Source organism: Salmo salar, chromosome ssa16 (genome assembly GCF_905237065.1).
Source record: "Salmo salar chromosome ssa16, Ssal_v3.1, whole genome shotgun sequence".
NCBI classification, from domain to species: Eukaryota; Metazoa; Chordata; class Actinopteri; order Salmoniformes; family Salmonidae; genus Salmo; species Salmo salar.
Genome location: NC_059457.1, coordinates 83715397 through 83850770, shown reverse-complemented (window position 1 = coordinate 83850770; position 135374 = coordinate 83715397). Strand labels below are relative to the sequence as shown.

The 135374-nt window shown below is 45.5% G+C and overlaps 7 protein-coding genes and 1 pseudogene across 9 annotated transcripts in view; 4 read left to right on the top strand and 4 right to left on the bottom strand.

Moving 5' to 3' along the window:
- LOC123727907 (cilia- and flagella-associated protein 47) overlaps positions 1 to 4921 on the bottom strand; it is a 27462-nt gene extending 22541 nt beyond the window's left edge. Inside the window, exon 1 of the mRNA XM_045698252.1 lies at positions 4843 to 4921. The gene's annotated coding sequence lies outside the window, so the exon portion shown is untranslated. The remainder of the gene's footprint in view (positions 1 to 4842) is intronic.
- Positions 4922 to 21821: 16900 nt separating this feature from the next.
- Positions 21822 to 30600, bottom strand: LOC106574748 (cilia- and flagella-associated protein 47). Its single transcript, XM_045698251.1, has 11 exons — positions 30134 to 30600; positions 29762 to 29957; positions 29117 to 29358; positions 28516 to 28776; positions 28175 to 28183; positions 25270 to 25370; positions 24967 to 25122; positions 24581 to 24777; positions 24421 to 24497; positions 22118 to 22328; positions 21822 to 22015 (listed from the first exon to the last, which is right to left on the bottom strand). The coding sequence occupies exons 4-11, from the start codon at positions 28743 to 28745 to the stop codon at positions 21980 to 21982; spliced, it is 1017 nt and encodes a 338-aa protein (XP_045554207.1). The 5' UTR covers positions 28746 to 28776; positions 29117 to 29358; positions 29762 to 29957; positions 30134 to 30600; the 3' UTR covers positions 21822 to 21979.
- A 44981-nt stretch (positions 30601 to 75581) lies between these two features.
- On the bottom strand, positions 75582 to 93978 carry LOC106593338 (cilia- and flagella-associated protein 47-like; annotated as a pseudogene).
- A 70-nt stretch (positions 93979 to 94048) lies between these two features.
- On the top strand, positions 94049 to 96288 carry LOC106574971 (60S ribosomal protein L31). The gene is made up of 5 exons (XM_014151106.2): positions 94049 to 94174; positions 94611 to 94714; positions 94973 to 95098; positions 95857 to 95969; positions 96218 to 96288. Exons 2-5 carry the CDS (start codon positions 94611 to 94613, stop codon positions 96247 to 96249), a joined length of 375 nt encoding a protein of 124 aa, XP_014006581.1. The 5' UTR covers positions 94049 to 94174; the 3' UTR covers positions 96250 to 96288.
- Positions 96289 to 100955: 4667 nt separating this feature from the next.
- LOC106574845 (carbohydrate sulfotransferase 10) lies at positions 100956 to 105394 on the top strand. The gene is made up of 6 exons (XM_014150951.2): positions 100956 to 101035; positions 101576 to 101718; positions 101902 to 102011; positions 102097 to 102334; positions 102566 to 102671; positions 103182 to 105394. Exons 2-6 carry the CDS (start codon positions 101607 to 101609, stop codon positions 103738 to 103740), a joined length of 1125 nt encoding a protein of 374 aa, XP_014006426.1. The 5' UTR covers positions 100956 to 101035; positions 101576 to 101606; the 3' UTR covers positions 103741 to 105394.
- A 1731-nt stretch (positions 105395 to 107125) lies between these two features.
- Positions 107126 to 121829, bottom strand: LOC106575915 (zinc finger CCCH domain-containing protein 13). The gene is given in 22 exon segments (XM_045698249.1): positions 107126 to 107886; positions 108102 to 108265; positions 108671 to 108871; positions 109153 to 109299; positions 109463 to 110614; positions 110733 to 111447; positions 111449 to 111591; positions 111594 to 112088; positions 112599 to 112711; positions 112915 to 113437; positions 113793 to 114080; positions 114603 to 115133; positions 118120 to 118448; positions 118724 to 118900; positions 119083 to 119447; positions 119585 to 119623; positions 119735 to 119868; positions 120049 to 120160; positions 120302 to 120416; positions 120608 to 120717; positions 120874 to 121026; positions 121659 to 121829. Coding segments are annotated over 21 exon segments (6252 nt in total). The 5' UTR covers positions 121018 to 121026; positions 121659 to 121829; the 3' UTR covers positions 107126 to 107631.
- Positions 121830 to 121978: 149 nt separating this feature from the next.
- Positions 121979 to 127456, top strand: LOC106573166 (cyclin-T2). The gene is made up of 6 exons (XM_045698248.1): positions 121979 to 122284; positions 122947 to 123028; positions 126203 to 126331; positions 126433 to 126493; positions 126785 to 126847; positions 127039 to 127456. Exons 1-6 carry the CDS (start codon positions 122127 to 122129, stop codon positions 127095 to 127097), a joined length of 552 nt encoding a protein of 183 aa, XP_045554204.1. The 5' UTR covers positions 121979 to 122126; the 3' UTR covers positions 127098 to 127456.
- Positions 127457 to 127462: 6 nt separating this feature from the next.
- LOC123723983 (cyclin-T2) lies at positions 127463 to 132358 on the top strand. Of its 3 annotated transcripts, none has more exons than XM_045698247.1 (3): positions 127463 to 129108; positions 129657 to 129728; positions 129838 to 132358. In XM_045698247.1, exons 1-3 carry the CDS (start codon positions 129052 to 129054, stop codon positions 130906 to 130908), a joined length of 1200 nt encoding a protein of 399 aa, XP_045554203.1. In that variant the 5' UTR covers positions 127463 to 129051; the 3' UTR covers positions 130909 to 132358. The 3 variants fall into 3 exon arrangements, with proteins under 3 accessions (XP_045554203.1, XP_045554202.1, XP_045554201.1); XM_045698246.1 differs by having other exon boundaries at positions 129634 to 129704; XM_045698245.1 differs by having other exon boundaries at positions 129634 to 129728.
- The last annotated feature ends 3016 nt before the right edge of the window (positions 132359 to 135374 follow it).

Below are 135374 nucleotides of genomic sequence, written 5' to 3'. Positions count from 1 at the left end.
ACAAGAGGAATACCTATGTAAGAATTCTGTTCATCGACTACAGCTCAGCATTCAACACCATAGTACCCTCCAAGCTCATCATCAAGCTGGAGGCCCTGGGTCTCAACCCCGCCCTGTGTAATTGGGTCCTGGACTTTCTGACAGGCCGCCCCCAGGTGGTGAAAGTAAGAAACAACATCTCCACTTCACTGACCCGCAACACTGGGGCCCCACAAGGGTGCGTTCTCAGCCCTCTACTGTACTCCCTGTTCACCCATGACTGCGTGGCCATGCACGCATCCAACTCAATCATCAAGTTTGCAGACGACACTACAGTGGTAGGCTTGATTACCAACAACGACGAGACGGCCTACAGTGAGGAGGTGAGGGACCTCGGAGTGTGGTGTCAGGAAAATAACCTCGCACTCAATGTCAACAAAACAAAGGAGATGATCGTGGACTTCAGGAAACAGCAGAGGGAGCAGCCCCCTATCTACATTGACGGGACAGTAGTGGAGAGGGTGGAGAGTTTTAAGTTCTTCGGCGTACACATAACGGACAAACTGAAATGGTCCACCCACACAGACAGCGTGGTGAAGAAGGCGCAGTAGCGCCTCTTCAACCTCAGGAGGCTGAAGAAATTTGGCTTGTCACCAAAAACACTCACAAACTTTTACAGATGCACAATCGAGAGCATCCTGTCAGGCTGTATCACGCGTGGTACGGCAGCTGCTCCGCCCATAACCGGAAGGTTCTCCAGAGGGTAGTGAGGTCTGCACAACGCATCACCGGGTGCAAACTACCTGCCCTCCAGGACACCTACACCACCCGATGTCACAGGAAGGCCAAAAAGATCATCAAGGACAGCAACCACCTGAGCCACTGCCTGTTCACCCCGCTACCATCCAGAAGGCGAGGTCAGTACAGGTGCATCAAAGCTGGGACAGAGAGACTGAAAAACAGCTTCTTTCTCAAGGCCATCAGACTGCTAAACAGCAATCACAAACTCAGAGAGGCTGCTGCCTACATTGAGACCCAATCACTGGACACTTTAATAAATGGATCACTAGTCACTTTAAACAATGCCACTTTAAATAATGCCCCTTTAACCTCTTACATCTAGATGTGCCGCTAGCCGGAACGCCTCGCCAATATCCAATGATAGAGCGTGGCGTGAATTACAAACACCTCAGAAATCCAAAAACTTCAATTTTTCAAACATATTACTATTTTACACCATTTTAAAGACAAGACTCTCCTTTATCTAACCACATTGTCCGATTTCAAAAAGGCTTTACAACGAAAGCAAAACATTAGATTATGTCAGGAGAGTACCCAGCCAGAAATAATCACACACCCATTTTTCAAGCTAACATATAATGTCACAAAAACCAAAACCACAGCTAAATGCAGCACTAACCTTTGATGATCTTCATCAGATGACACTCCTAAGACATTATGTTATACAATACATGCATGTTTTGTTCAATCAAGTTCATATTTATATCAAAAACCAGCTTTTTACATTAGCATGTGACGTTCAGAACTAGCATACCCACCGAAAACTTCTGGTGAATTTACTAAATTACTCACGATAAACGTTCACAAAAAACATAATTATTTTAAGAATTATAGATACAGAACTCCTTTATGCAATCGCGGTGTCAGATTTTAAAATAGCTTTTCGGTGAAAGCACATTTTGCAATATTCTGAGTAGATAGCCCGGCCATCATGGCTAGCTATTTTGACACCCACCAAGTTTGGCACTCACCAAACTCAGATTTACTATAAGAAAAATTGGATTACCTTTGCTGTTCTTCGTCAGAATGCACTCCCAGGACTTCTACTTCAACACCCAATGTTGTTTTTGTTCCAAATAATCCATAGTTATATCCAAATAGCTGCGTTTTGATCTTGCGTTCAAGACACTATCCGAAGGGTGACGCGCCGGCGCATATCGTGACAAAAAAATTCAAAATATTCCATTACCGTACTTCGAAGTATGTCAAACGCTGTTTAAAATCAATTTTGATGCGTTTTTTCTCGTAAAATAGCAATAATATTCTGACCGGGAGACCTTGTTTTCGTTCAAACACTGAAAATAGAAAATGGAGTCTTCACATGCACGCGCGCCCCGTGTCATTGTTCTCAGAACGACCACTTTCCAAATCCCCTACTGTTTTTCGCACAGGGACTGCAGAGTCATCATTCCCCGTTCTGACGCCTTCTGAGAGCCTATGAGAGCCTTAGAAAATGTTACGTTACAGCAGAGATCCTCTATTTTTGATAAAGAGGCTATAGAAGGACAAGAAATGGTCAGACAGGGCACTTCCTGTATGGAATCTTCTCAGGTTTTGGCCTGCCATATGAGTTCTGTTATACTCACAGACACCATTCAAACAGTTTTAGAAACTTTAGGGTGTTTTCTATCCAAATCAAATAATTATATGCATATTCTAGTTTCTGGGCAGGAGTAATAACCAGATTAAATCGGGTACGTTTTTTATCCGGCCGTGAAAATACTGCCCCCTATCCTAAACAGGTTAATAATGTTTACATATCTTACATTACTCATATCATTGTTTATACTGTATTTTATACCATCTATTGCACCTTGCCTATGCCGCTCGGCCATCGCTCATCCATATATTTATATGTACATATTCTCATTCACTCCTTTAGATTTGTGTGTATTAGGTAGTTGTTGTGAAATTGTTAGATTACTTGTTAGATATTACTGCACTGTCGGAACTAGAAGCACAAACATTTTGCTACACTCGCATTAACATCTGCTAACCATGTGTATGTGACCAATAACATTTTATTTGATTCAGGACAATAAATTACTGTGAGGTGTCATATACATAGTTAATGATTGTGAGGTGTTATATACATAGTGAATTATTGTGAGGTGTTAAATACATAGTGAATTATTGTAAGGTGTTATATACAGTTGAAGTCGGAAGTTTACATACACCTTAGCCAAATACATTTAAACTCAGTTTTTCACAATTCCTGACATTTAATTCTAGTAACAATTCCCTGTCTTAGGTCAGTTAGGATCACCACTTTATTTTAAGAATGTGAAATGTCAGAATAACAGTAGAGAGAATGATTTATTTCATCACATTCCCAGTGGGTCAGAAGTTTACATATACTCAATTAGTATTTGGTAGCATTGCCTTTAAGTTGTTTAACTTGGGTCAAAAGTGTCGGGTAGCCTTCCACAAGCTTCCCACAATAAGTTGGGTGAATTTTGGCCCATTCCTCCTGACAAAGCTGGTGTAACTGAGTCAGGTTTGTGGGCTTCCTTGTTCGCACACGCTTTTTCAGTTCTGCCCACACATTTTCTATAGGATTGAGGTCAGTGTTTTGTGATGGCCACTCCAATACCTTGACTTTGTTGTCCTTAAGCCATTTTACCACAACTTTGGAAGTATGCTTGGGGTCATTGTCCATTTGGAAGACCCATTTGCGACCAAGCTTTAACTTCCTGACTGATGTCTTGAGATGTTGCTTCAATATATCCACATAATTTTCCCTTCCTCATGATAACATCTATTTTGTGAAGTGCACCAGTCCCTCCTTCAGCAAAGCACCCCCACAACATGATGCTGCCACCCCCGTGCTTCACGGTTGGGATGGTGTTCTTCGGCTTGCAAGCCTCCCCCTTTTTCTTCAAAACATAACGATGCTCATTGTGGCCAAACAGTTCTATTTTTGTTTCATCAGACCAAAGGACATTTCTCCAAAAAGTACGATCTTTGTCCCCATGCGCCGTTGCAAACCGTAGTCTGGCTTTTTTATGGTGGTTTTGGAGCAGTGGCTTCTTCCTTGCTGAGTGGCCTTTCAGGTTATGTCGATATAGGACTCGTTTTACTGTGGCTATAGATACTTTTGTACCTGTTTCCTCCACCATCTTCACAAGGTCCTTTGCTGTTGTTCTGGGATTGATTTGCACTTTTCACACCAAAGTACGTTCATCTCTAGGAGACAGAACGCGTCTCCTTCCTGAGCGGTATGACGGCTGCGTGGTCCCATGGTGTTAATACTTGCGTACTAATGTTTGTACAGATTAACGTGGTACCTTCAGGCATTTGGAAATTGCTCCCAAGGATGAACCAGACTTGTGGAGGTCTCCAATGTTTTTTTTTTCTGAGGTCTTGGCTTATTTCTTTTGATTTTCCCATGATGTCAAGCAAAGAGGCACTGAGTTTGAAGGTAGACCTTGAAATACATCCCCAGGTACACCTCCAATAGACTCAAATGATGTCAATTAGCCTATCAGAAGCTTCTAAAGCCATGACATCATTTTCTGGAATTTTCCAAGCTGTTTAAAGGCACAGTCAACTTAGTGTATGTAAACTTCTGACCCATTGAAACATGTGATACAGTGAATTATAAGTGAAATAATCTGTCTGTAAACAATTGTTGGAAAAATGACTTGCACAAAGTAGATGTCCTAACCGACTTGCCAAAACTATAGTCTGTTAACAAGAAATTTGTGGAGTGGTTGAAAAACGAGTTTTAATGACTCCAACCTAAGTGTATGTAAACTTCCGACTTCAACTGTACATAGTGAATGGTGTTATATACTGTACATAGCGAATGGTGTTATATACTGTACATAGCGAATGGTGTTATATACAGTACATAGTGAATGGTGTTATATACTGTACATAGTGAATGGTGTTATATACAGTACATAGTGAATGGTGTTATATACAGTACATAGTGAATGGTGTTATATACTGTACATAGTGAATGGCAACTGGAGGAGACTGTGTGTGTGTGTGTGTGTGTGTGTGTGTGTGTGTGTGTGTGTGTGTGTGTGTGTGTGTGTGTGTGTGTGTGGCGCTCACGCTGGGGGTGATGTGTGTGACCTGGGTCTTGAGGCTGAAGGCCAGGGTGGGTCCAGAGGGGCTGGCTGAGGAGGCAGAGTGTGATGTCAGCAGTAGCACCGCCTCCATGGGCCTCAGGAAGGAACAGGAGTACTGCACGGTCACCTCCACACCACGCCCCCTAGTGGAGAGGAGGACAGAGTGTAAGGGTCAACTATAAGGTGGGGGCAGAGATGGGGAAAGCCATGGGATTAATGGAACACCAGTCTAGACACTGAACACCAGTTGAGAAACAGGCAGCCAGTTAACTCTAACACAGTTAGACAGAGAGAAAGAGAGCCAGGATAGAGAGAGAAAGACAGAGCCAGGAGAGAGAGAGAAAGACAGAGCCAGGATAGACAGAGAAAGACAGAGCCAGGATAGAGAGAGAAAGACAGAGCCAGGATAGACAGAGAAAGACAGAGCCAGGAAGAGAAAGACTGAGCCAGGATAGAGAGAGAAAGACAGAGCCAGGATAGACAGAGAAAGACAGAGCCAGGATAGACAGAGAAAGACAGAGCCAGGATAGACAGAGAAAGACAGAGCCAGGATAGACAGAGAAAGACAGAGCCAGGATAGACAGAGCCAGGATAGACATAGAAAGACTGAGCCAGGATAGACAGAGAAAGACAGAGCCAGGATAGACAGAGAAAGACAGAGCCAGGATAGACAGAAAAAGACAGAGCCAGGATAGACAGAGAAAGACAGAGCCAGGATAGACAGAGAAAGACAGAGCCAGGATAGACAGAGAAAGACAGAGCCAGGAAGAGAAAGACTGAGCCAGGATAGAGAGAGAAAGACAGAGCCAGGATAGACAGAGAAAGACAGAGCCAGGATAGACAGAGAAAGACAGAGCCAGGATAGACAGAGAAAGACAGAGCCAGGATAGACAGAGAAAGACAGAGCCAGGATAGACAGAGAAAGACAGAGCCAGGATAGACAGAGCCAGGATAGACATAGAAAGACTGAGCCAGGATAGACAGAGAAAGACAGAGCCAGGATAGACAGAGAAAGACAGAGCCAGGATAGACAGAGAAAGACAGAGCCAGGATAGACAGAGCCAGGATAGACATAGAAAGACTGAGCCAGGATAGACAGAGAAAGACAGAGCCAGGATAGACAGAGAAAGACAGAGCCAGGATAGACAGAGAAAGACAGAGCCAGGATAGACAGAGAAAGACAGAGCCAGGATAGACAGAGCCAGGATAGACATAGAAAGACTGAGCCAGGATAGACAGAGAAAGACAGAGCCAGGATAGACAGAGAAAGACAGAGCCAGGATAGACAGAAAAAGACAGAGCCAGGATAGACAGAGAAAGACAGAGCCAGGATAGACAGAGAAAGACAGAGCCAGGATAGACAGAGAAAGACAGAGCCAGGAAGAGAAAGACTGAGCCAGGATAGAGAGAGAAAGACAGAGCCAGGATAGACAGAGAAAGACAGGGCCAGGATAGACAGAGAAAGACAGAGCCAGGATAGACAGAGAAAGACAGAGCCAGGATAGACAGAGAAAGACAGAGCCAGGATAGACAGAGAAAGACAGAGCCAGGATAGACTGAGCCAGGATAGACAGAGAAAGACAGAGCCAGGATAGACAGAGAAAGACAGAGCCAGGATAGACAGAGAAAGACAGAGCCAGGATAGACAGAGAAAGACAGAGCCAGGATAGACAGAGAAAGACAGAGCCAGGATAGACAGAGAAAGACAGAGCCAGGATAGACAGAGAAAGACTGCACACTATTACGTAAGATAACCCTCTTTCCAGACACACGTGTTTCACAGCAGCTGATAATCAGATAAATTGATGCACCAAAATGAACGAATGTTGGGAATCAACACAGATGACACATTATCAGTATGGATGAGCCTAGTATGTTGATATTTGTTGCTTACTGCATTAGATTTGACTAAACAGTACATTCTAAATAGTACGCAGTATGATTACTACACAGTATGTAGTTTTAGTAAGCAGTAGACCAGACAGATTTCAGTCAGTCAGAAGAGATGAGATGGGAAATGATCTTCATCTCACAAGGTAACTGAGCAGAATAGCTTCTGGAGTAACACTGCTGTCCTACAGGGTTAGGAGTTATGGTTATGGGTTATGGTTAGGGGTTATGGTTAGGGGTTATGGTTATGGTTAGGGGTTATGGTTAGGGGTTATGGGTTATGGTTAGGGGTTATGGTTAGGGGTTATGGTTAGGGGTTATGGTTATGGTTAGGGGTTATGGTTAGGGGTTATGGTTAGGGGTTATGGTTAGGGGTTATGGGTTATGGTTGGGGTTATGGTTAGAGGCTATAATTTGGGGGTTATGGTTAGGGGATTATATTGGGTTATGGGTTTATTTGGTTATGGTTGGTTGGGGTTTGTTAGGGGTTATGGTTAGGGGTTAGGGGTTATAGTTAGGGTTATGATTAGGGTTATGGTTATAGTTGGGGTTATGGTTGGGGTTATAGGTTATGTTGGTTATGTTGGTGGGTTATGGTTGGGGGTTATGGTTAGGGTTTAGGGGTTATGGTTGGGGTTTGTTTGGTTATGTTAGGGGTTATGGTTATGGTTAGGGTAGGGGTTATGGTTAGGTTATGGGTTATGGTTAGGGGTTATAGTTAGGGGTTATGGTTAGGGGTTATGGTTATGGGTTTATGGTTATGGGTTATGGGTTATGGTTTATGGTTATTTGGGGTTTGTTTGGGGTTATGTTTAGGTTGTTTGGGGTTATGGTTTATGGTTATGTGTTATGGTTAGGGGATATGGTTTAGGGGTTAGGTTAGGGGTTATAGGTTATGGTTAGGGGTTATGGTTAGGGGTTATGTTTGGGGTTATGGTTATGATTGGGGTAGGGGTTATGGTTAGGGGTTATGGTTATGGTTAGGGGTTATGTTAGGGTTATGGTTAGGGTTATGTTTATGGGTTATGTGTTATGGTTATGGTTATGGTTAGGGGTTATGGTTAGGGTTATGGTTGGGGTTATGGTTAGGGGTGGGGTTATGGTTAGGGGTTATAGTTAGGGGTTATGGTTTTATGGTTTAGGGGTTTGGGGTTATGGTTAGGGGTTATGGTTGGGGGTTATGGGTTATGGTTGGGTTATGGTTAGGGTTTGTTAGGGTTATGGGTTATAATTAGGGTTATGGGTTATGGGTTAGGGGTTGGGGTTATAGTTAGGGGTTTTAGTTGGGGTTATGGGTTAGGGGTTGGGGTTTTGGTTAGGGGTTATGGTTAGGGGTTATGGTTAGGGGTAGGGTTTATGGTTAGGGGTAGGGGTTATGGTTAGGGTAGGGGTTATTTTTATGGTTAGGGGTTATGGTTAGGGGTTATGGGTTATGGTTAGGGGTTATGATTTAGGGTTATAGTTAGGGGTTATGGGTTAGGGGGTTATGGTTAGGGTTATAGGTTTGATTGGGGGTTATGGTTAGGGGTTATGGTTTAGGTTATGTTTATTGTTATGGTTAGGGGTATAATTGGGGAATTAGGGTTTAGGGGTTATGGTTATAGTTAGGGTTATGGTTGGGGTTATGTTTGGGTTATGGTTAGGTTATGGGTTATGGTTATGGGTTTATGGTTAGGGGTTATAATTTAGGGGTTATGGTTAGGGGTTAGGGGTTATGGTTAGGGGTTATGGTTAGGGGTTATGGTTAGGGGTTAGGGGTTATGGTTAGGGGTTATGGTTAGGGGATATGGTTAGGGGTTATGGGTTATGGTTAGGGGTTATGGTTAGGGGTTATGGTTAGGGGTTATGGGTTAGGGGTTATGGGTTAGAGATAGAAGGGCTTACTTAGGAGGGATGGTGATGGAAGCTCCTTGGGGCAAAGAGAAATGATGGGCCTCGTTCCCTACGATGGAGGCATGGTAGAACATCAGTCTGGAGGACGGGCTCTTCAGACGCACCTGGAGGGCACACACACACACACACACACACACACACACACACACACACACACACACACACACACACACACACACACACACACACAGGTAAATAATTGTCATATGATGTGTACACACCAAGGCAACGTGAATGATCTTCCCTTTCAGAAAAGGATCTGATTGAACTGCTTTAGAAGGTGGACCGGACAGGCTGTAAGACAGGGTTACCCAGGGCTAGTGCTGTGTGATGGAGAGAGAGAGAGAGACCTGCCTGCTTGGTGAAGGTGTGGTGCAGGCTGTAAGACAGGGTTACCCAGGGCTAGTGCTGTGTGATGGAGAGAGAGAGAGACCTGCCTGTTTGGTGAAGGTGTGGTGCAGGCTGTAAGACAGGGTTACCCAGGGCTAGTGCTGTGTGATGGAGAGAGAGAGAGACCTGCCTGCTTGGTGAAGGTGTGGTGCAGGCTGTAAGACAGGGTTACCCAGGGCTAGTGCTGTGTGATGGAGAGAGAGAGAGACCTGCCTGCTTGGTGAAGGTGTGGTGCAGGCTGTAAGACAGGGTTACCCAGGGCTAGTGCTGTGTGATGGAGAGAGAGACCTGCCTGCTTGGTGAAGGTGTGGTGCAGGCTGTAAGACAGGGTTACCCAGGGCTAGTGCTGTGTGATGGAGAGAGAGAGACCTGCCTGCTTGGTGAAGGTGTGGTGCAGGCTGTAAGACAGGGTTACCCAGGGCTAGTGCTGTGTGATGGAGAGAGAGAGAGACCTGCCTGCTTGGTGAAGGTGTGGTGCAGGCTGTAAGACAGGGTTACCCAGGGCTAGTGCTGTGTGATGGAGAGAGAGAGAGACCTGCCTGCTTGGTGAAGGTGTGGTGCAGGCTGTAAGACAGGGTTACCCAGGGCTAGTGCTGTGTGATGGAGAGAGAGAGACCTGCCTGCTTGGTGAAGGTGTAGTGCAGGCTGTAAGACAGGGTTACCCAGGGCTAGTGCTGTGTGATGGAGAGAGAGAGAGACCTGCCTGTTGGTGAAGGTGTGGTGCAGGCTGTAAGACAGGGTTACCCAGGGCTAGTGCTGTGTGATGGAGAGAGAGAGACCTGCCTGCTTGGTGAAGGTGTGGTGCAGGCTGTAAGACAGGGTTACCCAGGGCTAGTGCTGTGTGATGGAGAGAGAGAACCTGCCTGCTTGGTGAAGGTGTGGTGCAGGCTGTAAGACAGGGTTACCCAGGGCTAGTGCTGTGTGATGGAGAGAGAGAGACCTGCCTGCTTGGTGAAGGTGTGGTGCAGGCTGTAAGACAGGGTTACCCAGGGCTAGTGCTGTGTGATGGAGAGAGAGAGAGACCTGCCTGCTTGGTGAAGGTGTGGTGCAGGCTGTAAGACAGGGTTACCCAGGGCTAGTGCTGTGTGATGGAGAGAGAGAGACCTGCCTGCTTGGTGAAGGTGTGGTGCAGGCTGTAAGACAGGGTTACCCAGGGCTAGTGCTGTGTGATGGAGAGAGAGAGAGACCTGCCTGCTTGGTGAAGGTGTGGTGCAGGCTGTAAGACAGGGTTACCCAGGGCTAGTGCTGTGTGATGGAGAGAGAGAGACCTGCCTGCTTGGTGAAGGTGTGGTGCAGGCTGTAAGACAGGGTTACCCAGGGCTAGTGCTGTGTGATGGAGAGAGAGAGACCTGCCTGCTTGGTGAAGGTGTGGTGCAGGCTGTAAGACAGGGTTACCCAGGGCTAGTGCTGTGTGATGGAGAGAGAGAGACCTGCCTGCTTGGTGAAGGTGTGGTGCAGGCTGTAAGACAGGGTTACCCAGGGCTAGTGCTGTGTGATGGAGAGAGAGAGAGACCTGCCTGCTTGGTGAAGGTGTGGTGCAGGCTGTAAGACAGGGTTACCCAGGGCTAGTGCTGTGTGATGGAGAGAGAGAGACCTGCCTGCTTGGTGAAGGTGTGGTGCAGGCTGTAAGACAGGGTTACCCAGGGCTAGTGCTGTGTGATGGAGAGAGAGAGACCTGCCTGCTTGGTGAAGGTGTGGTGCAGGCTGTAAGACAGGGTTACCCAGGGCTAGTGCTGTGTGATGGAGAGAGAGAGACCTGCCTGCTTGGTGAAGGTGTGGTGCAGGCTGTAAGACAGGGTTACCCAGGGCTAGTGCTGTGTGATGGAGAGAGAGAGACCTGCCTGCTTGGTGAAGGTGTGGTGCAGGCTGTAAGACAGGGTTACCCAGGGCTAGTGCTGTGTGATGGAGAGAGAGAGAGACCTGCCTGCTTGGTGAAGGTGTGGTGCAGGCTGTAAGACAGGGTTACCCAGGGCTAGTGCTGTGTGATGGAGAGAGAGAGAGACCTGCCTGCTTGGTGAAGGTGTGGTGCAGGCTGTAAGACAGGGTTACCCAGGGCTAGTGCTGTGTGATGGAGAGAGAGAGAGACCTGCCTGCTTGGTGAAGGTGTGGTGCAGGCTGTAAGACAGGGTTACCCAGGGCTAGTGCTGTGTGATGGAGAGAGAGAGAGACCTGCCTGCTTGGTGAAGGTGTGGTGCAGGCTGTAAGACAGGGTTACCCAGGGCTAGTGCTGTGTGATGGAGAGAGAGAGAGACCTGCCTGCTTGGTGAAGGTGTGGTGCAGGCTGTAAGACAGGGTTACCCAGGGCTAGTGCTGTGTGATGGAGAGAGAGAGACCTGCCTGCTTGGTGAAGGTGTGGTGCAGGCTGTAAGACAGGGTTACCCAGGGCTAGTGCTGTGTGATGGAGAGAGAGAGACCTGCCTGCTTGGTGAAGGTGTGGTGCAGGCTGTAAGACAGGGTTACCCAGGGCTAGTGCTGTGTGATGGAGAGAGAGAGACCTGCCTGCTTGGTGAAGGTGTGGTGCAGGCTGTAAGACAGGGTTACCCAGGGCTAGTGCTGTGTGATGGAGAGAGAGAGAGACCTGCCTGCTTGGTGAAGGTGTGGTGCAGGCTGTAAGACAGGGTTACCCAGGGCTAGTGCTGTGTGATGGAGAGAGAGAGACCTGCCTGCTTGGTGAAGGTGTGGTGCAGGCTGTAAGACAGGGTTACCCAGGGCTAGTGCTGTGTGATGGAGAGAGAGAGACCTGCCTGCTTGGTGAAGGTGTGGTGCAGGCTGTAAGACAGGGTTACCCAGGGCTAGTGCTGTGTGATGGAGAGAGAGACCTGCCTGCTTGGTGAAGGTGTGGTGCAGGCTGTAAGACAGGGTTACCCAGGGCTAGTGCTGTGTGATGGAGAGAGAGAGAGACCTGCCTGCTTGGTGAAGGTGTGGTGCAGGCTGTAAGACAGGGTTACCCAGGGCTAGTGCTGTGTGATGGAGAGAGAGAGACCTGCCTGCTTGGTGAAGGTGTGGTGCAGGCTGTAAGACAGGGTTACCCAGGGCTAGTGCTGTGTGATGGAGAGAGAGAGAGACCTGCCTGCTTGGTGAAGGTGTGGTGCAGGCTGTAAGACAGGGTTACCCAGGGCTAGTGCTGTGTGATGGAGAGAGAGAGAGACCTGCCTGCTTGGTGAAGGTGTGGTGCAGGCTGTAAGACAGGGTTACCCAGGGCTAGTGCTGTGTGATGGAGAGAGAGAGACCTGCCTGCTTGGTGAAGGTGTGGTGCAGGCTGTAAGACAGGGTTACCCAGGGCTAGTGCTGTGTGATGGAGAGAGAGAGAGACCTGCCTGCTTGGTGAAGGTGTGGTGCAGGCTGTAAGACAGGGTTACCCAGGGCTAGTGCTGTGTGATGGAGAGAGAGAGACCTGCCTGCTTGGTGAAGGTGTGGTGCAGGCTGTAAGACAGGGTTACCCAGGGCTAGTGCTGTGTGATGGAGAGAGAGAACCTGCCTGCTTGGTGAAGGTGTGGTGCAGGCTGTAAGACAGGGTTACCCAGGGCTAGTGCTGTGTGATGGAGAGAGAGAGAACCTGCCTGCTTGGTGAAGGTGTGGTGCAGGCTGTAAGACAGGGTTACCCAGGGCTAGTGCTGTGTGATGGAGAGAGAGAGAACCTGCCTGCTTGGTGAAGGTGTGGTGCAGGCTGTAAGACAGGGTTACCCAGGGCTAGTGCTGTGTGATGGAGAGAGAGAGAGACCTGCCTGCTTGGTGAAGGTGTGGTGCAGGCTGTAAGACAGGGTTACCCAGGGCTAGTGCTGTGTGATGGAGAGAGAGAGAGACCTGCCTGCTTGGTGAAGGTGTGGTGCAGGCTGTAAGACAGGGTTACCCAGGGCTAGTGCTGTGTGATGGAGAGAGAGAGAGACCTGCCTGCTTGGTGAAGGTGTGGTGCAGGCTGTAAGACAGGGTTACCCAGGGCTAGTGCTGTGTGATGGAGAGAGAGAGAGACCTGCCTGCTTGGTGAAGGTGTGGTGCAGGCTGTAAGACAGGGTTACCCAGGGCTAGTGCTGTGTGATGGAGAGAGAGAGAGACCTGCCTGCTTGGTGAAGGTGTGGTGCAGGCTGTAAGACAGGGTTACCCAGGGCTAGTGCTGTGTGATGGAGAGAGAGAGACCTGCCTGCTTGGTGAAGGTGTGGTGCAGGCTGTAAGACAGGGTTACCCAGGGCTAGTGCTGTGTGATGGAGAGAGAGAGACCTGCCTGCTTGGTGAAGGTGTGGTGCAGGCTGTAAGACAGGGTTACCCAGGGCTAGTGCTGTGTGATGGAGAGAGAGAGAGACCTGCCTGCTTGGTGAAGGTGTGGTGCAGGCTGTAAGACAGGGTTACCCAGGGCTAGTGCTGTGTGATGGAGAGAGAGAGACCTGCCTGCTTGGTGAAGGTGTGGTGCAGGCTGTAAGACAGGGTTACCCAGGGCTAGTGCTGTGTGATGGAGAGAGAGAGAGACCTGCCTGCTTGGTGAAGGTGTGGTGCAGGCTGTAAGACAGGGTTACCCAGGGCTAGTGCTGTGTGATGGAGAGAGAGAGACCTGCCTGCTTGGTGAAGGTGTGGTGCAGGCTGTAAGACAGGGTTACCCAGGGCTAGTGCTGTGTGATGGAGAGAGAGAGAGACCTGCCTGCTTGGTGAAGGTGTGGTGCAGGCTGTAAGACAGGGTTACCCAGGGCTAGTGCTGTGTGATGGAGAGAGAGAGACCTGCCTGCTTGGTGAAGGTGTGGTGCAGGCTGTAAGACAGGGTTACCCAGGGCTAGTGCTGTGTGATGGAGAGAGAGAGACCTGCCTGCTTGGTGAAGGTGTGGTGCAGGCTGTAAGACAGGGTTACCCAGGGCTAGTGCTGTGTGATGGAGAGAGAGAACCTGCCTGCTTGGTGAAGGTGTGGTGCAGGCTGTAAGACAGGGTTACCCAGGGCTAGTGCTGTGTGATGGAGAGAGAGAGAGACCTGCCTGCTTGGTGAAGGTGTGGTGCAGGCTGTAAGACAGGGTTACCCAGGGCTAGTGCTGTGTGATGGAGAGAGAGAGAGACCTGCCTGCTTGGTGAAGGTGTGGTGCAGGCTGTAAGACAGGGTTACCCAGGGCTAGTGCTGTGTGATGGAGAGAGAGAGAGACCTGCCTGCTTGGTGAAGGTGTGGTGCAGGCTGTAAGACAGGGTTACCCAGGGCTAGTGCTGTGTGATGGAGAGAGAGAGACCTGCCTGCTTGGTGAAGGTGTGGTGCAGGCTGTAAGACAGGGTTACCCAGGGCTAGTGCTGTGTGATGGAGAGAGAGAGACCTGCCTGCTTGGTGAAGGTGTGGTGCAGGCTGTAAGACAGGGTTACCCAGGGCTAGTGCTGTGTGATGGAGAGAGAGAGACCTGCCTGCTTGGTGAAGGTGTGGTGCAGGCTGTAAGACAGGGTTACCCAGGGCTAGTGCTGTGTGATGGAGAGAGAGAGAACCTGCCTGCTTGGTGAAGGTGTGGTGCAGGCTGTAAGACAGGGTTACCCAGGGCTAGTGCTGTGTGATGGAGAGAGAGAGACCTGCCTGCTTGGTGAAGGTGTGGTGCAGGCTGTAAGACAGGGTTACCCAGGGCTAGTGCTGTGTGATGGAGAGAGAGAGACCTGCCTGCTTGGTGAAGGTGTGGTGCAGGCTGTAAGACAGGGTTACCCAGGGCTAGTGCTGTGTGATGGAGAGAGAGAGACCTGCCTGCTTGGTGAAGGTGTGGTGCAGGCTGTAAGACAGGGTTACCCAGGGCTAGTGCTGTGTGATGGAGAGAGAGAGAGACCTGCCTGCTTGGTGAAGGTGTGGTGCAGGCTGTAAGACAGGGTTACCCAGGGCTAGTGCTGTGTGATGGAGAGAGAGAGACCTGCCTGCTTGGTGAAGGTGTGGTGCAGGCTGTAAGACAGGGTTACCCAGGGCTAGTGCTGTGTGATGGAGAGAGAGAGAGACCTGCCTGCTTGGTGAAGGTGTGGTGCAGGCTGTAAGACAGGGTTACCCAGGGCTAGTGCTGTGTGATGGAGAGAGAGAGAGACCTGCCTGCTTGGTGAAGGTGTGGTGCAGGCTGTAAGACAGGGTTACCCAGGGCTAGTGCTGTGTGATGGAGAGAGAGAGACCTGCCTGCTTGGTGAAGGTGTGGTGCAGGCTGTAAGACAGGGTTACCCAGGGCTAGTGCTGTGTGATGGAGAGAGAGAGACCTGCCTGCTTGGTGAAGGTGTGGTGCAGGCTGTAAGACAGGGTTACCCAGGGCTAGTGCTGTGTGATGGAGAGAGAGAGAGACCTGCCTGCTTGGTGAAGGTGTGGTGCAGGCTGTAAGACAGGGTTACCCAGGGCTAGTGCTGTGTGATGGAGAGAGAGAACCTGCCTGCTTGGTGAAGGTGTGGTGCAGGCTGTAAGACAGGGTTACCCAGGGCTAGTGCTGTGTGATGGAGAGAGAGAGACCTGCCTGCTTGGTGAAGGTGTGGTGCAGGCTGTAAGACAGGGTTACCCAGGGCTAGTGCTGTGTGATGGAGAGAGAGAGCCTGCCTGCTTGGTGAAGGTGTGGTGCAGGCTGTAAGACAGGGTTACCCAGGGCTAGTGCTGTGTGATGGAGAGAGAGAGACCTGCCTGCTTGGTGAAGGTGTGGTGCAGGCTGTAAGACAGGGTTACCCAGGGCTAGTGCTGTGTGATGGAGAGAGAGAGACCTGCCTGCTTGGTGAAGGTGTGGTGCAGGCTGTAAGACAGGGTTACCCAGGGCTAGTGCTGTGTGATGGAGAGAGAGAGACCTGCCTGCTTGGTGAAGGTGTGGTGCAGGCTGTAAGACAGGGTTACCCAGGGCTAGTGCTGTGTGATGGAGAGAGAGAGAGACCTGCCTGCTTGGTGAAGGTGTGGTGCAGGCTGTAAGACAGGGTTACCCAGGGCTAGTGCTGTGTGATGGAGAGAGAGAGAGACCTGCCTGCTTGGTGAAGGTGTGGTGCAGGCTGTAAGACAGGGTTACCCAGGGCTAGTGCTGTGTGATGGAGAGAGAGAGAGACCTGCCTGCTTGGTGAAGGTGTGGTGCAGGCTGTAAGACAGGGTTACCCAGGGCTAGTGCTGTGTGATGGAGAGAGAGAGACCTGCCTGCTTGGTGAAGGTGTGGTGCAGGCTGTAAGACAGGGTTACCCAGGGCTAGTGCTGTGTGATGGAGAGAGAGAGAGACCTGCCTGCTTGGTGAAGGTGTGGTGCAGGCTGTAAGACAGGGTTACCCAGGGCTAGTGCTGTGTGATGGAGAGAGAGAGACCTGCCTGCTTGGTGAAGGTGTGGTGCAGGCTGTAAGACAGGGTTACCCAGGGCTAGTGCTGTGTGATGGAGAGAGAGAGAGACCTGCCTGCTTGGTGAAGGTGTGGTGCAGGCTGTAAGACAGGGTTACCCAGGGCTAGTGCTGTGTGATGGAGAGAGAGAACCTGCCTGCTTGGTGAAGGTGTGGTGCAGGCTGTAAGACAGGGTTACCCAGGGCTAGTGCTGTGTGATGGAGAGAGAGAGACCTGCCTGCTTGGTGAAGGTGTGGTGCAGGCTGTAAGACAGGGTTACCCAGGGCTAGTGCTGTGTGATGGAGAGAGAGAGAGACCTGCCTGCTTGGTGAAGGTGTGGTGCAGGCTGTAAGACAGGGTTACCCAGGGCTAGTGCTGTGTGATGGAGAGAGAGAGAACCTGCCTGCTTGGTGAAGGTGTGGTGCAGGCTGTAAGACAGGGTTACCCAGGGCTAGTGCTGTGTGATGGAGAGAGAGAGAGACCTGCCTGCTTGGTGAAGGTGTGGTGCAGGCTGTAAGACAGGGTTACCCAGGGCTAGTGCTGTGTGATGGAGAGAGAGAGACCTGCCTGCTTGGTGAAGGTGTGGTGCAGGCTGTAAGACAGGGTTACCCAGGGCTAGTGCTGTGTGATGGAGAGAGAGAGAGACCTGCCTGCTTGGTGAAGGTGTGGTGCAGGCTGTAAGACAGGGTTACCCAGGGCTAGTGCTGTGTGATGGAGAGAGAGACCTGCCTGCTTGGTGAAGGTGTGGTGCAGGCTGTAAGACAGGGTTACCCAGGGCTAGTGCTGTGTGATGGAGAGAGAGACCTGCCTGCTTGGTGAAGGTGTGGTGCAGGCTGTAAGACAGGGTTACCCAGGGCTAGTGCTGTGTGATGGAGAGAGAGAGACCTGCCTGCTTGGTGAAGGTGTGGTGCAGGCTGTAAGACAGGGTTACCCAGGGCTAGTGCTGTGTGATGGAGAGAGAGAGACCTGCCTGCTTGGTGAAGGTGTGGTGCAGGCTGTAAGACAGGGTTACCCAGGGCTAGTGCTGTGTGATGGAGAGAGAGAGGACCTGCCTGCTTGGTGAAGGTGTGGTGCAGGCTGTAAGACAGGGTTACCCAGGGCTAGTGCTGTGTGATGGAGAGAGAGAGCCTGCCTGCTTGGTGAAGGTGTGGTGCAGGCTGTAAGACAGGGTTACCCAGGGCTAGTGCTGTGTGATGGAGAGAGAGAGACCTGCCTGCTTGGTGAAGGTGTGGTGCAGGCTGTAAGACAGGGTTACCCAGGGCTAGTGCTGTGTGATGGAGAGAGAGAGAGACCTGCCTGCTTGGTGAAGGTGTGGTGCAGGCTGTAAGACAGGGTTACCCAGGGCTAGTGCTGTGTGATGGAGAGAGAGAGACCTGCCTGCTTGGTGAAGGTGTGGTGCAGGCTGTAAGACAGGGTTACCCAGGGCTAGTGCTGTGTGATGGAGAGAGAGAGAGACCTGCCTGCTTGGTGAAGGTGTGGTGCAGGCTGTAAGACAGGGTTACCCAGGGCTAGTGCTGTGTGATGGAGAGAGAGAGAACCTGCCTGCTTGGTGAAGGTGTGGTGCAGGCTGTAAGACAGGGTTACCCAGGGCTAGTGCTGTGTGATGGAGAGAGAGAGACCTGCCTGCTTGGTGAAGGTGTGGTGCAGGCTGTAAGACAGGGTTACCCAGGGCTAGTGCTGTGTGATGGAGAGAGAGAGAGACCTGCCTGCTTGGTGAAGGTGTGGTGCAGGCTGTAAGACAGGGTTACCCAGGGCTAGTGCTGTGTGATGGAGAGAGAGAGCCTGCCTGCTTGGTGAAGGTGTGGTGCAGGCTGTAAGACAGGGTTACCCAGGGCTAGTGCTGTGTGATGGAGAGAGAGACCTGCCTGCTTGGTGAAGGTGTGGTGCAGGCTGTAAGACAGGGTTACCCAGGGCTAGTGCTGTGTGATGGAGAGAGAGACCTGCCTGCTTGGTGAAGGTGTGGTGCAGGCTGTAAGACAGGGTTACCCAGGGCTAGTGCTGTGTGATGGAGAGAGAGAGAGACCTGCCTGCTTGGTGAAGGTGTGGTGCAGGCTGTAAGACAGGGTTACCCAGGGCTAGTGCTGTGTGATGGAGAGAGAGAGACCTGCCTGCTTGGTGAAGGTGTGGTGCAGGCTGTAAGACAGGGTTACCCAGGGCTAGTGCTGTGTGATGGAGAGAGAGACCTGCCTGCTTGGTGAAGGTGTGGTGCAGGCTGTAAGACAGGGTTACCCAGGGCTAGTGCTGTGTGATGGAGAGAGAGAGAGACCTGCCTGCTTGGTGAAGGTGTGGTGCAGGCTGTAAGACAGGGTTACCCAGGGCTAGTGCTGTGTGATGGAGAGAGAGAGAACCTGCCTGCTTGGTGAAGGTGTGGTGCAGGCTGTAAGACAGGGTTACCCAGGGCTAGTGCTGTGTGATGGAGAGAGAGAGACCTGCCTGCTTGGTGAAGGTGTGGTGCAGGCTGTAAGACAGGGTTACCCAGGGCTAGTGCTGTGTGATGGAGAGAGAGACCTGCCTGCTTGGTGAAGGTGTGGTGCAGGCTGTAAGACAGGGTTACCCAGGGCTAGTGCTGTGTGATGGAGAGAGAGAGAGACCTGCCTGCTTGGTGAAGGTGTGGTGCAGGCTGTAAGACAGGGTTACCCAGGGCTAGTGCTGTGTGATGGAGAGAGAGAGAACCTGCCTGCTTGGTGAAGGTGTGGTGCAGGCTGTAAGACAGGGTTACCCAGGGCTAGTGCTGTGTGATGGAGAGAGAGACCTGCCTGCTTGGTGAAGGTGTGGTGCAGGCTGTAAGACAGGGTTACCCAGGGCTAGTGCTGTGTGATGGAGAGAGAGACCTGCCTGCTTGGTGAAGGTGTGGTGCAGGCTGTAAGACAGGGTTACCCAGGGCTAGTGCTGTGTGATGGAGAGAGAGAGAGACCTGCCTGCTTGGTGAAGGTGTGGTGCAGGCTGTAAGACAGGGTTACCCAGGGCTAGTGCTGTGTGATGGAGAGAGAGACCTGCCTGCTTGGTGAAGGTGTAGTGCAGGCTGTAAGACAGGGTTACCCAGGGCTAGTGCTGTGTGATGGAGAGAGAGACCTGCCTGCTTGGTGAAGGTGTAGTGCAGGCTGTAAGACAGGGTTACCCAGGGCTAGTGCTGTGTGATGGAGAGAGAGACCTGCCTGCTTGGTGAAGGTGTGGTGCAGGCTGTAAGACAGGGTTACCCAGGGCTAGTGCTGTGTGATGGAGAGAGAGAGAGACCTGCCTGCTTGGTGAAGGTGTGGTGCAGGCTGTAAGACAGGGTAACCCAGGGCTAGTGCTGTGTGATGGAGAGAGAGAGAGAGACCTGCCTGTTTGGTGAAGGTGTGGTGCAGGCTGTAAGACAGGGTTACCCAGGGCTAGTGCTGTGTGATGGAGAGAGAGAGAGACCTGCCTGCTTGGTGAAGGTGTGGTGCAGGCTGTAAGACAGGGTTACCCAGGGCTAGTGCTGTGTGATGGAGAGAGAGAGAGACCTGCCTGCTTGGTGAAGGTGTGGTGCAGGCTGTAAGACAGGGTTACCCAGGGCTAGTGCTGTGTGATGGAGAGAGAGAGAGACCTGCCTGCTTGGTGAAGGTGTGGTGCAGGCTGTAAGACAGGGTTACCCAGGGCTAGTGCTGTGTGATGGAAAGAGAGAGACCTGTTGAGTTGTGGATTTCTCTGTGTCTCTGTCTCTACCTCTCTGTGGATCTGGCTCCGTCTCTACCTCTCTGTCTCTACCTCTCTGTGGATCTGGCTCTGTCTCTACCTCTGTGGATCTGGCTCTGTCTCTACCTCTGTGGATCTGGCTCCGTCTCTACCTCTCTGTCTCTACCTCTCTGTCTCTACCTCTCTGTCTCCACCTCTCTGTCTCCACCTCTCTGTCTCTACCTCTCTGTCTCCACCTCTCTGTCTCCACCTCTCTGTCTCCACCTCTCTGTCTCCACCTCTCTGTCTCCACCTCTCCGTCTCTACCTCTCCGTCTCTACCTCCCTGTCAATCTCTGTCTCTCCCTCTTTGTCAATCTCTCCGTCTCTACCTCTCTGTCTCTACCTCTCTGTCTCTACCTCTCTGTCTCCACCTCTCTGTCTCCACCTCTCTGTCTCCACCTCTCTGTCTCTACCTCTCTGTCTCTACCTCTCTGTCTCTACCTCTCTGTCTCTACCTCTCTGTCAATCTCTGTCTACCTCTTTGTCAATCTCTCTGTCTCTACCTCTCCGTCTCTACCTCTCCGTCTCTACCTCTCCGTCTCTACCTCTCCGTCTCTACCTCTCCGTCTCTACCTCTCTGTCTCTACCTCTCTGTCTCTACCTCTCTGTCTCTACTGCTCTGTCAATCTCTCTGTCTCTACCTCTCTGTCTCTACCTCTCCGTCTCTACCTCTCCGTCTCTACCTCTCCGTCTCTACCTCTCCGTCTCTACCTCTCCGTCTCTACCTCTCTGTCTCTACCTCTCCGTCTCTACCGCTCCGTCTCTACCGCTCCGTCTCTACCTCTCCGTCTCTACCTCTCCGTCTCTACCTTTCCGTCTCTACCTCTCCGTCTCTACCGCTCCGTCTCTCTACCTCTCCGTCTCTACCTCTCTGTCTCTACCTCTCCGTCTCTACCTCTCCGTCTCTACCTCTCCGTCTCTACCTCTCCGTCTCTACCTCTCCGTCTCTACCTCTCCGTCTCTACCTCTCCGTCTCTACCTCTCTGTCTCTACCTCTCCGTCTCTACCTCTCCGTCTCTACCGCTCCGTCTCTACCTCTCCGTCTCTACCTCTCCGTCTCTACCTCTCCGTCTCTACCTCTCCGTCTCTACCTCTCAAAAACTCTTCTTTGTCTTTCTCTCAAACACTATTCTATGTCTCTCTCTCAAACACTCTTCTTTGTCTCTCACTCGTTCTCTCTCTGTCTCTCCCTCAACACCCCCCCTCCTACCTCTAGAGGTGAGTGGGCTCCAGACGGTAGTCCTCATGCAGTGGTAGTGCAGGTTGAGCCAGGTGAGTAGCCTCCTCTCCCAGGTGGAGTAGACGTTAGAGGCCAGGGGCTTTGGGTTGATCCTGGGGACCTGTTGCTCCATGCTGCCACTGTCACAGCTCTGGAGGCCCAGGGACAAGGGACCCTTTGTCACCCGTGGCAGGACTAGCACCTGGGGAGGAGGGGTAGACAGACAGACAGAAACAGATACATTCCTCAGACTGCTGATCAGAACACAGAGGGAGAGAGAGAGAGAGACAGAGAGAGAGACAGAGAGAAAGAGATAGAGCCCGAGAGAAAGAGAGAGATAGAGATACAGAGAAAGAGACAGAGAGAGAGACCGAGAGAGAGAGAAAGAAAGAGAGAGACAGAGAGAAAGAAAGAGACAGAGAGAAAGAAAGAGAGAGACAGACAGAGAAAGAGAGAGAAAGACAGACAGAGAAAGAGAGAGAAAGAGAGAGACAGAGAGAAAGAAAGAGAGAGACAGAGAGAAAGAAAGAAAGAGAGAGACAGACAGAGAAAGAGAGAGAAAGAGAGAGAGAGACAGACAGACAGATTAGAGAGAGATAGAAAGACTACACTCTCTTGCCTTGTAGGTCTGCAGTAGAACATCCATCCAGCCCCTTTTACTGAGGGATTCAAAGACCTTGCTGCTGTAGTCCAGCCCCCTCTGATCACACTGGGACTGATCACACTGGGACTGGGCCTGTAGCGAGCTCCAGTGGCTGAACTCCTGGGAGTCTAACAGGTACTCAGGTCTGATGTGGGACAGACAGGCTCCCTGCCTCCTGAAGACCACAACACAGTGAGTAGGCTGGTGAGCGTGTGAGCCTGCGTACGGTGGCCGGAGGAGTTGTCCGTGTATGAGTGATTAAGTGTCTGTGTGGTACCTGAGGAAGGCCAGCAGCACTGTGTTCCGGTGGAGCAGCTGCTGCGCGGTTGCAGGGCAGCGATTGGTTGGTGCTCACACCAGGAAGTGTCTGTCCGCTCAGGTGATGCAGCATGTCGTAGATGGTCCGTGTGTTTTTACCATGGCTCATAAGGTACGAGTTCCTCCACTCACTAGAGCTGGAGTCTACTGTCTGGACCCTACATACCACCCTGGGAGAGATAGATAGAGAGGACAGAGGAGAGAGAGAGAGGAGATAGAGGAGAGAGGGGGGGAGGGAGAAAGAGAGAGAGGGGGGAGGGAGGGTGAAAGAGATAGAAAGAGAGAGAGAGGAGAGACTAATAATAACATAACGTAATAAAAACATAAAATAAAAATATGTGTGTCGGATACCAGTCCACCTACCTTCTGAGAGAGTGTGTTAGAGAGATGAGGTTTACCTTCTGAGAGAGCGTGGTAGAGAGATGAGGTTTACCTTCTGAGAGAGTGTGGTAGAGAGATGAGGTTTACCTTCTGAGAGAGTGTGGTAGAGAGATGAGGTTTACCTTCTGAGAGAGCGTGGTAGAGAGATGGGGTTTACCTTCTGAGAGAGCGTGGTAGAGAGATGAGGTTTACCTTCTGAGAGAGCGTGGTAGAGAGATGGGGTTTACCTTCTGAGAGAGTGTGGTAGAGAGATGAGGTTTACCTTCTGAGAGAGTGTGGTAGAGAGATGGGGTTTACCTTCTGAGAGAGCGTGGTAGAGAGATGGGGTTTACCTTCTGAGAGAGTGTGGTAGAGAGATGAGGTTTACCTTCTGAGAGAGCGTGGTAGAGAGATGAGGTTTACCTTCTGAGAGAGTGTGGTAGAGAGATGAGGTTTACCTTCTGAGAGAGTGTGGTAGAGAGATGAGGTTTACCTTCTGAGAGAGTGTGGTAGAGAGATGAGGTTTACCTTCTGAGAGAGTGTGGTAGAGAGATGAGGTTTACCTTCTGAGAGAGTGTGGTAGAGAGATGGGGTTTACCTTCTGAGAGAGTGTGGTAGAGAGATGGGGTTTACCTTCTGAGAGAGTGTGGTAGAGAGATGGGGTTTACCTTCTGAGAGAGCGTGGTAGAGAGATGGGGTTTACCTTCTGAGAGAGCGTGGTAGAGAGATGAGGTTTACCTTCTGAGAGAGCGTGGTAGAGAGATGAGGTTTACCTTCTGAGAGAGCGTGGTAGAGAGATGGGGTTTACCTTCTGAGAGAGCGTGGTAGAGAGATGGGGTTTACCTTCTGAGAGAGCGTGGTAGAGAGATGGGGTTTACCTTCTGAGAGAGCGTGGTAGAGAGATGGGGTTTACCTTCTGAGAGAGTGTGGTAGAGAGATGGGGTTTACCTTCTGAGAGAGCGTGGTAGAGAGATGGGGTTTACCTTCTGAGAGAGTGTGGTAGAGAGATGGGGTTTACCTTCTGAGAGAGTGTGGTAGAGAGATGAGGTTTACCTTCTGAGAGAGCGTGGTAGAGAGATGGGGTTTACCTTCTGAGAGAGCGTGGTAGAGAGATGGGGTTTACCTTCTGAGAGAGCGTGGTAGAGAGATGGGGTTTACCTTCTGAGAGAGTGTGGTAGAGAGATGAGGTTTACCTTCTGAGAGAGCGTGGTAGAGAGATGAGGTTTACCTTCTGAGAGAGTGTGGTAGAGAGATGAGGTTTACCTTCTGAGAGAGCGTGGTAAGAGAGATTGGAGAGATGGGTTTACCTTCTGAGAGAGTGTGGTAGAGAGATGAGGTTTACCTTCTGAGAGAGTGTGGTAGAGAGATGAGGTTTACCTTCTGAGAGAGCGTGGTAGAGAGATGGGGTTTACCTTCTGAGAGAGCGTGGTAGAGAGATGAGGTTTACCTTCTGAGAGAGTGTGGTAGAGAGATGGGGTTTACCTTCTGAGAGAGCGTGGTAGAGAGATGGGGTTTACCTTCTGAGAGAGTGTGGTAGAGAGATGAGGTTTACCTTCTGAGAGAGCGTGGTAGAGAGATGAGGTTTACCTTCTGAGAGAGTGTGGTAGAGAGATGAGGTTTACCTTCTGAGAGAGCGTGGTAGAGAGATGAGGTTTACCTTCTGAGAGAGTGTGGTAGAGAGATGAGGTTTACCTTCTGAGAGAGCGTGGTAGAGAGATGGGGTTTACCTTCTGAGAGAGCGTGGTAGAGAGATGAGGTTTACCTTCTGAGAGAGCGTGGTAGAGAGATGAGGTTTACCTTCTGAGAGAGCGTGGTAGAGAGATGGGGTTTACCTTCTGAGAGAGCGTGGTAGAGAGATGAGGTTTACCTTCTGAGAGAGCGTGGTAGAGAGATGGGGTTTACCTTCTGAGAGAGCGTGGTAGAGAGATGGGGTTTGGTCCACGGGGCCAGCCAAACTGACTGAACCACTTCTGTACGGCCTGCAATCAATCAACCAATCACATTTAGCTATACATCCTTTGTTCTATCAGCAGTTGTCCCAGGGTGATTTACCAGTTGTTACCTGCAGGATGCTGTGGTAGTACAACCCCTCCTCTGAGTCCTGCCCTGGAAACACTGGTATACCCTGCTGCTGCCACTGCTGCTGGTCAGTCACACCATCTGTCTCTCTCTCACCCTCTGTCTCCTTCTGGGGCCAGTCCTCCTTCCCTCTAGGCCCTGGTCCAGCACTCCCAGTCCTACTCCTGCTGTCTCCAGAGTCTGAGGACAGGCCAATATGTTTGATTCAGCTTGGAATGGGCACTTTGGGGTTATTATTTGGGATTGTGGTAGTGGTACCTTGGTACGGGGAAAACCAAGTTAAAACCCACTCCAGTCCTTCAACACACTTCACATATGTATTTGACCAGGTCTGGTGTGTAGCAGTGTAGTTGTAGAGGTGTGTCTCACCAGAGATGGAGTGATTACTGGTGGAGGAGAGGAAAGCGAAGGTGGAGGAGGAGGAAGTGTAGCGAGAGAGAGGGCTGGGGGAGTAGCATGGCTGAAGCACCGCCTTCCCTGTCACCTGAGAGGGCCCTGATTCGCCACTGCAGCCGCTCAGACAACCTGAGTGACATTTACATGGACCAGTTAGGTTGGGGGATGGAAGAACACAGATACTTAGATTAGTAGACAGTCATCCTCAGTATGAGTGTATGAATGCTGTACATTGTGCAGTGTGTTATGGGTACAGAACAGGACAGCAGGACGTACCACTCTTGAGGACTATCTGCTGCTCAGAGCGGTGCAAAGCCAGGTAGGGCCACACTGTCAACAAACTATTATCTGCTGTAGCACAGACCTCCACCCTGAACCTGAAGAGACCAACAGATAGGAGAGGAGAGACAGAGACAGACAGATAGGAGAGGAGAGACAGAGACAGAGACAGACAGATAGGAGAGGAGAGACAGAGACAGAGACCGACAGATAGGAGAGGAGAGACCGACAGATAGGAGAGGAGAGACAGAGACCGACAGATAGGAGAGGAGAGACAGAGACAGAGACAGACAGATAGGAGAGGAGAGACAGAGACAGAGACCGACAGATAGGAGAGGAGAGACAGAGACCGACAGATAGGAGAGGAGAGACCGACAGATAGGAGAGGAGAGACAGAGACCGACAGATAGGAGAGGAGAGACAGAGACAGAGACAGACAGATAGGAGAGGAGAGACAGAGACAGAGACCGACAGATAGGAGAGGAGAGACCGACAGATAGGAGAGGAGAGACAGAGACCGACAGATAGGAGTGGAGAGACAGAGACAGAGACCGACAGATAAGAGAGGAGAGACAGAGACCGACAGATAAGAGAGGAGAGACAGAGACCGACAGATAGGAGAGGAGAGACAGAGACAGAGACCAACAGATAGGAGAGGAGAGACAGAGACAGAGACCAACAGATAGGAGAGGAGAGACAGAGACAGACAGATAGGAGAGGAGAGACAGAAACCGACAGATAGGAGAGGAGAGACAGAGACAGAGACCAACAGATAGGAGAGGAGAGACAGAGACAGAGACCGACAGATAGGAGAGGAGAGACAGAGACAGAGACAGACAGATAGGAGAGGAGAGACAGAGACAGAGACAGACAGATAGGAGAGGAGAGACAGAGACAGAGACAGACAGATAGGAGAGGAGAGACAGAGACAGAGACAGACAGATAGGAGAGGAGAGACAGAGACAGACAGATAGGAGAGGAGAGACAGAGACCAACAGATAGGAGAGGAGAGACAGAGACAGAGACCGACAGATAGGAGAGGAGAGACAGAGACAGAGACAGACAGATAGGAGAGGAGAGACAGAGACAGACAGATAGGAGAGGAGAGACAGAGACCAACAGATAGGAGAGGAGAGACAGAGACAGAGACCAACAGATAGGAGAGGAGAGACAGAGACAGAGACCAACAGATAGGAGAGGAGAGACAGAGACAGAGACCAACAGATAGGAGAGGAGAGACAGAGACCGACAGATAGGAGAGGAGAGACAGAGACAGAGACCAACAGATAGGAGAGGAGAGACAGAGACAGAGACCGACAGATAGGAGAGGAGAGACAGAGACAGAGACCGACAGATAGGAGAGGAGAGACAGAGACAGAGACAGACAGATAGGAGAGGAGAGACAGAGACCGACAGATAGGAGAGGAGAGACAGAGACAGAGACCGACAGATAGGAGAGGAGAGACAGAGACAGAGACAGACAGATAGGAGAGGAGAGACAGAGACAGAGACAGACAGATAGGAGAGGAGAGACAGAGACAGAGACCGACAGATAGGAGAGGAGAGACAGAGACAGAGACAGACAGATAGGAGAGGAGAGACAGAGACAGACAGATAGGAGAGGAGAGACAGAAACCAACAGATAGGAGAGGAGAGACAGAGACAGAGACAGACAGATAGGAGAGGAGAGACAGAGACAGAGACAGACAGATAGGAGAGGAGAGACAGAGACAGACAGATAGGAGAGGAGAGACAGAGACCAACAGATAGGAGAAGAGAGACAGAGACAGAGACAGACAGATAGGAGAGACAGAGACAGAGACAGAGACAGACAGATAGGAGAGACAGAGACAGAGACCGACAGATAGGAGAGGAGAGACAGAGACAGAGACCGACAGATAGGAGAGGAGAGACAGAGACCAACAGATAGGAGAGGAGAGACAGAGACAGAGACCAACAGATAGGAGAGGAGAGACAGAGACAGAGACCAACAGATAGGAGAGGAGAGACCGACAGATAGGAGAGGAGAGACAGAGACCGACAGATAGGAGAGGAGAGACAGAGACAGAGACAGACAGATAGGAGAGGAGAGACAGAGACAGAGACAGACAGATAGGAGAGGAGAGACAGAGACAGACAGATAGGAGAGGAGAGACAGAGACCAACAGATAGGAGAGGAGAGACAGAGACAGAGACAGACAGATAGGAGAGGAGAGACAGAGACAGAGACAGACAGATAGGAGAGGAGAGACAGAGACAGACAGATAGGAGAGGAGAGACAGAGACAGAGACAGACAGATAGGAGAGGAGAGACAGAGACAGACAGATAGGAGAGGAGAGACAGAGACCAACAGATAGGAGAGGAGAGACAGAGACAGAGACCAACAGATAGGAGAGGAGAGACAGAGACAGAGACCAACAGATAGGAGAGGAGAGACAGAGACCGACAGATAGGAGAGGAGAGACAGAGACAGAGACCGACAGATAGGAGAGGAGAGACAGAGACAGAGACCGACAGATAGGAGAGGAGAGACAGAGACAGAGACAGACAGATAGGAGAGGAGAGACAGAGACAGACAGATAGGAGAGGAGAGACAGAGACCAACAGATAGGAGAGGAGAGACAGAGACAGAGACAGACAGATAGGAGAGGAGAGACAGAGACAGAGACAGACAGATAGGAGAGGAGAGACAGAGACAGAGACAGACAGATAGGAGAGACAGAGACAGAGACAGACAGATAGGAGAGGAGAGACCGAGACAGAGACCGACAGATAGGAGAGGAGAGACAGAGACCAACAGATAGGAGAGGAGAGACAGAGACAGAGACCGACAGATAGGAGAGGAGAGACAGAGACAGAGACCGACAGATAGGAGAGGAGAGAAATGAATCCATCACTTACAACTCTGGACTAAGACAGGAGAGAGAGAGGAGGAGAGAGAGAGAGAAAATAAGCCATCACTGGATGAAGCTAGAGAGAATTATAAGAGAGAGAGACAGAGAGAGAGACAGAGAGAGAGACAGAGAGAGAGACAGAGAGACAGAGAGAGAGACAGAGACAGAGACAGAGAGAGAGAGACAGAGAGATAGACAGAGACAGAGAGAGACAGAGAGAGAGAGACAGAGAGATAGAGACAGAGAGATAGAGACAGAAACTGAGAGAAAGATCTAGAGTGCAAAAGAGAGAGAGATAATGAACAGTATGTGTGGCTGACTGGGACGAGGTTTCCTAAGTATCCGTACCTGTTGTTGAGGTGGTCCAGGAATGTGATGTGTGAGTTGAGGTCCAGGGGCTGAGGGGAGCAGAAGGTCACTGTGCAGGTGATGGGGGTCTGGGGCTCTGTGTGGGTCTGGGGCTCTGTGTGGGTCTGGGGCTCTGTGTGGGTCTGGGGCTGGGTCTGGGGAGGGACGGTGCCGTTGTGGGGCAGGCTGACTGAGAGGGGCTTCAGCCGACTGCCATCCTTCAGAACCATCTCCTCCACCTCCACACGCAGACAGGAACCACTGGGGTCAGAGGGCAAAGGTCGCAGAGGTGAGAATGGGACTGTATTACACTATATGGGATATTAATATATGACTGTATAATTACTCTAGAACGACTCTATAATGGGACTCTATAATGGGACTCTATAATTTGACTCTATTCTGTATTATTACTGTATGAAAATGCAGATCTGTACAAATTGTCTTGTTTATTTAGAGCTGTTATACTGCTGGATCAGGTTAGAAATACACAGGCGACCTATCAGAGCATAGAGATCATTAGGTATTACTGTACTACAGTAAACAGTCAGTTAGTGGGTGGAAGCCCATTATGACAGGCAGGTGGATGGGTGGTACAGACCTGGGGTACCCGGTGGGGAGCAGGGAAGAGGGTGGTGGTGGAGGGTGTGTCCAGAGGGACAGGGGTGAGGAGGACTCGAGGGGGGAGGAAGGTGATGCTGGGGGGGTGAGGGGTGGCACTGAGAGACAGCACCCTGTAGGGGTGAGGGACTCCCCCCTCCTCCCCCTTCTCCCCCTTTCTCTCCTCCTGCCCCTCCTCAGACAGAAACAGAGGGAGGGACACCTCGATCTGACCTGCTGTCACTGGAAGAAAGAGTGAAGATGCAGAACAAAACACATCAAAAAAACATTTACAGAACCAACATTACATCATACAGTACCAGGAGGACTCATCTAAACATAACACCACTTTTGAGGTTGGAAAACCTGAATCTGAGTGGCGCAGCGGTCTAAGGCACTGCATCTCAATGCTCGAGGCGTCGCTACAGACCCTGGTTTGATTCCAGGCTGTATCACAACCGGCCGTGATTGGGAGTCCCATAGGGCGGGGCACAATTGTCCCAGCGTCGTCCGGGTTTGGCCGCCATTGTAAATAAGAATTTGCTCTTAACTGACTTGCATAGTTAAATAAATAAAAAACGATCAACTTTGGAGTGTTGTTATTATATTAAGTGAGCTCTGAGGGTGAGGTGAGAGAGGGGTTAACCTGGTGTGACTCTCGCAGGAGAGAGGGAGACAGTGACAGACACACACTGCAGTGGCTACAGGGTCCCAGCAGTAGGACAGATAGTGAACAGCCCCTCATTGCTGCTGGTGCTACTGCCCCCTCCTGGTGTTACTGCAGCGCTGGAGTCAATCCTCCAGCTCAGCCTCTTGTCAGACACGTTCCTCAGCTCTACGGTCTGGAGACAACAGAGGAGAGGAGCTTCCAGCTGGTTGTAGCTCAGCCCAACAACACACAAACTGCCTCTCAGTTGGGAATATCAAGCTCTTTCTCTCTGCCTGCCACGAGAAACATCTGCCATTCAGAATCTACCTGCTTTAGTAGTTGGTGGAGTGGTGAGGTGACAGTACCTACCTGAGTTCGTGAGGTAGTAGTAACTGAGATAAAGGGCTCCAGATCAAACTGGAGACTTGATGGGGACATCTCCAGTAGGGCTCGCAGGGCTGAGGGACAGACAGGGACAGAATATCTTAAGTGCTAAATACACAGCTCCTAAACCACTCTTATCTTCAACCTATTGTCTTATCTCAGCTCCTAAACCACTCTTATCTTCAACCTATTGTCTTATCTCAGCTCCTAAACCACTCTTATCTTCAACCTATTGTCTTATCTCAGCTCCTAAACCACTCTTATCTTCAACCTATTGTCTTATCACAGCTCCTAAACCACTCTTATCTTCAACCTATTGTCTTATCTCAGCTCCTAAACCACTCTTATCTTCAACCTATTGTCTTATCTCAGCTCCTAAACCACTCTTATCATAAACCTATTGTCTTATCTCAGCTCCTAAACCACTCTTATCATAAACCTATTGTCTTATCTCAGAGCCTTATGGAATACTGTCTGGTATACTGCAGGGACAGAAACAACATAGCACATTGTGAGGTCATACGGAGTCTTACCAGTATTGGAAACATCGTTGGGTGTGGATACAGTGGGAACATGTAGGCCTGAGCAAGTGTGATGTCATTGATGTTTGTGGAAATGTATGTAAATGTTAAGTTGTTTATTGTTTTTCTCTGTTGTTTGTTTACTGTCAAGGAAAAGCAGCAAGAAAAGTTAAAAAAATAAAATACATATATATTTTAAGTATACTGCAGGGACAGAACAGCTCAGTCCATCTGTTCAGGCCAATGGTTCAGGCAGGCAACTGACACACTTTCTGACCCCGTATCGCCACTCCTCTAACCTGTGGCCTGAACCCTGCGTGATAGCGTCTCCATGGCGATGGGCAGCGGGCGCGGGGTGACGATATGTTGGTCCCTGGAAGAGGAGGACTTGGGGACGGAGCTGGGAGGGAAGTGGGAGGAGGAAGAGGAGGACTTGGGGACGGAGCTGGGAGGGAAGTGGGAGGAGGAAGAGGAGGACTTGGGGACGGAGCTGGGAGGGGCGTGGGAGGAGGAAGAGGAGGACTTGGGGATGGAGCTGGGAGGGGCGTGGGAGGAGGAAGAGGAGGACTTGAGGACGGAGCTGGGAGGGAAGTGGGAGGAGGAAGAGGAGGACTTGGGGACAGAGCTGGGAGGGGCGTGGGAGGAAGAAGAGGAGGACTTGGGGATGGAGCTGGGAGGGGCGTGGGAGGAGGAAGAGGAGGACTTGAGGACGGAGCTGGGAGGGGCGTGGGAGGAGGTAGAGGAGGACTTGGGGACGGAGCTGGGAGGGGCGTGGGAAGAGGAAGAGCAGGACTTGGGGACGGAGCTGGGAGGGAAGTGGGAGGAGGAAGAGGAGGAGGGAGGCATGCCCACACCGTTGACCATCACAGGCAGGTTGAAGTCATACGCAGCCACCTGCAGGACAAACACAGGAAATACCGACTGATAGAGATGGGATGGGGTTTGGGTCAGTTCAGTTTGGTGTAATGGTGAGGTTAGGAGCATGATTATGGTGGGGAGAGATTATCCTTGATGTCTCTGTGTTCAGGGAAAAACATGTCTATTATAAACACAGATGTAGGTGGAGTACTGTGGAAGGTGGTTGATGTGTTGATGATTAATAAACACAGATGTAGGTGGAGTACTGTGGAAGGTGGTTGATGATTAATAAACACAGATGTAGGTGGAGTACTGTGGAAGGTGGTAGATGTGTTGATGATTAATAAACACAGATGTAGGTGGAGTACTGTGGAAGGTGGTAGATGTGTTGATGATTAATAAACACAGATGTAGGTGGAGTACTGTGGAAGGTGGTTGATGATTAATAAACACAGATGTAGGTGGAGTACTGTGGAAGGTGGTAGATGTGTTGATTAATAAACACAGATGTAGGTGGAGTACTGTGGAAGGTGGTAGATGTGTTGATGATTAATAAACACAGATGTAGTTGGAGTACTGTGGAAGGTGGTAGATGTGTTGATGATTAATAAACACAGATGTAGGTGGAATACTGTGGAAGGTGGTAGATGTGTTGATGATTAATAAACACAGATGTAGGTGGAGTACTGTGGAAGGTGGTTGATGATTAATAAACACAGATGTAGGTGGAGTACTGTGGAAGGTGGTTGATGATTAATAAACACAGATGTAGGTGGAGTACTGTGGAAGGTGGTTGATGATTAATAAACACAGATGTAGGTGGAGTACTGTGGAAGGTGGTAGATGTGTTGATGATTAATAAACACAGATGTAGGTGGAGTACTGTGGAAGGTGGTAGATGTGTTGATGATTAATAAACACAGATGTAGGTGGAGTACTGTGGAAGGTAGTAGATGTGTTGATGATTAATAAACACAGATGTAGGTGGAGTACTGTGGAAGGTAGTAGATGTGTTGATGATTAATAAACACAGATGTAGGTGGAGTTCTGTGGAAGGTGGTTGATGTGTTGATTAATAAACACAGATGTAGGTGGAGTACTGTGGAAGGTGGTTGATGATTAATAAACACAGATGTAGGTGGAGTACTGTGGAAGGTGGTTGATGATTAATAAACACAGATGTAGGTGGAGTACTGTGGAAGGTGGTTTTTGATGATAAATAAACACAGATGTAGGTGGTGTACTGTGGAAGGTGGTTGATGTGTTGATGATTAATAAACACAGATGTAGGTGGTGTACTGTGGAAGGTGGTAGATGTGTTGATGATTAATAAACACAGATGTAGGTGGAGTACTGTGGAAGGTGGTAGATGTGTTGATGATTAATAAACACAGATGTAGGTGGAGTACTGTGGAAGGTGGTAGATGTGTTGATTTAATAAACACAGATGTAGGTGGAGTACTGTGGAAGGTGGTAGATGTGTTGATGATTAATAAACACAGATGTAGGTGGAGTACTGTGGAAGGTGGTTGATGTGTTGATGATTAATAAACACAGATGTAGGTGGAGTACTGTGGAAGGTGGTAGATGTGTTGATGATAATAAACACAGATGTAGGTGGAGTACTGTGGAAGGTGGTAGATGTGTTGATGATTAATAAACACAGATGTAGGTGGAGTACTGTGGAAGGTGGTTGATGATTAATAAACACAGATGTAGGTGGAGTACTGTGGAAGGTGGTAGATGTGTTGATGATTAATAAACACAGATGTAGGTGGAGTACTGTGGAAGGTGGTAGATGTGTTGATGATTAATAAACACAGATGTAGGTGGAGTACTGTGGAAGGTGGTTTTTGATGATTAATAAACACAGATGTAGGTGGAGTACTGTGGAAGGTGGTAGATGTGTTGATGATTAATAAACACAGATGTAGGTGGAGTACTGTGGAAGGTGGTAGATGTGTTGATATAATAAACACAGATGTAGGTGGAGTACTGTGGAAGGTGGTAGATGTGTTGATGATTAATAAACACAGATGTAGGTGGAGTACTGTGGAAGGTGGTAGATGTGTTGATGATTAATAAACACAGATGTAGGTGGAGTACTGTGGAAGGTGGTAGATGTGTTGATGATTAATAAACACAGATGTAGGTGGAGTACTGTGGAAGGTGGTAGATGTGTTGATGATTAATAAACACAGATGTAGGTGGAGTACTGTGGAAGGTAGTTGATGTGTTGATGATTAATAAACACAGATGTAGGTGGAGTACTGTGGAAGGTGGTAGATGTGTTGATTAATAAACACAGATGTAGGTGGAGTACTGTGGAAGGTGGTTGATGATTAATAAACACAGATGTAGGTGGAGTACTGTGGAAGGTGGTTGATGATTAATAAACACAGATGTAGGTGGAGTACTGTGGAAGGTGGTAGATGTGTTGATGATTAATAAACACAGATGTAGGTGGTGTACTGTGGAAGGTGGTTGATGTGTTGATGATTAATAAACACAGATGTAGGTGGAGTACTGTGGAAGGTGGTTGATGTGTTGATGATTAATAAACACAGATGTAGGTGGAGTACTGTGGAAGGTGGTAGATGTGTTGATGATTAATAAACACAGATGTAGGTGGAGTACTGTGGAAGGTGGTAGATGTGTTGATGATTAATAAACACAGATGTAGGTGGAGTACTGTGGAAGGTGGTAGATGTGTTGATGATTAATAAACACAGATGTAGGTGGAGTACTGTGGAAGGTGGTAGATGTGTTGATTAATAAACACAGATGTAGGTGGAGTACTGTGGAAGGTGGTAGATGTGTTGATGATTAATAAACACAGATGTAGGTGGAGTACTGTGGAAGGTGGTAGATGTGTTGATGATTAATAAACACAGATGTAGGTGGAGTACTGTGGAAGGTGGTTGATGTGTTGATGATTAATAAACACAGATGTAGGTGGAGTACTGTGGAAGGTGGTGTTGATGATTAATAAACACAGATGTAGGTGGAGTACTGTGGAAGGTGGTAGATGTGTTGATGATTAATAAACACAGATGTAGGTGGAGTACTGTGGAAGGTGGTAGATGTGTTGATTTAATAAACACAGATGTAGGTGGAGTACTGTGGAAGGTGGTAGATGTGTTGATGTAATAAACACAGATGTAGGTGGAGTACTGTGGAAGGTGGTAGATGTGTTGATGATTAATAAACACAGATGTAGGTGGAGTACTGTGGAAGGTGGTAGATGTGTTGATGATTAATAAACACAGATGTAGGTGGAGTACTGTGGAAGGTGGTAGATGTGTTGATGATTAATAAACACAGATGTAGGTGGAGTACTGTGGAAGGTGGTTGATGTGTTGATGATTAATAAACACAGATGTAGGTGGAGTACTGTGGAAGGTGGTAGATGTGTTGATATAATAAACACAGATGTAGGTGGAGTACTGTGGAAGGTGGTTGATGATTAATAAACACAGATGTAGGTGGAGTACTGTGGAAGGTGGTTGATGATTAATAAACACAGATGTAGGTGGAGTACTGTGGAAGGTGGTTGATGATTAATAAACACAGATGTAGGTGGAGTACTGTGGAAGGTGGTAGATGTGTTGATGATTAATAAACACAGATGTAGGTGGAGTACTGTGGAAGGTGGTAGATGTGTTGATGATTAATAAACACAGATGTAGGTGGAGTACTGTGGAAGGTGGTAGATGTGTTGATGATTAATAAACACAGATGTAGGTGGAGTACTGTGGAAGGTAGTAGATGTGTTGATGATTAATAAACACAGATGTAGGTGGAGTACTGTGGAAGGTGGTAGATGTGTGATGATTAATAAACACAGATGTAGGTGGAGTACTGTGGAAGGTGGTAGATGTGTTGATGATTAATAAACACAGATGTAGGTGGAGTACTGTGGAAGGTGGTAGATGTGTTGATGATTAATAAACACAGATGTAGGTGGAGTACTGTGGAAGGTGGTAGATGTGTTGATGATTAATAAACACAGATGTAGGTGGAGTACTGTGGAAGGTGGTAGATGTGTTGATGATTAATAAACACAGATGTAGGTGGAGTACTGTGGAAGGTGGTTGATGTGTTGATTAATAAACACAGATGTAGGTGGAGTACTGTGGAAGGTGGTAGATGTGTTGATGATTAATAAACACAGATGTAGGTGGAGTACTGTGGAAGGTGGTAGATGTGTTGATTAATAAACACAGATGTAGGTGGAGTACTGTGGAAGTGGGTTGATGTGTTGATGATTAATAAACACAGATGTAGGTGGAGTACTGTGGAAGGTGGTATGTTGATGATTAATAAACACAGATGTAGGTGGAGTACTGTGGAAGGTGGTAGATGTGTTGATGATTAATAAACACAGATGTAGTTGGAGTACTGTGGAAGGTGGTAGATGTGTTGATGATTAATAAACACAGATGTAGGTGGAGTACTGTGGAAGGTGGTAGATGTGTTGATGATTAATAAACACAGATGTAGGTGGAGTACTGTGGAAGGTGGTTGATGATTAATAAACACAGATGTAGGTGGAGTACTGTGGAAGGTGGTTGATGATTAATAAACACAGATGTAGGTGGAGTACTGTGGAAGGTGGTTTTTGATGATTAATAAACACAGATGTAGGTGGAGTACTGTGGAAGGTGGTAGATGTGTTGATGATTAATAAACACAGATGTAGGTGGTGTACTGTGGAAGGTGGTTGATGTGTTGATGATTAATAAACACAGATGTAGGTGGAGTACTGTGGAAGGTGGTAGATGTGTTGATGATTAATAAACACAGATGTAGGTGGAGTACTGTGGAAGGTAGTAGATGTGTTGATGATTAATAAACACAGATGTAGGTGGAGTACTGTGGAAGGTGGTAGATGTGTTGATGTTAATAAACACAGATGTAGGTGGAGTACTGTGGAAGGTGGTAGATGTGTTGATTAATAAACACAGATGTAGGTGGAGTACTGTGGAAGGTGGTAGATGTGTTGATGATTAATAAACACAGATGTAGGTGGAGTACTGTGGAAGGTGGTAGATGTGTTGATGATTAATAAACACAGATGTAGGTGGAGTACTGTGGAAGGTGGTAGATGTGTTGATGATTAATAAACACAGATGTAGGTGGAGTACTGTGGAAGGTAGTTGATGTGTTGATGATTAATAAACACAGATGTAGGTGGAGTTCTGTGGAAGGTGGTAGATGTGTTGATTAATAAACACAGATGTAGGTGGAGTACTGTGGAAGGTGGTTGATGATTAATAAACACAGATGTAGGTGGAGTACTGTGGAAGGTGGTTGATGATTAATAAACACAGATGTAGGTGGAGTACTGTGGAAGGTGGTAGATGTGTTGATTAATAAACACAGATGTAGGTGGAGTACTGTGGAAGGTGGTTGATGATTAATAAACACAGATGTAGGTGGAGTACTGTGGAAGGGGGTTGATGATTAATAAACACAGATGTAGGTGGAGTACTGTGGAAGGTGGTTGATGATTAATAAACACAGATGTAGGTGGAGTACTGTGGAAGGTGGTAGATGTGTTGATGATTAATAAACACAGATGTAGGTGGTGTACTGTGGAAGGTGGTTGATGTGTTGATGATTAATAAACACAGATGTAGGTGGAGTACTGTGGAAGGTGGTAGATGTGTTGATGATTAATAAACACAGATGTAGGTGGAGTACTGTGGAAGGTAGTAGATGTGTTGATGATTAATAAACACAGATGTAGGTGGAGTACTGTGGAAGGTGGTTGATGATTAATAAACACAGATGTAGGTGGAGTACTGTGGAAGGTGGTAGATGTGTTGATGATTAATAAACACAGATGTAGGTGGAGTACTGTGGAAGGTGGTAGATGTGTTGATTAATAAACACAGATGTAGGTGGAGTACTGTGGAATGTGGTAAATGTGTTGATGATTAATAAACACAGATGTAGGTGGAGTACTGTGGAAGGTGGTAGATGTGTTGATTAATAAACACAGATGTAGGTGGAGTACTGTGGAAGTGGGTTGATGTGTTGATGATTAATAAACACAGATGTAGGTGGAGTACTGTGGAAGGTGGTTGATGATTAATAAACACAGATGTAGGTGGAGTACTGTGGAAGGTGGTAGATGTGTTGATGATTAATAAACACAGATGTAGTTGGAGTACTGTGGAAGGTGGTAGATGTGTTGATGATTAATAAACACAGATGTAGGTGGAATACTGTGGAAGGTGGTAGATGTGTTGATGATTAATAAACACAGATGTAGGTGGAGTACTGTGGAAGGTGGTTGATGATTAATAAACACAGATGTAGGTGGAGTACTGTGGAAGGTGGTTGATGATTAATAAACACAGATGTAGGTGGAGTACTGTGGAAGGTGGTTGATGATTAATAAACACAGATGTAGGTGGAGTACTGTGGAAGGTGGTAGATGTGTTGATGATTAATAAACACAGATGTAGGTGGAGTACTGTGGAAGGTGGTTGATGTGTTGATGATTAATAAACACAGATGTAGGTGGAGTACTGTGGAAGGTGGTAGATGTGTTGATGATTAATAAACACAGATGTAGGTGGAGTACTGTGGAAGGTAGTAGATGTGTTGATGATTAATAAACACAGATGTAGGTGGAGTACTGTGGAAGGTGGTAGATGTGTTGATTAATAAACACAGATGTAGGTGGAGTACTGTGGAAGGTGGTAGATGTGTTGATATTAATAAACACAGATGTAGGTGGAGTACTGTGGAAGGTGGTAGATGTGTTGATGATTAATAAACACAGATGTAGGTGGAGTACTGTGGAAGGTGGTAGATGTGTTGATGATTAATAAACACAGATGTAGGTGGAGTACTGTGGAAGGTGGTAGATGTGTTGATTAATAAACACAGATGTAGGTGGAGTACTGTGGAAGTGATGTGTTGATGATTAATAAACACAGATGTAGGTGGAGTACTGTGGAAGGTGGTTGATGTTGATTAATAAACACAGATGTAGGTGGAGTACTGTGGAAGGTGGTAATTTGATGATTAATAAACACAGATGTAGGTGGAGTACTGTGGAAGGTGGTAGATGTGTTGATGATTAATAAACACAGATGTAGGTGGAGTACTGTGGAAGGTGGTGATGTGTTGATGATTAATAAACACAGATGTAGGTGGAGTACTGTGGAAGGTGGTTGGATGATTAATAAACACAGATGTAGGTGGAGTACTGTGGAAGGTGGTTGATGTGTGATTAATAAACACAGATGTAGGTGGAGTACTGTGGAAGGTGGTAGAGTTGATGATTAATAAACACAGATGTAGGTGGAGTACTGTGGAAGGTGGTAGATGTGTTGATGATTAATAAACACAGATGTAGGTGGAGTACTGTGGAAGGTGGTTGATGTGTTGATGATTAATAAACACAGATGTAGGTGGAGTACTGTGGAAGGTGGTTGATGTGTTGATGATTAATAAACACAGATGTAGGTGGAGTACTGTGGAAGGTGGTAGAGGTTGATGATTAATAAACACAGATGTAGGTGGAGTACTGTGGAAGGTGGTAGATGTGTTGATGATTAATAAACACAGATGTAGGTGGAGTACTGTGGAAGGTGGTAGATGTGTTGATTTAATAAACACAGATGTAGGTGGAGTACTGTGGAAGGTGGTAGATGTGTTGATTAATAAACACAGATGTAGGTGGAGTACTGTGGAAGGTGGTAGATGTGTTGATGATTAATAAACACAGATGTAGGTGGAGTACTGTGGAAGGTGGTAGATGTGTTGATGATTAATAAACACAGATGTAGGTGGAGTACTGAGGAAGGTGGTAGATGTGTTGATGATTAATAAACACAGATGTAGGTGGAGTACTGTGGAAGGTGGTTGATGTGTTGATGATTAATAAACACAGATGTAGGTGGAGTTCTGTGGAAGGTGGTAGATGTGTTGATTAATAAACACAGATGTAGGTGGAGTACTGTGGAAGGTGGTGTGATGATTAATAAACACAGATGTAGGTGGAGTACTGTGGAAGGTGGTTGATGATTAATAAACACAGATGTAGGTGGAGTACTGTGGAAGGTGGTTGATGATTAATAAACACAGATGTAGGTGGAGTACTGTGGAAGGTGGTAGATGTGTTGATGATAAATAAACACAGATGTAGGTGGTGTACTGTGGAAGGTGGTTGATGTGTTGATGATTAATAAACACAGATGTAGGTGGAGTACTGTGGAAGGTGGTAGATGTGTTGATGATTAATAAACACAGATGTAGGTGGAGTACTGTGGAAGGTGGTAGATGTGTTGATTAATAAACACAGATGTAGGTGGAGTACTGGGGAAGGTGGTAGATGTGTTGATGATTAATAAACACAGATGTAGGTGGAGTACTGTGGAAGGTAGTTGATGTGTTGATGATTAATAAACACAGATGTAGGTGGAGTACTGTGGAAGGTGGTAGATGTGTTGATTAATAAACACAGATGTAGGTGGAGTACTGTGGAAGGTGGTAGATGTGTTGATGATTAATAAACACAGATGTAGGTGGAGTACTGTGGAAGGTGGTAGATGTGTTGATGATTAATAAACACAGATGTAGGTGGAGTACTGAGGAAGGTGGTAGATGTGTTGATGATTAATAAACACAGATGTAGGTGGAGTACTGTGGAAGGTGGTTGATGATTAATAAACACAGATGTAGGTGGAGTACTGTGGAAGGTGGTAGATGTGTTGATGATTAATAAACACAGATGTAGGTGGAGTACTGTGGAAGGTGGTAGATGTGTTGATTAATAAACACAGATGTAGGTGGAGTACTGTGGAAGGTGGTAGATGTGTTGATTAATAAACACAGATGTAGGTGGAGTACTGTGGAAGGTGGTAGATGTGTTGATGATTAATAAACACAGATGTAGGTGGAGTACTGTGGAAGGTGGTAGATGTGTTGATGATTAATAAACACAGATGTAGGTGGAGTACTGGGGAAGGTGGTAGATGTGTTGATGATTAATAAACACAGATGTAGGTGGAGTACTGTGGAAGGTAGTTGATGTGTTGATGATTAATAAACACAGATGTAGGTGGAGTACTGTGGAAGGTGGTAGATGTGTTGATTAATAAACACAGATGTAGGTGGAGTACTGTGGAAGGTGGTTGATGATTAATAAACACAGATGTAGGTGGAGTACTGTGGAAGGGGGTTGATGATTAATAAACACAGATGTAGGTGGAGTACTGTGGAAGGTGGTTGATGATTAATAAACACAGATGTAGGTGGAGTACTGTGGAAGGTGGTAGATGTGTTGATGATTAATAAACACAGATGTAGGTGGTGTACTGTGGAAGGTGGTTGATGTGTTGATGATTAATAAACACAGATGTAGGTGGAGTACTGTGGAAGGTGGTAGATGTGTTGATGATTAATAAACACAGATGTAGGTGGAGTACTGTGGAAGGTAGTAGATGTGTTGATGATTAATAAACACAGATGTAGGTGGAGTACTGTGGAAGGTGGTTGATGATTAATAAACACAGATGTAGGTGGAGTACTGTGGAAGGTGGTAGATGTGTTGATGATTAATAAACACAGATGTAGGTGGAGTACTGTGGAAGGTGGTAGATGTGTTGATTAATAAACACAGATGTAGGTGGAGTACTGTGGAAGGTGGTAAATGTGTTGATGATTAATAAACACAGATGTAGGTGGAGTACTGTGGAAGGTGGTAGATGTGTTGATTAATAAACACAGATGTAGGTGGAGTACTGTGGAAGTGGGTTGATGTGTTGATGATTAATAAACACAGATGTAGGTGGAGTACTGTGGAAGGTGGTAGATGTGTTGATTAATAAACACAGATGTAGGTGGAGTACTGTGGAAGGTGGTAGATGTGTTGATGATTAATAAACACAGATGTAGGTGGAGTACTGTGGAAGGTGGTAGATGTGTTGATGATTAATAAACACAGATGTAGGTGGAGTACTGTGGAAGGTGGTTGATGTGTTGATGATTAATAAACACAGATGTAGGTGGAGTACTGTGGAAGGTGGTTGATGTGTTGATGATTAATAAACACAGATGTAGGTGGAGTACTGTGGAAGGTGGTTGATGATTAATAAACACAGATGTAGGTGGAGTACTGTGGAAGGTGGTAATGTGTTGATGATTAATAAACACAGATGTAGGTGGAGTACTGTGGAAGGTGGTAGATGTGTTGATGATTAATAAACACAGATGTAGGTGGAGTACTGTGGAAGGTGGTAGATGTGTTGATGATTAATAAACACAGATGTAGGTGGAGTACTGTGGAAGGTGGTAGATGTGTTGATGATTAATAAACACAGATGTAGGTGGAGTACTGTGGAAGGTGGTAGATGTGTTGATGATTAATAAACACAGATGTAGGTGGAGTACTGTGGAAGGTAGTTGATGTGTTGATGATTAATAAACACAGATGTAGGTCGAGTACTGTGGAAGGTGGTAGATGTGTTGATTAATAAACACAGATGTAGGTGGAGTACTGTGGAAGGTGGTTGATGATTAATAAACACAGATGTAGGTGGAGTACTGTGGAAGGTGGTTGATGATTAATAAACACAGATGTAGGTGGAGTACTGTGGAAGGTGTTGATGATTAATAAACACAGATGTAGGTGGAGTACTGTGGAAGGTGGTAGATGTGTTGATGATTAATAAACACAGATGTAGGTGGTGTACTGTGGAAGGTGGTTGATGTGTTGATGATTAATAAACACAGATGTAGGTGGAGTACTGTGGAAGGTGGTAGATGTGTTGATGATTAATAAACACAGATGTAGGTGGAGTACTGTGGAAGGTAGTAGATGTGTTGATGATTAATAAACACAGATGTAGGTGGAGTACTGTGGAAGGTGGTAGATGTGTTGATTAATAAACACAGATGTAGGTGGAGTACTGTGGAAGGTGGTAGATGTGTTGATTAATAAACACAGATGTAGGTGGAGTACTGTGGAAGGTGGTAGATGTGTTGATGATTAATAAACACAGATGTAGGTGGAGTACTGTGGAAGGTGGTAGATGTGTTGATTAATAAACACAGATGTAGGTGGAGTACTGTGGAAGTGGGTTGATGTGTTGATGATTAATAAACACAGATGTAGGTGGAGTACTGTGGAAGGTGGTTGATGATTAATAAACACAGATGTAGGTGGAGTACTGTGGAAGGTGGTAGATGTGTTGATGATTAATAAACACAGATGTAGTTGGAGTACTGTGGAAGGTGGTAGATGTGTTGATGATTAATAAACACAGATGTAGGTGGAATACTGTGGAAGGTGGTAGATGTGTTGATGATTAATAAACACAGATGTAGGTGGAGTACTGTGGAAGGTGGTTGATGATTAATAAACACAGATGTAGGTGGAGTACTGTGGAAGGTGGTTGATGATTAATAAACACAGATGTAGGTGGAGTACTGTGGAAGGTGGTAGATGTGTTGATGATTAATAAACACAGATGTAGGTGGAGTACTGTGGAAGGTGGTTGATGTGTTGATGATTAATAAACACAGATGTAGGTGGAGTACTGTGGAAGGTGGTAGATGTGTTGATGATTAATAAACACAGATGTAGGTGGAGTACTGTGGAAGGTGGTAGATGTGTTGATGATTAATAAACACAGATGTAGGTGGAGTACTGTGGAAGGTGGTTGATGTGTTGATGATAATAAACACAGATGTAGGTGGAGTACTGTGGAAGGTGGTAGATGTGTTGATATTAATAAACACAGATGTAGGTGGAGTACTGTGGAAGGTGGTAGATGTGTTGATGATTAATAAACACAGATGTAGGTGGAGTACTGTGGAAGGTGGTAGATGTGTTGATGATTAATAAACACAGATGTAGGTGGAGTACTGTGGAAGGTGGTAGATGTGTTGATGATTAATAAACACAGATGTAGGTGGAGTACTGTGGAAGGTAGTTGATGTGTTGATGATTAATAAACACAGATGTAGGTGGAGTACTGTGGAAGGTGGTTGATGTGTTGATTAATAAACACAGATGTAGGTGGAGTACTGTGGAAGGTGGTTGATGATTAATAAACACAGATGTAGGTGGAGTACTGTGGAAGGTGGTATGATGATTAATAAACACAGATGTAGGTGGAGTACTGTGGAAGGTGGTTTGATGATTAATAAACACAGATGTAGGTGGAGTACTGTGGAAGGTGGTTGATGTGTTGATGATTAATAAACACAGATGTAGGTGGTGTACTGTGGAAGGTGGTTGATGTGTTGATGATTAATAAACACAGATGTAGGTGGAGTACTGTGGAAGGTGGTAGATGTGTTGATGATTAATAAACACAGATGTAGGTGGAGTACTGTGGAAGGTGGTAGATGTGTTGATTTAATAAACACAGATGTAGGTGGAGTACTGTGGAAGGTGGTAGATGTGTTGATGATTAATAAACACAGATGTAGGTGGAGTACTGTGGAAGGTGGTTGATGTGTTGATGATTAATAAACACAGATGTAGGTGGAGTACTGTGGAAGGTGGTAGATGTGTTGATGATTAATAAACACAGATGTAGGTGGAGTACTGTGGAAGGTGGTAGATGTGTTGATGATTAATAAACACAGATGTAGGTGGAGTACTGTGGAAGGTGGTAGTGGATGATTAATAAACACAGATGTAGGTGGAGTACTGTGGAAGGTGGTTGATGTGTTGATGATTAATAAACACAGATGTAGGTGGAGTACTGTGGAAGGTGGTAGATGTGTTGATTAATAAACACAGATGTAGGTGGAGTACTGTGGAAGGTGGTAGATGTGTTGATGATTAATAAACACAGATGTAGGTGGAGTACTGTGGAAGGTGGTAGATGTGTTGATTAATAAACACAGATGTAGGTGGAGTACTGTGGAAGGTGGTTGATGTGTTGATGATTAATAAACACAGATGTAGGTGGAGTACTGTGGAAGGTGGTGATTGTTGATGATTAATAAACACAGATGTAGGTGGAGTACTGTGGAAGGTGGTTGATGATTAATAAACACAGATGTAGGTGGAGTACTGTGGAAGGTGGTAGATGTGTTGATGATTAATAAACACAGATGTAGGTGGAGTACTGTGGAAGGTGGTAGATGTGTTGATGATAATAAACACAGATGTAGGTGGAGTACTGTGGAAGGTGGTTGATGTTTGATGATTAATAAACACAGATGTAGGTGGAGTACTGTGGAAGGTGGTTGATGATTAATAAACACAGATGTAGGTGGAGTACTGTGGAAGGTGGTAGTGTGTTGATGATTAATAAACACAGATGTAGGTGGAGTACTGTGGAAGGTGGTAGATGTGTTGATGATTAATAAACACAGATGTAGGTGGAGTACTGTGGAAGGTGGTAGATGTGTTGATGATTAATAAACACAGATGTAGGTGGAGTACTGTGGAAGGTGGTAGATGTGTTGATGATTAATAAACACAGATGTAGGTGGAGTACTGTGGAAGGTGGTAGATGTGTTGATGATTAATAAACACAGATGTAGGTGGAGTACTGTGGAAGGTGGTAGATGTGTTGATGTAATAAACACAGATGTAGGTGGAGTACTGTGGAAGGTGGTAGATGTGTTGATGATTAATAAACACAGATGTAGGTGGAGTACTGTGGAAGGTGGTAGATGTGTTGATGATTAATAAACACAGATGTAGGTGGAGTACTGTGGAAGGTGGTTGATGTGTTGATGATTAATAAACACAGATGTAGGTGGAGTACTGTGGAAGGTGGTAGATGTGTTGATGATTAATAAACACAGATGTAGGTGGAGTACTGTGGAAGGTGGTAGATGTGTTGATGATTAATAAACACAGATGTAGGTGGAGTACTGTGGAAGGTGGTAGATGTGTTGATGATTAATAAACACAGATGTAGGTGGAGTACTGTGGAAGGTGGTGATGTGTTGATTAATAAACACAGATGTAGGTGGAGTACTGTGGAAGGTGGTTGTTTATGATTAATAAACACAGATGTAGGTGGAGTACTGTGGAAGGTGGTAGATGTGTTGATGATTAATAAACACAGATGTAGGTGGAGTACTGTGGAAGGTGGTTGATGTGTTGATGATTAATAAACACAGATGTAGGTGGAGTACTGTGGAAGGTGGTAGATGTGTTGATGATTAATAAACACAGATGTAGGTGGAGTACTGTGGAAGGTGGTAGATGTGTTGATGATTAATAAACACAGATGTAGGTGGAGTACTGTGGAAGGTGGTTGATGTATTAATAAACACAGATGTAGGTGGAGTACTGTGGAAGGTGGTGATGTGATGATTAATAAACACAGATGTAGGTGGAGTACTGTGGAAGGTGGTTGATGTGTGATTAATAAACACAGATGTAGGTGGAGTACTGTGGAAGGTGGTAGATGTGTTGATGATTAATAAACACAGATGTAGGTGGAGTACTGTGGAAGGTGGTAGATGTGTTGATGTTAATAAACACAGATGTAGGTGGAGTACTGTGGAAGGTGGTAGATGTGTTGATGATTAATAAACACAGATGTAGGTGGAGTACTGTGGAAGGTGGTAGATGTGTTGATGATTAATAAACACAGATGTAGGTGGAGTACTGTGGAAGGTGGTTGATGTGTATGATTAATAAACACAGATGTAGGTGGAGTACTGTGGAAGGTGGTAGATGTGTTGATGATTAATAAACACAGATGTAGGTGGAGTACTGTGGAAGGTGGTAGATGTGTTGATGATTAATAAACACAGATGTAGGTGGAGTACTGTGGAAGGTGGTAGATGTGTTGATGATTAATAAACACAGATGTAGGTGGAGTACTGTGGAAGGTGGTAGATGTGTTGATGATTAATAAACACAGATGTAGGTGGAGTACTGTGGAAGGTGGTTTGATGATTAATAAACACAGATGTAGGTGGAGTACTGTGGAAGGTGGTAGATGTGTTGATGATTAATAAACACAGATGTAGGTGGAGTACTGTGGAAGGTGGTAGATGTGTTGATGATTAATAAACACAGATGTAGGTGGAGTACTGTGGAAGGTGGTAGATGTGTTGATGATTAATAAACACAGATGTAGGTGGAGTACTGTGGAAGGTGGTAGATGTGTTGATGATTAATAAACACAGATGTAGGTGGAGTACTGTGGAAGGTGGTTGATGTGTTGATGATTAATAAACACAGATGTAGGTGGAGTACTGTGGAAGGTGGTTGATGTGTTGATTAATAAACACAGATGTAGGTGGAGTACTGTGGAAGGTGGTTTGTTGATGATTAATAAACACAGATGTAGGTGGAGTACTGTGGAAGGTGGTAGATGTGTTGATGATTAATAAACACAGATGTAGGTGGAGTACTGTGGAAGGTGGTAGATGTGTTGATGATTAATAAACACAGATGTAGGTGGAGTACTGTGGAAGGTGGTTGATGTGATATTAATAAACACAGATGTAGGTGGAGTACTGTGGAAGGTGGTAGATGTGTTGATGATTAATAAACACAGATGTAGGTGGAGTACTGTGGAAGGTGGTTGATGTGTTGATTAATAAACACAGATGTAGGTGGAGTACTGTGGAAGGTGGTAGATGTGTTGATTAATAAACACAGATGTAGGTGGAGTACTGTGGAAGGTGGTAGATGTGTTGATGATTAATAAACACAGATGTAGGTGGAGTACTGTGGAAGGTGGTAGATGTGTTGATGATTAATAAACACAGATGTAGGTGGAGTACTGTGGAAGGTGGTAGATGTGTTGATGATTAATAAACACAGATGTAGGTGGAGTACTGTGGAAGGTGGTTGATGTGTTGATGATTAATAAACACAGATGTAGGTGGAGTACTGTGGAAGGTGGTAGATGTGTTGATTAATAAACACAGATGTAGGTGGAGTACTGTGGAAGGTGGTTGATGATTAATAAACACAGATGTAGGTGGAGTACTGTGGAAGGTGGTTGATGATTAATAAACACAGATGTAGGTGGAGTACTGTGGAAGGTGGTTGATGATTAATAAACACAGATGTAGGTGGAGTACTGTGGAAGGTGGTAGATGTGTTGATGATTAATAAACACAGATGTAGGTGGTGTACTGTGGAAGGTGGTTGATGTGTTGATGATTAATAAACACAGATGTAGGTGGAGTACTGTGGAAGGTGGTAGATGTGTTGATGATTAATAAACACAGATGTAGGTGGAGTACTGTGGAAGGTAGTAGATGTGTTGATGATTAATAAACACAGATGTAGGTGGAGTACTGTGGAAGGTGGTTTGATGATTAATAAACACAGATGTAGGTGGAGTACTGTGGAAGGTGGTAGATGTGTTGATATTAATAAACACAGATGTAGGTGGAGTACTGTGGAAGGTGGTAGATGTGTTGATGATTAATAAACACAGATGTAGGTGGAGTACTGTGGAAGGTGGTAGATGTGTTGATTAATAAACACAGATGTAGGTGGAGTACTGTGGAAGGTGTGTGTTGATGATATTAATAAACACAGATGTAGGTGGAGTACTGTGGAAGGTGGTTGATGATTAATAAACACAGATGTAGGTGGAGTACTGTGGAAGGTGGTAGATGTGTTGATGATTAATAAACACAGATGTAGTTGGAGTACTGTGGAAGGTGGTAGATGTGTTGATGATTAATAAACACAGATGTAGGTGGAGTACTGTGGAAGGTGGTAGATGTGTTGATGATTAATAAACACAGATGTAGGTGGAGTACTGTGGAAGGTGGTTGATGATTAATAAACACAGATGTAGGTGGAGTACTGTGGAAGGTGGTTGATGATTAATAAACACAGATGTAGGTGGAGTACTGTGGAAGGTGGTTGATGATTAATAAACACAGATGTAGGTGGAGTACTGTGGAAGGTGGTAGATGTGTTGATGATTAATAAACACAGATGTAGGTGGAGTACTGTGGAAGGTGGTTGATGTGTTGATGATTAATAAACACAGATGTAGGTGGAGTACTGTGGAAGGTGGTAGATGTGTTGATGATTAATAAACACAGATGTAGGTGGAGTACTGTGGAAGGTAGTAGATGTGTTGATGATTAATAAACACAGATGTAGGTGGAGTACTGTGGAAGGTGGTAGATGTGTTGATTAATAAACACAGATGTAGGTGGAGTACTGTGGAAGGTGGTAGATGTGTTGATTAATAAACACAGATGTAGGTGGAGTACTGTGGAAGGTGGTAGATGTGTTGATGATTAATAAACACAGATGTAGGTGGAGTACTGTGGAAGGTGGTAGATGTGTTGATGATTAATAAACACAGATGTAGGTGGAGTACTGAGGAAGGTGGTAGATGTGTTGATGATTAATAAACACAGATGTAGGTGGAGTACTGTGGAAGGTAGTTGATGTGTTGATGATTAATAAACACAGATGTAGGTGGAGTTCTGTGGAAGGTGGTAGATGTGTTGATTAATAAACACAGATGTAGGTGGAGTACTGTGGAAGGTGGTTGATGATTAATAAACACAGATGTAGGTGGAGTACTGTGGAAGGTGGTTGATGTTGATTAATAAACACAGATGTAGGTGGAGTACTGTGGAAGGTGGTTGATGTGTATTAATAAACACAGATGTAGGTGGAGTACTGTGGAAGGTGGTTGATGATTAATAAACACAGATGTAGGTGGAGTACTGTGGAAGGTGGTTGATGATTAATAAACACAGATGTAGGTGGAGTACTGTGGAAGGTGGTAGATGTGTTGATGATTAATAAACACAGATGTAGGTGGAGTACTGTGGAAGGTGGTTGATGTGTTGATGATTAATAAACACAGATGTAGGTGGAGTACTGTGGAAGGTGGTAGATGTGTTGATGATTAATAAACACAGATGTAGGTGGAGTACTGTGGAAGGTAGTAGATGTGTTGATGATTAATAAACACAGATGTAGGTGGAGTACTGTGGAAGGTGGTTGATGATTAATAAACACAGATGTAGGTGGAGTACTGTGGAAGGTGGTAGATGTGTTGATGATTAATAAACACAGATGTAGGTGGAGTACTGTGGAAGGTGGTAGATGTGTTGATTAATAAACACAGATGTAGGTGGAGTACTGTGGAATGTGGTAAATGTGTTGATGATTAATAAACACAGATGTAGGTGGAGTACTGTGGAAGGTGGTAGATGTGTTGATTAATAAACACAGATGTAGGTGGAGTACTGTGGAAGTGGGTTGATGTGTTGATGATTAATAAACACAGATGTAGGTGGAGTACTGTGGAAGGTGGTTGATGATTAATAAACACAGATGTAGGTGGAGTACTGTGGAAGGTGGTAGATGTGTTGATGATTAATAAACACAGATGTAGTTGGAGTACTGTGGAAGGTGGTAGATGTGTTGATGATTAATAAACACAGATGTAGGTGGAATACTGTGGAAGGTGGTTTGTTGATGATTAATAAACACAGATGTAGGTGGAGTACTGTGGAAGGTGGTTGATGATTAATAAACACAGATGTAGGTGGAGTACTGTGGAAGGTGGTTTTGATGATTAATAAACACAGATGTAGGTGGAGTACTGTGGAAGGTGGTTGATGGATTAATAAACACAGATGTAGGTGGAGTACTGTGGAAGGTGGTAGATGTGTTGATGATTAATAAACACAGATGTAGGTGGAGTACTGTGGAAGGTGGTTGATGTGTTGATGATTAATAAACACAGATGTAGGTGGAGTACTGTGGAAGGTGGTAGATGTGTTGATGATTAATAAACACAGATGTAGGTGGAGTACTGTGGAAGGTGGTAGATGTGTTGATTTAATAAACACAGATGTAGGTGGAGTACTGTGGAAGGTGGTAGATGTGTTGATGATTAATAAACACAGATGTAGGTGGAGTACTGTGGAAGGTGGTAGATGTGTTGATGATTAATAAACACAGATGTAGGTGGAGTACTGAGGAAGGTGGTAGATGTGTTGATGATTAATAAACACAGATGTAGGTGGAGTACTGTGGAAGGTAGTTGATGTGTTGATGATTAATAAACACAGATGTAGGTGGAGTTCTGTGGAAGGTGGTAGATGTGTTGATTAATAAACACAGATGTAGGTGGAGTACTGTGGAAGGTGGTTGATGATTAATAAACACAGATGTAGGTGGAGTACTGTGGAAGGTGGTTGATGATTAATAAACACAGATGTAGGTGGAGTACTGTGGAAGGTGGTTGATGATTAATAAACACAGATGTAGGTGGAGTACTGTGGAAGGTGGTAGATGTGTTGATGATAAATAAACACAGATGTAGGTGGTGTACTGTGGAAGGTGGTTGATGTGTTGATGATTAATAAACACAGATGTAGGTGGAGTACTGTGGAAGGTGGTAGATGTGTTGATGATTAATAAACACAGATGTAGGTGGAGTACTGTGGAAGGTGGTAGATGTGTTGATTAATAAACACAGATGTAGGTGGAGTACTGTGGAAGGTGGTAGATGTGTTGATGATTAATAAACACAGATGTAGGTGGAGTACTGTGGAAGGTGGTTGATGTGTTGATGATTAATAAACACAGATGTAGGTGGAGTACTGTGGAAGGTGGTAGATGTGTTGATGTAATAAACACAGATGTAGGTGGAGTACTGTGGAAGGTGGTAGATGTGTTGATGATTAATAAACACAGATGTAGGTGGAGTACTGTGGAAGGTGGTGTTTTGATGATTAATAAACACAGATGTAGGTGGAGTACTGTGGAAGGTGGTAGATGTGTTGATGATTAATAAACACAGATGTAGGTGGAGTACTGTGGAAGGTGGTTGTGATGATTAATAAACACAGATGTAGGTGGAGTACTGTGGAAGGTGGTAGATGTGTTGATGATTAATAAACACAGATGTAGGTGGAGTACTGTGGAAGGTGGTAGATGTGTTGATTAATAAACACAGATGTAGGTGGAGTACTGTGGAAGGTGGTAGATGTGTTGATGATTAATAAACACAGATGTAGGTGGAGTACTGTGGAAGGTGGTAGATGTGTTGATGATTAATAAACACAGATGTAGGTGGAGTACTGTGGAAGGTGGTAGATGTGTTGATGATTAATAAACACAGATGTAGGTGGAGTACTGTGGAAGGTGGTTGATGTGTTGATGATTAATAAACACAGATGTAGGTGGAGTACTGTGGAAGGTGGTAGATGTGTTGATTAATAAACACAGATGTAGGTGGAGTACTGTGGAAGGTGGTTGATGATTAATAAACACAGATGTAGGTGGAGTACTGTGGAAGGTGGTTGATGATTAATAAACACAGATGTAGGTGGAGTACTGTGGAAGGTGGTTGATGATTAATAAACACAGATGTAGGTGGAGTACTGTGGAAGGTGGTAGATGTGTTGATGATTAATAAACACAGATGTAGGTGGTGTACTGTGGAAGGTGGTTGATGTGTTGATGATTAATAAACACAGATGTAGGTGGAGTACTGTGGAAGGTGGTAGATGTGTTGATGATTAATAAACACAGATGTAGGTGGAGTACTGTGGAAGGTAGTAGATGTGTTGATGATTAATAAACACAGATGTAGGTGGAGTACTGTGGAAGGTGGTTGATGATTAATAAACACAGATGTAGGTGGAGTACTGTGGAAGGTGGTAGATGTGTTGATGATTAATAAACACAGATGTAGGTGGAGTACTGTGGAAGGTGGTAGATGTGTTGATTAATAAACACAGATGTAGGTGGAGTACTGTGGAAGGTGGTAAATGTGTTGATGATTAATAAACACAGATGTAGGTGGAGTACTGTGGAAGGTGGTAGATGTGTTGATTAATAAACACAGATGTAGGTGGAGTACTGTGGAAGTTGGTTGATGTGTTGATGATTAATAAACACAGATGTAGGTGGAGTACTGTGGAAGGTGGTTGATGTGTTGATGATAATAAACACAGATGTAGGTGGAGTACTGTGGAAGGTGGTTGATGTGTTGATTAATAAACACAGATGTAGGTGGAGTACTGTGGAAGGTGGTGTTGATGATTAATAAACACAGATGTAGGTGGAGTACTGTGGAAGGTGGTTGATGATTAATAAACACAGATGTAGGTGGAGTACTGTGGAAGGTGGTTGATGGATTAATAAACACAGATGTAGGTGGAGTACTGTGGAAGGTGGTTGATGTGTTGATGATTAATAAACACAGATGTAGGTGGAGTACTGTGGAAGGTGGTTGATGTTTTATTAATAAACACAGATGTAGGTGGAGTACTGTGGAAGGTGGTAGATGTGTTGATGATTAATAAACACAGATGTAGGTGGAGTACTGTGGAAGGTAGGAATGTGTTGATGATTAATAAACACAGATGTAGGTGGAGTACTGTGGAAGGTGGTAGATGTGTTGATGATTAATAAACACAGATGTAGGTGGAGTACTGTGGAAGGTGGTTGATGTGTTGATTAATAAACACAGATGTAGGTGGAGTACTGTGGAAGGTGGTAGATGTGTTGATGATTAATAAACACAGATGTAGGTGGAGTACTGTGGAAGGTGGTAGATGTGTTGATATTAATAAACACAGATGTAGGTGGAGTACTGTGGAAGGTGGTTGATGTGTTGATGATTAATAAACACAGATGTAGGTGGAGTACTGTGGAAGGTGGTAGTGGTTGATGATTAATAAACACAGATGTAGGTGGAGTACTGTGGAAGGTGGTAGATGTGTTGATGATTAATAAACACAGATGTAGTTGGAGTACTGTGGAAGGTGGTTGATGTGTTGATGATTAATAAACACAGATGTAGGTGGAATACTGTGGAAGGTGGTAGATGTGTTGATGATTAATAAACACAGATGTAGGTGGAGTACTGTGGAAGGTGGTTGATGATTAATAAACACAGATGTAGGTGGAGTACTGTGGAAGGTGGTTGATGATTAATAAACACAGATGTAGGTGGAGTACTGTGGAAGGTGGTTGATGATTAATAAACACAGATGTAGGTGGAGTACTGTGGAAGGTGGTAGATGTGTTGATGATTAATAAACACAGATGTAGGTGGAGTACTGTGGAAGGTGGTAGATGTGTTGATGATTAATAAACACAGATGTAGGTGGAGTACTGTGGAAGGTGGTTGATGTGTTGATGATTAATAAACACAGATGTAGGTGGAGTACTGTGGAAGGTGGTAGATGTGTTGATGATTAATAAACACAGATGTAGGTGGAGTACTGTGGAAGGTGGTTGATGTGTTGATTAATAAACACAGATGTAGGTGGAGTACTGTGGAAGGTGGTTGATGTGTTGATTAATAAACACAGATGTAGGTGGAGTACTGTGGAAGGTGGTAATGTGTTGATGATTAATAAACACAGATGTAGGTGGAGTACTGTGGAAGGTGGTAGATGTTTGATGATTAATAAACACAGATGTAGGTGGAGTACTGTGGAAGGTGGTAGATGTGTTGATGATTAATAAACACAGATGTAGGTGGAGTACTGTGGAAGGTGGTTGATGTGTTGATGATTAATAAACACAGATGTAGGTGGAGTACTGTGGAAGGTGGTTGATGTGTTGATTTAATAAACACAGATGTAGGTGGAGTACTGTGGAAGGTGGTTGATGATTAATAAACACAGATGTAGGTGGAGTACTGTGGAAGGTGGTTGATGGATTAATAAACACAGATGTAGGTGGAGTACTGTGGAAGGTGGTTGATGATTAATAAACACAGATGTAGGTGGAGTACTGTGGAAGGTGGTAGATGTGTTGATGATTAATAAACACAGATGTAGGTGGTGTACTGTGGAAGGTGGTTGATGTGTTGATGATTAATAAACACAGATGTAGGTGGAGTACTGTGGAAGGTGGTAGATGTGTTGATGATTAATAAACACAGATGTAGGTGGAGTACTGTGGAAGGTGGTAGATGTGTTGATGATAATAAACACAGATGTAGGTGGAGTACTGTGGAAGGTGGTTTGTTGATGATTAATAAACACAGATGTAGGTGGAGTACTGTGGAAGGTGGTTGATGTGTTGATGATTAATAAACACAGATGTAGGTGGAGTACTGTGGAAGGTGGTAGATGTGTTGATTAATAAACACAGATGTAGGTGGAGTACTGTGGAAGGTGGTAGATGTGTTGATGATTAATAAACACAGATGTAGGTGGAGTACTGTGGAAGGTGGTAGATGTGTTGATGATTAATAAACACAGATGTAGGTGGAGTACTGTGGAAGGTGGTTGATGATTAATAAACACAGATGTAGGTGGAGTACTGTGGAAGGTGGTAGATGTGTTGATGATTAATAAACACAGATGTAGGTGGAGTACTGTGGAAGGTGGTAGATGTGTTGATTAATAAACACAGATGTAGGTGGAGTACTGTGGAAGGTGGTAGATGTGTTGATGATAATAAACACAGATGTAGGTGGAGTACTGTGGAAGGTGGTAGTTGTGTTGTTGATTAATAAACACAGATGTAGGTGGAGTACTGTGGAAGGTGGTAGATGTGTTGATGATTAATAAACACAGATGTAGGTGGAGTACTGTGGAAGGTGGTAGATGTGTTGATGATTAATAAACACAGATGTAGGTGGAGTACTGTGGAAGGTGGTTGATGTGTTGATGATTAATAATCACAGATGTAGGTGGAGTACTGTGGAAGGTGGTTGATGTGTTGATTAATAAACACAGATGTAGGTGGAGTACTGTGGAAGGTGGTTGATGATTAATAAACACAGATGTAGGTGGAGTACTGTGGAAGGTGGTTGATGATTAATAAACACAGATGTAGGTGGAGTACTGTGGAAGGTGGTTGATGATTAATAAACACAGATGTAGGTGGAGTACTGTGGAAGGTGGTAGATGTGTTGATGATTAATAAACACAGATGTAGGTGGTGTACTGTGGAAGGTGGTTGATGTGTTGATGATTAATAAACACAGATGTAGGTGGAGTACTGTGGAAGGTGGTAGATGTGTTGATGATTAATAAACACAGATGTAGGTGGAGTACTGTGGAAGGTAGTAGATGTGTTGATGATTAATAAACACAGATGTAGGTGGAGTACTGTGGAAGGTGGTTGATGATTAATAAACACAGATGTAGGTGGAGTACTGTGGAAGGTGGTAGATGTGTTGATGATTAATAAACACAGATGTAGGTGGAGTACTGTGGAAGGTGGTAGATGTGTTGATTAATAAACACAGATGTAGGTGGAGTACTGTGGAATGTGGTAGATGTGTTGATGATTAATAAACACAGATGTAGGTGGAGTACTGTGGAAGGTGGTAGATGTGTTGATTAATAAACACAGATGTAGGTGGAGTACTGTGGAAGGTGGTTGATGTGTTGATGATTAATAAACACAGATGTAGGTGGAGTACTGTGGAAGGTGGTTGATGTGTTGATTAATAAACACAGATGTAGGTGGAGTACTGTGGAAGGTGGTTGTTTGATGATTAATAAACACAGATGTAGGTGGAGTACTGTGGAAGGTGGTAGATGTGTTGATGATTAATAAACACAGATGTAGGTGGAGTACTGTGGAAGGTGGTAGATGTGTTGATGATTAATAAACACAGATGTAGGTGGAGTACTGTGGAAGGTGGTTGATGTTATTAATAAACACAGATGTAGGTGGAGTACTGTGGAAGGTGGTTGATGATTAATAAACACAGATGTAGGTGGAGTACTGTGGAAGGTGGTTGATGATTAATAAACACAGATGTAGGTGGAGTACTGTGGAAGGTGGTAGATGTGTTGATGATTAATAAACACAGATGTAGGTGGAGTACTGTGGAAGGTGGTTGATGTGTTGATGATTAATAAACACAGATGTAGGTGGAGTACTGTGGAAGGTGGTAGATGTGTTGATGATTAATAAACACAGATGTAGGTGGAGTACTGTGGAAGGTGGTTGATGTGTTGATGATTAATAAACACAGATGTAGGTGGAGTACTGTGGAAGGTGGTTGATGTGTTGATGTTAATAAACACAGATGTAGGTGGAGTACTGTGGAAGGTGGTAGATGTGTTGATGATTAATAAACACAGATGTAGGTGGAGTACTGTGGAAGGTGGTTTTGATGATTAATAAACACAGATGTAGGTGGAGTACTGTGGAAGGTGGTATTTGATGATTAATAAACACAGATGTAGGTGGAGTACTGTGGAAGGTGGTTGATGTGTTATATTAATAAACACAGATGTAGGTGGAGTACTGTGGAAGGTGGTAGATGTGTTGATGATTAATAAACACAGATGTAGGTGGAGTACTGTGGAAGGTGGTTGATGTGTTGATGATTAATAAACACAGATGTAGGTGGAGTACTGTGGAAGGTGGTTGATGTGTTATTAATAAACACAGATGTAGGTGGAGTACTGTGGAAGGTGGTAGATGTGTTGATTAATAAACACAGATGTAGGTGGAGTACTGTGGAAGGTGGTTGATGATTAATAAACACAGATGTAGGTGGAGTACTGTGGAAGGTGGTTGATGTATTAATAAACACAGATGTAGGTGGAGTACTGTGGAAGGTGGTTGATGATTAATAAACACAGATGTAGGTGGAGTACTGTGGAAGGTGGTATTTTGATGATTAATAAACACAGACGTAGGTGGAGTACTGTGGAAGGTGGTTGATGTGTTGATGATTAATAAACACAGATGTAGGTGGAGTACTGTGGAAGGTGGTTGATGTGTTGATGATTAATAAACACAGATGTAGGTGGAGTACTGTGGAAGGTGGTTGATGTGTTGATTTAATAAACACAGATGTAGGTGGAGTACTGTGGAAGGTGGTTGATGATTAATAAACACAGATGTAGGTGGAGTACTGTGGAAGGTGGTAATATTGTTGATTAATAAACACAGATGTAGGTGGAGTACTGTGGAAGGTGGTTGATGATTAATAAACACAGATGTAGGTGGAGTACTGTGGAAGGTGGTAGATGTGTTGATGATTAATAAACACAGATGTAGGTGGTGTACTGTGGAAGGTGGTTGATGTGTTGATGATTAATAAACACAGATGTAGGTGGAGTACTGTGGAAGGTGGTAGATGTGTTGATGATTAATAAACACAGATGTAGGTGGAGTACTGTGGAAGGTGGTGATTTGATGGGATTAATAAACACAGATGTAGGTGGAGTACTGTGGAAGGTGGTTGATGATTAATAAACACAGATGTAGGTGGAGTACTGTGGAAGGTGGTAGATGTGTTGATGATTAATAAACACAGATGTAGGTGGAGTACTGTGGAAGGTGGTAGATGTGTTGATTAATAAACACAGATGTAGGTGGAGTACTGTGGAAGGTGGTAGATGTGTTGATGATTAATAAACACAGATGTAGGTGGAGTACTGTGGAAGGTGGTAGATGTGTTGATTTAATAAACACAGATGTAGGTGGAGTACTGTGGAAGGTGGTTGATGTGTTGATGATTAATAAACACAGATGTAGGTGGAGTACTGTGGAAGGTGGTAGATGTGTTGATTAATAAACACAGATGTAGGTGGAGTACTGTGGAAGGTGGTTGATGATTAATAAACACAGACGTAGGTGGAGTACTGTGGAAGGTGGTATTTTGATGATTAATAAACACAGATGTAGGTGGAGTACTGTGGAAGGTGGTAGATGTGTTGGTGATTAATAAACACAGATGTAGGTGGAGTACTGTGGAAGGTGGTTGATGTGTTGATTAATAAACACAGATGTAGGTGGAGTACTGTGGAAGGTGGTTGATGTGTTGATGATTAATAAACACAGATGTAGGTGGAGTACTGTGGAAGGTGGTTGATGATTAATAAACACAGATGTAGGTGGAGTACTGTGGAAGGTGGTAGATGTGTTGATGATTAATAAACACAGATGTAGGTGGAGTACTGTGGAAGGTGGTAGATGTGTTGATTAATAAACACAGATGTAGGTGGAGTACTGTGGAAGGTGGTAGATGTGTTGATGATTAATAAACACAGATGTAGGTGGAGTACTGTGGAAGGTGGTTGATGTGTTGATTAATAAACACAGATGTAGGTGGAGTACTGTGGAAGGTGGTAGATGTGTTGATGATTAATAAACACAGATGTAGGTGGAGTACTGTGGAAGGTGGTAGATGTGTTGATGATTAATAAACACAGATGTAGGTGGAGTACTGTGGAAGGTGGTTGATGTGTTGATGATTAATAAACACAGATGTAGGTGGAGTACTGTGGAAGGTGGTAGATGTGTTGATTAATAAACACAGATGTAGGTGGAGTACTGTGGAAGGTGGTTGATGATTAATAAACACAGATGTAGGTGGAGTACTGTGGAAGGTGGTTGATGATTAATAAACACAGATGTAGGTGGAGTACTGTGGAAGGTGGTTGATGATTAATAAACACAGATGTAGGTGGAGTACTGTGGAAGGTGGTAGATGTGTTGATGATTAATAAACACAGATGTAGGTGGAGTACTGTGGAAGGTGGTTGATGTGTTGATGATTAATAAACACAGATGTAGGTGGAGTACTGTGGAAGGTGGTTGATGTGTTGATTAATAAACACAGATGTAGGTGGAGTACTGTGGAAGGTGGTAGATGTGTTCATTAATAAACACAGATGTAAGTGGAGTACTGTGGAAGGTGGTTGATGATTAATAAACACAGATGTAGGTGGAGTACTGTGGAAGGTGGTTGATGATTAATAAACACAGATGTAGGTGGAGTACTGTGGAAGGTGGTTGATGATTAATAAACACAGATGTAGGTGGAGTACTGTGGAAGGTGGTTGATGATTAATAAACACAGACGTAGGTGGAGTACTGTGGAAGGTGGTAGATGTGTTGATGATTAATAAACACAGATGTAGGTGGAGTACTGTGGAAGGTGGTAGATGTGTTGGTGATTAATAAACACAGATGTAGGTGGAGTACTGTGGAAGGTGGTTGATGTGTTGATTAATAAACACAGATGTAGGTGGAGTACTGTGGAAGGTGGTTGATGATTAATAAACACAGATGTAGGTGGAGTACTGTGGAAGGTGGTAGATGTGTTGATTAATAAACACAGATGTAGGTGGAGTACTGTGGAAGGTGGTTGATGATTAATAAACACAGATGTAGGTGGAGTACTGTGGAAGGTGGTAGATGTGTTGATGATTAATAAACACAGATGTAGGTGGTGTACTGTGGAAGGTGGTTGATGTGTTGATGATTAATAAACACAGATGTAGGTGGAGTACTGTGGAAGGTGGTAGATGTGTTGATGATTAATAAACACAGATGTAGGTGGAGTACTGTGGAAGGTAGTAGATGTGTTGATGATTAATAAACACAGATGTAGGTGGAGTACTGTGGAAGGTGGTTGATGATTAATAAACACAGATGTAGGTGGAGTACTGTGGAAGGTGGTAGATGTGTTGATGATTAATAAACACAGATGTAGGTGGAGTACTGTGGAAGGTGGTAGATGTGTTGATTAATAAACACAGATGTAGGTGGAGTACTGTGGAAGGTGGTAGATGTGTTGATGATTAATAAACACAGATGTAGGTGGAGTACTGTGGAAGGTGGTAGATGTGTTGATTAATAAACACAGATGTAGGTGGAGTACTGTGGAAGTGGGTTGATGTGTTGATGATTAATAAACACAGATGTAGGTGGAGTACTGTGGAAGGTGGTAGATGTGTTGATTAATAAACACAGATGTAGGTGGAGTACTGTGGAAGGTGGTTGATGATTAATAAACACAGACGTAGGTGGAGTACTGTGGAAGGTGGTAGATGTGTTGATGATTAATAAACACAGATGTAGGTGGAGTACTGTGGAAGGTGGTAGATGTGTTGGTGATTAATAAACACAGATGTAGGTGGAGTACTGTGGAAGGTGGTTGATGTGTTGATTAATAAACACAGATGTAGGTGGAGTACTGTGGAAGGTGGTTGATGTGTTGATGATTAATAAACACAGATGTAGGTGGAGTACTGTGGAAGGTGGTTGATGATTAATAAACACAGATGTAGGTGGAGTACTGTGGAAGGTGGTAGATGTGTTGATGTTAATAAACACAGATGTAGGTGGAGTACTGTGGAAGGTGGTTGATGTGTTGATATTAATAAACACAGATGTAGGTGGAGTACTGTGGAAGGTGGTAGATGTGTTGATGATTAATAAACACAGATGTAGGTGGAGTACTGTGGAAGGTGGTTGATGTTTGATTAATAAACACAGATGTAGGTGGAGTACTGTGGAAGGTGGTAGATGTGTTGATGATTAATAAACACAGATGTAGGTGGAGTACTGTGGAAGGTGGTAGATGTGTTGATGTTAATAAACACAGATGTAGGTGGAGTACTGTGGAAGGTGGTTGATGTGTTGATGATTAATAAACACAGATGTAGGTGGAGTACTGTGGAAGGTGGTTGATGATTAATAAACACAGATGTAGGTGGAGTACTGTGGAAGGTGGTTTTGATGATTAATAAACACAGATGTAGGTGGAGTACTGTGGAAGGTGGTAGATGTGTTGATATTAATAAACACAGATGTAGGTGGAGTACTGTGGAAGGTGGTAGATGTGTTGATGATTAATAAACACAGATGTAGGTGGAGTACTGTGGAAGGTGGTTGATGTGTTGATTAATAAACACAGATGTAGGTGGAGTACTGTGGAAGGTGGTGGATGTGTTGATGATTAATAAACACAGATGTAGGTGGAGTACTGTGGAAGGTGGTAGATGTGTTGATGATTAATAAACACAGATGTAGGTGGAGTACTGTGGAAGGTGGTTGATGTGTTGATGATTAATAAACACAGATGTAGGTGGAGTACTGTGGAAGGTGGTAGATGTGTTGATTAATAAACACAGATGTAGGTGGAGTACTGTGGAAGGTGGTTGATGATTAATAAACACAGATGTAGGTGGAGTACTGTGGAAGGTGGTTGATGATTAATAAACACAGATGTAGGTGGAGTACTGTGGAAGGTGGTTGATGATTAATAAACACAGATGTAGGTGGAGTACTGTGGAAGGTGGTAGATGTGTTGATAATTAATAAACACAGATGTAGGTGGAGTACTGTGGAAGGTGGTTGATGTGTTGATGATTAATAATCACAGATGTAGGTGGAGTACTGTGGAAGGTGGTTGATGTGTTGATTAATAAACACAGATGTAGGTGGAGTACTGTGGAAGGTGGTAGATGTGTTCATTAATAAACACAGATGTAAGTGGAGTACTGTGGAAGGTGGTTGATGATTAATAAACACAGATGTAGGTGGAGTACTGTGGAAGGTGGTTGATGATTAATAAACACAGATGTAGGTGGAGTACTGTGGAAGGTGGTTGATGATTAATAAACACAGATGTAGGTGGAGTACTGTGGAAGGTGGTTGATGATTAATAAACACAGACGTAGGTGGAGTACTGTGGAAGGTGGTAGATGTGTTGATGATTAATAAACACAGATGTAGGTGGAGTACTGTGGAAGGTGGTAGATGTGTTGGTGATTAATAAACACAGATGTAGGTGGAGTACTGTGGAAGGTGGTTGATGTGTTGATTAATAAACACAGATGTAGGTGGAGTACTGTGGAAGGTGGTTGATGATTAATAAACACAGATGTAGGTGGAGTACTGTGGAAGGTGGTAGATGTGTTGATGATTAATAAACACAGATGTAGGTGGAGTACTGTGGAAGGTGGTTGATGATTAATAAACACAGATGTAGGTGGAGTACTGTGGAAGGTGGTAGATGTGTTGATGATTAATAAACACAGATGTAGGTGGTGTACTGTGGAAGGTGGTTGATGTGTTGATGATTAATAAACACAGATGTAGGTGGAGTACTGTGGAAGGTGGTAGATGTGTTGATGATTAATAAACACAGATGTAGGTGGAGTACTGTGGAAGGTAGTAGATGTGTTGTTGATTAATAAACACAGATGTAGGTGGAGTACTGTGGAATGTGGTAGATGTGTTGATGATTAATAAACACAGATGTAGGTGGAGTACTGTGGAAGGTGGTAGATGTGTTGATTAATAAACACAGATGTAGGTGGAGTACTGTGGAAGTGGGTTGATGTGTTGATGATTAATAAACACAGATGTAGGTGGAGTACTGTGGAAGATGGTAGATGTGTTGATTAATAAACACAGATGTAGGTGGAGTACTGTGGAAGGTGGTTGATGATTAATAAACACAGACGTAGGTGGAGTACTGTGGAAGGTGGTAGATGTGTTGATGATTAATAAACACAGATGTAGGTGGAGTACTGTGGAAGGTGGTAGATGTGTTGGTGATTAATAAACACAGATGTAGGTGGAGTACTGTGGAAGGTGGTTGATGTGTTGATTAATAAACACAGATGTAGGTGGAGTACTGTGGAAGGTGGTTGATGTGTTGATGATTAATAAACACAGATGTAGGTGGAGTACTGTGGAAGGTGGTTGATGATTAATAAACACAGATGTAGGTGGAGTACTGTGGAAGGTGGTAGATGTGTTGATTAATAAACACAGATGTAGGTGGAGTACTGTGGAAGGTGGTTGATGTGTTGATGATTAATAAACACAGATGTAGGTGGAGTACTGTGGAAGGTGGTAGATGTGTTGATGATTAATAAACACAGATGTAGGTGGAGTACTGTGGAAGGTGGTAGATGTGTTGATTAATAAACACAGATGTAGGTGGAGTACTGTGGAAGGTGGTAGATGTGTTGATGATTAATAAACACAGATGTAGGTGGAGTACTGTGGAAGGTGGTAGATGTGTTGATGATTAATAAACACAGATGTAGGTGGAGTACTGTGGAAGGTGGTTGATGTGTTGATGATTAATAAACACAGATGTAGGTGGAGTACTGTGGAAGGTGGTAGATGTGTTTATTAATAAACACAGTTGTAGGTGGAGTACTGTGGAAGGTGGTTGATGATTAATAAACACAGATGTAGGTGGAGTACTGTGGAAGGTGGTTGATGATTAATAAACACAGATGTAGGTGGAGTACTGTGGAAGGTGGTTGATGATTAATAAACACAGATGTAGGTGGAGTACTGTGGAAGGTGGTAGATGTGTTGATGATTAATAAACACAGATGTAGGTGGAGTACTGTGGAAGGTGGTTGATGTGTTGATGATTAATAAACACAGATGTAGGTGGAGTACTGTGGAAGGTGGTTGATGTGTTGATTAATAAACACAGATGTAGGTGGAGTACTGTGGAAGGTGGTAGATGTGTTCATTAATAAACACAGATGTAGGTGGAGTACTGTGGAAGGTGGTTGATGATTAATAAACACAGATGTAGGTGGAGTACTGTGGAAGGTGGTTGATGATTAATAAACACAGATGTAGGTGGAGTACTGTGGAAGGTGGTTGATGATTAATAAACACAGATGTAGGTGGAGTACTGTGGAAGGTGGTTGATGATTAATAAACACAGATGTAGGTGGAGTACTGTGGAAGGTGGTAGATGTGTTGATGATTAATAAACACAGATGTAGGTGGAGTACTGTGGAAGGTGGTAGATGTGTTGGTGATTAATAAACACAGATGTAGGTGGAGTACTGTGGAAGGTGGTTGATGTGTTGATTAATAAACACAGATGTAGGTGGAGTACTGTGGAAGGTGGTTGATGATTAATAAACACAGATGTAGGTGGAGTACTGTGGAAGGTGGTAGATGTGTTGATGTAATAAACACAGATGTAGGTGGAGTACTGTGGAAGGTGGTTGATGATTAATAAACACAGATGTAGGTGGAGTACTGTGGAAGGTGGTAGATGTGTTGATGATTAATAAACACAGATGTAGGTGGAGTACTGTGGAAGGTGGTAGATGATTAATAAACACAGATGTAGGTGGAGTACTGTGGAAGGTGGTAGATGTGTTGATTAATAAACACAGATGTAGGTGGAGTACTGTGGAAGGTGGTTGATGTGTTGATGATTAATAAACACAGATGTAGGTGGAGTACTGTGGAAGGTGGTAGATGTGTTGATGATTAATAAACACAGATGTAGGTGGAGTACTGTGGAAGGTGGTTGATGTGTTGATGATTAATAAACACAGATGTAGGTGGAGTACTGTGGAAGGTGGTAATGTGTTGATGATTAATAAACACAGATGTAGGTGGAGTACTGTGGAAGGTGGTAGATGTGTTGATTTAATAAACACAGATGTAGGTGGAGTACTGTGGAAGGTGGTTGATGATTAATAAACACAGATGTAGGTGGAGTACTGTGGAAGGTGGTTGATGTGTTGATGATTAATAGGTGGAAATGAGTATAGATGAGGGATAATGAAAACAGAGGCGGGAGGACAGAGCCCTTACTTGTTTAGGGGAGAACACCAGGCAACACTGGGCAGTCTGCTGCCCCTGTAAATCCATCACAAACACGTCTGGCTCCTGGCTCGTACCTGTAACACACCAACACCTGGCTCTCAATATTAGGCCTCCAGTTTAGTAATCCATACATCTTCATTAAACTAGGCTGACAGTTTATGACTGTCTATCTTCTCAGAGCATTTCAGTCACAGTCAATTAATCTATCAATCAATCAAATATATACCTGCAGAGTGTGGAGGGAAGTGGATGGTGAAGTCAGTGTGTTCTGACAGGTCAAACTGGACCCTGGCCAGGGCAGAGGAACGGTTACTCAGGGAGAACGGAACGCCACGACTGGAACCAGTATACACCCTGTGGAACAGGAAGGATTTCTGAGAGGAGGAGGAGGATAACTAAGATGGAGAGATGTTTCTGAGAGGAGGAGGCAAGGGCTGATTTCAAGGTTTTACTGCTAACCTACAAAGCATTACATGGGCTTGCTCCTACCTATCTTTCCGATTTGGTCCTGCCGTACATACCTACACGTACACTACGGTCACAAGACGCAGGCCTCCTAATTGTCCCTAGAATTTCTAAGCAAACGGCTGGAGGTAGGGCTTTCTCCTATAGAGCTCCATTTTTATGGAATGGTCTGCCTACCAATGTGAGAGACGCAGACTCAGTCTCAACCTTTAAGTCTTTACTGAAGACTTATCTCTTCAGTAGGTCCTATGATTATGTATAGTCTGGCCCAGGAGTGTGAAGGTGAACGGAAAGGCTGGAGCAACGAACCGCCCTTGCTGTCTCTGCCTTGCCGGTTCCCCTCTTTCCACTGGGATTCTCTGCCTCTAACCCTTTTACAGGGGCTGAGTCACTGGCTTACTAGTGTTCTTCCATGCCGTCCATGGGAGGGGTGCGTCACTTGAGTGGGTTGAGTCACTGACGTGGTCTTCCTGTCTGGGTTGGCGCCCCCCCTTGGGTTGTGCCATGGCGGAGATTGTTGTGGGCTATACTCGGCCTTGTCTTAGGACGGTAAGTTGGTGGTTGGAGACATCCCTCTAGTGGTGTGGGGGCTGTGCTTTGGCAAAGTGGGTGGGGTTATATCCTGCCTGTTTGGCCCTGTCCGGGGTATCATCGGATGGGGCCACAGTGTCTTCTGATCCCTCCTGTCTCAGCCTCCAGTATTTATGCTGCAGTAGTTTATGTGTCGGGGGGCTAGGGTCAGTCTGTTACATCTGGAGTATTTCTCTTGTCTTATCCGGTGTCCTGTGTGAATTTAAATATGCTCTCTCTAATTCTCTCTTTCTCTCTTTCTGTCTTTCTCTCGGAGGACCTGAGCCCTAGGACCATGCCTCAGGACTACCTGGTATGATGACTCCTTGCTGTCCCCAGTCCACCTGGCCGTGCTGCTGCTCCAATTTCAACTGTTCTGCCTGCGGCTATGGAACCCTGACCTGTTCACCGGACGTGCTTGTTGCACCCTCGACAACTACTATGATTATTATTATTTGACCATGCTGGTCATTTATGAACATTTTAACATCTTGACCATGTTCTGTTATAATATCCACCCTGCACAGCCAGAAGAGGACTGGCCACCCCTCATAGTCTGGTTCCTCTCTAGGTTTCTTCCTAGGTTTTTGGCCTTTCTAGGGAGTTTTTCCTAGGGAGTTTTTCCTAGCCACCGTGCTTCTTTCACATGCTTTGCTTGCTGTTTGGGTTTTAGGCTGGGTTTCTGTACAGCACTTTGAGATATCAGCTGATGTACGAAGGGCTATATAAAAATAAATTTGATTTGATTTGATTTGAGGAGGAGGATAACTAAGATGGAGAGATGTTTCTGAGAGGAGGAGGAGGAGGATAACTAAGATGGAGAGATGTTTCTGAGAGGAAGAGGAGGATAACTAAGATGGAGAGATGTTTCTGAGAGGAGGAAGAGGATAACTAAGATGGAGAGATGTTTCTGAGAGGAGGAGGAGGATAACTAAGATGGAGAGATGTTTCTGAGAGGAGGAGGAGGAGGATAACTAAGATGGAGAGATGTTTCTGAGAGGAGGAGGAGGAGGATAACTAAGATGGAGAGATGTTTCTGAGAGGAGGAGGAGGATAACTAAGATGGAGAGATGTTTCTGAGAGGAAGAGGAGGAGGATAACTAAGATGGAGAGATGTTTCTGAGAGGAAGAGGAGGATAACTAAGATGGAGAGATGTTTCTGAGAGGAGGAGGAGGAGGATAACTAAGATGGAGAGATGTTTCTGAGAGGAGGAGGAGGATAACTAAGATGGAGAGATGTTTCTGAGAGGAGGATGAGGATAACTAAGATGGATAAATGTTTCTGAGAGGAGGAGGAGGAGGATAACTAAGATGGAGAGATGTTTCTGAGAGGAGGAGGAGGAGGATAACTAAGATGGAGAGATGTTTCTGAGAGGAGGAGGAGGATAACTAAGATGGAGAGATGTTTCTGAGAGGAGGAGGAGGATAACTAAGATGGAGAGATGTTTCTGAGAGGAGGAGGAGGATAACTAAGATGGAGAGATGTTTCTGAGAGGAGGAGGATAACTAAGATGGAGAGATGTTTCTGAGAGGAGGAAGAGGATAACTAAGATGGAGAGATGTTTCTGAGAGGAGGAGGAGGAGGATAACTAAGATGGAGAGATGTTTCTGAGAGGAGGAGGAGGAGGATAACTAAGATGGAGAGATGTTTCTGAGAGGAGGAGGAGGAGGATAACTAAGATGGAGAGATGTTTCTGAGAGGAGGAGGAGGATAACTAAGATGGAGAGATGTTTCTGAGAGGAGGAGGAGGATAACTAAGATGGAGAGATGTTTCTGAGAGGAGGAAGAGGATAACTAAGATGGAGAGATGTTTCTGAGAGGAGGAGGAGGATAACTAAGATGGAGAGATGTTTCTGAGAGGAAGAGGAGGATAACTAAGATGGAGAGATGTTTCTGAGAGGAGGAGGAGGATAACTAAGATGGAGAGATGTTTCTGAGAGAAGGAGGAGGAGGATAACTAAGATGGAGAGATGTTTCTGAGAGGAGGAGGAGGATAACTAAGATGGAGAGATGTTTCTGAGAGGAGGAGGAGGATTACTAAGATGGAGAGATGTTTCTGAGAGGAAGAGGAGGATAACTAAGATGGAGAGATGTTTCTGAGAGGAGGAGGAGGATTACTAAGATGGAGAGATGTTTCTGAGAGGAAGAGGAGGATAACTAAGATGGAGAGATGTTTCTGAGAGGAGGAGGAGGATAACTAAGATGGAGAGATGTTTCTGAGAGGAGGAAGAGGATAACTAAGATGGAGAGATGTTTCTGAGAGGAGGAAGAGGATAACTAAGATGGAGAGATGTTTCTGAGAGGAGGAGGAGGATAACTAAGATGGAGAGATGTTTCTGAGAGGAGGAGGAGGATAACTAAGATGGAGAGATGTTTCTGAGAGGAGGAGGAGGATAACTAAGATGGAGAGATGTTTCTGAGAGGAGGAGGAGGATAACTAAGATGGAGAGATGTTTCTGAGAGGAGGAGGAGGATAACTAAGATGGAGAGATGTTTCTGAGAGGAGGAGGAGGAGGATAACTAAGATGGAGAGATGTTTCTGAGAGGAGGAGGATAACTAAGATGGAGAGATGTTTCTGAGATGAGGAGGAGGAGGATAACTAAGATGGAGAGATGTTTCTGAGAGGAGGAAGAGGATAACTAAGATGGAGAGATGTTTCTGAGAGGAGGAGGAGGATAACTAAGATGGAGAGATGTTTCTGAGAGGAGGAGGAGGATAACTAAGATGGAGAGATGTTTCTGAGAGGAGGAGGAGGAGGATAACTAAGATGGAGAGATGTTTCTGAGAGGAGGAGGAGGATAACTAAGATGGAGAGATGTTTCTGAGAGGAAGAGGAGGAGGATAACTAAGATGGAGAGATGTTTCTGAGAGGAGGAGGCGGATAACTAAGATGAGAGATGTTTCTGAGAGGAGTAGGAGGAGGATAACTAAGATGGAGAGATGTTTCTGAGAGGAGGAGGAGGATAACTAAGATGGAGAGATGTTTCTGAGAGGAGGAGGAGGATAACTAAGATGGAGAGATGTTTCTGAGAGGAGGAGGAGGATAACTAAGATGGAGAGATGTTTCTGAGAGGAGGAGGATAACTAAGATGGAGAGATGTTTCTGAGAGGAGGAAGAGGATAACTAAGATGGAGAGATGTTTCTGAGAGGAGGAGGAGGAGGAAAACTAAGATGGAGAGATGTTTCTGAGAGGAAGAGGAGGATAACTAAGATGGAGAGATGTTTCTGAGAGGAGGAAGAGGATAACTAAGATGGAGAGATGTTTCTGAGAGGAGGAGGAGGAGGATAACTAAGATGGAGAGATGTTTCTGAGAGGAGGAGGAGGATAACTAAGATGGAGAGATGTTTCTGAGAGGAGGAGGAGGAGGATAACTAAGATGGAGAGATGTTTCTGAGAGGAGGAGGAGGAGGATAACTAAGATGGAGAGATGTTTCTGAGAGGAGGAGGAGGATAACTAAGATGGAGAGATGTTTCTGAGAGGAAGAGGAGGAGGATAACTAAGATGGAGAGATGTTTCTGAGAGGAAGAGGAGGATAACTAAGATGGAGAGATGTTTCTGAGAGGAGGAGGAGGAGGATAACTAAGATGGAGAGATGTTTCTGAGAGGAGGAGGAGGATAACTAAGATGGAGAGATGTTTCTGAGAGGAGGAAGAGGATAACTAAGATGGATAAATGTTTCTGAGAGGAGGAGGAGGAGGATAACTAAGATGGAGAGATGTTTCTGAGAGGAGGAGGAGGAGGATAACTAAGATGGAGAGATGTTTCTGAGAGGAGGAGGAGGATAACTAAGATGGAGAGATGTTTCTGCGAGGAGGAGGAGGATAACTAAGATGGAGAGATGTTTCTGAGAGGAGGAGGAGGATAACTAAGATGGAGAGATGTTTCTGAGAGGAGGAGGAGGATAACTAAGATGGAGAGATGTTTCTGAGAGGAGGAAGAGGATAACTAAGATGGAGAAATGTTTCTGAGAGGAGGAGGAGGAGGATAACTAAGATGGAGAGATGTTTCTGAGAGGAGGAGGAGGAGGATAACTAAGATGGAGAGATGTTTCTGAGAGGAGGAGGAGGAGGATAACTAAGATGGAGAGATGTTTCTGAGAGGAAGAGGAGGATAACTAAGATGGAGAGATGTTTCTGAGAGGAGGAGGAGGATAACTAAGATGGAGAGATGTTTCTGAGAGGAGGAGGAGGATAACTAAGATGGAGAGATGTTTCTGAGAGGAGGAAGAGGATAACTAAGATGGAGAGATGTTTCTGAGAGGAGGAGGAGGATAACTAAGATGGAGAGATGTTTCTGAGAGGAAGAGGAGGATAACTAAGATGGAGAGATGTTTCTGAGAGGAGGAGGAGGATAACTAAGATGGAGAGATGTTTCTGAGAGAAGGAGGAGGAGGATAACTAAGATGGAGAGATGTTTCTGAGAGGAGGAGGAGGATAACTAAGATGGAGAGATGTTTCTGAGAGGAGGAGGAGGATTACTAAGATGGAGAGATGTTTCTGAGAGGAAGAGGAGGATAACTAAGATGGAGAGATGTTTCTGAGAGGAGGAGGAGGATAACTAAGATGGAGAGATGTTTCTGAGAGGAGGAAGAGGATAACTAAGATGGAGAGATGTTTCTGAGAGGAGGAGGAGGATAACTAAGATGGAGAGATGTTTCTGAGAGGAAGAGGAGGATGACTAAGATGGAGAGATGTTTCTGAGAGGAGGAAGAGGATAACTAAGATGGAGAGATGTTTCTGAGAGGAGGAGGAGGATAACTAAGATGGAGAGATGTTTCTGAGAGGAGGAGGAGGATAACTAAGATGGAGAGATGTTTCTGAGAGGAGGAGGAGGATAACTAAGATGGAGAGATGTTTCTGAGAGGAGGAGGAGGATAACTAAGATGGAGAGATGTTTCTGAGAGGAGGAGGAGGATAACTAAGATGGAGAGATGTTTCTGAGAGGAGGAGGAGGAGGATAACTAAGATGGAGAGATGTTTCTGAGAGGAGGAGGATAACTAAGATGGAGAGATGTTTCTGAGATGAGGAGGAGGAGGATAACTAAGATGGAGAGATGTTTCTGAGAGGAGGAAGAGGATAACTAAGATGGAGAGATGTTTCTGAGAGGAGGAGGAGGATAACTAAGATGGAGAGATGTTTCTGAGAGGAGGAGGAGGATAACTAAGATGGAGAGATGTTTCTGAGAGGAGGAGGAGGAGGATAACTAAGATGGAGAGATGTTTCTGAGAGGAGGAGGAGGATAACTAAGATGGAGAGATGTTTCTGAGAGGAAGAGGAGGAGGATAACTAAGATGGAGAGATGTTTCTGAGAGGAGGAGGCGGATAACTAAGATGGAGAGATGTTTCTGAGAGGAGTAGGAGGAGGATAACTAAGATGGAGAGATGTTTCTGAGAGGAGGAGGAGGATAACTAAGATGGAGAGATGTTTCTGAGAGGAGGAGGAGGATAACTAAGATGGAGAGATGTTTCTGAGAGGAGGAGGAGGATAACTAAGATGGAGAGATGTTTCTGAGAGGAGGAAGAGGATAACTAAGGTGGAGAGATGTTTCTGAGAGGAGGAGGATAACTAAGATGGAGAGATGTTTCTGAGAGGAGGAAGAGGATAACTAAGATGGAGAGATGTTTCTGAGAGGAGGAGGAGGAGGAAAACTAAGATGGAGAGATGTTTCTGAGAGGAAGAGGAGGATAACTAAGATGGAGAGATGTTTCTGAGAGGAGGAAGAGGATAACTAAGATGGAGAGATGTTTCTGAGAGGAGGAGGAGGAGGATAACTAAGATGGAGAGATGTTTCTGAGAGGAGGAGGAGGATAACTAAGATGGAGAGATGTTTCTGAGAGGAGGAGGAGGATAACTAAGATGGAGAGATGTTTCTGAGAGGAGTAGGAGGAGGATAACTAAGATGGAGAGATGTTTCTGAGAGGAGGAGGAGGATAACTAAGATGGAGAGATGTTTCTGAGAGGAGGAGGAGGATAACTAAGATGGAGAGATGTTTCTGAGAGGAGGAGGAGGATAACTAAGATGGAGAGATGTTTCTGAGAGGAGGAAGAGGATAACTAAGGTGGAGAGATGTTTCTGAGAGGAGGAGGAGGAGGAGGATAACTAAGATGGAGAGATGTTTCTGAGAGGAGGAGGAGGATAACTAAGATGGAGAGATGTTTCTGAGAGGAGGAGGAGGATAACTAAGATGGAGAGATGTTTCTGAGAGGAGGAGGAGGAGGATAACTAAGATGGAGAGATGTTTCTGAGAGGAGGAATATTTGAGTCTGAATATTTTACAGACCGTGTTGAATGTTTTGTTTTCTGACTGTGGCAAAAAAAGAGCCTTCAGAAAATGAACAGCTCTGCTCTGCTCTCTGAAAATGAACAGCTCTGTTCTGCTCTCTGAAAATGAACAGCTCTGCTCTGCTCTCTGAAAATGAACAGCTCTGCTCTGCTCTCTGAAAATGAACAGCTCTGCTCTCTGAAAATGAACATCTCAGCTCTGCTCTCTGAAAATGAACATCTCTGTTCTGCTCTCTGAAAATGAACAGCTCTGCTCTGCTCTCTGAAAATGAACAGCTCTGCTCTGCTCTCTGAAAATGAACAGCTCTGCTCTCTGAAAATGAACAGCTCTGCTCTGCTCTCTGAAAATGAACAGCTCTGCTCTGCTCTCTGAAAATGAACAGCTCTGCTCTGCTCTCTGAAAATGAACAGCTCTGTTCTGCTCTCTGAAAATGAACAGCTCTGTTCTGCTCTCTGAAAATGAACAGCTCTGCTCTGCTCTCTGAAAATGAACATCTCAGCTCTGCTCTCTGAAAATGAACAGCTCAGCTCTGCTCTCTGAAAATGAACAGCTCTGCTCTCTGAAAATGAACAGCTCAGCTCTGCTCTCTGAAAATGAACAGCTCTGCTCTGCTCTCTGAAAATGAACAGCTCAGCTCTGCTCTCTGAAAATGAACAGCTCAGCTCTGCTCTCTGAAAATGAACAGCTCTGCTCTCTGAAAATGAACAGCTTTGCTCTCTGAAAATGAAGAGCTCAGCTCTGCTTTCTGAAAATGAACAGCTCTGCTCTGCTCTCTGAAAATGAACAGCTCTGGTCTGCTCTCTGAAAATGAAAGAATGAAAAGGGAGAATCCAGTTAAAGGAGAGGGAGGATTCAGTTAAAGGAAAGGGAGGATCCAGTTAAAGGAGAGGGAGGATCCAGTTAAAGGAGAGGGAGGATTCAGTTAAAGGAGAGGGAGGATCCAGTTAAAGGAGAGGGAGGATTCAGTTAAAGGAGAGGGAGGATTCAGTTAAAGGAGAGGGAGGATCCAGTTAAAGGAGAGGGAGGATCCAGTTAAAGGAGAGAGAGGATCCAGTTAAAGGAGAGGGAGGATCCAGTTAAAGGAGAGGGAGGATCCAGTTAAAGGAGAGGGAGGATCCAGTTAAAGGAGAGGGAGGATCCAGTTAAAGGAGAGGGAGGATCCAGTTAAAGGAGAGGGAGGATCCAGTTGGATCCAGCTGTAAGCGTGGCCTGCCCTCTTCAAAGCCTGTGTGGCCCAGCAGCTCATTCTACAGAGCCCAGCTACGGGCTGAGACAGACACTCCAAAGGAAAACATGTCAATTCTGTTTTTTTTTTAAATAACTCCCTATTTCAAAAAGGAAAAAGGACTACTCACACACAAAAAGTTGTCTATTTTTGTGTGTGAACCACCTGCTCATTTCAAGGCAGTGAACACCACCAGATTCATCTTGTTCGGTTGGAAAAAGTGTTTCCATTCATTTCAAAACAGGAAGCAGCAGACTTTGTTGTTATGATGAATTGGTATGGATTGTTTGTTTTCCACAACTCTGCAGAAAAGGACTAGAGACTGCTGTAGTGTGCTCCTGACAGGGCATATTCAGGACATGCTGTTATGCTCTGCTGTTCTGTGTGTTTCGTACACACACACACACACACACACACACACACACACACACACACACACACACACACACACACACACACACACACACACACAAAAAGTTATGTGAACCCTTTGGAATTACCTGGATTTCTGCATAAATTAGTCATAAAATTTGATCTGCTCTTCATCTAAGTCACAACAATAGATGAACATAGTCTGCTTAAACTAATAACACACAAATTATTGTATTTTTCTTGTATATATTGAATACATAATTGAAACATTCACAGTGTAGGTTGTAAAAAGTATGTGAACCCTTTGGAATTACCTGGATTTCTGCATAAATTAGTCATAAAATTTGATCTGATCTTCATCTAAGTCACAACAATAGATGAACACAGTGTGCTTAAACTAATAACACACCAATTATTGTATTTTTCTTGTATATATTGAATACATAATTAAAACATTCACAGTGTAGGTTGTAAAAAGTACGTGAACCCCTAGGTTAATGACTTCTCCAAAAGATAATTGGAGTCAGGAGTCAGCTAACCTGGAGTCCAATCAATGAGACGAGATTGGAGATGTTGGTTAGAGCTGCCCTGTCCTATAAAAAACACTCACAAAATGTGAGATTGCTATTCACAAGAAGCATTGCCTGATGTGAACCATGCCTCGAACAAGAGAGATCTCAGAAGACCTAATTGTTGACTTGCATAAAGCTGGAAAGGGTTAAAAAAGTATCTCTAAAAGCCTTGATGTTCATCAGTCCACGGTAAGACAAATTGTCTATAAATGGAGAAAGTTCAGTACTGTTGCTATTCTCCCTAGGAGTGGCCGTCCTGCAAAGATGACTGCAAGAGCACAGAGCAGAATGCTCAATGAGGTTAAGAAGAATCCTAGAGTGTCAGCTAAAGACTTACAGAAATCTCTGGAACATGCTAACATCTCTGTTGACGAGTCTATGATATGTAAAACACTAAACAAGAATGGTGTTCATGGGAGGACACCATGGAAGAAGCCACTGCTGTCCAAATAAACATTGCTGCACATCTGAAGTTTGCAAAAGAGCACTTGGATGTTCCACAGCGCTACTGGCAGAATATTCTGTGGACAGATGAAACTACAGTTGAGTTGTTTGGAAGGAAAACACAACACTATGTGTGGAGAAAAAAAGGCACATTGTTTGTGTGTTATTAGTTTAAGCAGACTGTGTTTGTCTATTGTTGTGACTTAGATGAAGATCAGATCAAATTTGATGACCAATTTATGTAGAAATCCAGGTCATTCCAAAGGGTTCACATACTTTTTCTTGCCACTGTACATACACACACACACACACACACATACATGCACACACATTCACACATACATACACACACTCACACATTCACACATACATACATACACACACATACATGCACCACAGGAGGTTGGTGACACCTTAATAGGGGAGGATGGGCTCGTGGTAATGTCTGGAGCGGAATCAGTGGAATGGTATCAAATACATCAAACACATGGTTTCCATGGTTTCCAGGTGTTTGATGTCATTCCATTCGCTCCGTTCCAGCCATTATTATGAGCCGTTCTCCCCTCAGCCTCCACTGGTATGCACACAAGTCCACATTCACACACACATATGAACTCACCACGTTGATGTCCACCAGGGGGAGTCGACATATGAACTCACCACGTTTATGTCCACGAGGGGGGGTCGACATATGAACTCACCACGTTGATGTCCACCAGGGGGGGTTTACCTATATGAACTCACCACGTCGATGTTTACCAGGGGGGGTCGACATATGAACTCACCACGTTGATGTCCACCAGGTGGGGTTTACCTATATGAACTCACCACGTTGATGTCCACCAGGGGGGGTCGATATATGAACTCACCACGTTGATGTCCACCAGGGGGTGCTCCACATATGAATTCACCACGTTGATGTCCACCAGGGGGTGCTCCACATATGAACTCACCACGTTGATGTCCACCAGGGGGTGCTCCACATATGAACTCACCACGTTGATGTCCACCAGGGGGTGCTCCACATATGAACTCACCACGTTGATGTCCACCAGGGGGTGCTCCACATATGAACTCACCACGTTTATGTCCACCAGGGGGTGCTCCACATATGAACTCACCACGTTTATGTCCACCAGGGGGTGCTCCACATATGAACTCACCACGTTGATGTCCACCAGGGGGTGCTCCACATATGAACTCACCACGTTTATGTCCACCAGGGGGTGCTCCACATATGAACTCACCACGTTTATGTCCACCAGGGGGTGCTCCACATATGAACTCACCACGTTGATGTCCACCAGGGGGGTGCTCCACATATGAACTCACCACGTCGATGTCCACCAGGGGGTGCTCCACATATGAACTCACCACGTTGATGTCCACCAGGGGGAGCTCCACATATGAACTCACCATGTTTATGTCCACCAGTGGGGGCTCGACCGACCCGCCCACTCTCAGCTCCAGAGATTTCATGTTCCTTAGGACTATCTGCAACACACACACCTCGTTAGACAAGCTCATCCATCATGACTATCTAGGTTTCTGAAATAATGACAGGTAAGACTAGAGGTTATTTAGGTTTCTGAAATAATGACAGGTAAGACTAGAGGTTATTTAGGTTTCTGAAATAATGACAGGTAAGACTAGAGGTTATTTATGTTTCTGAAATAATGACAGGTAAGACTAGAGGTTATTTAGGTTTCTGAAATAATGACAGGTAAGGCTAGAGGTTATTTAGGTTTCTGAAATAATGACAGGTAAGACTAGAGGTTATTTAGGTTTCTGAAATAATGACAGGTAAGACTAGAGGTTATTTAGGTTTCTGAAATAATGAGAGGTAAGACTAGAGGTTATTTATGTTTCTGAAATAATGACAGGTAAGACTAGAGGTTATTTAGGTTTCTGAAATAATGAGAGGTAAGACTAGAGGTTATTTAGGTTTCTGAAATAATGACAGGTAAGACTAGACGTTATTTAGGTTTCTGAAATAATGACAGGTAAGACTAGAGGTTATTTAGGTTTCTGAAATAATGACAGGTAAGACTAGAGGTTATTTAGGTTTCTGAAATAATGACAGGTAAGACTAGAGGTTATTTAGGTTTCTGAAATAATGAGAGGTAAGGCTAGAGGTTATTTAGGTTTCTGAAATAATGACAGGTAAGACTAGAGGTTATTTATGTTTCTGAAATAATGGCAGGTAAGACTAGAGGTTATTTAGGTTTCTGAAATAATGACAGGTAAGGCTAGAGGTTATTTAGGTTTCTGAAATAATGACAGGTAAGACTAGAGGTTATTTAGGTTTCTGAAATAATGAGAGGTAAGACTAGACGTTATTTAGGTTTCTGAAATAATGACAGGTAAGGCTAGAGGTTATTTAGGTTTCTGAAATAATGACAGGTAAGACTAGACGTTATTTAGGTTTCTGAAATAATGGCAGGTAAGACTAGAGGTTATTTGGGTTTCTGAAATAATGACAGGTAAGACTAGACGTTATTTAGGTTTCTGAAATAATGACAGGTAAGATTAGAGGTTATTTGACATACAGATACAGATCTTAAAACACTGAAGCTAATCTACTGTAGGTCTATATTGTCTTTCCACATGTTTGAGTCTGTATGATGTGGTGTGTGTTTGTAGAGGCTGTATGATGTGGTGTGTGTTTGTTGAGGCTGTATGATGTGGTGTGTGTTTGTACAGACTGTATGATGTGTTGTGTGTTTGTAGAGGCTGTATGATGTGGTGTGTGTTTGTAGAGGCTGTATGATGTGGTGTGTGTTTGTAGAGACTATGATGTGGTGTGTGTTTGTAGAGGCTGTATGATGTGCTGTGTGTTTGTAGAGGCTGTATGATGTGTTGTGTGTTTGTAGAGGCTGTATGATGTGTTGTGTGTTTGTACAGACTGTATGATGTGTTGTGTGTTTGTAGAGGCTGTATGATGTGGTGTGTGTTTGTAGAGGCTGTATAATGTGTGGTGTGTTTGTAGAGGCTGTATGATGTGGTGTGTGTTTGTAGAGGCTGTATGATGTGTTGTGTGTTTGTAGAGGCTGTATGATGTGTTGTGTGTTTGTAAAGGCTGTATGATGTGTTGTGTGTTTGTACAGACTGTATGATGTGTTGTGTGTTTGTAGAGACTGTATGATGTGTTGTGTGTTTGTAGAGGCTGTATGATGTGGTGTGTGTTTGTAGAGACTGTATGATGTGGTGTGTGTTTGTAGAGGCTGTATGATGTGCTGTGTGTTTGTAGAGGCTGTATGATGTGTTGTGTGTTTGTAGAGGCTGTATGATGTGCTGTGTGTTTGTAGAGGCTGTATGATGTGTTGTGTGTTTGTAGAGGCTGTATGATGTGTTGTGTGTTTGTAGAGGCTGTATGATGTGTTGTGTGTTTGTAGAGGCTGTATGATGTTGTGTGTGTTTGTAGAGGCTGTATGATGTTGTGTGTTTGTAGAGGCTGTATGATGCGTTGTGTGTTTGTAGAGGCTGTATGATGTGTTGTGTGTTTGTAGAGGCTGTATGATGTGTTGTGTGTTTGTAGAGACTTTATGATGTGTGGTGTGTTTGTACAGACTTTATGATATGTTGTGTGTCTGTTTCCTTCACCTCCACTCTGGTGTCAAACTTCATGACAGCTCCGGGGTTGAGGTGCACCTGGACCTCTGCCTGCCCCCCCACAGGAACCACACCCTCGGTGGGGGTCACCACCATGCCAGGCAGGGGGTACACGTCCAACACCTGATACACACACACACACGCTAAGCCTCTTTAAAACACACACACAAGTATAAATGGTACAGAGACCTGGCGTGGAGTGTGTACCTGGAAGTAGGCATGGTTGTGTCCTGTGTTGTGTAGCATTGCGGTCCTGACGGAGGGGAAGATGAGAGGTACTGATCCAAACACCAGACGTTTCTCAGCCAGCTGCACACTGGATGAACCAAGCTGGAGGGAGGGGAATGAGATCTCTCTCTACATTAACAATCACAGGAACCTCAACAACAGAAACACACAGACACACACACACACCTTGGCCACACATCGTAGCTGTACGGTGTTTCCCTGGTGAACACACAGGTCAAACTGTCCCTCCAGAGGAGAGCAGAAAGAGGGATGCCACATCACCTCACAGTCTAACTCCCTGTACGCCTCCACAGTACCTGGCAGAGAGAAGAGGAGGGAGAGAGAGAGAGGAGGGAGGGAGGGAGGGAGAGAAAGGGAGGGAGGGAGGGAGGGAGGGAGGGAGGGAGGGAGGGAGGGAGAGAGAGAAAGGGAGGGAGGGAGAGAGAGAGAGTTGGAGGGAGAGGGAGATAGGAGGGAGGGTGAGAGGGAGAGAAAGGGGGGGAGAGAGAGTTGGAGGGAGAGGGAGAGAAAGGGGGGGAGAGAGAGAGTTGGAGGGAGTGACAGATAGAGAGAGATATTAGAGACACATACATCCCCACACAGAACATATAGAAGACTAGACTACAGTACATCACCATACAGTACATATAGAAGACTAGACTACAGTACATATAGAAGACTAGACTACAGTACATCACCATACAGTACATATAGAAGACTAGACTACAGTACATCACCATACAGTACATATAGAAGACTAGACTACAGTACATATAGAAGACTAGACTACAGAACATATAGAAGACTAGACTACAGTACATATAGAAGAAGACTAGACTACAGAACATATAGAAGACTAGACTACAGAACATATAGAAGACTAGACTACAGTACATATAGAAGACTAGACTACAGTACATATAGAAGACTAGACTACAGTACATCACCATACAGTACATATAGAAGACTAGACTACAGAACATATAGAAGACTAGACTACAGTACATATAGAAGACTAGACTACAGTACATCACCATACAGTACATATAGAAGACTAGACTACAGAACATATAGAAGACTAGACTACAGTACATATAGAAGACTAGACTACAGTACATATAGAAGACTAGACTACAGTACATCACCATACAGAACATATAGAAGACTAGACTACAGTACATATAGAAGACTAGACTACAGAACATATAGAAGACTAGACTACAGTACATATAGAAGACTAGACTACAGTACATATAGAAGACTAGACTACAGTACATCACCATACAGAACATATAGAAGACTAGACTACAGTACATATAGAAGACTAGACTACAGTACATCACCATACAGTACATATAGAAGACTAGACTACAGTAGTGTGTAGTTTTGATAAGGCCCAGAGCAGCAGCCTACCTGTGGCTGGGCGTATGGAGAAGGCCATGCTCGTCTCTGTGATGACGGGCCTCCAGGTGAAGTCAGCCGGGTGGTTCCTGGGGTTGACCAGGGTCACAGCACCCCTGTAGCCCGACTGGGCCAGGTAGCTGGGGGATGGGGACAGGACCACCTGGCTCTGGGACAGCTGGAGGACCACAGGGACCAGCTGGGACTGAACCAGGACATGGCTCCGGTGATGACTATTCACCGTGTAAGAGATTGACCTGGGAGAGGGAGATGGAATCTACCAGTCAACTGTCAGCCAGTCAGTCAGTCAGTTAATCAATCAATAAGAATTGGGCTCGATTTGGTTTGTCAATGATCAATTTAGGAAACCTTTATATATTAAGAGAGAGAGAGAAAGAGCGAGAGAGAGAGAGAGAGAGAGAGAGAGAGAGCGCGAGACAGAGACAGACAACCAGCCACACACACAGTGACTAACTTGTGGAACTTTCCCAGCTTGGTGCTCTCTAAGATGAGGGGCAGGGTGGCTCTGGAGAGGGGGGGCAGGACGTGGGACGGGGCTGGAGCGCTGCAGCTCAGGACAGCAGTCTAACTCCAGCTGCACCCACACATACACCTGCAGGTTGTTCACCAGGTCCAGGTTCCTCACACACACTGAGGCCACACACACCTCACCAAAATCTATTGAGGACGGGCCTGGAGGGGGAGGAGGGGGAGGAGGGGAAACCAAACTCTGATTCACATCTTTAAAATGCTCATTTTGTGAATATTCTCTTCATCAGCCATGGTAGGGACAAGAGGGCTTAAGATTCCTAATGCAAACAATGACTGCATGCGCTTCTCACCTATGACTACTTGGTGGAGCTGCTGAACTGTTAGGGTGCGGCTGCAGTCAGCCACTTCCTGGTTGGTGGAGGGTAGTCCATTGATGCCCTCTGTCACCTGGACAACAGAGGGTCAAAGTGTCAGAGGAATTCCATACATTCAGGCAGGAAAGACCAGATATAGAATGATAGAGACAGAGGAATTCCATACAGTCAGGCAGGAAACACCAGATATAGAATGATAGAGACAGAGGAATTCCATACAGTCAGGCAGGAAACACCAGATATAGAATGATAGAGACAGAGGAATTCCATACAGGCAGGAAACACCAGATATAGAATGATAGAGACAGAGGAATTCCATACAGGCAGGAAACACCAGATATAGAATGATAGAGACAGAGGAATTCCATACAGTCAGGCAGGAAACACCAGATATAGAATGATAGAGACAGAGGAATTCCATACAGTCAGGCAGGAAACACCAGATATAGAATGATAGAGACAGAGGAATTCCATACAGTCAGGCAGGAAACACCAGATATAGAATGATAAAGTGGGGGGATTGCATAGGCTAAAACAGGTAACTGTACACTTTAGAGGACCCATGCAAAATGGTTTACCAGAGACTTTAAACACCCTGCTTTACCTGCCATACCTGTCTGAATCTGGACCTGGTCTCCATGGCAGCCGGCATACAGGTGGTCAATAGCTGGCTATGTCCCTGGTCGATGCTCCGCCCCTCCTGGCTGTGATTGGACTCCAGGTCCCTCAGAGAGAGCTGGGGGGTGAGGAGTCCTGCGGCAGGCCGGAGCCCAATGTCTATGTCGTCCTCCACCTCGCCATGCAGCCTGAGCATACATGGAAAACATCGTCAGATACCGCCTTGTTGTCAGCCTACAGCACATATTGAGGGGATTTGATTAAACTGGCCAGGTTGCACTGGGGTATGGCCGTCACGTGACTGGTTGAAGCGGGTGAGGGAGACGCGCTCTGCTCAAATGGAACAGCAATCTGCATCGCCCGGTCATATTATTAACAAGTCAGCATGATGCATCGTTCAGAAACATCTCTTTTTCAGCAAATACAGTATATGTTTGAACTTTCAAACTGGTTTTCATTGGGAAGGCAGATAAATCCTTTTTATCAAAAGAGAAGAGTAGAGTGCCAGATTAATCAGGTCCCCTCATAGGTAGACTTTTTAGAAGGGGAGTGGCTAGGACCGAGCTTTGGAAAGGGGGGAGGGATGGATTTGTCAGTTTCAGTTTACAGTTTCGTTCTTGCTTAAAATGTTGAACCCACTAAGCATTTACCGTCAGGCGACGTCTTTTGGACTTTAGATTTTTTGGTACGGCTGTCTTTTTCAGGTATTTTTTGTGGTGCGGTCTGGACCGGCCTTGATTTCAACATCCCACTGATTTCGATTTTTGATCCGGTCTGGACAAAATTTGAACCATTCCATAGACATCTATGTTTGGTTCAGATTTGGTCCAGTCCAGCCTTGATTTGACCCCAAAAAACAAGTCTATGACTGATTCAGATTTGGTCCAGTCTAGTCTAGACTGGACCAAAACTGAACCAATCATAGATATTGGACATCACAGTATTTTATTTATTTTAACCTTTATTTAACTAGGCAAGTCAGTTAAGAACAAATTCTTATTTACAATGACGGCCTACCCCGGCCAAACCTAAACGCAAACGACTCTGGGCCAACTGTGCGCCGCCCTATGGGACTCCCAATCACGACCGGTTGTGATACAGCCTGAAATTGAACCAGGGTCTGTAGTGACACCTCTAACTCTGAGATGCAGTGCCTTAGACCCCTGCACCACTCAGGAGCACAGTACAGTACAGTAAAGTAAAGTAGAGCACAGTACAGTACAGTAGCGCACAATACAGTACAGTACATGTACTCTATTCTACTCAACTAAACTGTACTCTATAGTACTTTACTGAATAAAACTCAACAGTCCTGTACCATACCATACCATACTCTACTGTACTCTACTGTACTGTAATGTGATTTTCAAACGTGTGAAACAGCCTAGACGTCTATGATTCGTTCAGATTTGGATCTGGTCTGCACTGAGCAAATTTGTACTTGTTTGGGGGGCGGATCTCGTTCAAATAATACCCAGCATGCTTTGCAAGTGTTTGTTTTAAACATTTACATTTTGGTCATTCAGCAGACGCTCTTATCCAGAGCGACTGGCAGTCAGTGCATTCAATTAAGGTAGATAAAGAACAACATATCACAGTCATAGCAGGAAACATTTTTAAAAATGTGTAACCGTTACTGAGAATGTTATTGTAGTTGAAGTGGTCTGTTGGTTCATTCTATATGTTAGATTATTTTGAACATCATTGCTGCCAGTTTTAAAGCTTTTGAAAAATCTAACAGAAGTGAATGTGACTGATGAGAGCAATAATAAATCACATTCTTCAGTTGGCTCCTTATTCCTATTTTATTGTGATACACAGTCACACTTACCTCATTGATAATGTACAGTATGTGCAGAAATTTGTACATAGAATCAATGACTGAAAAATACATGCACGTATTTTCAAAGTCTGTAAATTCCGTTTTTTCAACATCTAGAAAATACGCATTTTCAACGTCCGAAAATAAGACGTTTCTTCGACATCCGACATGAAGTGCTTTGAAAGGCTGGTCATGGCTCACATCAACACCATTATCCCAGAAACCTTAGACCCACTCCAATTTGCATACCGCACCAACAGATCCACAGATGATGCAATCTCTATTGCACTCCACACTGCCCTTTCCCACCTGGACAAAAGGAACACCTATGTGAGAATGCTATTCATTGACTACAGCTCAGTGTTCAACACCATAGTGCCCTCAAAGCTCATCAATAAGCTAAGGACCCTTGGACTAAACACCTCCCTCTGCAACTGGATCCTGGACTTCCTGACCGGCCGCCCCCAGGTGGTAAGGGTAGGTAACACATCCGCCATGCTGATCATCAACATGGGGGCCCCTCAGGGGTGCGTGCTCAGTCCCCTCCTGTACTCCCTGTTCACTCATGACTGCACGGCCAGGCACAACTCCAACACCATCATTAAATTTGCAGATGACACAACAGTGGTAGGCCTGATCACCGACAACGATGAGACAGCCTATAGGGAGGAGGTCAGAGACGTGACCGTGTGGTGCCAGGACAACAACCTCTCCCTCAACGTGATCAAGACAAAGGAGATGATTGTGGACTCCAGGAAAAGGAGGAACGAGCCCGCCCCCATTCTCATTGATGGGGCTGTAGTGGAGCAGGTTGAGAGCTTCAATTTCTTTGGCGTCCACATCACCAACAAACTAACATGGTCCAGGCACACCAAGACAGTCGTGAAGAGGGCACGACAAAACCTATTCCCCCCTCAGGAGACTGAAAAGATTTGGCATGGTCCTCAGATTCTCAAAAGGTTTTACAGCTGCACCATCGAGAGCATCCTGACGGGTTGCATCACCTCCCTCCTTCTTCTACGCTGCTGCTACTCTCTGTTATTATCTATGCATAGGCACTTTAATAACTCTACCTACATGTACATATTACCTCAGTTACCTCGACACGGGTGCCCCCACACATTGACTCTGTACCACTACCCCTTGTATATAGCCCCGCTATTGTTATTTACTGCTGCTCTTTAATTATTTGTTATTCTTATCTCTTTTTGGGGGGGGGGGTATTTTCTTAAAACTGCATTGTTGGTTAAGGGCTTGTAAGTAAGCATTTCACTGTAAGATCTACACCTGTTGTATTCGGCGCATGTGACAAATACAATTTGAAGACGCATTTTCAGCACCTGAAATGCGTGTAATGTCAAGTCTTTTCAGTGTCGTTTTGCTTACTGGGTAGCTCTTTGGTTGTGGGTGCCAAGATTATAACATACAGAACACACATCCCACTCTGTCTACCTCGCAGTGGTTTTCTGCAAGCGTGTCTTTCGCAGGCCCCTGATGAAGGCTAGGTAGTGATCTCTGTGTCTCTGTCTCTGCTGCTTCTCCTCCTCCGTGAAGGAAAAGTCAGGGTCCACGTAGCGGTAACGCTCCACCCCCGTGAAGATGGTCCTGGGTGGAGGGAGAGAGGATATAAACAGTTCATAAGAGTTCATAGGCAGAACATAGGGGCTACATAGGACTTTACAGAACATAGGGGCTACATAGGACTTTAAAGAACATAGGGGCTACATAGGACTTTAGAGAACATAGCGGCTACATAGGACTTTACAGAACATAGGGGCTACATAGGTCTTTAGAGAACATAGGGGCTACATAGGACTTTAGATAACATAGGGGCTACATAGGACTTTAGAGAACATAGGGGCTACATAGGACTTTACAGAACATAGGGGCTACATAGGACTTTAGAGAACATGGGGCTACATAGGTCTTTACAGAACATAGGGGCTACATAGGACTTTAGAGAACATAGGGGCTACATAGGTCTTTAGAGAACATAGGGGCTACATAGGTCTTTACAGAACATAGGGGCTACATAGGACTTTAGAGAACATAGGGGCTACATAGGACTTTAGAGAACATAGGGGCTACATAGGACTTTACAGAACATAGGGGCTACATAGGACTTTAGAGAACATAGGGGCTACATAGGTCTTTACAGAACATAGGGGCTACATAGGACTTTACAGAACATAGGGGCTACATAGGTCTTTAGAGAACATAGGGGCTACATAGGACTTTACAGAACATAGGGGCTACATAGGTCTTTAGAGAACATAGGGGCTACATAGGACTTTACAGAACATAGGGGCTACATATGACTTTACAGAACATAGGGGCTACATAGGACTTTTGAGAACATAGGGGCTACATAGGACTTTAGAGAACATAGGGGCTACATTGGACTTTACAGAACATAGGGGCTACATAGGACTTTAGAGAACATAGGGGCTACATAGGTCTTTAGAGAACATAGGGGCTACATAGGACTTTACAGAACATAGGGGCTACATAGGACTTTACAGAACATAGGGGCTACATAGGACTTTAGAGAACATAGGGGCTACATAGGTCTTTAGAGAACATAGGGGCTACATAGGACTTTACAGAACATAGGGGCTACATATGACTTTACAGAACATAGGGGCTACATAGGACTTTAGAGAACATAGGGGCTACATAGGACTTTAGAGAACATAGGGGCTACATTGGACTTTACAGAACATAGGGGCTACATAGGACTTTAGAGAACATAGGGGCTACATAGGTCTTTAGAGAACATAGGGGCTACATAGGTCTTTAGAGAACATAGGGGCTACATAGGACTTTACAGAACATAGGGGCTACATAGGACTTTACAGAACATAGGGGCTACATAGGACTTTAGAGAACATAGGGGCTACATAGGTCTTTAGAGAACATAGGGGCTACATAGGACTTTACAGAACATAGCTCTTTACAGGAACACGGATGCAAATTGTAAACCAACTGCGCTGACTGCCCAGACATCTGGTCACTTTAATAATGCCACTTTAATAATGTTTACATATCTTGCATTACTCATCTCATATGTATATACTGTATCTTATACCATCTATTGCATCTTGCCTATGACACTCGGTCATCGCTCATCCATATATTTATATGTACATATTCTTAGTCCATCCCTTTACTTAGATTTGTGTGTATTAGGTAGTTGTTGTGGAATTGTTAGATATTACTGCACTGTTGGAACTAGAAGCACAAGCATTTCGCTACACTCACATTAACATCTGCTAACCATGTGTATGTGACCAATACAATTTGATTTGATCTGATCTGGAGTTCCAGTAGGTCCCTGCAAACCTGACTGCACTGATACTATTTCCATCATTACTATTAGTAGCACTGATACTATTTCCATCATTACTATTAGTAGCACTGATACTATTTCCATCATTACTATTAGTAGTACTGATACTATTTCCATCATTACTATTAGTAGCACGGATACTATTTCCATCATTACTATTAGTAGTACTGATACTATTTCCATCATTACTATTAGTAGTACTGATACTATTTCTATCATTACTATTAGTACTACTGATACTATTACCATCATTACTATTAGTAGCACTGATACCATTTCCATCATTACTATTAGTAGTACTGATACTATTACCATCATTAGTATTAGTAGCACTGATACTATTTCCATCATTACTATTAGTAGTACTGATACTATTACCATCAATACTATTAGTAGCACTGATACTATTTCCATCATTACTATTAGTAGTACTGATACTATTTCCATCATTACTATTAGTAGTACTGACACCATTTCCATCATTACTATTAGTAGTACTGATACTATTTCCATTAGTAGTACTGATACTATTTCCATTAGTAGTACTGATACTATTTCCATCATTACTATTAGTAGTACTGATACTATTTCCATCATTACTATTAGTAGTACTGATACCATTTCCATCATTACTATTAGTAGTACTGATACTATTTCCATTAGTAGTACTGATACTATTTCCATTAGTAGTACTGATACTATTTCCATCATTACTATTAGTAGTACTGATACCATTACCATCATTACTATTAGTAGTACTGATTCTATTTCCATCATTACTATTAGTAGTACTGATACGTCTCTGGAATGGGTCACAGGGTGCCATGGCAGATACTCTATAACTGCCAGTATAACTCAGATGACCTGTAGGTGGTGTCTGGAGAGGCAGGGCGGATGCTGCAGGCCCTGTCGTTGGGGAAGGCCAGTAGCTCTCGCTGGCTACCGTCTAGACTCTGGTTCCTACGGTGGCTCTGGCTCTGACCGTGGCTGTGGAGCCGGGTCTTAGCCGTGCTGAGGACAGCTGCCCGCACCAATCCCACACACCTGCCCAGCTCACTGGAGGGCACCCGGGCATACTGGCCTGTCTCATTGGTCACAGCCGGGGTGATTCCTGATACATCACAGACAAAACAATGAATGGGTGGGTCCAAAAACAGGTTGAAGATAGAATGCCAGACAATACTTTGAAGAACTATACAGTATAGGAAGGAGATCAGTGGACAGGGCAGTGAGGGGTTCAGTGTGAACTATACAGTATAGGAAGGAGATCAGTGGACAGGGCAGTGAGGGGTTCAGTGTGAACTATACAGTATAGGAAGGAGATCAGTGGACAGGGCTGTGAGGGGTTCAGTGTGAACTATACAGTATAGGAAGGAGATCAGTGGACAGGACAGTGAGGGGTTCAGTGTGAACTATACAGTATAGGAAGGAGATCAGTGGACAGGACAGTGAGGGGTTCAGTGTGAACTATACAGTATAGGAAGGAGATCAGTGGACAGGGCAGTGAGGGGTTCAGTGTGAACTATACAGTATAGGAAGGAGATCAGTGGACAGGACAGTGAGGGGTTCAGTGTGAACTATACAGTATAGGAAGGAGATCAGTGGACAGGACAGTGAGGGGTTCAGTGTGAACTATACAGTATAGGAAGGAGATCAGTGGACAGGGCAGTGAGGGGTTCAGTGTGAACTATACAGTATAGGAAGGAGATCAGTGGACAGGACAGTGAGGGGTTCAGTGTGAACTATACAGTATAGGAAGGAGATCAGTGGACAGGACAGTGAGGGGTTCAGTGTGAACTATACAGTATAGGAAGGAGATCAGTGGACAGGGCAGTGAGGGGTTCAGTGTGAACTATACAGTATAGGAAGGAGATCAGTGGACAGGACAGTGAGGGGTTCAGTGTGAACTATACAGTATAGGAAGGAGATCAGTGGACAGGGCAGTGAGGGGTTCAGTGTGAACTATACAGTATAGGAAGGAGATCAGTGGACAGGACAGTGAGGGGTTCAGTGTGAACTATACAGTATAGGAAGGAGATCAGTGGACAGGACAGTGAGGGGTTCAGTGTGAACTATACAGTATAGGAAGGAGATCAGTGGACAGGACAGTGAGGGGTTCAGTGTGAACTATACAGTATAGGAAGGAGATCAGTGGACAGGGCAGTGAGGGGTTCAGTGTGAACTATACAGTATAGGAAGGAGATCAGTGGACAGGGCAGTGAGGGGTTCAGTGTGAACTATACAGTATAGGAAGGAGATCAGTGGACAGGACAGTGAGGGGTTCAGTGTGAACTATACAGTATAGGAAGGAGATCAGTGGACAGGGCAGTGAGGGGTTCAGTGTGAACTATACAGTATAGGAAGGAGATCAGTGGACAGGGCAGTGAGGGGTTCAGTGTGAACTATACAGTATAGGAAGGAGATCAGTGGACAGGGCAGTGAGGGGTTCAGTGTGAACTATACAGTATAGGAAGGAGATCAGTGGACAGGGCAGTGAGGGGTTCAGTGTGAACTATACAGTATAGGAAGGAGATCAGTGGACAGGGCAGTGAGGGGTTCAGTGTGAACTATACAGTATAGGAAGGAGATCAGTGGACAGGACAGTGAGGGGTTCAGTGTGAACTATACAGTATAGGAAGGAGATCAGTGGACAGGGCAGTGAGGGGTTCAGTGTGAACTATACAGTATAGGAAGGAGATCAGTGGACAGGACAGTGAGGGGTTCAGTGTGCCGGCTGTGTGCAGGTGGTGGTGTTGGGTCTCACCAGGGTTGAGTTTGGGTGTTGCGCATGCGGTCTGCGCCCGGCAAACGGCTGACAGGTGCAGGGTGACGGTGTGGAAGCTGCGGAGGCGGAGCTTGATGGAGGAGGGCCCCAGGTGTACCACCTGACCCAGCACCTCCAGCACCTGTTTCACCTTGAACGTTCCCATCTGGTGGGGGGTGAAGGACAGCACCATGTCCTAGACAAAAACACAGATCAATGATTCTGATCAGCTTTCTTTCAGACTCAGGGAGGATATCGAGGCTATTGATAGTTCATCCTCTCTGTCTGTTCTGTCAGAGAGGATGCTGGGAGGAGACTGGGGTTGTCTCCAAAATGGCTCCTTATTTCCTATATAATGTCCAACTTTAGGGCCCAGCCACTCTGTATAGTGGACTAGTTTCCTCTGGCCAAAATAAGGAGCCATCTGAGCCTGGACCAGGGTTGTCTACCTGGCTTTGCCCTGGGGAGATGGTCCCACTAGGAGGGTCACTGATGAAGTTGACCATCTGTCTACCTGGCTTTGCCCTGGGGAGATGGTCCCACTAGGAGGGTCACTGATGAAGTTGACCATCTGTCTACCTGGCTTTGCCCTGGGGAGATGGTCCCACTAGGAGGGTCACTGATGAAGTTGACCATCTGTCTACCTGGCTTTGCCCTGGGGAGATGGTCCCACTAGGAGGGTCGCTGATGAAGTTGACCATCTGTCTACCTGGCTTTGCCCTGGGGAGATGGTCCCACTAGGAGGGTCGCTGATGAAGTTGACCATCTGTCTACCTGGCTTTGCCCTGGGGAGATGGTCCCACTAGGAGGGTCGCTGATGAAGTTGACCATCTGTCTACCTGGCTTTGCCCTGGGGAGATGGTCCCACTAGGAGGGTCACTGATGAAGTTGACCATCTGTCTACCTGGCTTTGCCCTGGGGAGATGGTCCCACTAGGAGGGTCGCTGATGAAGTTGACCATCTCTGTCTACCTGGCTCTGCCCTGGGGAGATGGTCCCACTAGGAGGGTCGCTGATGAAGTTGACCATCTGTCTACCTGGCTTTGCCCTGGGGAGATGGTCCCACTAGGAGGGTCACTGATGAAGTTGACCATCTGTCTACCTGGCTCTGCCCTGGGGAGATGGTCCCACTAGGAGGGTCACTGATGAAGTTGACCATCTGTCTACCTGGCTTTGCCCTGGGGAGATGGTCCCACTAGGAGGGTCACTGATGAAGTTAACCATCTGTCTACCTGGCTTTGCCCTGGGGAGATGGTCCCACTAGGAGGGTCACTGATGAAGTTGACCATCTGTCTACCTGGCTTTGCCCTGGAGAGATGGTCCCACTAGGAGGGTCACTGATGAAGTTGACCATCTGTCTACCTGGCTTTGCCCTGGGGAGATGGTCCCACTAGGAGGGTCACTGATGAAGTTGACCATCTGTCTACCTGGCTTTGCCCTGGGGAGATGGTCCCACTAGGAGGGTCACTGATGAAGTTGGCCATCTTTCGGAACTTGAAGGTGACAGGGAGTAGAGGGGAAAGGTTGTGGAGCACACACAGGATGTCCACACGCTCTCCCATAAGGCACTGCTGGAAGTTGAAGCTGTGGCCGGGGCTGGGCACCAGGGAGGGCTGAGCCAGTCACCGCCAGCTCCACACAGTAACCTGGGGGTAGAAGTCAGGGCTTAGAGGTCAGAGAGGTCAACATTTCTGTTATAGCTGTTGTACACATGTCAGTCAGTATCCCTCACGGCTCATGGCTTCAATTGTTGTTTTTACTAACGATGTAATATACATTATTGTATTGCAGCATATTGTTCCTGCTATTGGTAAGGAACTGATTGAGGCTTGCTGTACCATTGTGGGGAAGTACAGTGGAGTGCTGCTGGTGGTTGAAGCCATCTTTACTTCCCAAAGTCTGAAACTTGAGGAAGAGTGAGTAGTCTTGTTTACTGGCTGCTGCTGAGGCCCCACTGGTCTTCTGCTCCTCCCTGCTCCTTCTGAAGAACAGAACAACCATTATATACTGCCTGTTATAATATCTTTATACACATTTATACCCCCACATAGACACACACACACACAAAGGAGGGCTGTATACCTTCTGCTGATAGGACGGAAGCAGACCCACAGAGTGGTTTTGTCGTAGGGTCTCAGTCGTCCCTCGTTGGGCACACAGGCGATCACAGTGGAGGGATCCACAGGGGGGGTGGCCCTGTTACGAATACTCCTGTCTAGCAGCGCTGTGTCTGTACTCCTCTGGAGGTCAAAGCCCTGATGAAACACACACACACACACACACACACACACACACACACACACACACACACACACACACACACACACACACACAGACACAGACAGACACACACAGACACAGACAGACACACACACACACACAAACAGACACACACAGACAGACACAGACACACACAGACAGACACACACACACAGACACACACACAGACAGACACAAACACACAGACACACACACACACACAGACACACACACACACACACACAAACACACAGACACACACACACACAGCAATACAAAAGTGTATCAGGCTTAACGATAGGGATCTAAAAACACAGTTTAGTTGCACTTCAGTGTGAAATATGTCAAAAAAATGTATTTAACATTATTTTACCAGGTACATTGACTGAGAACACATTCTCATTTACAGCAACGACCTGAGGAATAGTTACAGGGGAGAGGAGGGGGAAATTAATGAGACAATTGTAAACTGGGGATGATTAGGTGGCCATGATGGTATGAAGACCAGATTTGGAATTTAGCCAGGACACCGGGGTTAACACCCCTACTTGTACGATAAGTGCCATGGGATCTTTAGTGACCACAGAGAGTCAGGACACCCTTTTAACATCCCATCCGAAAGAGGGCAATGTCCCCAATCACTGCCCTGGGGCGTTGGGGCATTTATTTAGACCAGAGGAAAGGGTACCTCCTACTGGCCCTCCAACACCACTTCCAGCAGCATCTGGTCTCCCATCCAGGGACGTGTGTCTGTGTTTTCTCTCTGTGTGCGTTGGTGCATGTGTGTGCGTACCACTTCTGTCCCTGAAGCATCATCCTGCAGCACCACCATCCAGTCGCAGGCCTGTGGTCCATTGTTCACCAGAACCACCTTTTCCACCCGGGATGTCCCAAAGAAGACGGGTCCGAAACGGAGGCAGGACAACCTCTCCCCCTCTAGGTCCTGGAGCTCCAGGCTCTGCTCCAAAACATCAGCCCTGATCTTCAGGACCACGTCCTTACTGTTCTGCAGCTTCACCCTGAGAGAAAGGGAAGGAGGGAACTCAATAAACACACACAAAATGCACAAACAAAGAACCATAAGTAACACTAAGCAGAATAAGGTGGAGTGTTTGAGATGATGTTCAACAGTCTCTAGTTTCTTTACTGGGCCTCCTCTCTGACCCTCGTGGGTCTGTCAGTGCAGAGTTCCACCTTCAGCCACTGGGTTGTGCCAGGCTGCAGGACGCCACTGCTGGGAGAGAGCCTGATGGACTGGTCTCCATCATACAGCACCTGAAAAGCTCCTTCAACAAGGCCAAGGGCATGAACAGCAAACAATTAATATAACAATAAGAAAAATACTATAAAAAAATCAACTAGATTACTGCAAATGTCAACTAAAATCAATCAAAGCAAGTTTACAGAAGTGGGTTCAATGGGAGAGGCAAAAGCATAATACCTGGAGCAGATCCCTGATTGGTCAATTCCACCACTTTGCTGATCACCTGACTGTTTGCCATCACAGAGCCGAAATCAGCGAGAGATTCCATGGAGAGAGAACACGGTGGGGAGAACCTGCAGGAAAGCCTGAAGATTGCATTATCCCGCTAATGCCTAGGCACATGTCTGGTGGAACCCGAGAAAGCTATTACATGAATGAGTTATGTTATAGCAGGTGTATATATGACTCTACTTACGCTAAGAGGGGGATCTCCATGGCTTTGTCTTCCAGGACAAGGAGCAGACGGTCACAGACATCCTCATCTTTCTCAGGCCTGACCTCTAGAGTGCCACTCAGGGACAATCCAGCAGCAATGGGGGTTTCTGTGTTTGTCACCCTGAATTTGAACAGCTTGAGTGGTAGGACAACGGGTTGATAAAATTAAAGAAGAGAGGGGCAGGGCAGTACGAAGAGTGGAAGTAACAAAAGTGTATAATAATGTATTGCATCAATCAAAATGAGTTTATAAATTAGAATAGGACAAAAGCGCAATGAAAACTAAGCACAAGTTGCTCTAAACTTTACTAACGTGTTACACCCAGAGACAGCTGACAGGCAGCACTGCAGAAAGGATTTCACCTTTGATGTGGGTTCAGGCAGTCTCATTATTTTCGAGGTAATTCCAGTGTTGGTCACCGTGACAGTGGTCTTGTAAACCTTCCCTGCTTTTACGTCGGTAAACTCAACAACCGGGGGATTAATTCTAACATAATTCGTTGCCATATTGTTATAGCTAAAAGTTGAGAGACTAATAGCAAAATTCGACGGCTTATCCCAGTTCAGGTTTTGGTCCTACGTTATCCATGAAATCGGCTTCCTTTTCTGCACTAGTAATGTTTCAATGTATAAAGCTAACCACATACCGATACAGTGTAGCGTTCATGGTTACCATGGCAACAAGACGCAGGAACATTGTAAAAGGTACTTGTTTTCTACGGACAACATTCAGCCGGATCTATTTCCAGTAACCAAGATCCACTTTTCCGGTCCTTCCTTTTCAACAGTTCCCCACCAAAGTGAGTTTGGCTGATTGATAATCCTCGTACAATCTAACTCCATCCTGCATTATTTATGCATAAAACACATATTTGCATTGTCCAAATCCATAGTTGTGTACCTCATTGTCAATCGGGTTTGAGTTTGGGATGCATTGTGCATTCATTTAGTCAACAGTTAGAACTTTAGTTACCGTACACACCACAGGCTGCGTAACATGCTAGCTGGCTAGCTACCAGACATAATATGTACTTTTGCCAGCTAACGACAGGCAGTCCAATGAATGGTTACATTTAGCCAGTTTCATGAGACATTTTTGTTTCGGTGGAGCAGGGATGTTTTCCTGTTTTGGACGTTAGTGTACCTGGCTAGCTAGCTAACGTTAGCCTAGCAGGGCTGGCGTTTTACTTTGTATGGGACAATCTCAACTTGAACCGTCCCGGTATGTCTTTTCAGATGGCTCCTACCAAGAAGGGAGAGAAGAAGAAGGGGCGTTCAGCCATCAATGAGGTGGTGACCAGAGAATACACCGTCAACATCCACAAGCGCATCCATGGAGTGTAAGTACTGTGGTGCAAATGGACAAATTCACCAACAGAAGCCGGGTCAATGTTGGCTCAGCGTCCTCAAAACACTTCGTTTTTCATCAGTACCAGAGGATATGGTCTGGTGTGACATATGGGAGTATTTACATCACAGAGCATGGCTGTTGACAAATCTGCTGTTCCTCTAAATTGGCAGGTGTCCCTCAAGATGTAGGCTAGTTTTTGTTAGTTCCCTGCGGCTGGTCTTGATCAGAAGGTTCCTTCTCTCTACAGGAGCTTCAAGAGGAGAGCTCCTCGCGCTCTCAAGGAGATCCGCAAGTTCGCCATGAAGGAGATGGGGACTCCTGATGTACGCATCGACACCCGCCTGAACAAGGCTGTGTGGACCAAAGGCGTCAAGTAAGGACTAATGAGACGCCTGTTTTAAGATTAATCGGGTGTATTCATTAGTACACACTGTAGCAGAATGTTTTGCAACAGTAAACATGGGGTTTCTATTGGACAAGTTCAGATAAGTTTCTCCCCGTTTCTGCTGTTTGCTTCCATTTGGTTTCTAGTGAATACACCCCTGTTATCATATGAATCAGGTATTACTGTACTTGTGTTTCCCAAACAGTTGGTTAAACAATCACTAAGCCCTTTAGTTGAATCTGGCACTTTCAGCAGGATTAAACGTTTTGAAACATTCAGATAGAAATAGGCTATATTGATCAAACATGCCTCTGACGTAGAATAAGGAATCACATCGGCTCTGTTCATGGAATTTCTATCTGCAACGTTCGAGAACGTTTGGCAACGGAACATGGCCCAGGTGTGCTCCCTCAGGAACAAATACATGTTGAAATATCAAATAGGTGGAATACCTGGGGGGGCTTGAGGAATTGGTTTGGTAACAGCTCTTTATTAGCCCATACAACCACTTATGGTTGTTGACACAAATAGCACTACAAATATTGTTGCTCACGCATGTTTTCATTCTGCTTAGTACTTACGTTCACTTGTGTTATGTACAGGAACGGTCTCATCCTGTATGGCATAACGTTCACTTGTGTTATGTACAGGAACGTGCCATACAGGATGAGACTAACGTTCACCCATGTTATTTACAGGAATGTGCCATACAGGATGAGAGTAACGTTCACCTATGTTATTTACAGGAATGTGCCATACAGGATGAGGGTACGATTGTCCAGGAAGCGCAATGAGGATGAAGACTCCCCAAACAAACTGTACACACTTGTCACGTATGTCCCTGTCACAACATACAAAGGTGAGGCGTACTCAATACCAAATGTGCCTTCATAGGTTTGCTACAGTATAATTTATTCGGACTTGTGCTGAAATGTCAACGATAGTCTCAATTACTGTATATCCCTGTTTTGTTCTTGATTTTTCTAATAGCAAATACACCAATATGAAAGATTTAGTTTTATCATCTTTTCTGTCCTAGGATGATGAAGACAGGTTTATTATTGTCACGCTCTGTTGCTAAAACCTTTTTCTTTCCTTTGTCAACAGGTCTACAGACAGTCAATGTTGATGAGAATTAGATCTGTCTTCAACGCTTGTAGAATAAATGTATAAAATGAGTTTTGTCTGATGTCTTTATTATACACTACAACAGGGTTCCCCAACTTGCGGCCCGCGTGGTGAATTTGGCCCGCAAGTTTTATTTGCCCCCCCCCAGTTTCCTGAGATAAAATATAATTTTTGTTGGGTGGAAAGTTGAACATAAGATTGTAAAAACACCAGGAAGTCAGCTCTTAGTGATTTTAATTTCACATCTGTTCCCAAGTATTCCCACGCATAATAGAGAGATACGTGATCGTATAGAAATGTAAGCAAGGTTTGAAATGATTGCTTTAGTCAAACATCTGTTTTGGCTTCTTGCAGTCAATTTGCACTACAAATGATTTGTAATTATGTTCCAGCCCCCCGACCATCCCCACTCCCCAAAGAAATCGTCCTGAGGCTGAATCTAGTTGATGATCCCTGCACTACCAAGTCAAATCAAATGTATTTATATAGCCCTTCTTACATCAGCTGATATCTCAAAGTGCTGTACAGAAACCCAGCCTTAAACCCCAAACAGCAAGCAATGCAGGTGTAGAAGCACGGTGGCTAGGAAAAACTCCCTAGAAAGGCCAAAATCTAGGAAGAAACCTAGAGAGGAACCAGGCTATGAGGGGTGGCCAGTCCTCTTCTGGCTGTGCCGGGTGGAGATTATAACAGCACATGGCCGAGATGTTCAAATGTTCATAAATGACCAGCATTGTCAAATAATAATCATAGTAGTTGTCGAGGATGCAACAAGTCAGTAACACAAGAGTAAGTGTCAGTTGGCTTTTTCATAGCCGATCTTTGAGAGTATCTCTACCGCTCCTGCTGTCTCTAGAGAGTTGAAAACAGCAGGTCTGGGACAGGTAGCACGTCCGGTGAATAGGTCAGGGTTCCAGCAGGTCTGGGACAACAGGTCTGGGACAGGTAGCACGTCCGGTGAACAGGTCAGGGTTCCATAGCTGCAGGCAGAACAGTTGGAACTGGAGCAGCAGCATGGCCAGGAGAGAGAGAGAAAGAAAGAAAGAGAATTAGAGAGAGCATATTTAAATTCACACAGGACACCGGAAAAGACAAGAGAAATACTCCAGATGTGACAGACTCACCCTAGCCCCCCGACACATACACTACTGCAGCATAAATACTGGAGGCTGAGACAGGAGGGGTCAGGAGACACTGTGGCCCCATCCAAGTAGATGAACTGTTATGAATACAGGCCTACTTGAAGCGGGTCTGTGACTTGCATGTCTGAATGAGGTTGGGTGCCTAAATGTAACTGTACATGACATTATAAACGCACAAACACCTCGCACGTCTCCCTTCCTTTTCTATTGACTCAAGCTACTGCCTTGTTCAACTTCCTCAAACGCCTTATCCTCTGTGGAAGACCGTTGTCCAAGAACTGCCAGAACCATGATATATTTATTTGTTAGGTTCTTTGAGATTATCATTGTGATGATAAGCACTATATATAATACATATTAGATGTGATTGAAACCCTTTCTATTGACCAGTCATCTGTGTTAGCCAATATAGTCTCTTGAGGGTTTACCCATCATTTCCAAAAATGCAAATTCTCTTGAATCCTGATCCCAGTGCCTATAGCCAGCTGGAGAGTTTTGCATTTTGAGTGCAAATTTCAGACACTCCTCATCTCGTCTCTGCCACAACAGTTATATGGGCTATTCTGATGCAACATGGGGAGATTTTTTTAATGATGTGATGAGTGTCTGAAATTTACACTCAATTTCTCCAGCTGGCTGCCACCGAGGGTGTTGCGGTCTGCCCTCCAGGACACCTACAGCACCCAATGTCACAGGAAGGCCATAAAGATCATCAAGGACATCAACCACCCGAGCCACTGCCTGTTCACCCCGCTATCATCCAGAAGGCGAGAGACTGAAAAACAGCTTCTATCTCAAGGCCATCAGACTGTTAAACAAACAGCATCACTAGATGCCCTCCACCCAGTACTCTACCCTGATCTTAGTCACTGTCACTAGCCGGCTACCACCCAGTACTCTACCCTGATCTTAGTCACTGTCACTAGCCGGCTACCACCCAGTACTCTACCCTGATCTTAGTCACTGTCACTAGCCGGCTACCACCCAGTACTCTACCCTGATCTTAGTCACTGTCACTAGCCGGCTACCACCCAGTACTCTACCCTGATCTTAGTCACTGTCACTAGCCGGCTACCACCCAGTACTCTACCCTGATCTTAGTTACTGTCAGTAGCCGGCTACCACCCAGTACTCTACCCTGATCTTAGTCACTGTCACTAGCCGGCTACCACCCAGTACTCTACCCTGATCTTAGTCACTGTCACTAGCCGGCTACCACCCAGTACTCTACCCTGATCTTAGTCACTGTCACTAGCCGGCTACCACCCAGTACTCTACCCTGATCTTAGTCACTGTCACTAGCCGGCTACCACCCAGTACTCTACCCTGATCTTAGTTACTGTCAGTAGCCGGCTACCACCCAGTACTCTACCCTGATCTTAGTTACTGTCAGTAGCCGGCTACCACCCAGGACTCTACCCTGATCTTAGTTACTGTCAGTAGCCGGCTACCACCCAGGACTCTACCCTGATCTTAGTTACTGTCAGTAGCCGGCTACCACCCAGTACTCTACCCTGATCTTAGTTACTGTCAGTAGCCGGCTACCACCCAGGACTCTACCCTGATCTTAGTTACTGTCAGTAGCCGGCTACCACCCAGTACTCTACCCTGATCTTAGTCACTGTCACTAGCCGGCTACCACCCAGTACTCTACCCTGATCTTAGTTACTGTCACTAGCCGGCTACCACCCAGTACTCTACCCTGATCTTAATCACCGTCACTAGCCGGCTACCACCCAGTACTCTACCCTGATCTTAGTTACTGTCAGTAGCCGGCTACCACCCAGTACTCTACCCTGATCTTAGTTACTGTCAGTAGCCGGCTACCACCCAGTACTCTACCCTGATCTTAGTCACTGTCACTAGCCGGCTACCACCCAGTACTCTACCCTGATCTTAGTCACTGTCACTAGCCGGCTACCACCCAGTACTCTACCCTGATCTTAGTCACTGTCACTAGCCGGCTACCACCCAGTACTCTACCCTGATCTTAGTTACTGTCAGTAGCCGGCTACCACCCAGTACTCTACCCTGATCTTAGTTACTGTCAGTAGCCGGCTACCACCCAGTACTCTACCCTGATCTTAGTTACTGTCAGTAGCCGGCTACCACCCAGTACTCTACCCTGATCTTAGTCACTGTCACTAGCCGGCTACCACCCAGTACTCTACCCTGATCTTAGTCACTGTCACTAGCCGGCTACCACCCAGTACTCTACCCTGATCTTAGTCACTGTCACTAGCCGGCTACCACCCAGTACTCTACCCTGATCTTAGTCACTGTCACTAGCCGGCTACCACCCAGTACTCTACCCTGATCTTAGTCACTGTCAGTAGCCGGCTACCACCCAGTACTCTACCCTGATCTTAGTCACTGTCACTAGCCGGCTACCACCCAGTACTCTACCCTGATCTTAGTTACTGTCAGTAGCCGGCTACCACCCAGTACTCTACCCTGATCTTAGTTACTGTCACTAGCCGGCTACCACCCAGTACTCTACCCTGATCTTAGTTACTGTCAGTAGCCGGCTACCACCCAGTACTCTACCCTGATCTTAGTCACCGTCACTAGCCGGCTACCACCCAGTACTCTACCCTGATCTTAGTCACCGTCACTAGCCGGCTACCACCCAGTACTCTACCCTGATCTTAGTTACCGTCAGTAGCCGGCTACCACCCAGTACTCTACCCTGATCTTAGTCACCGTCACTAGCCGGCTACCACCCAGTACTCTACCCTGATCTTAGTTACTGTCACTAGCCGGCTACCACCCAGTTACTCAATCCTGCATGGAATCATAGGTCAGTTTAATAATGTTTACATACTGTTTTACTCATTTTATATGTATATACTGTATTCTAGTCAATGCCACTGACATTGCTTGTCCTAATATTTATATATTTCTTAATTCCATTCTTTTACTTTTAGATGTGTGTGTGTTGTGAATTGTTAGATATTACTGCACTGTTGGAGCTAAGAACACAATCATTTCGCTACACCCGCAATAATATCTGCTAAATATGTGTACGCGACCAACACAATTTGATTTGATTTAACCTCCCTGGCACATCCAACGGGCTGTAAGGAAGGATGAGCTGTTGGGGGGGGGGGTTCTTCTAAACATCCAAGCCCAGCTGCTCCCCAAGAAGACCAAGAGCAACAGCAGCAATGTCATTTATGCAAACAATGCCAATAATACCCATGATGCTGGCCATGTAACTGAGGAATTGTATGTATTTAATAAAATAAGTATTTCACACGGTAAGCCTTATCCTGATATGTGTGTATGGATGTGTATGTTGTGCAACACTGATACCTCTGTCCCTGATACTTATTCCCACTGGCATCTGAATGTCCAAACACACATGACCAGCAGCATGATATGACTGGGGCGAGTAGTCAGTGTTGCATTGTGTGTCATATGAAGCCATGTATGATGGCAGCCTATAGGCTAAGCTCATCTTGTATTTGCAGTGAGAATATGCACAACTTTTTGTATAGAGTTAAAAAAATAAAAATACAGGCGCATTTAATATCACTGGCCAATTGCATAGCTAGTTCTCGGGTAGTCTTGTTGTGCGGTGTAAACATTTGAACGCTAGGGGGCGAAATCGGTCTGTGTTATTGCATCAACAACATGAAGAATAACGAGACAGGTACGCAAACATCACAATAAACGTTACTATTGCATTAGTTGCAATTACACAGCAGGTAAGACATCACATTTGGGTTGTACAATGGGACACTAGCTATCAGATCGTTTTCTGATCAAGTCAAACGTACTCAGGAGCAGGCCTAGCCTGCTACACTATTCGGAATGGTCAGAATTATGGCTAGCTAGCAAACAGCAACAAGCTAACGTTAGCTGAAGTTGATCTCGCCCTGGCTTTCAGTAGGGACAGTTGTTTTGACCACGCCTATAGTTAGTTGGTGATTGGCATAAATGGTAATGTAGTTTTACAGCCTGCTGAAATGGTAGCCTATGGATGCTAAGCTAGCTAGGTAGCCTGCTAAGTAACTAGTCTCTCCTCACTGTCCCTGTGCCGGTGGAGCGCCCGTCAGAGTCCAAAGATTATGACAACTAGCTAACGTTAACTAGCCTTCAGTCCAAATATTATGGGAAGGTTTCCCCCTTTCATCTGTGCTGAGTCTGGCGAGAAAGACTAGTTGCTATTGCTAAACAGCTGTTTATGCAGGTACCGTTGCTACTTCAATGGCCCACGGGTGATGCAAATAACGATGCGGCACCACTGGCTGCTCGTCGGGGCTTGCGGCTGGGTGTTGCTCATCCTCGTGTTTGCCAACAAGTTTATCAATTTTAACGCCAGAGCCACGGATGGTAAGTTATCAGACTGAAACCTGATTTTTGTTTTTCTTCTCATCAATACTAGCTATCTATACCTTTCAGTGATTGTTCAGCTGGAGTTGGAGCTATAGTTACATAACAGCTATGCTGTTAGATGTAAATGTCTAGTCTCCTCCTTGGAATTGTCTTGTGATCTCTTAGTGTTTTGCGTTTCAGACTATGGGGAGAAGACTGAGATGCAGAGTTGGACTCAACCAGGAGTTAAGACCATCAAATCACTTCCAGCTCAGAAATCAGACAGAAGAGCTCCCGAGTTATCAGACCTGGTAGGTGTTTTGTTTGTGTGTGTGTGCCCTTGAAACAGAATCATCAGTTACTTGAAGTGTGTGTGTGTGTGTGTGTGTGTGTCAGTCCTCAGTAGGCCCCTCCTCCATGGCCAACCCAACAGACTGGAACACTGTGGAGACGAGGCGTCTGGAGCTGCTGTCAGCCGTGTGTAAGAACGACTCCCTAAGGAACCTCACTCGCACCTCAATCAACAAGTTTGTCTTGGACCGCATCTTTGTGTGCGACAAGCACAAGATCCTCTTCTGCCAGACCCCCAAAGTGGGCAACACTCAATGGAAGAAGGTCCTGATCGTTCTCAATGGTGAGTGACGGAGGACGGTAGGGAGAGAGTCAGTGTGGGAAGGGAGGGAGGGAGTGAGTGAGAGAGGAAGGAAGACAGTGACGGAGTGTCAGTGAGTGAGTGATGATGATGATGATGAGCAAAGTTGACTCAAAATGTAAGCTTATCTGTCTGTAAATTGTAGTGATGTAGTAGCCTCGATCCCAGTGAAGGACTAAAAAGCTAGTGTTCTTCTGTCCTTTTTTCCCTCAGGAGAGTTCTCCACTGTGGAGGAGATCCCAGAGAACCTGGTTCATGACCATGAGAAGAACGGACTGCCCCGCCTCTCCTCTCTGACGGAGAAAGAAATCACTAAAAGGTTAAGGCCCTGCTCCAATACTTCAGAAATGCATCTTACCTTCCTTCCTTGAAGTAATCACAGATCTGAATTAGTTAGATTGGTTAAAGTAATTATTATAATTATTTTGTAACCTTTATTTAACGTGGCAAGTCAGTTAAGAACAAATTCATATTTTCAATGACGGCCTAGGAACAGTGGGTTAACTGCCTTGTTCAGGGGCAGAACGACAGATTTTTACCTTGTCAGCTCTGGGATTAGATCTTGCAACCTCTCGGTAACTAGTCCAACGCTCTAACCACTAGGCTCTAACCACTAGGCTCTAACCACTAGGCTACCTGCCGCCCCTGATGGTAATAAGATGATTAATGCACTAATTGTAAGTCGGTCTGGATAAGAGCGTCTGCTGAATGAGTCAAATGTTATAGTTTTGCTAAACATCTTTACTGACTTGTTTGGCCCTGCCCTGTATCCATTGTGGTGTTCTGATTCTATGGGACTCACACTGTGCTTTTTGTTTTATCTCGCCAGGTTAGCCACGTACTTCAAGTTCTTCATTGTCAGAGACCCGTTCGAGCGCCTCATCTCCGCCTTCAAGGACAAGTTTGTGAAGAACCCGCGCTTCGAGCCCTGGTACAAGCACGACATCGCTCCCGCCATCATCCGCAAGTACCGCAAGAGTCACCGTGACAACGACAACAACAAGGCGTCTACGGGCCTGCGCTTCGAGGACTTCATCCGTTACCTGGGCGATGAGCCCGGGCGCCGCCGCATGGACCGCCAGTTCGGGGAGCATGTTATCCACTGGGTGACGTACGCGGAACTCTGCGCCCCCTGTGACATCACGTACAGCGTCGTGGGGCACCATGAAACTCTAGAACGCGATGCCCCCTACATCCTGAAAGCTGCCGGGATAGAGCGTCTGGTATCATACCCCACCATCCCCCCAGGGATCACCCGTTACAACCGCACCAAGGTGGAGCGCTACTTCTCAGGCATCAGCAAGCGGGACGTCAGGCGGCTTTACGGCCGGTACCAAGGAGACTTCAGCCTCTTCGGCTACCCCAGCCCGGATTTCCTGCTAAACTGAATGACGACGACACTAAATAAAGACTGTTTTGCAATGATATTATAATAATATAATGTCTCTCTAATCTAACATGCATCTTAATCAGTGTGTGGTTTACTGAAGAGGTAGGGAGGGTGTAGCTAGCTAGCCGCCTAGCCTGGCTGCTCTAACTAGGAGCCATAGTAGAGACTGGTGATCAAGCCAGGGAGGGATGGAGACTACAGGTTGGTCTGATATAACGTGCTGATCTGCTGTAGGATGATCGTCACTCCTCTACCAGGCTGACGGTAATTCCTGCCTCGACTTAGCAACACTTCCTGCCTCTGCCTAGCAACTGTCACCATGGGCGATGACTGTACTACATGCCTCTACTTCCTGGTAGCCGTCACCATGGTGGCCATGAATAGCATGAGGACCGAGGTGATGGACAGTTACTATGGTCATGGCTAATGGCTGTATTCGCCATACGACCAATGAATTAAGTGCCACATTTTAATGTTATTTAACAAAGCTTTTTGTATTATAATAATTACTTTATTTAAACCAGAGATTACTGTTACATACTGTGCTAAATTGTACCACCCTCTGCACTACCACACAAAGCAGGTCTGCTGCTGTAACTGCATTATGGACTAACACTGAAGTGGGTCTGGGAGACAGTAGCCTGGTTAAACCAGACTGAATGCTGAGCACACCATTGAAACGTAGCAGAATCAGTTTGAATGCGAGGTTATAGAGATGGTAGTGAAACACTAACCGGTTAACAATATCAGAGCCCCAGCTCTCTTCCCTCCAGTCTAACTGCTCATACAGAGTAGAGCAACTCCATCTAGCTTCAACACTCAGCACCTTTATAAATGGTGGGATTCTGTGACCTCAAAGGGTTGACATGCGCTGAGTGGGAGGAGTCAAAGTGTCAGCTATGCCTGTGTTCAGGTGACGGGGGAAAGGTTCACTGTGGCGTAACTCCTGCTGATTGGCTGAAGCTACTACAGTGGATAATACTATGCCTGTATTATGTCATGGGGTGTACAGTCCCTGGGTCTTACCTCATGTTCCCGTCCAGTAGACAGACAGACAGATATATAGATGTCCTTCAGGGTTAATGCAGTTAAATCCAGCCCAGACACATAATAATATGGGATCATGGCAATATGGATTGGAGGCATACAGCCAACCCTCTTCTATACCCATACTTATGTCAAAGAAGGTGGATGAACGAAGATGTCTTACTCAGGCTGTTTACGTTCTAATTAAGGGGTGGCTCTACCGTAGACAACAATGCGATAGCAGCTGTGTCTGGTCTACTTAGTTCCTTGACTGTATATAAACCATAAAGTGAGGGAGTGGGATGCCTCGCTTCCTCTTCCGTCTCAGTTTGCCACCTGTAAGGGCAGTACATTAGACTACATTGGCACTGTACCTGGGAGAAGGAAAAATGGTTTCATTTTCTCATCCTCAGAACTGTTATTTCACAATTGAATTCCATGAATTGTCTTATTCTTCATTCTAAACGACACCGTCCAATGGCGTCCATGAAGAGAAGTGAGTCACAGTTTCCTGTTGACCTTTTTTAATCAACCAATGTTTGGTATGGTCAGTCACATGGTATTGACAGAGCTAGGTGGACAGGCGATGGTTACTGAGTAATAAAGGTTTCATGTAAAATATAAAACTGGTCTTCTGCGCTCTTCTCTGTACGACAACAGTTAAACCCTGCAGTAGACCTGATTCTCATTCTAGCAGTAGACCTACCACCAGAATTCATTCAGTTACACCTAGGGCTGGGCCATATGGGCAAAATATTATAGCACAGTATTTCATGATTTAAAAAAAAAGATTTTTCATAATAAAAGCTCTAAATGTGCTTTATGAGTAGGGAGTGATCCTAGGGTGTAAACACATAGATACTAAGTGATTTCAAAATTGATCTTTCTCCATTCTGATTGTTTTATACTGTTCAAATTCAACTTAAACCACCAAAAAGTAATTTTCATCAATTTCTGCATTTGAGATCATTTCCACACTGCCAAGTAGGGCTACACGATATGGGCAAGCAATCTGGGCCTTACTTTTAACCAAATGTTGCAATTTGACTTGCATTTAGAGCATAACACTTGGGTTAACTGTTGGAATCATGGAAATATAATGTATATTCTAGTTATATAATAGTGGGCACTATAAAATACAGTGTTGTTTGACATGACAATGAATTAAAATGCCAGGGAGGAGTTATTGAGACAGTGTAGGAACTAAAGTGTTGATAGGTGTTTCCTAGGGGACCCTATAATCTTTGGCTACATTGAATGTTCTTTTTTAGTTACATGAAGTAGCTAACATATTCTTGCTTTGCGTTTACCTCTGATTTAGAAGATACTGTTGCACAAACATGCTGATTTAGGTCTACACCATCACTGGTATTATTAGACTGAAAAGCTAATTACGCTTGCTCTTACATGTATTAGCTAGCGATTAGCATTAGCGGCTAACAAGAAAATACAAACTAGCGGTTGTCAGATGTAAGAAACACAAGCTAATAGTGTAATTATAGAACGCTAGGGAATTAACTTAAGAAGCAAAGTGACAACTGCATCGTTGTCATCAACATTGTTGCATGTGTTGCATAGACCATGCAGACTGAACGTGGTCGAGGAAAAACAAATGCGCTCCTTGAGTGAACGGACCTGGAGCCAGGGCTCGGTCTGTGTGGGAAGCCGCATGGGGAGAGATGACTCAAGTAGCGAACTATAAAAATGGACGTTACACACTGCGTATCACATTTATCAAACCAAACATTCAAATACCGTTGTAGAAGGTAAAGTAAAAACCCAAACCGGTCCATGCATCAATACCGGTATATCGCAAAAAAACGGTACAGCGCCCAGCCCTAATTAGACCTACCACCACAGTTCATGTAATCTTTCAACCTGCAAACAGAATACATTAAGAGAATTCAACACTGCTATAGAGAGTCATCATAGTTTAAGAGTCAAATCCATCTCCTGATGGGAATATGTTCAGGCCAGCCAGAGTCCTGTTGGTGTCTAGACTGGAGTGTTGTTAAGGCACAGCAGTCTGAGGGTGTTGACTGAGTTTAACCCAGAGGTCCTAGTAAAGTAGGCCATGACCTCAAGAGAAATGTATTCATGTCGGGGTGGAGTAGCCTAGGCAGTACAGTAAACATTCATACAAGTCACTCAGAGATTTGAGTGCGTTTGGCTAGGGTACATCCCAAATTACACCCTATACAGCGTACTACGTTTGACCCGAGCCCAGAAGAAGTGCACTACATAGGGAATAGGGTGCCATCGGGGATGTAGTCAATGTCTCTTGAACAATACACAAATGACATCAAGCAGCACATGGCACTAAGACTGAACTCCATACAAAGCAAGGATAAGAGCCATTACAAATGAACAACTAACCACTTTAATGCAGTCTTAATAACCAATGCACAACAAAAGAAACAAAAAAACATATAGCAACTTATTATGAAAGGGAGACTTATCACCCCCCGACAACAAATATCCAATCGCACAAAAACAACTGTGTTATTCGGGAAAATGCATGTCTTTCCTGCAGCATTTTCATTTCTAGTTCAAGGTACAGTACATTGTACAAGGCCTCTATCAATCCCTCCATAGGCTAGTATCTCCATTAGTCTCTATGGTAGAAGCAGTACAGTACTTGCGGATCAGATCAGTCTTCCATAATGACAGCACTGCTGACTGACAAGAGTTTCAGCGTTTTGTTAGATTTTTCCTTGTGATTAAAAAGGCTATAGCAGGGGGGCGGGGTTTAGCGTTAGGGGGCGGGGTTTAGCGGTAGGGGGCGGGGACTCAGAGCAGGCTTAGTAGTCAGAGCTGATTCAATTTCTGATCACAGGTCAGTTTCATCATGCAGCGTTTGTTTTTAACCATAAGCCCCGCACGCTCTCAGGAGACACACATCTCGGGGGGCTGTGGTGTACCGGGCTTGGCTACCGGTGAAGCTGCCGGTACCAGCCCCAGTGGCCCCTTGTCGGCCTTCTCTGGGCCTGCTGGGGGCCCCAACGGGGGGCTGGTTGCTTCTGGCGGCGGCTACAGTTTTCTTGAAGAGACGCATGCTGAGTTGGAAGAGCTCACTGTCCACCACAGGAACACTGGGGTACATCTGCTTGGTCAGGCCCTGGAGAGAGAGAAAGAGAGTTAGCTTACTGTACAGCTTACATGCCATAGGCATTGTGTGTCAAAATATTGCTCCATATATTATAAAATACTATCTACATAATCCCAGTCTATTCCTCCATATATCCTACAGTAGAGGGCCATCTTAGTCAATTGGTATATGGTCTAGAATAGTCTATGGTTCTGGGTACAAGTACATTTTCTTGGAGCACTCACCTTTTCGTTCTTGAGGAGCTGCCGTCTGATGGCCATGTCCCTGCGGGCACAGAGGGCCTTACAGCAGGGGCCCAGGTTCCTCAGCAGACCTGCCCTCTCTACCTTCCTGTTCAGAGCTGCCTTGTTCAGAGCACCCAGGTCGTGCTCAAACAGCTTGTCAGCATCTGGAGGAATGGACGGAGAGCTGGGTTACACTCACTGGATGTTTCCAGTGATGAATGGAAGCAACATACAAAAGATGTTTCTATTGCCGCTGCTTAGTGCCTTATATGCTAACACCACAGACTGCTTAGTGCTTTATCATATGCTAACACCACACTGACTGCTTAGTGCTTTATCATATGCTAACACCACACTGACTGCTTAGTGCTTTATCATATGCTAACACCACATATGCTCACACAACGTGAGCCACGTTCTAAGTATGCATACTTCCATTAAAAGTCTGTGTCTTGTAAAGTAGACAGAGCTGGTATGGATAATGTTTGTCATATTATACATGGTTCTAAAATCCAGTAGGAGAACGATAGAGTACAGTATGTCATAGTACTAATATCTCCTCCAATCACCTTTAGGGTCGTCCAGCTCCTTCTTGCAGACCTCCCTGACTCTCTCCAGGAGCTCGGGCCCAGCCAGCCGCTTGGAGACGCCCGCCCTGAGGAGCACTGCCCCTGGGGTGAACCGGAGCAGAGCTGCCCCTGCTGCCCGGGGCTCCTGCTTCTGCTTGGGCATCAGGCTGGACCAGTCCACATCAATCACATCCAGGGGACCTGTAGGAACACAGCACATATGAAGGACTTAGACCACAATAACCAAACAACGATTTAGTTCACAATAATAAAAAAACACAACAGTTTGTCTTTTACCAGTGTCCAACTGCAGACTACACAAGGATGCCAGGTGTGTGATATTGGGCTAGTTTTGAGCTGGTTTGGAGGAGCCATTGGACCAGAATTTCTCATGACCTGGCAACCCTGCTGGCAAACCATAAGGACTGTGTAGTCCTGTTCTCAGCCAGAAGGAGTGTGTAGTCCTGTTCTCAGTATTGTACCTGGCGTCTTCTCTTCTTCCTGCCCATCCTCTCTCTTCTGGGCGCTGTCCGCCAAGATCTCATCCAACTCGTCATCACTGATTGGCTCGTACTCCTCCCCGCCAGACACCACCGACACAGCGTCATCCGCCTTCGCGTCATCTTCGTCTGAGGACAAACAAATAAACTCACTCAATAACCTGCTACCATATCAACACAAACATAGACAAACAGATCTGGGACAAGGCTGTTGTTGCCTGCTCCCATGGTCACTGTCACACCAACAGTTCTGGGATCAGGCTAGTAGTTTGTGATTCTAGATAATCCTTACCGTCAATGCTGTCCTGTTTCTCTGCTTCCTGTATCTCTCCTCCCACAGGGTGATGGCTGTTGCCTGGTTTGTCCTGGTCCATGCCGCCGTGTCCCAAAGCTTCGTGGGGGAGCAGGAGAGAGAACTCAACCCTGTCCGGCCCCCTGATATCTGGTCTCATGTGATCTGGTCCCCCTCTCATATCCCCCCTAATATCAGGTCTCATATCCCCCCTCATATCGGGTCTCATATCCCCTCGAATGTCTCCCCTAATATCAGGTCTCATGTCTCCCCTCATATCTCCTCTCATATCCCCTCGAATGTCTCCCCTAATATCAGGTCTCATGTCTCCCCTCATATCTCCCCTCATATCCCCTCGAATGTCTCCTCTCATATCCCCTCGAATGTCTCCCCTCATATCAGGTCTCATATCTCCTCGAATGTCTCCTCTCATGTCTCCTCTCATATCTCCTCTCATATCCCCTCGAATGTCTCCCCTCATATCAGGTCTCATATCTCCTCGAATGTCTCCTCTCATGTCTCCTCTCATATCTCCTCTCATATCCCCTCGAATGTCTCCCCTCATATCAGGTCTCATATCTCCTCGCATGTCTCCTCTTAAATCTGGTCTGTCTCCCCTCATATCTGGTCTGTCTCCCCTCATGTCCATCCTGTTCTTGGGGTCCCCATGTGGCGGCAGGTCCATCAGCAGCATCCTCTCCCGCTCCCGGTCGTTGCCATGGTCGCCACCGCGGCCAACGCCCCTGTTGCCGCCGCGCTCTCTTTCCCGCTCTCGTTCGTGCTGCTGCAGGAGACCCTCGGGCAGAAGCCGCTCTCTCTCACCCCGCATGTCACGGAGATCACGCTCTCTCATTTGCTCTCTGTTGCCTCCACGCATGAGGAGGGGTTCACGGCCCCTCCCACCCCACTCCCGTGGCCCCTCGGGCTCCCAGTCTCTCTGCTGCCCCTGCTGCTGGAGAGGAGGTAGTGGCCCCGGAGGCCCCTGCTGCTGTCGGAGGTCCTTGCGCTCACGCTCCCTCTCAAACTGTTCCCGCTCCCTCTCTCTCTCCCTCTCACGCTCTCGGCCGTCGTAGGACCCGGCCCGCGACTGCACCTGACGCTCTGACTCAGGGGAGCTTCGTCTGGAGCTGTGGCTGCGAGAGTCCTGCCGGTCTGGGAAGGAAAACCACCAGAAATTCAATATAAGAGATATAATATCAATCAAATCAAACTAGTAAGGGAGCTCAGTGTTTTCTCAACAAAACCTGTTAATAGTATGTGTCTGGCGTACCTGAGGAGGTGCTGCGACTGGGCTCTCCTCTCCTCAGCTGGTCGATGCGCGACTTCCGCTCCTCTCCCCTCACCACCGGAAGTTCTGTGACAACTGGTCCCCTCTCTCTCTCACCACGCTCCCTCTCTCTTTCCCTGTCTCGCTCCCGGTCTCGGGAGTTGCCCCCCTGGAGCTGGTGTCCTCTCCTGGGTCGGCCTGGTCCTTGGCCCTGCTGAGGGTCCTCTCTGTGGGCTGACTCGTTGGAGGGAGAGCGGAGACGTCTGGATGAGGCCCTGCTCTGGTTGCTTCCCATACTGCTGCTCCTCTTCTGCTCCGGAGGAGGCTTCCTCAGCAGGGGCTGGGACATGAGGGGCTGGGGAGGCAGGGTCTGGAGTAACATAGGAGGGTCCTGGGACAGCAGAGGGGCGATGGGCGGGGGAACAGGCCTCTCCACCCTCTCCCTCTCCTTGCCCCCCCTCGGACCTCCTCTCCTGGGAAGAGCTCCGGTCGGAGTCCTCTCAGTGGGGACTGTGGGGGGTGCCTTAACAACCGCCGATCCACCACCGCGCTCCAGCACATCCTCGTCAGACCAGTCGCTGAAGTTGGCGTCCATTTTGACGGGCTGTGGCAAGGGCTCTGCAACAGAATGTGGCACGGCCCTCTGGGATAGCAGAGCCTCCTTTGGTGCGGGCGGGGGCGTCCGGGGACCCCTCTTGTTCCTCTTGCCCGGGGGGAAGATGGGAGGAGCCTGGTTCCTCCTCAGACGCGTCCGACTCGGCGCCACGGGATCGTTTCCTCTTCTTGTCCAGCGCCTTCTTCTTAGGCGCCTTGCGGGGGGAGAGTAGAGGGGGCGGGGGGCCGTCCGAGAGGGCCATGGAGGAGGGGGCTCTGGGTTGGTGAACCTCTCTGGAGCTCCTGAAACACCTCCTGCCACACCCTCCTCCTTCCTCCCCTTCTTCAGGCCTTTCTTCTGGGACTTGGTCTTCTTCTTGCCCTCCTCATGACCTGACGGGACTGGAGCGTCTCTGTCCTCAGTGACCAGGGCCACGGGCGGCGGGGGAGGGGTGGGCTCCCGACCGTCCCTCTCTTTACCTCTCCTAGAGTCCGAGCCGGAGGCCGAGACAGGGGTACTGCTATCTGAGGGGTGCTCCCCCCGTCTCTCCCCTCCTCTGCCTGCTCCTCCTCTGTCTCCACGGGCGTCGGCCTCCTCGTTCCGGCGGCTCCTCCCCTCCCTCTTGTCCCCGCCTCCACGGCGCTCCTCGTCCTTCCAGCGGCTGGGCTTGGTGTCCTCCGCTACAGAGGTGCTGGGGGGGGAACGCAGGAGGGGCTCCTGGGGCGGGAGTACCACCTGACTCAACAGCCGGTGTTTCTCAACACCTGAACACACACCAAGACGCAGAGGGATTCTGTTAGCACCATACCAAGGTTTATCAACATCATGGAAATGTCAACCAAGGTCAAAGAAACAAAACACCTTTTTATCTTAAAGGGTGCCTTGGCTCGGTCTCAAAGATCTCTGATCGCCTTCTAATAACAATCAAACACCAGCTGTTACTTCTATGTCAGCACGTTGAGTTCCAGTCTGGCTGTATGAAATGTGCTCAACCATTAAAAGGTATTATCACCATTACTAAGTGTGCCCTGGGCTCACGTGGAGGGATATTGAAGTGATCAGGCCAAGGCACCCTTTGGGGAGGTGTTAATCCATACGGGACTAGTTTCCTCCAGACAGAACCAGTGCTGTTTGTTTTTCCCATTAAAGAGTGTCCCTACTGTCAAGCACTGGAGGAGGAGGACACACTGGTACTGTGACGGGGAGGATGGTGATTGGGCCAGGGCCAGAGGTGGGGCGGACCTTGGGCTGGCCTCCACCAATCAAACGCTCACTTTTCTCCTCAGGGCTGTTGTATTCCTCGCCGTCTCCTGGGGTGGCGTCCCTTGCTCGCTTGGGAGAGGGGCGAGTCGGGCTGGGTGTGGTCTCTACCCTGTGCCTCTTCCGGCTGCAGATGACACACACATAGAAGAGGGGTTAGAGGTCAGCTGGGTTGTGTTAAGTAGGAAAGAAACAGATGGAAACGAACCACAACTAAGGTAAAACGATGGAGTGATTCTAGTTATGAGTCATGGGTTAGTGGTTACCAGGGTTGGGCCTGGAATTGAAATGGAACTGGCCCCAACCCTGGTGGTTACTACTGAGACTTGCCTGGTCTTGCGGTCTTCATGCGAGTCTCGGACAGAGCGGTCGTCCCTTGGTTCATCCCTAGTCCGTTCCCGTCGCTCATCCCTTCCTTTCTCACGCTCCTCCCATTCCCGCTGCCTCTCCCTCTCTCTTTGCTCTCGCTCCCTCTCCCGCTCTCGTTCCCTCTCCCGCTCTCTCTCCTTCCTCTCCCTATCTCGCTCCTCCCTCTCCCGCTCCCTCTCTTCCCTCTCCCGTTCCCTCTCTCGCTCCTTTTCCCTCTCTTTCTCCTTTTCCCTCTCCCTCTCTCGCTCCCGTTCTCGCTCCCTCTCCCGGACCCTCTCCCGCTCTGCCTCCCTCTCCTTCTCCCTCTCTCTTTCCCTCTCCTTCTCTCTTTCCCGTTCCCTCTCTCGCTCCCTCTCTCGGGCCCTGTCCTCTCGTCTGTCCCCTCCTTTTTCCTCTCCTCTGCGTTCATCCCTCCCTCTGGTCTCCTCCCTGTCTGGCTCTTCTCCTCTGGCTGGGTGCCGACCAGGAGAGGATGCTCTTTGGTCTGTTACAAACAGAGGAAACAGCCAGTTAGTCACAACATCCAACAACAAGGGTTCATTCTCATGTAACAGAAAGCATTAGAGAAGAGGACCTGAGGGACCAGCACGATTGAGGAAGAGACAGGATGCTTTAGGAAGGCTTTCTGTTACATATAACTGTGTTTCTTGTTGTCCTTGCCTCTTGTAGCATCAGCTGTGTCCTTTTTTGTCTACGTCTCGTTTCTGTTTTAAATCACTCACTACAGAACTTTGAGATTGTTTTTCAATGAAAAGCGTATTATAAATTGCATTTTATTTAACTAGTATTATAGATTAAATGTATTTATTATTAGGGTACGAGGAAAGACCTCTCCTCACCTCTCTCCCTGTTCTCTCTGCGGTCACCACGGTCGGTGTGACCACCTCTACGGTCGTAGGATGAGTCTCTCCCAGTCGCCTGCTCCCCTCCTCTCCTCTCTCCGTCATAACGGTCACGCTCCGCTCCTCCTCTGTCCACACCTCCTCTCTCTGCGCCTCCTCTCTCCGCCCCACGGTCGGTGCTCCTCTCTGCACTCTTCTCACGGAAGCCTCCGCCGCTACGCGACTCCCAACCGTCATGACCACCAGTCTCCAGCTGGGAGCCTCGGGCATTCCTGGTGGAGGAGCCTGAGGGAGGAAGGACAGAGTTACAGTATGCTGAAACAGACAGAGGGGATTGGATTATCTGGCCTGGGATGCCCCGGTGGGAGGAGTTCGCACCAGGAACCGGACGGCCTCCCAGGGACGAGCCCCTCTCTGGGCTGACGGTGAAACGGGCTCAAAACAAAAGTGACGTAGGTTTCGAACGTGGAGTAATGAGTAGGAATCAGATTCTTTTCTCACATGCAAAAGTGATTGCTTTTGATATAAACGCTTTATCTGCCTTCCTAATGAAAACTCATTTTATCAAAAAAGAGATGTCTGTTTGTGGATGATGCTCCATGCTGCTTTGTTGACAACATGGCTGAGCGGCGCAGATTACTGTTCCATTTGAGAAGGGTGCTCCTCCCTCAGCCATAGACTGGTACACCGCAAATTCCCTCACTTCCACAAACACCACAGCAACAAACACATTAACAACTGTTACTACAACTGGCCATTAGTAGATTTTACTGGTCATAAGATGTGTGATGTCATGTGTGACCTCACCTTTGTCAGATGCGTCAGCCTCGCGGCCCCTACCCCTGCCAGGTCTCTCAGCTCTACTCTCTGTCCTCGTCTCCCCCCGTACCTCCCCCCTCCCTTCAGTCCTCCCTCCTTCCTCTCGCCCGTGGCCCCTCCCATAGCCCCTCCCCTCCTCCGGGACAGCCTCCTCCTTCCTGTCCGTCTTCTCCCTCTCTCCTCTCTCCCGCTCCCTCTCTTTCTCCTTTTCTCGCTCCCTCTCCCGTTCTCGATCCCGGTCCCTGTACTCCAGAGGGTCTCGTCCGGAGCGTGTTGACGTGGTCTCTGTGGTTCTGGGTTCCCGGGTCGAGTCCTTGGTGTCCCGGTCTCTATCCCTGGTGGGGTCCCTGGAGGTACTGGTGGAGTCTCCTCGTCGGTCGCTGCGCCCGTCACCCCGGCGCTCTCGCCCCTCTTTTGTCTCCCGGTCCTCACGGGCGGCATCACGAGAAGAGCTCGTCTCTGCCACCTCGTAGTCCCGGTCGTCACGGCTACAGTCTTTCTCTCGCTTCCCGCGGCTCTCTGCATGGATGAGACAAAAACACAGGTCTGTGTTATTACAGTGTCCAGTCAAATGACACAATGTAGAGACTGTTTTCATATAAACAAACAGCAACATATAGAAAACCAGTAGTTTATTTAAAGGTGGTGACCACATATAGAAAACCAGTAGTTTATTTAAAGGTGGTGACCACATATAGAAAACCAGTAGTTTATTTAAAGGTGGTGACCACATATAGAAAACCAGTAGTTTATTTAAAGGAGGTGACCACATATAGAAAACCAGTAGTTTATTTAAAAAGGTGGTGACCACATATAGAAAACCAGTAGTTTATTTAAAAAGGTGGTGACCACATATAGAAAACCAGTAGTTTATTTAAAGGAGGTGACCACATATAGAAAACCAGTAGTTTATTTAAAGGTGGTGACCACATATAGAAAACCAGTAGTTTATTTAAAGGTGGTGACCACATATAGAAAACCAGTAGTTTATTTAAAGGAGGTGACCACATATAGAAAACCAGTAGTTTATTTAAAGGTGGTGACCACATATAGAAAACCAGTAGTTTATTTAAAGGTGGTGACCACATATAGAAAACCAGTAGTTTATTTAAAGGTGGTGACCACATATAGAAAACCAGTAGTTTATTTAAAGGAGGTGACCACATATAGAAAACCAGTAGTTTATTTAAAGGTGGTGACCACATATAGAAAACCAGTAGTTTATTTAAAGGTGGTGACCACATATAGAAAACCAGTAGTTTATTTAAAGGTGGTGACCACATATAGAAAACCAGTAGTTTATTTAAAGGAGGTGACCACATATAGAAAACCAGTAGTTTATTTAAAGGTGGTGACCACATATAGAAAACCAGTAGTTTATTTAAAGGTGGTGACCACATATAGAAAACCAGTAGTTTATTTAAAGGTGGTGACCACATATAGAAAACCAGTAGTTTATTTAAAGGAGGTGACCACATATAGAAAACCAGTAGTTTATTTAAAGGTGGTGACCACATATAGAAAACCAGTAGTTTATTTAAAGGAGGTGACCACATATAGAAAACCAGTAGTTTATTTAAAGGTGGTGACCACATATAGAAAACCAGTAGTTTATTTAAAGGTGGTGACCACATATAGAAAACCAGTAGTTTATTTAAAGGAGGTGACCACATATAGAAAACCAGTAGTTTATTTAAAAAGTGGTGACCACATATAGAAAACCAGTAGTTTATTTAAAGGAGGTGACCACATATAGAAAACCAGTAGTTTATTTAAAGGTGGTGACCACATATAGAAAACCAGTAGTTTATTTAAAGGTGGTGACCACATATAGAAAACCAGTAGTTTATTTAAAGGTGGTGACCACATATAGAAAACCAGTAGTTTATTTAAAGGAGGTGACCACATATAGAAAACCAGTAGTTTATTTAAAGGAGGTGACCACATATAGAAAACCAGTAGTTTATTTAAAAAGGTGGTGACCACATATAGAAAACCAGTAGTTTATTTAAAGGTGGTGACCACATATAGAAAACCAGTAGTTTATTTAAAGGAGGTGACCACATATAGAAAACCAGTAGTTTATTTAAAGGTGGTGACCACATATAGAAAACCAGTAGTTTATTTAAAGGTGGTGACCACATATAGAAAACCAGTAGTTTATTTAAAGGAGGTGACCACATATAGAAAACCAGTAGTTTATTTAAAGGTGGTGACCACATATAGAAAACCAGTAGTTTATTTAAAGGTGGTGACCACATATAGAAAAATAAAGTACTGGTTAAAGGTGGTGACCACATATAGAAAACCAGTAGTTTATTTAAAGGTGGTGACCACATATAGAAAACCAGTAGTTTATTTAAAGGAGGTGACCACATATAGAAAACCAGTAGTTTATTTAAAGGAGGTGACCACATATAGAAAACCAGTAGTTTATTTAAAAAGTGGTGACCACATATAGAAAACCAGTAGTTTATTTAAAGGAGGTGACCACATATAGAAAACCAGTAGTTTATTTAAAAAGTGGTGACCACATATAGAAAACCAGTAGTTTATTTAAAGGTGGTGACCACATATAGAAAACCAGTAGTTTATTTAAAGGTGGTGACCACATATAGAAAACCAGTAGTTTATTTAAAGGAGGTGACCACATATAGAAAACCAGTAGTTTATTTAAAGGTGGTGACCACATATAGAAAACCAGTAGTTTATTTAAAGGTGGTGACCACATTTAGAAAACCAGTAGTTTATTTAAAGGTGGTGACCACATATAGAAAACCAGTAGTTTATTTAAAGGTGGTGACCACATATAGAAAACCAGTAGTTTATTTAAAGGAGGTGACCACATTTAGAAAACCAGTAGTTTATTTAAAGGTGGTGACCACATATAGAAAACCAGTAGTTTATTTAAAGGTGGTGACCACATATAGAAAACCAGTAGTTTATTTAAAGGTGGTGACCACATATAGAAAACCAGTAGTTTATTTAAAGGTGGTGACCACATATAGAAAACCAGTAGTTTATTTAAAGGTGGTGACCACATATAGAAAACCAGTAGTTTATTTAAAGGAGGTGACCACATATAGAAAACCAGTAGTTTATTTAAAGGAGGTGACCACATATAGAAAACCAGTAGTTTATTTAAAGGAGGTGACCACATATAGAAAACCAGTAGTTTATTTAAAGGAGGTGACCACATATAGAAAACCAGTAGTTTATTTAAAGGAGGTGACCACATATAGAAAACCAGTAGTTTATTTAAAGGTGGTGACCACATATAGAAAACAAGTAGTTTATTTAAAGGTGGTGACCACATATAGAAAACCAGTAGTTTATTTAAAGGAGGTGACCACATATAGAAAACCAGTAGTTTATTTAAAGGTGGTGACCACATATAGAAAACCAGTAGTTTATTTAAAGGAGGTGACCACATATAGAAAACCAGTAGTTTATTTAAAGGAGGTGACCACAACGGTCTGTGTTTTATGTTAATGAGTTGCTGTACCGTCTCGACGCTCGTGTCGGTGCTCCTGGGCAGGTGGGCTCCTCCCCCTCTCGCTGCGTCCTCTCTCACGCCCCCGAGAGTGGTTTCGTCCTCCGGGGCTAGTCCTCCTCTGAGGAGAGGAGGTGTCCCGGGAGGCTGCAGGGGAGCGGGAGGAACACCTCTGGCCAGGAGGTGAGGAGGTGGCTGGGGGCTCGCGGTTGTAGGCGGGGGATGCCGAGCGGCGCCGGCGGGGGGAAGGAGAGTGTCTCTGGGCTGAGGAGCCAGAGTGGGAGGAGGGGGAGTGGTGGCGGGGCGGGGTGGGGGTGCGCTTGTGGCGGGGAGGGGGAGACCTGGAAGACCAGGAGAGGATGAGGGGTTATGGTTATTCAGGGAAAGTGACCGTCTTGCTAGTCTGTCTACCATCTACACCAACTCATGAGAATCCTGCTAATAACATGACTGAAAATGATAGTGTTAGGATAGATGGCATCTTTAGACCATCGTCTCAGGTTCAGGTGCTGCTGCATATTTCTCCATTTCTGCAAGCCGATGTTTATACTGTCATCTACTGCTTCTGGCATGACAATGATGTTGTTATCTTCTTAGTGTCTAACAGGCTACTGACCTGTGAGGTGGGGAGGCAGGCGCAAGGGTCTTCTGGGAGGCAACTTTTGGGGAGGTGGACTTGTTCTTCCTGGCTGACGGGGACATCTCTCGGTCTCTGGAAGGAGAGGACACGCTGCCGGAACGTTCCTCAGACATCACTGACCGCTTGGCCTTGTGGGAGCTGTCTGACCGGTCTCTGCAAGAGCCAAGAGAAACTAAAAGTGAGTCCCTTTCATAGTGTATTCAACAAATGCGAACAGATTTGACTGTTGTTTTGCTTGTTTCCAGTGGGTCTTGTTATGCCTATTCAACGAGGCTGCTAGATCCCTCTACAGCTTGGAGCGGAGCTGGACAAAACATGGCAGTGAACCTCTTTACCTGCGTTTCTCCTTCTTCTCCTTGTGTTTCTCCGCATCTCTCCCTCTCTCCTTTCCCTCCTTGGGCGGCTTCTCCTCACACTTCTCCTTGTTCTTGTGCTTCCCCTTGTGTTTCTTCCCCCCGGCTGCCACGACAGGGTTCACCAGCGGAAGCACCGGAGGAGGAGGGCTGGGGGTGCGGGGACCTTTCTTCTTCCCGTGGCCCCCCTTGGAAGATCTGGCCGTGGCGGACGCAGAGGACGACACAGAGGTCTTCTTCTCCTTCTTCCTAGAACCGGAAGCTTTAGGTCCTTTAGTGTGTTTGGGAGATCCACTGGACTTCCTGGAGGAGGGGGAACCTTTAGAGCTGGAACGCTCCGGGGATGTCTGGAATTAGAATGTGGAATAAAGAAGGCAGAATTGGTTAGCATGGACACTGAAAGGAGAGAAGTCTAAACCAGATATGAGTGTTGATATGGATGGCTCCTGAATGACAATAAGGTTAGGTAGGTATCTCTTCTTACCTTGGATATGATAGTGGTCCTAGTTTTGGTGGTCGGCTCCTAGTGAGAGATTGTAAGTGTAGAAGGTTATAAAACAGATCAACCTCAGTCTTAAATCATGCAAGGTTCTATGAACTATAGTAGATATAGCTACAGTCGATACATGCATACCGGTACCTCCTTCTTGATAACAATGTCCTCTCTTTTCTCCATATTCTCCTGCTCCAACTTCATGAGCTCCCGCTGGATCTTCTGCCTCTTCATCTCTAGGGACAATTCGTAGTCGTAGTCGCCGTTATCCGAGTCTAAAAGACAAATACAACAGCACATTATTTAAGGTTACAATATGCAATACAAACAAATTTTCCCGATAGAGTGAAAAACGGTTCGGCATTCATTAGTTCTACTTTCATATGTTAATAAGAGCATGCGTTTTCTTTCTTTTCGTCGTGCCTATTGAACACGGCCCTACTTCCAAACCTCACCTTCGCGGTTGGCTTCCCACTCGGTGGTCTCTTCTTCGCTGGCAGGGGTTCTCTCTTTAGTGATTTTTATATCTTCCTTCTCCCTGTGGCGGCCTCGGGACGAGTCTCGCTGCTGCAGAACAAAGACAGGTTTACATGGAAGACTCCCATACATGTTGGTCTAATATCTAACTAGTAAAATGGTTGTTCACTATGTCCCAAATAACAAAAGAAAACAGGAATGAAAGCGAGGTGTGTGTGGAGAGTAACTCACTCTGGCTGTGGGGGAAGTAGGCTCCTCTGGGTCTCTCTTTGTAGCATCTGATTCAACATCCTGCCTCTTATTCTTCATCCTCTCTCGCAGATCGCCAGTTGGTCTTTCCGCTGACCTGTTTACACACAAACATATGGTAATCTCAGGCATTGGTTCAGCATAAGACCACTGGCTTATCAAATACAATAAGAAACAGCCATGAGAGAATATTGGGACCGTCTGACTGTGTTGCCCACTTGCATAAAATATCTATTTTTCAGTTGCCTGCATACACGGGTCACAGGCAATTCGCCAAGGCCATCTAACCTGCTAAAAGATCCACTAAATCCTTTGCCTCGTGGCTGAGTTCCATGTGTGTAGCGACAAGTATTGCCGTAACTGCAATTCCCAGTCTTCAACCAATTTCTACAATTAGTCTGAAAGGAAGAAAGCAAGAAAGTGTCATTTCATGAAGCAGAAATAGGGTTTTGCTCTGATGAATCCAAAACTCAAAGATGTTCTTTCTCTACCTTCTCTGGACATGCATGTGATGTATCTGTCAGTGGGTTAGATGCAGGTGTAGAGGTACACACCTCGACAGCATTACTACCAGTGCTGGGGCCGAGTCTTTCAAATACGCTGGGCCGGCGAGACGGGGTGGTGCTGGTCTGGCTACTGCTGCTGTCAGATATGGTTTTAGAATTCTCCACTGTTACCCTCCGCCTTATCTTGGACATTCTGCAGGGCTGCAATGGTAGAATAATATATTATAAACCTGCATTGGTACATACAGCAATCTGAATATGCACTTTACTGTAAACAACAAAACATTTCAACGTTGGTTTGTCAAACAACAAAAATCAGTAGCCTGGTTGACATTTCCATTTGAAACTATTGTAGCAAATTGATGCAAAGAAACATTGGGGATTTTGTGAATCTTTTTACACACTGATCTGGGGTGTAATTATTCGTCCTAACTAAAAATAGTTTTTAATTGTACAAATTCAGTAAGCTAGCTCCCCGTTTCGTTCCGTTAAAGATGTTTTGCAACAGAATCGGCTTAATGAATACACCAACATCAACGTTAGCGCTACCAATCAAGCCCTGATGATGAGTTACATTAGCATATTGATGCTGACTAGTTACTAACACGTTAGTTAACTAATCATTTATGCATATTTTTGCCTGAGATCGTATCTGAAAATGCAGTTTGGTAGCTAGCTAGTTAACTTGCGAATGAAAAGGGAACTTTGGATATTTATGATAACGTATTAGCATAAGCTAGCTATACTCTCTGGGCCCGAGGCCTGTATAAGCCATCCTCATATTCAAAGATCCTGGAAAGCTATTGCACATTGGAGTAAAAGAGTTGCCTCACCCAAAATATTAATTCGGTGTCGCATCTATTTTCGAAGGCAATGGGATTCGCTACCTCTTGAAATTACAAGTTGTATTCTTGTATTTCAATGGCAGGGGCTCCCCTATCCGCCTTCATGTTGGCAAAGGGTGCGCGTGTAATGATTGGGTGTGTTTTGGACCGTAGATATCTAACAGTGGAGCCGCAATATAATCTACACGCGCGGGGAACTATGGGATACTGGGTGTCTTCTTTTTTCTTTACACGACTTTGAGCCTGCACGTTTGGACAGAATGGACCTATTATCATATCCATGATTTTCCACAATTTGTGAGAGATTTTTTTGTTGCTGTATTGAAAGTTAAAATAGTGCTAATTTGCTGAGAAATTGGTTTTACTAGTCCTCGGAAAGTAGCCAAAGCGCATGCGCGTTTGATTTCCTACGCTCCCTACCCCCTCGAGCCACCAGGGGCTAGTTGTTGGAGCGCAATGGCGGTGCACCGGGGACCTTCTTCGAAATGGCTCTTTTCCCGGGAGCAACTAGAAACAACGCCGTCCCGCCGCAGTGGAGTCGAATCTGATAGGGAACTTTCTTACCGACAGCAAGCCGCCAACCTAATTCAGGATATGGGCCAGAGACTCAACGTGTATCCTTTCTGAAAATGAGGCTTTCAGCCCGCTATGTGGCAGCTAGGCTAACTAGCTACCCAAAATGGTTGTGCCGTTTGTTAGCTTGGTACATAGTAGCCAGCTAGCTTTCTTTGCAAGTAACTGAAACACAGCTAAATGTGTCCATTTAAAATACAAGTTGAATGTTTTACTTCGACTATCGTTATGTCTTGGTTGGATTACAAAATAGGATACCTAACGCAGTAACGGTAACCTTTGAGGTTGTTACGCTAGCTAGTTCTTTAGCTAACATGCTAACCTCGTTCTGTGATCAGCTAACGGTAGCTATTATTTTGGCCCGCTAGACGTTCGCCTTAGCAGCTCTGTTATCGTCTACTCCGCCGGCTGGATGTACGAGTAACTATTAGTTAATCATTTTTATGAACATATATAATATGGTTTATGATGTTATCTCACGAGGTAGTTAGTTGTGACATCTTGGTCAGCTGTGTCTCATTATTGGAGTAACGTTAGTGAACCTGAGCTAACTAGCTGAGATGGGAACAAAGCTAGGTGGATTGTCACCCAGCTACCGGTAAATGACATCAGCCAGCTATGATGTTAGAATAGTTTATGCATTGATTGCAGTATTTCTGTTGTTTCCGCATATCACTTGGAATACCTTAACCCATGTATTCAGCTCTCAACTCATCATCAACACTGCAATCGTTTACATGCATAGATTTTATATGATTCACTCTTTCACTAAGTTTCATAGGAATGTAAGTAATCACCATCTCAATTGTAACAGATTTTTTTGTTTGTTGGTATTTTCATTCTCTAACTCTCTATTTAGCCTCTTCCTATATCTCTTTGTGCTGTCTTGCCAACTCTTATAGTCATTGTGCTTGGTGTGACAATGACTTGCAGCACAAACAGATCTCGGATAAGGCTGACAACTGTCTCAAGGGGGATCTGATGGATTTTCGTGTCATCTTGGGCAGTATAGCGGGTTATTTGGAAATAGCCAGTTCAGTGCTCTCTATAACGTTGAAACTATTTCATAGACGTTTTTCTATACATTTTTATATTTGTAGCTACTTTTTAAGTAAATACCTGCAGTCAACTTGTACATTTTAGTTATTTGGCAGATGCTCTTATCCAGAGCGACTTACAGTACTAAGCGCATACATTTTCGTACTGGTCCCCAGTGGGAATCGAACCCACAACCGTGGTGTTGCAAGCTCCATGTTCTACCAGCTGAGCCACACTGGACTACCTACACTAGTTCCCCCAGAACAGTTGAGCCAGTCACATGTTTGTTTGTAAATAGCAAAACTGGGGAAAGCGGGAGCAGGTGACTCCAACTTTCTATTGACAGAGGTCGTGTTTTATATTGAAAGTCAAGTGTGTTTTGCCTCAGAGTGATCAGGGATGTGCAACTATAGTTTTTCTTCACAGAAAATACAACCCATTCGGCAGAAAATAAGCATAATTTTAATCTGATGACGACAGAATTGCAATGCTATTTGGCTGGCAGCCACACAAGTAGGCTAAATGAGCTTACGATTTTAAAAACCTATGTATTTCTTTTGCGAAAACGATGCATGGCCATCATATTTCTCTTTATCATAGAAAGAATGTAGCCAGTTAATCTGCCGTTTTACCCGAGAGAAGTAGACTGGCTACATAGAGAAGTATCGTTGAAAAGTAACTACACATCAGTCAGAGCGCTGTCTGCTGATAATGTGTGAATTCTCATCTATTAAATCACATTTTATTGGTCACGTATTTAGCAGATGTTATTGCGGGTGTAGTGAAATGCTTGTGTTCCTAGCTCCAACAGTGCAGTAGTATCTAACAATTCACAACAATACACAAGTAAAATTATGGAATTAAGAAATATATAAATATTAAGATGAGCAATGTCATAGTGGCATTTGAGGTGTCAAAGCCTTTGGATGAGTTATCTGTACAGCTGCCACTGCAGCTTGATCGGAGGGTCTGTTGTCCGGACCTCTGGCAGTCTCTATGGGGGTGCCACAGGGTTAAATTCTCGGGCCGACTCTCTTCTCTGTATACATCAATGATGTCGCTCTTGCTGCTGGTGATTTTCTGATCCACCTCTACGCAGACGACACCATTCTGTATACTTCTGGCCCTTCTTTGGACACTGTGTTAACAAACCTCCAAACGAACTTCAATGCCATAAAACTCTCCTTCCATGGCCTCCAACTGCTCCTAAATACAAGTAAAACTAAATGCATGCTCTTCAACCGATCGCTGCCCGCCCGTCCAGCATCACTACTCTGGACGGTTCTGACTTAGAATATGTGGACAACTACAAATATCTAGGTGTCTGGTTAGACTGTAAACTCTCCTTCCAGACTCACATTAAGCATCTCTAATCCAAAATTAAATCTAGAATCGGCTTCCTATTCCGCAACAAAGCAGCCTTCACTCATGCTGCCAAACTTACCCTCGTAAAACTGATCATCCTACCGACCCTCGACTTCGGCGTTGTCATTTATAAAATAGCCTCCAAGACTGCATCCAATTTGTTGAGTAGAGTTTATCACAGTGCCATCTGTTTTGTCACCAAAGCCCCATATACTAACCACCACTGCGACCTGTACGCTCTCGTTGGCTGGCCCTCACTTCATACTCGTCGCCAAACCCACTGGCTCCAGGTCATCTACAAGTCTCTGTTAGGTAAAGCCCAGCCTTATCTCAGCTCACTGGTCACCATAGCAGCACCCACCCGTAGCACGCGCTCCAGCAGGTATATCTCACTGGTCACCCCCAAAGCCAATTCCTCCTTTGGCCGCCTTTCCTTCCAGTTCTCTGCTGCCAATGACTGGAACGAACTGCAAAAATCACTGAAGCTGGAGACTCATATCTCCCTCACTAACTTTAAGCACCAGCTGTCAGAGCAGCTCACAGATCACTGCACCTGTACATAGCCCATCTGTAAACAGCCCATCCAACTACCTCATCCCCATTCTGTATTTATTTATTTATCTTGATCCTTTGCACCCCAGTATCTCTACTTGCACGTTCATCTTCTGCACATCTACCATTCCAGTGTTTAATTGCTATATTGTAATTACTTCACCACCATGGCCTATTCTTTGCCTTACCTCCCTTATCTTACCTCATTTGCACTCACTGTATATTATTTTAATTTTTTTCTACTGTGTTATTGAATGTATGTTTGTTTATTCCATGTGTAACTCTGTGTTGTATGTGTCGAACTGCTGTGCTTTATCTTGGCCAGGTCGCAGTAGTTAATGAGAACTTGTTCTCAACTAGCCTACCTGGTTAAATAAAGAAACAAATCCTTGCGTTTTTCCTCTCCGTTCTGGTCTGCTTCTCCCCTATCTTCTCAGAGCAGGCAGGCCCGTTGGCCTAGCGACTCCAGACTCTAATTCACATTCCCAAGTAAATGTACAAACTCACCAAAAATGGTTTTTTTTGTTTGTATTTTTATTTAACTAGGACAGTCAGTTAAGAACAAATTGTTATTTTCAATGACGGCCTAGGAACAGTGGGTTAACTGCCTTGTTCAGGGGCAGTAAGACAGATTTATACCGTGTCAGCTCGGGGATTTGATCTTGCAACCTTTCGGTTACTAGTCCAACGCTCTAATCACTAGGCTACCTGCCGCCCCGCGGTAGCTCCTTCCTGTATATGTATAACTTTATGAGCTGGACTGCCTGTTTTTGAAGAAAACATTATTTTGTGCTTGATAGAATATTTAGCTAGCAGCCTCACTATTACTTGTGCTCATTATGTTAGCATTCTGGTAATAGACTTCCAATAGGCGTTTCACCCCGTTTTTTGGCTCGCCCTTGTGCACTAAGCCTGTAATACCGTAAATCCTGGGATGAGTGAAGGACGGTATGACGATATGAAAACCTGGATACCGACCAACCTTAATGTCTTTATTTCTACAGATCATCTCCCAAACAACCTTGTTCCTGGCTGCGAAGGTTGAGGAACAACCTAGGAAGCTTGAACATGTCATCAAAGTGGCCCACGCCTGCGTCAACCCCCAGGATGCCCCACTAGACACCAAGAGCAATGTAAGTGAGGCCTCTGTACCTGGGTGTTGTGATGTGGATCTCTTGTCATGGTGATATTGAGAGAGAGACACATTACAAATATGAAATCTGTTGAACTTTAGGCATACCATCAGCAAGCTCAGGAGCTGGTGATACTAGAAACGATAGTACTGCAGACGCTAGGTAAGGATCTGTCTATAGATGGATGATACATGGAAACTTCATGGGTTGCATCCCAAAGGGCACCCTATGCTTTACAAACAGTAAAATGCTTTTACTGTACAAGGGCACTACCCTAGTGGGCCCTGGTCTAAAATAGTGCACTACCCCAGTGGGCCCTGGTCTAAAGTAGTGCACTATAAAGGGAATGGGGTGCCATTTGGGACGTAGTTGTGGTACTTTTTGGTTCATTTGCATCTGGATGGCCAGTGGGCCTTTGAAATGTCTAATCATGTTCCATTATATTGTTTTCAGGTTTTGAAATAACAATTGAACATCCTCACACTGATGTTGTGAGATGTTCCCAGCTAGTGCGAGGTACAGCCTTCTTCCTGTGTCTTTCCATCTTATCACCTTCTCTCATCTTTGACACACAGACACGTATACCTTTATTACACCTCTGCTGTATGTAGTAACCAGTTCTAATAATATGCTGTCATTTTATTTCATTCCAGTGCTAGTCTGAGACTCCGAGCTAACCTTTGACCCCTCTCTTCCTTCTATTACAGCAAGCAAGGATTTGGCACAGACTTCCTATTTCATGGCTACCAACAGGTTGTTATCCTGACCCCGCCCCCCACTATGTTGCACTGTGATGGCACACTATAGCTTCCTGTACTTGCAGGTCCCCCTTCCTGTGTCCAACGCCCTCTTTGCGCCAGGCAGGTTTCTGGGAAACCTCTAGGGGCGGTACCGGACAGCCAGCCAGGCTGCAGCAGTGCGGTGTATTGTACAAGGGCTCAGTGTTGGCACATAGGGGTTGAATGCACAATGTGAACGTGTTGGTGGCGCTGTAGACTGTCCTCACTGACCGTTTGGTTGCTACAGAGTGCATATGTCTCCTCCTTCCTAAAACACAATTGGTAGCCTGAATATAGCTTGCCACTAAAGATCAGTGAAAAGATGTAAACTATAGCATCTGTCCCGGTAAGTATTAATAACGGTTTTTTATTTTCTTGATTTATGTTTGACAAATAGAAGCTGATATATAAGGGTAACAAGCAAATTCTTAGTAATAATTGACACCTAATACTCCAGTAGTAAAATGATCATCCATAATTCTCTCTAATATATGAATGACTTGTATGCTATAGGTATCCTCTTCTTTACCTTAGTATAATCTAAACATTACAGTTCATTATAGGTTCAGTATTTTCCTAAATTACATTTTAGTAACTGTACTTGCGCTGACTTAGATGAATAATTTTGCTATCCTATCAACAGCAATATACAATGTCTGGACAGAGGGCAAAAAATTATATTTTTACGAAGTCAAAAGGATACTTCCATAATTAATGTATTGCCCAGATTTTTGCAATGCAAGACTATTGAACCATTTTGAAAAAGGACATTTTAAAAGGAAGTTTGCAAAGGTATGAGTGAGATGGCATAACTTGACAGGCTGGACTGGAACATCAATTATCCCTAGAAAACAAGCTTAGTACTCTCAAAGAACAAGTTTACCATCTAGGTTGTCCTCAATGTATGTATCAGTTTTATAAGGTAAGATTCTGTATGAAATGGTAAGAGAAACAGCCACAATCATCCATCATAGAAAACCACCGGGGTACGTGCCTCTGCCACTCTCTCAACAGTCTGGAATATGAAGGCAGTATTATAGTATGTACTGTATGCATGCAGATCAGCTGTACTCTGAGCTTTATTAGACCAGAGACTTGGCTCTAGTCTAGAGACACCATAGAGAAGAGGTTCAGACCTCTCCTTGGGGACCCCCAGCCCTTCCACAACTAGCACACCTGATTCAACTTGTCAACTAATCAGCATGTCCTTGATTAGGCGAATCCACTTGTCAAGTCCTTGATTAGGCGAATCCACTTGTCAAGTCCTTGATTAGGCGAATCCACTTGTCAAGTCCTTGATTAGGCGAATCCACTTGTCATGTCCTTGATTAGGCGAATCCACTTGTCATGTCCTTGATTAGGCGAATCCACTTGTCATGTCCTTGATTAGGCGAATCCACTTGTCATGTCCTTGATTAGGCGAATCCACTTGTCATGTCCTTGATTAGGCGAATCCACTTGTCATGTCCTTGATTAGGCGAATCCACTTGTCAAGTCCTTGATTAGGCGAATCCACTTGTCATGTCCTTGATTAGGCGAATCCACTTGTCAAGTCCTTGATTAGGCGAATCCACTTGTCATGTCCTTGATTAGGCGAATCCACTTGTCAAGTCCTTGATTAGGCGAATCCACTTGTCATGTCCTTGATTAGGCGAATCGGTGCGCTAGTTCAGGGCTGCAACAAAATTGTGAAACATCTGGGAGTTCCCAGGGAAAGGTTTGAAAACCACTTCCATAGCGTCTTCAGCCATGTCCCAGGGCTAGTGCTAATGTCCTGTATTCCAACCCTAGAACTAGCTAACGGGTGTGTCCTCTGTGGTCTTCCCTCCGACAGCCTCCACCTCACCACGTTCTGCCTGCAGCACAAGCCCACAGTCATCGCCTGCGTCTGCATCCACCTGGCCTGTAAATGGTCCAACTGGGAGATCCCGGTCTCCACTGATGGGAAACACTGGTGGGAGTATCTGGACCGCACCGTCACGCTCACACTGCTGGACGGTCAGAAACATTTTAGTGTTCTTAATTTAATTTTAAGGACAGGGGGATATAGGCCAGGAAGGTTGAAATTTGGAACACTTGATTGAAGGTGTTGAACCCAAGACCTTCGGGGGTCTATAGTGGAATTCCACCCTCTGTTAGTATTTCTTGTTTATTCAGACTGCACAGAAACGCAGGGGGATATGTGATGAAGGTGAACGCAGGGATTGAACCTTCAGGGTTCTAATAGTTGTCTTTGTGTCTGACGTAGAGCTGACCCGTCACTTCCTTCAGGGTTCTAATAGTTGTCTTTGTGTCTGACGTAGAGCTGACCCGTCACTTCCTTCAGGGTTCTAATAGTTGTCTTTGTGTCTGACGTAGAGCTGACCCGTCACTTCCTTCAGGGTTCTAATAGTTGTCTTTGTGTCTGACGTAGAGCTGACCCGTCACTTCCTTCAGGGTTCTAATAGTTGTCTTTGTGTCTGACGTAGAGCTGACCCGTCACTTCCTTCAGGGTTCTAATAGTTGTCTTTGTGTCTGACGTAGAGCTGACCAATGAATTCCTGCAGATTTTGGAGAAGACGCCCAGCAGGCTGAAAAGGATACGTAACTGGAGGGTAGGTTCTGCTCTCACAACTGGTGTAAGTGTTCCAGCATTTAGCCCTAGTAGCTACTACTTCACTGACATTTGGGGTGGAATTGTTTGGTGTTGCCCTTTTTTAACTGAATTTCACCACATCGCTATTCCAGGCCACGCAAGCTGCCAAGAAGCCCAAGATGGACAGCCAAACGGGCGACACCTCCTTCCAAGGGACCTCCTCATTGGACGGCATCACCGGTGTGGCCGGCAGCAACTCATTCTTCTCGTCGTCTCTGTCAGACTCTGGGGAGATGGCTTCACTAGACGACATGTCTATCCCGTTCCCTCCCTACCAGGCCCTGGCTGGGGACCACGCTGAGCTGCTGGGGCTGGACCAGGGCCTTGCCTTTCTTCCTCAAGCCATCCCTTCAAAGTACCCATCAGGCAAACACGAACACAAAACGGCCAGTGCAGGCAAGCATCCACAGGCCCTGCCCAATAACCCCTCGCCCTTCACCCGCCCCCCACAGAAACTCTCCCTGGATAAGTACAGAGAGAAACAGGCAGCAGACCTGCAGACCATGCAGAACGGTGTCCGAGAGGAGCAGAGCGGTGTGGACATGTACCAGTCCCATAAAAGACGCTCTGTGCAGGGGGACAGCAGGAGGGACAAGGCCAGCTCTAAAAAGACACGATGTCTCCCACCACAGGCCTCGGCGGTTGAGAACGGCGTTGCGGCCAGCAACGAGGAGCTAAAGATGAGAATCAAAGTCTCAGCTGAGAGAGACCAGGGCGGCCATGTTGGTGTCCCACAGGGCAAAGAGAAGTACAAAGACCACTCTGGCCCCAGCAGACACCCCAAGCACGGCCACTCGCACCCTTATGCCCTCAGCGGGAACGGCCGAGGGGCCATCGACCCCGCCCTGGCACTCAGAGTCCTCGGTGGCCATGGTAGCGACCTGGGGGGCTCCAGTTCCTCCTCCAGGAAACGGGCCAACCCTGACGTCAGTAGTCACAACAACCACCACCACTCTGCTAAGAGCAGCAGGAGTTCCAAAGGTGCCGGAGGCTCCTCCCACTACTCTTCAGACGGTGGTGGCGGCCCGAGGACTGTGGAGCGACACCACGGTGGCCCGGAGGGGTCAAATGGAGTGCTGGGGTCTAACGGCCAACACACCGACTACAAAGACACTTTTGACATGCTGGACTCTCTGCTAAGTGCCCAGGGAATGAACCTGTAAACTCAGAGTTAGTCGTTTAGCCTGGGTGCAGGTTGTTTGGCTCTCTTGCCAACTCTGTCCAAACATGTTTGGCTTGACATTTGAGTGGGCAAGACTGGACAAACAGATCTGGATAGTAGGCTAGGCAGGAGTTGTTGAATAGAGAAAATAGGTTTTTATGATTAAAAAATAAGTAAAAAATGATTTTATAACTTTGAAGTTAACTTCATCACCCTGTCCACACACGGTAATAATTACTGATGCTTTAAGGATCTTCAGAAATGTCCACAACATGATATACACAGTGCTGTAATGCTACTTGTCTGCTTGCTAAAAACCCCTAGGAGCCACGTTCACTGGTTCTGTGATTGACAAAATTCCAGATTTTAATTCTGTTCTTTTAAGAAGAAAGAGAAGTCTGCCTTTTTATGAGTTATTTGCTATTAATAATGTGCATGTTTCAATCACATAAGGGAAGATAGCAGCCTGGTGGAGGTTCACAGAGTGTCCACGTAAATGCGTGTACGTTTTTGTATGTTAAGAAACAACCTTATTCCTTGAAATACTCAGGTCTGGAAACTTTTTTTTGATATAAAGAACGAAATAAATCTTCCTCTCTTGGCGTAATACCTGTATCTGTAGAGATGTATAACTTTTGTCATTTTGTTGGCTGAAGGCTGCAGAAGTACAGCATCTATCTTACCGTAGAGGCTGTTTCAGTGTGCTTGTCTTCTAATGGGAGGACACACATTGTATATGATGGCAATCCAACTCATCACACATGGCTAGTCAGAGGACATACAAAGGCCCTTTCCCAGATCAACACCTCATAGACCCTATGGGTGTATCCAAAATGGCACCCTATCCCTTATGTAGGGCACTACTTTTTGACCAGGGCCCGCAAAGTTCCCAGCTGGGAAAAACACTGGGTCTTGGTGAAAAGTAGTGTACTACATAGGGAATAGTGTGCCATTTTGAGAGAGACACCCTTATGCGCTTGTGGGATCTCAAGTGCTTAGGGTCTAGGGGTGGATTGGGGACCGGGCCATATGCTGTCTACTGTCCAACTAAGTGGATGCCAAAGGCTGTGCCTCTAAAACGTACAGCAGATTATTCTAGAGCTATAAAAGAAGTTTACGTTATAACTGCTGTGAAGTGCATTCAAAAAGATCTCGGCATATTTACAAAAAGCCTTGTGATTGTATCAAGTCGTCAACAAGTCACTATTCTTCAATATTGATAAATGTCTAATTAACCAACCGCCATCCTATGAAAATATCTCTAGAGGTGATTGTATATAGGACAGCAGTTCTAGCTAGTCGGTTGACTTTACACCCTCAGACCACACATTCTATTCTGCCATAACAGTGTATTAGGCGGTCCTAAAGCGGACACTATTGAACAAATCCTTAATGTGTGTACTGGGAACCCAAATAAACGTGTAAAACTGTCGTTTTTACACACGAATACATCATGGTCTTGTGTATTTTATAATGGTTATTTGTGCTACCACATACATCCACTGGGTGGTGCTGTTCAATCATTGATTAGTTGTCACTTGGTCTGGCAAAAAGACCATGGAGCAGTTATGCTTGCGTTTACACCGGCAGCCCAAATCTAATATTTTGGTGTTAATTTGGTCTTTTGACCAATCAGATCAGATCTTTTGAAAGATTCAAATATATCGGGGCTCCCGAGTGGCGCAGCGGTCTAAGGCACTGCATCTCACTACAGTCCCTGGTTCGAATCCAGGCTGTTTCACATCCGGCCGTGATTGGGAGGTCCATTGGGCGGAGCACAATTGGCCCAGCATCGTCCGGGGTAGGCCGTCATTGTAGATAAGAATTTGTTCTTAACTGACTTGCCTAGTTATATTCCTCTCCGATCGCATATATCAGGAAGTCTCCCTCGTCTGAAAACTAAGGGACTTCCTAATATGGATTCCATAGTTAGAATGTATTTTTGTAGAGTTATGTCAAGAGAGACATAACTCTACCAACACTTGACGGAACTAGCTATGTGCAAAAGTGAACAATCTATTTCAATCTCTGTAGCCAGGTTTCCATGATCCAATCTTTTATTATGCAACTAAAGTAATGTGTCTGATCAAATATATAATGACAGATATAATGCAAACGGAACATTTGTCGGTAAACAAAATACCTTAGACAAGGTGGGATCTATTTGTGTCGGTATTATGCGAGAAATGTCGTGGAAACGATTTTATGCGCAAATATTGCTATAATAACTATCATATCGAAGTATGACGTATTTCTCATCGTAAAGCATGCCGTTAGGCTACAGATGAAATACCTGATGAAATTCACAGAGGTGGTGAAAGAGCAAGGTGATGAGCTTGATGCTCCTTTCCAATAAATATCTAGGTTCTTTATTCTGGTGACATGATGTTAGAATAATCTCTCTCTGTTGTCCATAATAATCTGATCATGTAGGTAGTGTATCTGTGAGCTGTTGACTGGAGCGCACGTGCCAATACCGCACTGGGTACACTCGTTATGTAACGCAATTTTTTGTTGTTGTTGTGAGAAATCATCAGTATTGTTGAAAATGTGATGGACATCCATTTAACTTGTATTTTTTATTCGGTACATGCGAATAAAACAGCAAAACGTAATTTTATGTGCACTTCGTCATCACGCACAGACATTTATAGGCGACAAGTCAATTTTGACGGAAACATCACTGGTTGAGAAATGCGCATATTGTTTTTATGCCGTTTTTTTAACATTCGCATGAAAATCTCCCGTCAAGTGTCAATTTTTGACAAAATCTATCTGGGGTCCAAGCCCGGTTTTGCTACCCGTCTGATTAATGGCTGTTGTCACTGTATTGTGCTCATGGATGTATTACGGAAGTAACATCCTGGTTTTATTTGGATCATCCAGGTGCTTCATTCTGCCAGCTCAGTACAGACTCAGCAGAACTAGCAGGTGTAGGTAGTTACATAGGAGATTAATATCATCATACAATATGTCCCTCAGTAAGAAATAAATTCATGGTTCTCTTCTCCACAAAGTCCCCAGCTGGCAAAAACCATCATATGTTCTGGTGACAAGCAGTCTTGCCTTGCTCAGAGTGCAAAACTCAAGCAAATATTTATTTGGTGAAACTTTGCAAAAGTGTCCCCGAGTATAACTGTCCCCAAAGCTCTAGCTGTCCCTTTAAAAACCAGTTGAAACCAGTCAATTTGAGGTTTCCTCCCTTGTCATCAATAATTCACCATCTTTGACATTTCAGCTAATTATGGCCCATAGTGTGACCTATTTGAGCTGGGCTGTGTCTAGGCCAGGGCAGAGTTAGAGTGAGGACAGAGAGCAAAGTACACACATTTTTGTGTTGATATCTAGGTTAACAAATACTATGGCAGTGAATGTAGAGTACACTGTCGTAGAGAGTATTCAATCAACAGTTGTACATGTGTTACATGTACGTTCAAGAATGCCTCTATGACCACATCCAGTGTCTTCAACAGTGCAAACAAAGTCTTGTCTTGTGTGTGAGCAGATTAACAATAACCACTCAGGCTCATAGTCGCTGCCCTCTGAGGACACGGGTGGCTGACCACTGGGTGAGTTGTGCCGTTCACAGCCTGGCTTGGTGAGTGTCTTGTTTGAAATTCCAGCCATCACCTCACCTCGTAATTTCTAATGAAGCAGAAGTCTCCTCACCCCCTCTCTACACCAGAAGACTCCTCACCCCCTCTCTACACCAGTAGTCTCCTCACCCCCTCTCTACACCAGAAGTCTTCTCACCCCCTCTCTACACCAGACGTCTTCTCACCCGCTCTCTACACCAGAAGTCTTCTCACCCGCTCTCTACACCAGAAGTCTCCTCACCCACTCTCTACACCAGAAGTCTCCTCACACCCTCTCTACACCAGTAGTCTCCTCACCTGCTCTCTACACCAGAAGTCTCCTCACCTCCTCCCTCCACCAGAAGTCTCCTCACCCCCTCTTTCCACCTCCTCCCTCCACCAGAAGTCTCTTCACCCTCTCTTTCCACCTCCTCCCTCCACCAGAAGTCTCCTCACCTCCTCCCTCCACCAGAAGCCACCTCACCTCCTCTCTCCACCAGAAGTCTCTTCACTTCCTCTTCACCAGAAGTCTCTTCACCTCCTCTCTTCACCAGAAGTGTAATTAGTCTGCTGCTGGTGAGGTGTTGTTCAGCGCCAAGCAAGCTCAGCTCAGCTCATCCTATTTAGATTCTCTAAAGAGCTAAACTAATTGTTCCTCTGGCTCAGGAGAGCTTTCATTAGAGACACAGTAATAACCCTTATGTCAGGAACAAAGGGCACTTCAGAGACAGAGAGAATAGTAGGTTTTGATAAAGGTCTTCAAAACTTGAATTTATATTTCTTCTGCCCACGGGAGCTTCCTGAATTTCACAGTGTTGACTGTAACCAGACAAGAGTTTCTACAGTACATGGAGGTAGTCTTTACCTTGGACCAGGGTTACTATGGAGGTAG

Bases quoted from the DNA above. Each gene is read 5' to 3' on its own strand.
- LOC106574748 (XM_045698251.1), bottom strand. From the start codon at position 28,745: ATGGTTCTGAAGGATGGCAGTCGGCTGAAGCCCCTCTCAGTCAGCCTG. The intron at 25,123-25,269 runs GTACGTCCTGCT...AATGTCACTCAG, and splicing joins GCAGATAGTCCTCAAGAGTG to GTTGTCTGAGCGGCTGCAGT. The intron at 22,016-22,117 runs GTACCACACAGA...TGTGGTCTTCAG, and splicing joins GTGCTGCTGGCCTTCCTCAG to GAGGCAGGGAGCCTGTCTGT.
- LOC106574971 (XM_014151106.2), top strand. From the start codon at position 94,611: ATGGCTCCTACCAAGAAGGGAGAGAAGAAGAAGGGGCGTTCAGCCATC. The intron at 95,099-95,856 runs GTAAGGACTAAT...TGTTATTTACAG, and splicing joins GTGTGGACCAAAGGCGTCAA to GAATGTGCCATACAGGATGA. The intron at 95,970-96,217 runs GTGAGGCGTACT...CTTTGTCAACAG, and splicing joins CCCTGTCACAACATACAAAG to GTCTACAGACAGTCAATGTT.
- LOC106574845 (XM_014150951.2), top strand. From the start codon at position 101,607: ATGCAAATAACGATGCGGCACCACTGGCTGCTCGTCGGGGCTTGCGGC. The intron at 102,012-102,096 runs GTAGGTGTTTTG...TGTGTGTGTCAG, and splicing joins CTCCCGAGTTATCAGACCTG to TCCTCAGTAGGCCCCTCCTC. The intron at 102,335-102,565 runs GTGAGTGACGGA...TTTTTCCCTCAG, and splicing joins GGTCCTGATCGTTCTCAATG to GAGAGTTCTCCACTGTGGAG.
- LOC106573166 (XM_045698248.1), top strand. From the start codon at position 122,127: ATGGCGGTGCACCGGGGACCTTCTTCGAAATGGCTCTTTTCCCGGGAG. The intron at 126,332-126,432 runs GTAAGTGAGGCC...GTTGAACTTTAG, and splicing joins CACTAGACACCAAGAGCAAT to GCATACCATCAGCAAGCTCA. The intron at 126,848-127,038 runs GTACAGCCTTCT...CTTCTATTACAG, and splicing joins ATGTTCCCAGCTAGTGCGAG to CAAGCAAGGATTTGGCACAG.
- LOC123723983 (XM_045698245.1), top strand. From the start codon at position 128,748: ATGTCCTTGATTAGGCGAATCGGTGCGCTAGTTCAGGGCTGCAACAAA. The intron at 129,109-129,633 runs GTCAGAAACATT...TGTCTGACGTAG, and splicing joins CACGCTCACACTGCTGGACG to AGCTGACCAATGAATTCCTG. The intron at 129,729-129,837 runs GTAAGTGTTCCA...TCGCTATTCCAG, and splicing joins GTTCTGCTCTCACAACTGGT to GCCACGCAAGCTGCCAAGAA.